Genomic DNA, 144,179 nt, shown 5'->3' with positions numbered 1-144,179 from the left:
TGTGGGGTCAGTAAAGAGTGGGAAGAAGCAAAAGAGCCAATGCGGAACAAGGAGGGAATTGTCAGCAGGTCAGCCCATGATTTAGGTCACTGATCAGAAGGCTGGAAGGGTGGGAAATTCAAAGAGATGTCAAACACAAAATGGAGTCTGACTCAGAGATCACCACAAAATGGAGGTCCAAAACAACAAAACCTTTTGTAGCCGAAACAGGGACGTTTTGTTTTGTATACAAAACTTTTGGATCTGGAAAATGCGTGTTTTGTTTGTCTACAAAACACCCGAAACAGGCTGTTTTGGGTACAAAACGTTTTGTATCCGAAACGTTTCACACATCCCTAGTCGGAAGTACCCACCCCACTGACATCCTGCCTTCCACCCTATCCCTGCCTTCCCTGATGCTTACTTTTAAAAGTTCAAAGAGCCACTGCTGCAGCTTCAGGGTGCCTCCACCAGTCCTCCAACATCACCACCACCACTTCTGCTGTTGTTGGACCACCACCGCATCACCTGCACCACCACCGCACCTCCATCACCAGTCCTCCAGGACTGATGCTACAGCAGCAGCAGCAGCAGCAATCTTCATATCTGTGAAGCTGCATGGGGAAAGGGGCATTTTTAAAAGATACTCATCATATGTGATGCTTACCTTTTTTTAAATGCCCAGGCCCCCAGAGTGTTTCTTTTTGAAATGCCCTTGTTCCTGCACTGCTTCACAGATACAAAATTGCTGTCGCAACATCAGCACCAGCTCTGGATGTCTGGTGATGAAGGCCCAGCGGTGGCACAGCAGAAGAGTGGCAGCCTGACAGCAGCAGTGATGTGAGAAGCCTGGTGGAGGTGACCTGGGGTGGCGGCAGTAGGGACTCTTTAAGCTATAATGGTAAGGGTCAGGGAAAGCAGAGAAAGAGGGGGACACAGGAGGGCAGTGAGGGGGATAGTTCTGAAACAATGTCAGTAAAATGTTGGTTCCATATCGACCCCATTCTGACTTTAACGATGCTGGAGGGACCATTTCAGCCTCGCAAAATAAAAAATAAAAAATCTGGTCAGATGGGCTTGGAGTAGATCTGAAATTTTTGCTGGTGCACAGTAGGGATGTTCACGGAATCCGGACCAGATTCAAACTGACCTGGCCCACTTCAGTTCCGAATTTGGTCAAACTAGGTCCAGTTTGGATTGACTGAACCGGTCTGTGGACTGTTTCTGGTATATTTGTAAAGAGGAATCCTTGAGGATTCCCCTTTACAAGTAATGGGGGCATCCCTAATCCCTATGCTAAAGATGTGGAGGTGGGGTGGAGAAAGAAAGGCACCTCTGTACCTTTAGAGAAGACTGTGATGGAGGTGGTGGAGAAACATCAGAGGTGGTGGCGGCGGTGGCAGTGGCTCCTCCAAGCCCCCTCTGGCCTCCCAAATGACAGCCCAGGCTAGCTGTGGCCAAGTTTGAGCCTCCATGCATGCACTGAGGCCCTTTTCATGGCCTGCACACATGTGTGGAGGCCTTTTGTGTCATCACACAAATTGCATGGTGTTGCAAATGGCCTCTGCAGATGCGCACAGATCACAAAAATGGCCTCTGCACATGTGCAGAGGACCGAACTGGGCTGAAGCCAGCACAGGGTTGTCATTTGGGAGGCTGGGGGGAGGGGTTGGAGTAGACTCTGCCTCTACCCACCACCACCTCTGATGTTCCTCCACTGCCTCCACCGCTTCTGCCACGGCCTCCTCTAAAAGTATGGAGGTGACTTTCTCTCTCCACCCCCATCCCACACCTTTAGCATAGGGATTAGGCATGCCCGCTTTACTTGTAAAGGGGAATCCTTAAGGATTCCCATTTACATGTATACCTGAACTGGTTCTTAGAACCAGGGGCTGGGCTGGTTCAAACTCAGACTGCCCGAACTGGGACGGTTCGATTCAAATTGTGGTTCAAATCATGATGGCTCGCACTTCCCTAGTGCACATAACTACACTTTACCAGTTAGTGGGGCTTAAGTTACTGCATATCCTGTTAATCTCTTGGGGGTATGGAAATGAGAACTATCGATTTCCAGTTCCTGCAGAATGAATAAAACTCCAGATAGCTTGTACGCACCTGCCCCTTCTTTGTGACCTTTTTCAACGTCACAAGTATATGATCAAAAAGTATATTTTGGCCCTACAGAGATGCAAAATCTGTTGAGAAATTGTAAGATTGTTTTATTTGTTGGTTTTAATTTGCTGTTCACTGTTCTGCGGTTACAGGACAAAGACTGCAATAAATACATAATAAAATAAAGGCCACCAAGATACTGGTAGCTTTTACACCTCCGTAGGGTTTAACCATACCTTTTGTCCACACTACCCATGTGGTAAAATATGTCACAAAGAAGGGACGGATACAGATAACCTATCTTCACTTTGAAGTCTTATGAATTCCTCAGTACCTGAAAATTCAAGTGGATTGTCGTCATCACCATAGTTTACAAAAGAAAATGTGACCAAAACTGTCCACAGCTATTTGGCAGGAAAGCAGCAGTCCTTCTATGAAGCCATTTACTGTTTACATTACAGTTGTTGCTATCACTAGTAAATAAACCTACTGTACTTGTTGAAAGCTTCTGGTCCATTGCCTGGCTGTTGGATTGTATCCATGCTGGCTTATGTAGACTCCAACTTCTTTGGACAGGAATTAGCCATTGTTAAGTAATGTTAAGTTGCAATTTTACACAGGAATCCTGCAGCTGATGAGGAAGCCTCCTGTGCAAGAATACTACAGAAATTTGTGGTTGACATCCTGACTAACAAAGTGCTTGCACCTCTAGAAACTGCAGGGGTGTGGCGGAAACCCTCAACCAACTGCCCCGTCACCCTGCACAAGTGCAGCAGTGCAAGAACCTGTAGACTCCAGAGTAGAGGGTGTGCATAAAACTGGTTCAATTTTGTGGCACCGACCACCCGCCTCCAGCTTGCCTTGAATTCAAGCCAGTTTGGGGAGCTCTAAACAACAAGAAAAAATTGTCATGACCCAGGCCATGCAAATGGACGGAGCATGCACGGTGGCCTCCAAAATGGCTGCCGCCTCCAGGAAAAGTGTCGGAATGGCCCCAAAATGGGCCTTGCAGGACTGGGGGGAGGCAGGCGGGGGGAGAGGGAGACTAAGGAGACCAACCTGAAGCCAAGCAAGCACCCCTGCGGCCACCAGGCCCATGGCAGTGAGTTTAAAGAAATTAGTTTAGAACCCCCAAACTGGCCCCAAGCCAGCTGGTGGGGGTGGCTTAAAGTTGAGCCAAACTCGGCCCAGTCCAGCTTGAGGGAGAGCCCATGTCGCCTTTATTGACCTTAAATCTGCATTCGATCTTATATCCGGTGAAAGGCTTTGGCGCAAACTGTGGGATCTTTCAATAGACTGAAGGCTGTTATTATTGATTTCTTCCTTGTATGAAGGCGCCTTTCTGAAAGTTCGCTGTAATGCACTGGGGTTCCTTTCGACTGCAATAGCTACATACAGGGGCGTGAGGCAGGGTTGCATCTTAGCTCCCTTATTATTTAATCTATATATTAACTCAGTGGTCTCTTTTGTATCTACACCTTCTACGCATCCTCCCAAAATAGCAAATAAGCATATATCTATTCTTTTATATGCGGATGATATGGCAATCATGTCCCAAACCCCAATTGGTTTGAGACGTGCTTTGGGCCTCCTTTCAAAATTTTGTTCCCAAGAGTACATTGAGATAAATTATGAAAAAACTAAAGTCCTAGTCTTTGCAAAACGACCTAGGCAATATTGTTGGGCCATCAATGGTCGTAGGATTGCACAGGTCAACTCCTTTAAATACCTAGGAGTGGTTTTTCATTCATCAGGCTCACTCAATGCCCACCTCAAATCTACTTTGTTGACAGCACAGCTAACTACGAACCTTATTACATCTTTTCATTTCTCAAGGGGGGCTTCTTATATCCCCGCTGCAGTTAAACTATTTGTTTCTAAAGTCCACTCTCAAGTGCTGTACGGAGCCCAAATAGGACCTGTTAGCAACTTTACGGCTTTAGAAGCCCTGCAGTCTAAATTTCTGAGATCTATATTGTTAGTCCCCCGATGCGTGCCTAATGTTGCGTTAAGACGAGAGGTGGGTATGATTAGGTTGGAAACTTGTTATTGGAGGAATATCATATTTTTCTGGTTTAAATTTGTCTTCTCTTGTGTAGGATTGGCCCCCCTCATGAAGACTGATTGTTTCAGATTTAAGTGGAAGACCCAAATTATTGACAAATTGGCTCATTATGGTTTATCTCAGGATGAGATTATCAAAATGGGATATGATCGAGCCAGGATTGAGATCAAACAACGTATCATGGACATGGAACTGCAGGAAGAAGTTGCTTCCTTCCCCAAGAATATCTTTCTGGGGGATCAAATATTTAACATTAAACCATCTGAGTCTAATTACCATTCCTAAATTTAGACGAGCTTTGACGCTCGCCCGTCTTAATGCACTTCCATCTGCTGTTATGGAGGGAAGATTTAAAGGTATCCCTTTCTCTGCTCGACTTTGCCCTTGTGGGTCTGGTCAAGTGGAGACAAGTGCACATGCCATTTTATACTGTAATTTCTATAGGGACGCCCACTTAAGACTAGTGTCCCCTTTGCTGCAACGTTTTCCTGGGCATTTGGATGACTTCTATTTGAAGTATTTACTGTCCAGTCTTGATGACAACCTAATTAGCAAAATGGCAAGGTACTGTTATATCATTTGCAACATCCGCTTAGGTTTTCAATAATGTTCTTCTTTCTTCTTTCCATGATTCCTATTTTATGATTGTAATGGAGGGTGCTCTGCTCTCTTTGGCTTTCAGTAAGTTCACCACAACTGTCCTAATTTTAACCTGTCAGGATTGCATTGATTGTTGTTTTATTATGCTGAGTTTTGTGTAAGTATGTTTTACTAAATATTGGTCTATGACCGCAATAAAGGATGACTGACTGACTGACAGGGAGAGCCCTTGAGCTGGACCAGTTCAATGGCGAACTGGCTCGACTTGGAGCCAGTTCATACATACCTACACCGGAACACCCCCTGCCTTTCAGAAGGGGTCTGCAAGATCAGAAACATGTTGTTGGCCATCAGTGTCCCATTTTTGATCCTGCAGAGTCCTTTGAGAGTGCAGGGAGCATTCCATAGTCCAAAGGTTCTTGTGCAACTGTACTCATAAAGGGAGACAGGAGGTTGTGTGAGGGATCCTTTAGTGCCTGTGCAGCTAGGGATGTGCTCAAATAGAAAATCTCAATTCAGTTTGAGTTTGAATCTAAACCTATTTTTCCTATTCAAGCACAAATTGAATCAGCCCCAAACAGGCTGATTCGATTCGGACATGATTTAATCATAATTTAATCTCAATAGATTCAACCTGTAGGATTGGGGAGGGGAAGGGGAGGCTCATTTCAGCATTTTAAAAACAAGAGGTGTGGAGGCACCTTTGAACTGCTCCTGGGAGCGTTAACTGCAGCACACACAGTGGCAGGGAGGCAGTGACTCAACCCACCATCCCTCTCTGCGGCCTGATGGCCGCTCAAACAGGGCTATCCCTATAAATGGCCTCCACACCCATGTGGGGGAGGCCATTTGAAGGGATAGCCCAGTTTTCTTTTCTCTAGAACACTGGTGTTTTGCACAAAAACACAATGGTGTTCTAGGGGGGAAACAAAGATATCCCTTCAAATGGCCTCTGTGTGTGTGTGTGTGTGTGTGTGTAGGCTATTTAACGGGATAGCCCTGTGTGAGTGTGGAGGGATGGCAGGTCAGGTCACTGCCACCTCCCTGCCACTGAGTGCACTGAAGTTACTGCTCCCAGGAACATTTCAGAGGTGCCTCTGCATTTCTTGTTTTTAAAAGGAGTAGCCAGTGGGCCACAGGGGGACAGGCCACAGGGGTCACCAACTTGGGTGCCATTTTGGTTTCACCTAGAGCAGTGGAACACGTTGATACATTCAGAATCAATCATGCACAAGAATGCAATGTCAGGGCATGGGCAAACCTGCAGACATTGGCTGACAGATGTTCAGCCTTCTGCCTCCTTACAATCCACTGCAAGGCTATTGCGGACTTCAGAGGAAGCTCCAACACTGCCCTGAGTCAGCAATTGCAGAACTGTGGAAATGCAACTTCCAGTAAGTCTGTAAGAGCTCCATAGTCTGTTCTTACAGAGGCAGTAGGCTGAGCATCATGTGAGCCATTGGCTCTATATTGTTTTGTAGAAACAACTCTGGTTGAAATACACAGTAGGACTAGGAGTCAGTACAACCCATTTATCAAGACTGACGGGTGGACAGATTCAGGCCAAGGGGAAACTCTTGCCATGATGCTAGGTCAGAAAATGTATTTGACATACATGGAAGCCATCCCAAATGCAGGTGGGAAGAGCTGAGAGGTAAACTTTGAAAGATTGTCAGGACTCAGCCACAACTGGACTAGAATTCCAATAACATCTCCTTCAAAGAGAAGCAGGAGAAGGACCTTCCCCCTGTGGCTCCCAGTACAGGCTGAAGAATCGACCGTTCTTGTACAACATCTGGAGTTTCCCCCACCCAATATCCTGCCTGAGGACAGTAGCAGATTGTCCTAATAAACCAGGGGGACCAAATCATGTAATGCTGCCTCTGATTGCCAGCAGCCCAGGTTGCACCTCTCCCACTCTGCCCTGGGATTAACAAGAGCTGTGCTACCTGCAGGCTGCCCATTTTTCAGGTAGAACAGAAGGAAAAACTTATTGGAAGCTAAAATATTTGGGGATTCCACACCCCTATCTGTACCCTCGACCTAGTTCCGGACCTTCCCTATTACTGTTGGACCCCAGAAGCAGCACCAACTACAGACCAAGCCAGAGTGCAGAATGAGCAACAAACCACCCATCCGGCCACCTGATGTTTCCATGCCTGTGGTCCTGCATGAGACAAGGTGGCAAATACAAATACAAATATGACTAATATTTATATACTGCTTTTCAACCCATGGTTCCAAAGCGGTTTAGATAGATAGATAGATAGATAGATAGATAGATAGATAGATAGATAGATAGATAGATAGATATAAAATGACTCCCTGTCCTCCCAAGTAGAAGCACTTCCCATGGATCATGTCCTAGCTGAGATCCAGAAGGAGCAGAGCAGCTGCTATTAAAACCCTTTAGTCTCTGCCTGCCATCTGCTGCTTCAACAGTTCTTTGTAGGTAGCTGTTCACTGAGCCTTCCAGCTCAGAACCAAGAAGCCAAGAACCAAGGCCATGTTAGGCCTCATATAATCCCCTCCTCCATCTCTCAGGGTAGAGGAAATGAACAAAGATTGGCACTGAGTTGAAAGATGTAACTGCCCAGTTAGAAGACATACTACCCCAGTCCACAACACTTCACTGGAAGAAGCACATAGCTTCTCAAGCACAGCAACACTGAATATTGCTTGGTGTCACAGGCCAACACAATAATGTCAATGCTTAGATTGGAGGGCCAAAGTCTAAATCATAATCTTTTTTTTCTGGCAGCCAATTTTGATTATCAAAGCATGTTTGAAAACAAATAAAATGAATGAATTTGTTAAGGGGCACTAAGAGCTTTTACTGAGAACTTGTGCCCAAAAGCAATGGTTGATATCTGAAATCCAAATAACTCTACTAATAAATCTTTATATGCCCAAGTACTTACTTTGCTGCAGAGAAACTCACAGCATGGCTTGACACAACCATTTTCTTCCCTTATGGTTACCCAAGTCAAATAGTGAGATCCTTGTACAACTAGAAGGTCTGGACTTGCGAACGCTGCCGTATTCATGTTGGGCCATACAAATTAAGCATATTGGAATTGTGACTCCATTTGGAATATTATAGTGCAATCCATTATGCAAGGATGGCAAAAGATCTATGTGGAGGGAAGATCTATGTTTTCTCTGGCTACCACCCAATTTTCTAGGATTACTTATGGGTAGGGGAAATGTCCCCTCCCTGCCTGCCGCCCATCAACACTCACATTTTAATTTCACACAGATAGTTCTGTTTTATATAGCAAATTAGACTTTTTGAAAAAATCAAAGTCAGCAGGCTAACTGATGCTCAAATCCTTTCACGCCCATCATTTGAAAAATGAAATTTTCTATCACAGATGGTGTCTCTCAGCCTTCTGCTGGGGATTTTAGTTGTAAGGTGATGACATCTGTTATGATGGGAGTGTTGCACATTATCTTAGAATCAAGGCAATTAGTTCAGCTAATCCTCTGCTGGTTCAGAGTTATTTTCTGTAGCATATATAGCAAAGGAACCTATAGGAATTATTGTACAGATTCCATGAAAAGCTACACCATGTACCATGAAAAGCTACACCAGATCCTAAAGGGTCTGCCTGATCATTTTTCTTGACTTTCAGCTTGTACTTTCCTTTCCATGATATCTTTGTGCATTCTGTGTTGAGAGCTCATTTTGTTATTTCTTATGGCAGTGGGACTTCTTGTTCCAGAGAGTTGTCATTTTCATATATATGCCAATCATCTTTTTTTACTCTCCTTCCCTCTTGCCCCCTCTCCCTATCCATCCTTCCCTCTCCCTTCCCCCTCCACACACTCTCTGTCTATGACTGCGTGCATCCTTCTGGGATCTGGAGCCTCCTGACAGCCCTGATATTAAGTTGCATATCAACTTTATACTAAATAAATAGTGAGCAATCTTAACTGAAAGCCAGGAAATGACTTGACTTGCAAGCCAGAGGTTTGCTGGTTCAAATCCCCGCTAGTATGTTTCCAAGGCTATGGGAAACACCTACAGTATATCGGGCAGCAGTAATATAGGAAGATACTGAAAGGCATCATCTCATAGTGCATGGGAGGAGGCAATAGTCAACCCCTCTTATATTCTACCAAAACACAACCGTAGGGCTCTGTGATCCCCAGGAGTCAACACCAACTCAATGGCACACTTTACCTTTAATCTTAACTGAATGTTTTAAAAAATTATACAAAAATAATTTCAGAACAGATAATAGAAAACATCTCAATAGATGGGAGTAATTAGCCCCACTGACCCTGTCCCTCCCCAATCCATTATTTCCCCCAGTTTTGTAACTCTAACTATATTGATGGAAATTATAATTCATGTAACCATAACTATATGAGAAATTATAATACTTATTATGAAAAAAGGTGGGGATGAAAATTATTTTTATTTTAAAAAGAAAAAAAAGTGTTATATGTGCCTCCACCTATAGAAATAGATAGATTTTTATATATATTGCAGACCACAACTACTTTTTGACACTGGGGTCTTCAGATCTCCAGCCCACACAGCTGTTTTACAATAGTAGTAGTAGCCTCCTGGAATTAAAAGGGAGATATAACTTGATTGTAGCAGTTTCCTTGCCTTCAAAGAAACTTCAGAGGATGCTGCATAGGGTTCCCAGTGATCTCCCATGCTCTGGAATTACAGCTGGTGTAGCATAGTTGCAGCTAAGCAGATGTAGACTGAAAACAGAGCAGTTCCACATCTGCTTAACTGCAATTGTGATACAGCAGCAGATGAATCCATGGCCATTTGCTGCCCTCCCCCAGACTTAAAGAGGCTTTGAGCTATGATAACTCACCACATATCATGATAAGTGATGCTGGCAGTCTGAATGTACAGGCTCACACACTGAGCTACTGTGTTCTTGTATTTATTTTAGATTACACTAAAGTTGCAATTCTAAGCTTACTTAGGAGCAAATTATGTTGATCTTAGTACTTACTTCCAGGTAAACATTCTTAGGATTGGGCTGGAATAAAACAGAGGAGTTTGTGTTGCTGTGTAGGAGTTAAAATTAATGATCCAACCCAGGAAGTCTGGTGAATATCATTTCTTACCCTTCCAGATGTCAATGCATTTAAGGTCCTTACTGTGTTTTATCAGTTAGCTGCTTCTCTTAATACTTCTGAAATCGTTCCTAGCCAATTCATTCTTATGGCTTGCTTTGAGATTTTTATTCTTGTATCTACGCCAAGAGTGTTCTCCAGGAATAATTCAGAATATTGCAGAGTTTAGGCTGCTGGGATGGGCAAAAGATCAGAATGGATGTTAAGTTGTTCTCCCATTCCTTTTATCTGCACAGAGAGCATGTTAACAGGTTGTTGCATAGGGCAATTCTGTCAGCTACATTCATTTTACCGTGGAGGAAAGACTGTAAATAACTGAGTATTTGGGGATCTGGGATTCAGAGCATGCTGCTTTTCTTTTCAGCCCTACTATTTACATGGGGCTCCTCATCAGGCTAGGGATGTGCGAACAGGTTCGATGTCAAACAAGCGCGATATTGAACCTGTTCAGTTCGATGGTCCTGTGTCAAACCAAACCACCACCACCCCGGTTTGGTTCAGCACTGGACCAGACCCTCCCCAGCCATTTTGTAGGGGTGGGTTTGTGATTTTTTAAAAAGGTACTTACCACCTCTGGGGGGGGTCTCCAGAGGTTCCCCCTCCCCCCACCAGCCTCCACTATGTTTCAAATTGCCCTGTCCGGGCAGTCTGTGGCCCGTTCCGGGCTTCACCCCCACCACAGTGGCCGTTTTGGAGGCCACCACACATTCCCAATGGGCCTCTGCAGCCACACAGAAGGTGGGGAGAGGGGGAACCTCTGGAGATCACCACCCAGTGGCCTCGGAGAAGCTGGGTCCAGTTCAGACCGAAACGGGCCAGCCAGTTTTGTGCACAACCCTACTTCAGACTATACATAGGGAGAGGAGCCCACCTTTCACACACATTAGTTATCCCCATTTTGAATATCTTTGCTTTAGAACAATCAACCAAAACCTTTGCTACAGAAATGTCATTGTCCTCTACAGATTATTGGGAGGCAAAAAATATCAACAAAAATAATCTTCAAATGTATCCAAAAGCAGTTCTTCAGAACCAGGTGAGGTCTGAGATATTTTGCTGCCTAACATGAAAGGTAATGAGACACTTCTCCATCTGTGAATGGGTAATGAGCATTCAGAGGCCATACTAGCTGCAATTCCATGTCCACAATGATTATGGTTAAGGAGTTAATGGAAATTGGCCATTGCTTAGAAATTCTGGGTTCTCACAACATGCTCCATGAGTGTGCATATTCATAGCTCATGTGCTGGGGAAAGAGGAGAAAGAAATTTCAGTGAGCAAGGAGAGGGAAAAGAACATCCTTCAGTGGAGTGAAAAAGGGTGGTGGAAGCAGTTAACAGGGAGGCCCATGGAATGGCACTGTGGTGGCAAGGATCCAAAGTTTGCTGCCCCCTGTTTTCCTCTTTGCACTCTCAGCTGAGGTGACCACCAGGAACTACAGCCAATCCCCCTCCTCCTCCCCGCCTCCTCCCCTCTCGCCTCCTCCTCCAAGCGTTTCAACATTCTCGAAGCAGTTTACACACACACACACACACACACACAAATAAAAAGAAATGAGTTGGTTCTCTGTCTCAAAAGGGCTCAGAATCTAGAAAGAAACATAAAGTAAATACCGGCAACCACCACATCACTGGAGGAAAGCTGTGCAGGGGCTGGCTAGGGAGAGTTGTTCTAAACCAAACAGGACATGTAATTCTGGCTTCCCAACAGATTTAACTGTGTTGTGTGACGCCCATGTCTTCAAACAAATGGTTGCATCCATACTTCACCTTTTTAGGAACACAGGAGGCTGCCTTACACTGAGTCAGAGCATAAGTTCCTCTAGCTCAGGGGTCCCCAACCTGTGGCCCTCCGATGTTGCCGAACTACAATTCCCATCAGCCCCAGCTACAACTTATTGCCGCTGGGGCTGATGGGAGTTGTAGTTCATCAACATCTGGAGGGCCGCAGGTTGGAGACCCCTGCTCTAGCTCAGTATTGTCTACTGTAGCTTGCAGCAGATCTCCAAGGTTTCAGGCAGCAGTCTTTCCCAGACCTGCCTGAAGATGCCAGAGATTGGAACCTCATGTATACAGAGAAGATGCTCAATCTCTGAGATATGGCCCCATTCCCTATAGTTTGGTGTACACTGAAAGAAACCTGGTCTGAGAAGTAGCCCCTCAAGTAGGAATCATTCCAAATGCTTCATTCTCTCGGACTATACTGTTGAAACTTCCAAAATTCACCTTTCTGTATGACCATTAAAAGAATTAGAGATCCTAATCCATGTTGTTGCCTGTTCCCTATACATGAGATGTTCTCCTTATCCCCCCACTCCCATCTCAGGAAGCCAGGCATGATTGGTGCAGCCTCCCTCTTGCCCTTTTGCAGACAAAGGAAGTGATTCTAAGCACTTCACTTGCTTGCTTGAGCAACAGCTGCAGATAATTAAATCCCAGATGTTGGTCCCAGCAGTGCAAATTAGAGAAAAGTAGATTGATTTCAGTGGAATGATACCATTGTTTAGTGGGTGTAAGTGACAGGAGAATTAAAGCTAACAAGAAAATGGGGAAATGGGTCAATGTGTTAAAAAAATATAGCATAAATGTTGCTATCCTTAGATTATGCTCAGTAGTATCTGTCAAATATGTCCTTGGGATTTTCTATGAAAATAGTTTAGTTATACCTTCATCATTTTTCAGTTGCTGTAAGGCTCATAAGAGAAATTTCATTCCCCAAACAAAAGGCAAATAGCAAAGGCAGGATTCCCACCCCCCACCAATACACTGGCTAACATATTCCACAGCATACATGTTTCCAGGGTAAGCAGCACTCCCAGAGTGTGGGCACACTACTTTCAGTATTTGCTAGGCCTGTGCAAATTTGAATTCAAAAATTTGGATTTTAGCTGAAATTGCCTCAAATCAGTAAAAATTATAAAACTAGAATCCTTTTTTAAAAAAATCAGATCATTAAAGTCAGAATTAATTCTGAAATATCAACATTAATTTTGAAATGCATCCGTATTTTGGAATTCACAAAATGGCACCATTTCAATGAAAGAGGTAATGGGAAAATCGGAAACAAAATCACCAAATATTACCAGTTGGTCTTGGAGCCTTGAAACTTGCCACACATATGGGGAAGGAGGTCAGGGCCCCTTGTAGAAAATTTAAAGAGAGTTTAAAGCCAATTCCCCTATTTTTGGTGACATTTTGAATTTTTTGTTTAAAATGGCTAAAATTAGTGATATCTGGCTTGTTTCAAGCCAGAACCTTACAAAAACTTCTGAAACCAGCATGTGGATGAACCTGCCCTTTGCCTTCATGAACAGGGCATGCCAATTTTCCTCACTTTTATACTTCCAGAATGGATGGGCATACAGTTATGCATTCTGGCACACATGAAGTCCACACTGGCAGGACCCTGTGTTATTTTTGTCAAAATTATTGTTAACTCCTCTGATTTTGGGAGGAAATTTTTTTAAAAAAATTATAAATGGCTAAAAATGGTGCTATCTGGCTTGTTTCAAGCCAGAACTTTACAAAAAGTTCAGGATCTGAAGCCCTCCCTAGGACCATCATTCTACAGAAGCTCACCAAAGTGAGCTTTCACAAAGTGAAAGTACTTTGAATGTTTCTGGTTTTGTGGTTAGAAAGATTTTCTCACTTTTCCTTCTAGCCATCTATATTAGTAATATTCTAAGACGGACATGCATGAGGACGTGGCAGAAAGGAGGCGATTGGCTGACAGAGGGGGAGGAGATTATTGACTGACAGAGGGGGAGAGAATTCCAGAGCACCAGGGAGTTTTGCAGGGCAGCTGGAAAGCAGTTTGACAGTTGGCTGGGGGTGGGGGCGCCGTGAAGCGTCAGGGAGCTCGGAGGCTGGGGGCAGATTCGGGAGCTGGACAGTTTGCTCTGGGGGCTGCAGGTGGCAGACAGTTGGCTGAGCTGTGCCGTGAAGTGGCAGGGAGCAGGGAAATCAGAGACTGTCAGTTGAGAGGGCGAGCGGGAGCCGTGCAGGGGCCGGAGGGGGCAAGCGGGAGCTGTGCGGGGGCCGGAGGGAGCGAGTGGGAGCCGTGCGGGGGCCGGAGGGGGCGAGCGGGAGCCGTGTGGGGGCCAGAGGGAGCGAGCGGGAGCCGTGCGGGGGCCGGAGGGAGCGAGCGGGAGCCGTGCGGGGGCTGGAGGGAGCGAGCGGGAGCCGTGCGGGGGCCGGAGGGGGCGAGCGAGTTGTGTGAGGCAGCGAGAGAGAGATAGTTGTGGGGAGGGGATGCCACAGGCTCAGTGCATGACTGCACAGATGCTCTGTGCAGGGTCAGCTGGGTAAGGGATTAAAAGGTGTGAAGTCCTTTTAATCCCTTTTTAAAAGTCTGTTTGTTCCTGCAACGAGAAATAAAAAAATTAATATCAAATGATAGGAAAGTTCATGTGGGGGTGTAATGATGGTCCAAGGAGGGGCTTCAGATCAAGAACGTTTTGTAAAGTTCTGGCTTGAAACAAGCCAGATTTCAAGTTTATTTTATTTTATTTTTTAAATTAACCACAAATCAGAGAGTGACCTGATAACTCCCGCCCCCCATAGCTTTGAGGGGGAAAATAACACAGAGTCCTTCCAATGTGTGTTCCAGATTGCATAACTGTATGCCCATCCATTCCAGAAATATAAAGGGGGGGGGAAATATACCCCTTTTCATGAAGGCAAAGGGCAGATTCCTCTACATGATGGTGGAATGATGGTCCAAAGAGGGTCCACCGTTTCAGAAGTTTTTGTAAAGTTCTGGCTTCAAGCCAGATTTTACCATTTTTAGCCATTTTAACCAAACTTTCAAAAATTCACCAAAAATCAGGGAATTGGCCAATTCTCTTCAAATTCACTACAAGGGGCTCTGACTGCCTTCCCCATATGTGTAGGATGTTTAGAGATTCTAGGATACACCAATGAGTGTTAGTGGGGTTTTTTCGTGTTCCCCATTAACTGCTGTGGGGGGAAATCCAAATTTAATTCAGAATTCAGCTTCAAATTCCAAATCTCATCCAATATCCAACATTGCTAGAGCCCAATGAACCCAAAACTGAAATTGTCAGAGTAAGATCGGGTCGGATCCGATTTCCTGAATGCATGCAAGCCCTGTATTTGCACTTGTATTTGTGCAAAAGTGCAAGACTGCCACACTTCTTAGATGCCCACAGCAGCAAGGGCAGTGCACAACTGCCCATGTTATGCTATGGAATGTCGGCCACTGATTATTCCTTCATCCCATTCATAACTAGATGGAAACAATTAACAAAGTAACAGATAAAGCCATAGCTTTTGTTGTCCAGATAAAGGCCAGGGAAGCAACCTGCCTAAAGAGCAGGAGGCTGTTGGTTCAAATCCCTGCTGGTGTGTTTCCCAGAATATGGGAACTCCTATATCGAGCAGGAGAGATATAGGAAGGTGCTGAAAGGCATCATCTCATACTGAGCGGGAGAAGATAATGGTAAACTCCTCATATATTCTACCAATAGAACTAAATGGCTCTGTAGTCATCAGGAGTCGACACCAACTCAACAACACAACCTTTCCTTTCCTTTACTGCTTATTAACTTTTGGGAAGTTAAGTACAAAATCAACTTTAAAATATTTGTAAGATAATACAAAGTTTTATGGATTGAAAATACAAACTCCAAAAAGATATAATATGTGGGTATTCATATTTTCTGTAACCAAGAAGCAATGTTTTATGGAAAGCCAAGGGTTCCCATGCTTGATGGAGATCTGCAAAAAAATTCTAAGATTGATTTCCCCCTTTTTAAGCGGATGGAATATCTGTTCAGTGGGGCTTGTTACAGCTACAAGAAGATGTATTTTTGGAAATGAACATACTTGCCAACTCTATTGAGCTTACATGCATAGGATGATGTCGTTGGAAAATTGAATTGACATGATATGGGCTTCAGGTCAAGCCCACTTGACCAGAACCAAGATTGGTCCAGTCAATTAGATTTGCTGATGTGATGTCAGTTCTGGGTTAGATAGACTTGACCTGGAACCAATACCAGATCAATTCAATTTGCTTAATCACATTATCCACTTTCTGTATCAAGTTGCTGATCATATTTTCCACTTCCCATAGGTCACCCTTACAGCTTGCCAGGAATAAGGTACAGCAGGCAGATGTAGAAATAAGTTTTTTTAAAGTTTTTTTTTAAATTAGAAAGCTTAGAGAGAAAGAATTTTCTAGAGAAGATGAATATCTTGAAGTTTCTGAAGTATGTGGATTGTGGTTACTGAGTACATAATACTCGGTAACCACAAGGGGAGAGACAGGGGGCACCTTCATTGACTACAGGGCAGCTATCCCAGTGGTGGTGGGGAATAGAAGAAAAAATGTTGGCAGGTCAGCAGGCCATTCCAGGGGAAGAGTAGTCAGAAAGGGGAAGCTGTCTCCCTTCCAGCTGTCTTGCCAGTTCTTTGACCTTGTGGAGCACTGCCAACAACCCACATAGTCTTACCTTGCTCCTCTGCAATGCCAGGTCGGTCCAAAATAAGCCTGAACTCATCCATGATTTGATTATGGATGAAGGGGCTGACCTGGTATGTATTACCGAGAATTGGTTGGGGGCGGCTAGTGGTTCAGTCTGGTCCCAACTTCTTTCTCCAGATTTTCTGTAGAGGAGCTGGTAAGAGGACGTAGGCGGGGAGGCGGAGTGGCTGTGGTATACAGGGATAACATCTCCCTCACCAGGATCCCTGTTAGGATATCAGACCATATTGAATGTGTGTACTTAAGTTTGGGAACCAGGGATAAATTGGGACTTCTGTTGGTGTACCAATTGGCCCAACGGAATCCCTTACTGAGCTCATGGACTTCGTTGCAGAACTCGCATTGGAGTCTCACAGACTTTTGGTGCTGGGGACTTCAATGTTCATTTCGGTACCAATTTGTCTGGGACACCTCAGGAGTTCATAGCAGCCATGACAACTATGGGCCTATCTCAAACGGTCTCTGGACTAATGCATATTGCAGGTCACACATTTGATTTGGTCTTCTACTATGATCAGGGTGATGTTCCATGGGTGGGGACTCCTGTGATATCCCCATTGTCATGGACAGACCACCATCTGGTTAAGGTTGGACTTACAGCCACTTCCTGCCTCTGCAGGGCGAGGGGCCTATTAGAATGGTCCACCTGAAGAGGTTATTGAATCCAGTAGGATTCCAAGAAGCCTTGGAGGGATTCAATGTTGGCTTTGCCGGTGATCCTGTTGTTGCCCTGGTTGAGAATTGGAACAACTTGCTCACCAGGGTAGTAGACACAATTGGGTAGGAGCACCCAAGCGTCCCCTCCGACCTGCTTCAAAATTGGCCTCTTGGTATACGGAAGATCGATGGGGGCTGAAGTGGCAAGGTAGGCGACTGGACCACAAGTGGAGAAAGACACGACTTGAATCCGACAGATTACAACATAGAGCACATTTAAAGATCTATGCTCAGGCAATATGTATGGCAAAGAAGCATTTCTTTTCTGCCTGTATTGCCTCTGCGAGTTCACACCCAGCAGAATTGTTCAGGGTTGTGAGGGGACTAGTATCTGCACCCTCTCCCTTGAACCAGAATTTGGAGTCATCAATTACCCGCTGTGATGTGTATAAAGAGTTTTTCGCAGATAAAAATTCTCGGATTCAGGCCAACTTAGATGGAGACTCCACAATTAATTTGATGTCTGAACTGGAGGTGTCCAACAACTCCTCTTATGTGATTTGACTGGATCGGTTTCAGTTTGTGACTCCTGAGGATGTGGACAAGCTGCTTGGAGTGGTGAGACCTACCACTTGTCCTCTTGACCCTTATCCAACATGGCTTGTTCTGTCTAGCAGGGAGGCTCTTGTAGGAGGCCTGGAAGAAATCATAAATGCTTCTCTGAGGGAGGGCAGGATGCCTTTTTGTCTTAAAGAGGCAACTATTAGACTAAAGAAGCCTTCATTAGATCCCTCAGAATTGAGTAATTATAGGCCTTTTCCAACCTCCCATGGCTGGGCAAGGTAATTGAGGGAGTGGTGGCCTCTCAGCTCCAGGTGGTCTTGGAGGAAACTGATTATCTAGACCCATTTCAAACTGGTTTTCGGGCGGGCTATGGGGTGGAGACTTCCTTGGTCGACCTGATGGATGATCTTTTATATTTGAGGATTCGAGAGACAAGCCTCAATAAAGAAGGACAATGAGCATGGTAGACGGAGAGTAATACAATACATATTTACATACTCTTAATGTGATAATTGTACACACTGTTTGTATATATTTGTGTTATTTGCATATTGCTTATTTTTTCAGCTTAATGAGTCTAAATTAATTAAAAGAACAAATTTTTTGTATGCAAACAAAATGCAGTACTCAACAAAATTAGTTTACATATTTCACATCATGGTGATAGTGGCCTATTTGTGCTTCTATCATTTTTTAATTTGGAAGCAGTAATGGGCTGGATGAGGGAGAATAAACTGAAGCTCGTTCTAGGGTTGTGCAGGTTTTTTCTGTTTTGTTTTTGCCCAAATCCAAAACACCCCCCTTTTGTTCCTTGTTCAAAATCAACCAATCTGAAACCCCCATTTTTTTCTTTGTTTGAAATTGCAAAATCTGAATCTGAAATGTTTTGTATTTTAAAAATGGCCTTGGCGCAAAACTAGTGGGTGGGGTTGGTAATGCCCAATAGGTGGAAGCTAGCAACCAAATTTCAGAGGAATTGGGCAAAGGGCTGATTTTGGGTGAATTTTTGAAGTTTAAGATTCCATAGAGAATAATGGAGGTTTCAGCAAAAGTATAGCTTCACATCGGGAGTGGAGGGGTGTCCCAGAGCAAAGTAGTGTGGGTGGTAGTGCCCAGTGGGGGCAAAGAAGCTACCACATTTTTTTCCAAAGGAATTGGGCAAAATGCTGGTTTTTGGTGGTTTTTTGAAGTTCATGCGTCTTTAAGGTTTTCCCCCATAGGGAATAATGGAGGTTTCAGTAGCCCCATAACTCCACCTGTGAGGCACTGGGGGTGGGGCAGAGTGAGTGGTGGTGTAGTGCACATAGGGTGCCAACCACCCCCATACCGACAAGCTCGTGGGGTACAGGGTTTGATTGTTTCTGAGGTGTTCTGAATGTAGATTCTCTGGTAGCATATGAGAGTGGATTCATGGTTTGTCATTGATTCATGGTTTGTCATTGTCTCATATGGTACCAGAGAATCTACACTCAGAACACTTCAGAAACAACAAAATCCAGTATCCCATGGGTTAGCAACCCATGGGGGTGGTTGGCACCTTCTGTGCAATACACCACCACTTACTCTGGGCCACCCCAGCACCCCCCCCCCCCAGTGCAGTTATGGGGCGGCTGAAACCTCCATTGATCCCTATGGGATAAAACATTAAAGATGTGTAAACTTCAGAAATCAATTTTAAATCAGGCCTTTGGCTAACTCCTTTGCAATCTTGTGGTGGGCAGGCAACCCCTTTGGGTACTGCCACCCAACCCACTGTTCTGCCCCCTTGCAGGCTCGATTCTGCCCCGAATTTGCCACAAAGACATGCAAACTTCAACAATGCATAGAAAATAATTGCCAGGTAGCACACACAAGAACAGAGAACAGCAGACTAGCAGAGCTTCTTAACGAACCAGGTTTCCAAATCAAGCATCAGGTGCAGCAAACTATGGCCAACAGCAGCATCAAGTGTGCCTTGCCCTCCCTCCTCCAACAAGCAATAATTTCTCATCCACAGACATTTTTTCAACACATCAACAACAACACATCAACAACAACAGCAGAGCTTTACAAAGAACCAGGTTTCCAAAGCAAGATCACACAGATGCAGCAGAGTCAGACAGACTAGGCAAGATCACACAGAGGCAGCAGACTTGGCACATTTTTTTACTTTTCTGCAACAGATTGGAGCCTGTGGCACCACAACCTATTTGATGCAAGCAATCTAGTTTGAATAAAAATGGTGATGATGCTAGAATAGAATTCACAATATGACCCAATTGTCATTGCAAAGAAGAAGGAGGAGGGAGAGAGAACCAGCAGGATGCCCATCAATGAGGTCCCAAAATACAGCACAACAACACAAATCATCCTAGGCAGGCATTTGAAATAGGGAGCAGTGAGGGAACAGAGAGACACAATATAACTATAGCTACACAATAGCTATATTCTCCCCCACAGAACCCCTGTTTAAACTTCCTCTAAACTAAACCACAACACACAACTTTTTAAACTCAGTTGCAACCCCAGACCTCCCTCCAACTTGCCTCCCCACTCACTCAGGGCTCTGGTGGCTGCTGGCACAGACAAGCACAGTCAGGCAGTGATTCTCTCAAGGGGGTGGGGGGGAAATTCTTCTAGAACAAAAAAGCAAGCAATGCAGCAGCAGATTAATCCAGTCCCAGGCTGGCATGTAGTAGCATGCAGTAGCCATAGCAGGCTTTCATTCTGGGCTCAGGCTGGCAGCAAGGCAAGCATGGCACCATGGAAGCTTGAGTTTAGACATGCAATGCAAAACTAGTTCTTTCTCTCTCTCTTGAATGAGGCAGAAAGGCAGAAACGACAGAGTACTAACTTGTTGAATTAATTGAACCAACCTCGCCCCTCCCCACCCTTGCCACATCTTTGACATTTTCAAAGCAATCAGCCCAGACAGAGTGGAAACATTAAGGGTATTGTTTGCTAGAGCTGGCAATGCAGTTGCACATTCCAAGGAAATAAGCTTCCTCAGGGATGCTGTGTCTGCTTTTTGCATATCTTATCTTCTTATCTTCTGCTAATCTTTTTGACAAACACTCACTGCCTCACTGGTTGCTACAACCAGGAGACCAAAGGACAATTTCATGCGATGCTGAAATGGAAGGTCCGAAAAGTTTTCCAATGAACAAAACTTTCGGCTCTGAAATAGGGTCATTTTGATTTGTATACCAAAAAAATTGTTTTTAATTTTTTCATTTTGATTTCTATACAAAACATCTGAAAATGCCATTTTTGGACACAAAATGTTTCATTGCCAAATCGAAATGCACAAGCCTAGCTGAATCCAGATAAGACTGAGGTACTTATTGTGCAGGGTCAGAACTCCAGAAATGATCTTGATCTACCTGTTCTAGATGGGGGTCCAAAAGGAACAGGTTTGCAGTCTGGGAGTACTTCTGGATCCACACCTCTCCTTGGTTTCTCAGGCTGAGGCAGTGGCTAGGGGTGCTTTCTATCAGCTCCGGCTGATACGCCAGCTGTGCCTGTTTCTCGAGATCAGTGACCTCAAAACTGTGGTATATTTGTTGGTAACCTCCAGACTGGACTTTTGTAATGCGTTCTACGTGGGGCTGCCTTTGTACATAGTCCAGAAACTTCAGCTGGTTCGCGGCAGCCAGGTTGATCTCTGGGTCATCTCGGAGAGACCACATTACTCCTTTGCTGATGGAGCTTCACTGGCTGCCAATTGGTTTCCATGCAAAATACAAAGTGCTAGTTATAACTTATAAAGCCCTAAATGGCTTAGGCCCTGGGTATTTAAGAGAGCGTCTTCTTCACTATGAGCCACACCGCCTATTGAGGTCATCTGAGGAGGTCCATCTCCAGTTACCGCCAACTTGTCTGGTGGCTACATAGAGACGAGCCTTCTCGGTTACTGCCCCGAGATTGTGGAATGCGCTCCCTGTTGAGATACGATCCTCCCCATCTCTGGCAATTTTTAAAAAACATCTGAAAACCCATCTTTTCACCCAAGCTTTCCCAGCTTTTAAAAATTGTCTGTTTTAATTTTATGGTTGACTTTAAATTGTTGAATTGTTTTAACTTTTTATATGTATTTTAATTGTTTTATGTTAACTGCCAGAGATGAAAGTTTGGGCAGTATACAAGTTTGATAAATACATAATTAAATAATAAAAAATAATACTTTAAGTGTTGAGATTTTTAACAATGGGCCAGCTTAGATTTTTCAGGTTATGCATCAGGACAAAATATCCTGTAGTGTGCATATCCAGTCTTATGGCTGTAGCGGGATACTACACCTAACACTGGTACTGATATTTCCTGCTATACTGTTCTGAGGGTTTAATCTGAAAACATCTGAGCAATGACCTTTTCCTGTTACTTTGCTGAGCAACACAACAGGTGCTATAGAACCTATCTGACAGAGAGTGCCTCAAGTTGACCAAATGGTATCTCATCCAGGGATATAAACACATTAGGAGATGCTCATCTTTTATACTGGCCTATATGATAAGGAGATTGTTTACTTGTCACTTGCTTCTCTGGTTCTGATTGGTAAGGTACTCCTCACACCAGTGGCACAGTTAGCCACAGACCTTGGGGATTTGGAATGCGGCCTCCTGTCTCTGGGAGGAACTGCAAATGTTCGGGGGGGCTCTTCCCCCCCCCCTTTTCAGCTGCAACTGTGTGGGGGGATATTGGCAGAGATGGGGTGGTCAGTGGGGTGCGGACACTCAAGGGGAGACCAAGGCAGAGGCGGTGGCAAGAGCTCCTTCCCTGAAGCGGCCTGCCACCCATATAATAGGTTGGGCCATTTTTGGCCCATTTGGGGGCTCTTTGCACGAACAGAGGACCGAAATGGGCCGAAAACGCCTGACCTGTCATTTGGGTGGCAGGTGGACTAAGGGAAGGAGCTCTTGCCGCCACTGCCGCCACTGCCACCACTGCTGCCTCCCCCACCGTGGTCTCCCCTCGAGTGCCCACACACCCTGCTGGCTGCCCCATCCTCACCACGCAGTGCAGAGTCTATCCCCTCCGTGCAGCAGCATTTGAAAAAAGTTTTTTAAAGTTTTTAAAAAGAGATTTAACTTGCCCCAACCCCACCAAGCCCTCAAGCGGGGGGAGGGGGGCTCCAAAGCCCTTCAGGTCCGGGCTCCATGTAAAATATCAACAACAACAACACTTGTAGACAAATCTAGAATATCAGGATCTCAGAAAGAAAGGGAGAGAGGTTATATGTTTAAATAGGGTAATTTCTGATACTGAGGGCAACTTGAAAGGTGGTTCTTCCAGTGAGATGTTTCAGAAAAGTGCTGTTTACATTTACTTTTGATTCTACAAGCAAAGATAAATGGACTAGCCCTTCATTTTGGTTCCCTTGTGACATAGTCTTGGTAGGGGGGATGAACACACTGTGCATAAGCTCCCATGTGCCACCCAGTTCACCCAGTCTGTTTATTGTTCATTGCACATACAATCTGTAAACAAGACATACATACAGTTGTTCATATTAAAAAAAAAGTACATGTGTACAAAAACTCAATAAAGCTAAGAGAGATAGCAGAATGAAGAGATGACAGACATGCAGAGACCTGCAATTCCACTTGTAGGCTTGCAAACTGTCTGTGTACATAGGCAGGGCTATGAGAGAACAAAGCTCTTGAGCCTGTGGAAATCCTCATGGGAGGGCACAATACCTGTGGAAAACTGGAACACACCCTTAAAAATGGCATGGAAATGTGTCTTAAACACATCTACTTGGATTCTCTTGTTTTTATTGGTTTCCCTTTTTTAAAAAAAGTGTGCCGAGAATTGCAATTTTGATTTCAGTGTTGACCATAAGCTTCCTTTTAATATTTAGGAATATATTCCTCTCTCACGATTGTACATATATTTCATGGCAACAAATCATATTATGACTCTTATTAAGCCCAGGTTAAACTCTCTTGAGAGATAACCAGAGGCCCATTAATCTGATTCATTCAATAGTTCAGTTCTGTTTAAACGATACTGTATTTTGTTTTCTTCCACCTCTGTCTTTTCTCAGGTGTGCCTCCCACTTTGTCACACCAATTAAGCAATATAGCGGTCAGACCACACTAAAGAATATATGTTACAGACAGGTCTACATTTTGCCAGGCAAACTGTTTGGGGATTGAGTTCCTTGTCCTGTTTAATAAAACATGCCATTTTTTTCCTGCCAGGAAATAGGAAAATGGCCATTCTGTCACGCGCTGCCCCACAGCCACTTAGCATTCCTCCCAGCATATTCCACTTTTCAGCACGGAGGCAGATAGACCTTGACTCTGAGGTGCTCTGTGAACAAAAATGCTACTGTGTCCCCATAGGGGACAGAGCTTGAGTTTGCAACAGACTCTCTGAAATCCAGGATGGTTTACCTTTCTTCCCTGCAGAGAGTGAGGTTTCTAATTTAAACTGGGCTCAGTGATCCATGCCATGCTTTTGGCTTCCTGAAAAGTGAAGGAGCTCCACAATTTATTTACTCATGTCTAGAAGTTTAGTAATGACAGTAATAATGCTGAGCACTTTAGGCACTGAAAGAGCTGTTCAGCCTTGGCCTGGATTTAAATGCTTCCACAGAACACATCCAGCCTTCCATGGAAACTCTATTGCCTCATTCTAAATGCTTATTCCTAGGCAATAAGGCCACTCCAAGACTAACAAAGACTCTGACCTTGCTGATGTCTTTAACTGCTGGTTTAATCACCAGTTTATTTGTGCCAAATGCCAACTTGACTTTGAAAGCTTCTAGGAGCAGTATCGAGGTAATAACAAATTGTTTCTAACAGAATCCGGGGGGGGGGGGCATGAGGTAGAGTTTAGCAATATCTAGAAAAGATGACAAAAAGTCAAGGGTCAGGGCTGGATTAACCCATAAACTAATTAGACTGTGTGGTGATCAGCCCTCCCCTACCCTAAAGAGTGAACCGGAAGTGAACCCTGTCCTATCTGTCAGGCAGTGACCTCTGGGGGATCAGCCACTCAGCACACAGTGACCGGGACCTAGAGGGCCTGGCGCAAGGAAGTGAAGGCTGTCTTTGTTCTCAGAAGGAGCCAGGAGGGCGATGAGAGAAGATGGGGACAGGCTTTGTGAGCACCAGCAATGAAGTCTTGCTGCCTCATGGCCAACAGCCAGCCTGGAGACTTCTCTCTTGGAAAGACATCTGCAGATCCTTGAGAGACAGGATTGCAGGAAGTTTAAATTCTCTCCTGGAGTTTGAGGTGAATTCATAGAGGAAGGAAGCCAAGGGCTTTTTAGCTTTGGAAAGACTTAGACAGGGAATAGTGTGATAGCTACCCTGTGTTAGACTATTTACTTTCCTTTGCTGCTTTGCAAATCCTTATACCTGGAGACGATTCTCATGATCACCAAAAAGCAAGCTACTAGCCCGCTTTTTGGCAAGCATGAGAACCACCAGGCTTACAGGTGAGACTGGTGTCATCAAAGTGGGTAACTCACTTAACTAGCCCTCCCCTTAGACAAGGTTAGCAGAGCAAGTGCTCCACTAACCTCTTCTTTTTTATTGTGTGTTGCCGCAGTGGGGCTCTGCACCATGACAACACATGGGGAGACCCCCGCTGGGAGGCTGAAACAAGCATCCAGGATGCCCCGTGCACTTGTGCGGGGCATCCTGGAACTTCCAGGGGCCACGCAGCTCCCACCGGCAACATGACAGAGCCAGCAGTCCTGTGGGCAGCTGATCCGGCCACCCAGGGCTGCAGCCTGGATCGTCTGCGGGAAGAGCGGGCTTGGCCCGCTCTCCCCATAGAAATCCCTCCGGCGAGTCTCACCAACTGTGAGATTCACCTCCATGTCTATTGTGTTTTATTTTGTAACATAACCTTCTAAGAAACTCTAGCCTGAGCCATTTCTATCCAACCAGGGGGCTGTAGAAGTCTCTGTACCCTGTAAAGGTGCTTTTAAAGTTTGCTTGCAGCCAGGGGTGCTTTTTGAATTATCTTTGCAACTGGGTAACCACAATTTTTAAAGTGTGCCACTCCAAATACCAGCTGAATTGCTCTTAGAAATTATGCTTGCAAGTACTGAGTGTTTCTGTTACCTGTAACTAAAAGCTGAGTAAGCCTCAGACTGAAGCAGTCTGTAGTATTTTTGAATAAAGTTTTTGTCTTTTTGTTCTTAGTATCTGACCTGCCTCTGAGTGGATTTTTAACTTAGGAAAAGGGGTTTTACTCTGGTGCAAACACATCTCAAGTTTAATTGCTCAGCTGCTCACACTACCAAGTTTGTTCTTCACATGTAGGCTGCACATGCAGGGTTTTCTGTACTTTTCCACTGGTAAAAGAAGGAGAGTTACCCTGGAATTTCCCACTTCAGGGAGGGATTAAACTCTGTTAAAAAGTGGGTATGGTGGGAGCAATTACCAAAGGGACAGTTTTAAGTTTTAAAGGAACAGCCTTTGTTGAACAAGCATGGAGGGAATGATGCAGCATTTTTATTTCCCCTACGTGGGCTTGCTTTGAGACAAAGGCTGGGCTTAAATCCACTATTCGCTACAGACTGTAACCGGCTTAAACTTCCAAATTTTTAGGTCCTAATTTAGGCCCTATTGAATTCTAAAAAGCAGTCTTTTATGTTTTCTTCATTAGACGTTTGTCCCTGTGGGGATCCTTTGGAGTATGTTAGGTGGAGACAGAAAGAAAGGGGGGGGAGGAGAAGGAAAAAATAGAGTTGTTCCTGAATAAAGCTTAGTTAAACAAACATTTGTGGAAATGTACCTTGGATAAAGTTAGAGAGATGGCTTGGAGGGTGGAAAATGCTCTTCACTGTGCAGAATTGCTCTCTTTGGTACCCCCAAACTAACTTCATGAAATACAATGAATACAATGAATTTATACACTGCTTTTCAACAAAAGTTCCCCAAATGGTTTATAAATTGTATTGTATTGTAGTTTTATTTACAGTCATTGAAGTGAAACTCTATTTTAAAGATGTCCATAAATCACGATTCGTGCACCAATTCGAAGGGTCCATTCAGGCACCTTTAAGAACAAGGAAAGCAGGTCTGTCCCTTCTCCTCTGCCACTCACTGCAGCTTCCTGCTGCAGTGTCGCGCTCCCCAGCACCCCTCATACAGTGGCAGTGCAGCAGTGGCATGCACATGGGCTCTGTGCATGCACGGCAGCCATTTGCATGTCCAGCAACCATGCAAACCATGCAAATGCTTATCACACATGCACTGAGGCCATGTGCGTGCCACTGCTACACCGCTGCTGTGCAAGGGGTGCTGGGGAGTGTGACTCTGCAGCAGAAAGCTGTGGCAAGTGGTGGAGGAGTAGTTATGGACCTGTTATCTTCACTCTTAAATGTACCTGAACTGACCCTTTGAATCAGCGCATGAATCATGATTCATGCACATCCCTAATCTATTTGCTTATCCAACTACTCCTCATTCTACTACAGGAAAATCAGCTTTTGAACTACTGAGAGGATGCAAAGCTACCACCAAACTTACCCAATGGCAACCACTGATAGGGCTTTCCATGCCATCTCACCCTGATGATGCAGAGATTCATGACTGGGTGAGGGAGAAGCAACAAAAATATAAATTGTATGTAGATCAGAAACAGGGTACAAAGCAGCAAACATTTCAGGTGGGGTCCTTCTTACGCCGCCTTATAAAGTGAGAAAGGGATGTTCCTGATATTCTGGACCAACGGAAACTGAAATCTGAGAAGATTCTGTAATTACGGATGCTGGAAACAAATGGAACAGTTCAACACTTTCAAACATTCATGCTCTGAGAAAAGAGGGAAGGGAGTCTGATCTCAGGAGAGGAACTGGAGAGAAATTAGATCTTGCCTCCTGTTTTGACTTCACAGATGAGGCTGATGAAAGTGATGGACAATTCTCTGTACCAGAGAACAATACACTAGCAATGCCTGTGCGAGACACCCAAAGAATTAGATGTGTGCTTGACAGGAGACCACCTAAAAGACTTCAAGAGTTTTAAACCAAATTGTAAACAAATTCTATTCTGGTTGTTATAAAGAAGAGGGTTGTGTTGTATTCTATCTAATAATCTTTTATGTTTTGTTAATTAAAGGTTTGTCCCTGTGGGGATCCTGTAGAGTGTGTGTGTGGGGGGGGATGAAGACAGAGGAGGGGGGAGGAGAAGGAGAAGGATAACATGTTGTTTCTGAATCAAGCTTAGTTAAACAAACACAGAGCCCTTTCTCACAACTGGTGAGGGGCTCCAGAGTGGACTGAGGAGAAGCACTCGCTCTCCTAACCTCGTTTTGAAGGGTGGGTTTGCCGCCACGGTGTCGCCAGGATGGGGCCCGATCCCAGCAGTTCACATAGACATGCAGTTTTGAAGCCCAGTTTTGCACACACGTGTGATTAGCCTCATAAGATGGATTTGAGTTTATGAGGGAAGCAGCTATAAAAGGACCTCCATTCTTGCCTTTCTTCTTAGCCTTAGGCCCTTCATATGTGGCCCCTCTAGGGTAAACAACAGTGTAGAGGCTGGAAGGCACAGCCACAAGGTTTGTAAATGGCTTTAGAATGAAGAAAACTAAAAATGCCAATTCAGAAAAAGTTCTTGTGATTTCCAGAATTTCTCTCTTGGCTTGTAATGTTGACACCGGTGCCCTGATAGAGTCATATTATGGCATTTCTCAGTGGAGATTGCGGATTGGTTTTCACCTGCTCACACATAGCTCGGTGTGCATGTGAGAAAGGGGTTTGGATGTCATGTGGGTCATAGTAGTTGGCCACTAGTTCAGCCACTTCTCCCCTAATGAAAAGACAATTCAAGAGAATAAACTCAAATACAGAATATTCTTAAAAGGCTGCTTGTCACTTGATCATAGTGGAGGTCATCGGTTTACAGTAGTTTGCAGCAATTAATGAAAAATTAAATGAGATTACAGGATGGTCAGGACCCACCTGGACACCAACCATGAGGAGGCCCTCTCAAAGCAGGAGGAGCATGCCCCAACCAGGATCCTTGGCCCTGACAAAAAAAACCCTGGATACAACAGACCCTGAGCAGCCAAAGCTTACCTCCCCTCCTGCAGTTCCCCCTTCAGAGGTATCCTGGAACTTTAGAGATCCAGTGTTCTCTAGAAAAACACCTGCCCCATCCCCAGAACCCCAGGAACAGTGTTGATGCCAATCTAGGGCCAAGCTACAGCACTGGAGGCAAAGTGTTCACCTGGCTGCTTGAGGCCTCCCTCCCAATAGGTTTCCCAAGGAGGAAAGGGAGGCCAGATCAGCTCTGGTGCTTATCTCAATAGGGGTCAGATCCTAAGCCCCCTGAAGGGATGGGACTTCTAGCTTGTATATAACCCTCAAAGCCTGCTCTTGCTGGTTCAACCGCTCCCTCGCTGAGTTCTTGGTTTGCACCGCTGGCTTCTCCTTGCCATACCAAATCCAGGCACATGCAGGGGCTGACATTTAAAAAACTTTTGCTCTTGTGCCTCCAAATTAGCTGGCTTTAGGTGTCAAATCAGCTGCTGAATACTGACTGCAGAGACAGACAGACACACATATATATACATAAGGAGAACAAGCAATAGAAGAATTGTGAAAATCAGATGCAGTAGAATAACACACAGGATCCCAAAGAAAAGACAAACACGACTGTTTCTGGATACAAGGCTGAAGTATATCCATCCACTCATGGGGGACAGCGACTCACACATAGCTCTGTGAGCATGTGAGAAAGGGGTCTAGGTGTCAGAGACAACTTGCAATGTTGAAGGACAAACTGGGCTTGGGCTACTTTGGCCAGGGCAATGATTTCAGGTGTCATTGCACATGCAGAGTTCACTACCATAAAGTCTGGATCAGGGCCAAGCTTTTGTCATGAATCCCAATTTTAAATAGTAACATCCTTCACAAATGGATTTTCAAATGGATCTATTTGCCATTAACAGAGCAGTTAAGAGATGCTGTACTCTAAAAGCATGCACAAACATCTGAAGACTAAAGAACAAAATTGGTTACACTTTCTAAAAGTACTGTAAAAACCTTTGGTTTCTAAGTGAACATTAGAAGAAAGCAGGGAGGAAGCAAGGGAAATGTGTGAGCTGGTAGGTTCTTTAGGGTTTTTTTTAAAAAATAGTTTTCAGTTTTTAGCTTTTTATTAATGACTTTTAATTTTAAAAAAATTTTAAAAGTAATTTTAGATGTGATTTTAGCCTGGTCTTTTAACTTGTTTAATTGTATTAATCTTTTATTGTGAGAACCGCTGGGAGGCAGGCGGCTCCTATTGGCATCTTGGCGGCAAACCCATCTAGGAAGCACGCCTCTTAAATGAGGTTAGCTCCATTTAGATGAACGCTGGCTGCTTTCAGCCAGTACTGCAACACTGACGGATTCCCGCCTGTCACTGGGGGGATCCAAACAATGCACCATGCACAATGCACAATGAGTCCTGCCCTCAGAGTGATCCATCCTGCTTCATGGTGCATGGAGCAGGGCTGATCGTGTGGGAGCACTCAGAGTGCACTCCCGTAAGGAAAACAATGGTCATCTGGGGGGAAGGGGAGGCTTGGGAAGCCTCCCCCTGCCTGCTAGGTGTGTGCACAAAACCGGGTTGCCCGGTTCAGTTCAGGTTTGAACTCGTCTCAAACAGAACTGGGCTTGTTCAGTTTTGTGGACTCCCAACCCACCCCTACCCCCCACCCCCGGCTTAGCTCAAATTCAAGCCAGTTCAGGAGTTCTAATATATATATATATATATATATATAGAGAGAGAGAGAGAGAGAGAGAGAGAGAGAGAGAGAGAGAGAGAGAGAGAGAGAGAGAGAGAGAACTCACTGCATCCAGGGGGCACTGCTGTGGCCATTGGGGGGTGTCTCCAGCAGTTCCCCCTCACCCTTCTGGCCTCCCCCCAGTCTTGAAATGGCCCAGTTCAGGCAGTTTCTGGCCCATTCTGGGCCTCTGTGTACTTGTGGCCATTTTGGAGGCTGCCACGCATACGCAATGGCCATCTGCATGGCTGAGTCATGAAGCATAGCTGTTAGGTATAATGCTCTCAAAATGACTGAACACAGACAACAGCTTTTTTAGTGCCTGAAAAGTAGAATGATTGAGTCATTGTGCAACATTCCTAGCAGTTCCATGAATATAAAAAGTTATGTTTGTGCAAGTGGGAAGGGATGGCTTTCACTGATCCCCTTCTTTCTATTGCTCTTGATTCCCCCCCCCCATCTGTTTTTGTGGGACTCCCAGTCCTCAGGGACATATTTCAAATGGCACAATGGGCTGCAGAAGGGCCGCAGAAACACTAATATTTTGACACACAGACCCTTACCGCTCCTTTACTGTGCTAAAGCCATCCAAACTCACTACACTATTAATGTTAGCATACAGATCCACAAAAGGTAACCATCCTAAACTAAATGGATGATAAAAGCACATTCTCCATCTCACTGGGATGCTTCAAGTTCTGCTGAACATTTTAGAAGGGAGACATGTTTTGGTGTTTAAAAATAAGTAATTAAGTTATTTACCATCCCCATGCTTTATTTCCCCCAAAGGGGCATGCAGACAGGTGTACCTTTATTTCATCCACATGTTATGTAAAGGCAATTATGCTTTTATTCAATAGAAGTATGGGCTGATTTATATATAATGCAGCAGTGCCACAGATTCTTTACCCATGGCCTTACCCATGAAGGTCCTTCAGGCACCAGCTGACATGGGGAAAAGGTTCTAACTCTTTGTGCCCACCTATTTACATCACCTGCCTGCCAAGATGGCCACCATCTGGGCCAATGACCATTGGTGTGCAATCACTGCGTACATGCATAATGGATGCATGGGGGTATTAACCTGTTAAATGGGATGTCTACATGTTGCCTGTGGCTAACATTTATTTCAGCCTGTGGCAAATCCCATAGGAGAGGATTTGTAAAGAGACTAATAGCATAGTGTTCCCTAGATTTTTGGCAAGTCATTGCATTTGAAAAGCTTGGTGTGGGTTGTACATCTTGTTCTGCTGCTTCTGAGCTGGGGAGAATGTATTGATTGCTCCTTTATGGCTCATGTTTTAAGTTGAAATGGTCCACAGGGCTCTCCTTCACGCGCCATCCCCATCAATCAAAGAAAATGAAGTAACGAATAAAACTCCAATTAGAGCAATTCCCATTTCATAATTTAGAACCCATCTAAGTGGAGTCTTTGATTTTGCTTAACTTTATTTTTAGCTAGTGTTCCTACATCAGCCTTTTAAAAATATGTAATTTAGAATTTCCTTAACAGAAGACACTTATGTTTTTATAGGGTGTTCTCTATTTTAAAAAATTAATGAAATCATGGTAACATAGAGCTTGGTGTTTATGGATCACACGTCAGAATTTATAAGCAACAGTGTTGTTGTAAACCTCTTTCATTTCTCAAGGCAAAGAATTGCCACATGGCTCTCTTTGCATTTTAGAAAACATTTTACTGAACTGTTTGTTTCAGTATAGAAACAACATCTTTAAAACAAACAAACAGATTTTTGTAGCCAAAAGTACAACCTCTCCATACAGGGGTATAGGAAGGTTAGAAATAACACTGGGGCAAGATTGAGGGATGGCCAGCACCCCCTACCCTTCCTTCTTTCCTCTTCTTTGCCACTGACAGTGATGTAACTTCCAAGAACTGTGAGTTTAAAATGAGCTAAAAGCATTTTAAAATGGTTTTCCAGAGAGGACAGAAGATGGGTTTCCCTCCCACCTCCAGCCGCAATCACTGAGCGGGGAAATGATAGAGCATACTCAAGCCACAGCACTGGCAAGGCCTGATGACATCACCAAGGCAACATGGCCCCAGATGCCAGTGAGAGCAGGCCTCCCTTAAAGGGGCTGCCTGTTCTTGCTGGGATCACAGCACAGCTGGGCTCAGTAGTAGTAGAGAGCTGCTGGCGGAGTGCCCAGTGTGTGTGGGGGGGGGATGTAGGCAAGGCAGTAGTGGTCCCCAGGCAGTGGCAAAGCAGGAGTGGCCCCGGTGCTGCCACATTCCCTGTCCACTAAAATTAAATGGAAAGATACACCAGCAATCTGAACTAGCTGTGCATTTGAACATTGGGCGGAAATTGCACTGTCTTAAGTTTTATCAAGCTTTGTTTCAAACAAGCCTTGGAGTTCTCTTTCCTTTCCTTCTTTTTCCATTTCTTTTTTCCCTTTACCTCAAGATAAGAGATCTTCTAACTATAGAAAAAGATTTATCACCCATGCCAAAACTAAGAAAAGGGGCCATAATTTCTGATGCTTCCCTTCCCAATTGCTTCTCATTGTCTCGCATAAAATTTCTGGACAAGTTTGGTAATGACTTTTGGGGTACTAAGGAAATGGCTCAGGATATTGTGGAGGTAGGATCTAGTCCGATACTATATATTGACAGCTTACACAGCTTATGTGTTGTTGATGTGACCCTGTAATGTAAGTATGCACATTCAGGTATGGTTGTTTAGGGGAATGGGAAAGTGTTATTTTTATCAAACATCTGTGCAAAAAGAAAAAAAAGCCATTTCTGTTTTCAAACTCAAGTTTTATGTGCATTTTTCTTTCTGGGTAACCATCAGATGTATCTTAAAAGCATGGAAATTGAATGTCTCTTGAGAAAGGTAAAACTTTCTATTTTCAAGATCAAAACTGTTCCTTGAATAAAAACCTCAGAGGGTAGGTAAAAAATGAGCTTTTATTAGGACCTACCTATGTTCGCAGTTGTAAGGATAAGATCCAGGGTGCAAAATCCTATGAAAAACCCTAGTGTTTTGAATCCGGTTTAGGGTTAGCCATTGGATTTCAGATTTTACACCACTTCCGACCACACTGAGGCTTTGAGGGGAGAAGAGGGGATGGGTGATGTGATGGCTTTCCCTCCCCTTCTCCCCCCCCCCCACCAATGTATTTGCACAAGAACATTGGGCTCTTGCATAAAAAAAATATTGGCAATTTCCCCCCGGAACCACTGGTACTGTTGTGCAAGAGAATAAAATGGAGCACCAAAGCAAAACACATGAACAAGCTGTCTCCCTAGACCAAAAAAACAGATGGGTCATTTCAGTTACTCACAACAATAATCATAAAACACACAGATGCAGGCACACACACCTCTAAAAGGCACAGAGGGGGAAATACAGCTGTAATCCCATGCATTCTTTCTTGGAAGCCCATTGAATTAAATTGTTTACTTCTGAGTAAACCCAACAAACCTGCAAACTGTTCTCAAAACTTTAAAAAAAGCCAGCCCCTATTTTATCATGCACATACAATGCTTTAAATCTGAAATGTCAAGATAAGATCCAAATACAGACTGTGGCTGTGTGAACAGCACCTTGCTGTTCCTGTATGCGACAGTGTCAAAACCCAGATCATGTGAACACACACCAAACATATATGCAGTGAAGCAATTTTAAATTCCCATCTGGAAAGCACCCAGGATAAGCCAGTACACCCTAAGTCCTTTCATGGCATCTCTCTCTCCCACTACCCACTCAATTTCCCCTTCTTTTTCTTTTACTGCAGTCTAGATAGTCTGCAACAAAAAAAGGCTACTGCAAGGAAAGTTGCGGATGTGTCTGGGAGATGGAGACAGCAGCCTTCAAGGTTACTGGCTTCATTAGCAGGTACAAACTGCTTATCTCCCAGGTGGAAAGGCAGGCAGTAGAGGCCCAGCACAGGAGATGGAACCCAGGACAGGTGTCAATTTTGCCTTTTTGGCCCAGAGATCTGGAGAACACCTTCAAAAGCCTGTCACCCAAAGGCCATTTATAGCTCAAACAAATTGGGGGCAGTAATTGGAAATTAACAGGGGAATATTGCAGTGTTGGTGAGCTCAGGAGGGGAGATGACTGTATCTGCCACAGCTACAGTGGACGTGCACAGATAAGGGAGCACTGCTAATTAATATTGTCTGGAGACATAGAGCCAGGTCTCACAATTGGTGAGAGCCAGCTTAGTGAGCTGAGCTTGCGAGCCTGGTGGCTCCCACAATCAGCCAAAATCGGGCTAGGCTCCCCTAGCCTGATTTTGGCTGATTGTGGGAATAGCCCCATAGAGTTCTAAATAAAGTAGTTTATGTAGGAAATCCATCAGGGAGATAGATAAGACCTACATGAGTGGTTACTAGCTTAATACAGGAAGAGGGAGAAGAAGGAAGTCTCTCTCTCAGGTGAGAAAATGAAACCTGAGACTATCAGTCTAACAAAGGGGAATCAGAGTAGAGAAAGCATGGTCAGAGGAGGAATGCCCTTACTGGCTATCTCTATCCCAATGCCCCTAGTGGTCAACAGGGTTGCCGATATTAAGAGTTACTGCCATCAGAAGCTGCATCCCCAACATGCAGTTTGGTAAAGAAAGCTCCAATTGGTGGGGGGGACTCCAGCTCAGGATGCCTCCTCCTAACAACAACTTTGCTTCACTGTGTAAAACCATCAGCCTATCATGGACCCTGCCGGGGAGTGAAAGGCTGTACCAGAATCTTATCACTAAAATACTTTTTTGGAATTTTTTAAGGGTTCACAATCTTTGGTAGTTGGATCTCTGTTCTAACAAAGGAATTCTAAATTCTCAAAAAAAAGTGACTGAGAACTGAGATCTCAGTCTTTCATTTACCATTATATTAAGATTTTGGATCTGCCTGTCAGTACAAGGCTGTAGTTAAGTGAATATGTTCTCACTTGCTTTCTCCCTCCCCACTTGCTCTTAAGCTCTTTATTGACTTCCTATATTCTTTCTTTCGCCTTCTCTCTCCTTATATTGCTCTCTCTCTCTCTCTCTCTCTCATCTAGAAACAATCTCTCATTCCCTCTCTATTTTTCTCAATCTCTTCCCAGTTCAGGGAGGTTTCAAGCTAAAAGTTTTTTGGGATGGAAAATGTATAGATGTATTGGAAGATCTCCCCTTCTCTGACTATTTTTCAACAGTTTGGGCAGGGGAGAGAATTCCCCAGATTAGCTGAAGGAGAGGTTTTCATTTTGTTCCATTTCAGCCAAAGATAAAAGCCCACTGGCTGTTCTTCTGGGTCATCAGCAGGAACTCAGCATATTGGGCTGCAGTACACAGGATTTATACCCAACCTGGTATCTGGATCCTGGATAGCATATCAGGTTGCAAGTAAATTGATAAAAGGGATAATTTGAGCAATACAAGATCCTGCTTGTATTGGTTTTTCGGGGAGAGATGGTTGATATACTGGGGTTTCTTCTCTCAACAGAATTGCATAAACATTTTGTGGTGTACATCAAAGCAGGTGCATCCAGTGAGGCTGGGGTAGGGGCACAGAATTGGCTGCAGCTGTGCCTCCCCACCGCACTCTTCCCACCTGCTGCTGTTGCTGCTCTTACTGTTATTTATATATCACTTTTTAACAAGAAGTTCACAAAGCAGTTCATGGAAGAAAAATTAATGAAATGACTATGGTATGGTTTCTTGTCCCCAAAGGGCCACAGCTGCCTCTTCTTCTCACTCTTCTCTTCCTAGTTCTAACTTGAGCCATGCAGACTGGTCATTCACCAGGTTGGTTTGCGTGGCTCAATTAAAGCTGGGGCAAGAAAAGACAGAGAAAGAGGCAGACACAGTGGAGAAATAAAGAGGTGCAGCTGCAACCTATTCTGCACCTGCTCGCCCCACCCTCTGCCCCCCAGCCCCATTCTGATTGGCTGCTCCTGCATTGAAATTATTCCCATGTAGGGATCCTAATTTGACTCTAAAGGTTTCACTGCAATCAATTCTCAAACAGCTACACAAAGTGCCCCTGATTTGTCTTCACTGGTACAACTTGAGTATCCCCTCCTTGTGGCCATACTGAAAACCCTAATTGTTCTGTTGATATAATGAGGCAAGTCTCACGATCAGTGGGAAATGGGTTAAGAGAGCTTAGCCCGCTTTCCACAGACCGTGGCAACAAGCCCGGTTTCCCCATAGTGGGTAACCTGCTTAAATACCCCTTCCCACATGGCCCCGGAAGTTCCAGGATGCCCCAAATGAGTGTGCGGGGCATCCTGGAGAGACCCCCAGGGCCGGGAGGCTTGTTTCAGCCTCCCATCAGAGGTCTCCTCATGTGTTGCTGCAGTGTGGAGCCCCACCGCAGAAATACACAATTGAAAAGACTGGGTTAGCGGAGCACTCTCTCCGGTAACCTCATTTAAGGGGAGGTGTAAGTTAGCGGGTTACCCGCTTTGGATAAACTGGGCTTGCCTGTGAGACTGTTGGTTCTCACGTTCTGCCAAAATCAGGCTAGGCTCCCTTAGCTTGATTTTAGCCGATCGTGAGAATAGCCTCAAGATGTCTTAACCTCTCACTTATTTTCCCGATAGGAAATAATGTGCAGCTACTTCTAATGCTAATAACATGTGGACCATTACCTTTTTTATTGTTTGCCATCCTTTCTGGTATCCAGTTTCTCCTTTTTCCTCCTGTACCCCATTACTCTTAATAAACAGTTAAAATTCAGTAGCAAAATTTGATCTCTAGTACCCTCCTTTCACCTGTTTACAGTTATGGTAGCCGTAATCTAAGATTCCTTGTTCTGGAGGGTCTGGGTGCAAATTAGCATTCACTGAGGCATAAATTGGGTAGCCTGGACCTCTGGTAACAGGATCATATGTGAAGGTCACAGAGCTCTTCCTCATGCTGGGTGTCCCAAAAAGGGAATAGATTTTTCTGAGTTAATGCATGGTTTTAAGCCACTATTCAATTTGCTTGCTGACTGTATCCATAATGAAATGGAGGAAGCTCAGAGAGACTTGTTAACATTAAAAATTATCACTTGTGCTAGGGTCACATATTGCACAAAGGCATTCTGGGACAGAGAAGCAATTTAGCAGCCACCATTGAAAATAAATTGTTTATACTTTCATGTAACTTAATGGCTGAATGGTAATTTAGTGGTCTGAAAAATCTAGCTAATAGTTGGCCATGTCACTATCTATCCCTGTTTGGAATTCACAGGCTTCTTGTGTAGAGAACAAAAAGGAAAGAAAAACATGGTAGTTCTTACATTATCAAAGGTGAAGATTACTTTTAGGCAATGCACTAGGTAAAAGTCAATAGACTTTTACCATAAATGCACTTGTGATATTTAGTACCCTTTAGACAAAGTACCAGCTGTCCAGCTGCTGGATGGTCTGGGCATCAAATATATTACTCTCTTCTTCTTCTTCCAGTTCCCTCTCTGATGGCTAAATTTGGTATTGTCCAAAGTATATCAAATGAAGGCAGATGTATTGGTCTGTTAGGAAATCGCTGACAAAATTGTTAAAATATGACTAAATTGTAGGATTGACTCCTTTCCTGACAAAGGCCCGGTGCTGCCGTGCATGACAAGAAAAGTAGTGCCTGTTGAATTTCTCACCATCATGCAGCTGTTAAAGACAGAGGGCCCTGTCAGAACCAGAGATGGTTACCCTGTTAAGCTATGTGTTCTAAGTAACATTTTTCAAATAAACTATGATAGAGTTATATAGCATCCAAAGTCCAAGAATATTTCAAAGAAAGCCCAGGTTCCTTAATGCAGGAAAGATGCACATGGTAACCAAATGTCAATCCAGTTGATGTTTCCCCATCCCACTGCAGAGTATTTCTAAACTGTATCAGTATCCACTGAAGGAAATTCACTACTAGTAAATTCCTTTCCAAGGGGGAATAAATCTGCTTCTACCAGTTCCTTAAATTATATGTTTGGGGTTCAGCATGTCTCACAACTCACATACATAGTCCCCTTTCCTTCTCTTTCTCTTCTTGTTCAATACCCGAGGCAATAAATTAAGGAAAGAGAGAAAATCTTTAAGACCAGAGTGCACATGATAAAAATACTATTCATATGGCCAGTCAGCCAAAAACAGTATTTTAGTTTAGCACCCTATTCCTATTTAACTAGCACATTAGCCATATTAGGGTCAGAGCAGGACAGGTTTTCATAAGCAAAAATGAGCTTCTGAGAATGTTTTATTCATTTATTTGGCTTTATACTGTTTCTTCTCTCAGAGGCTCAGAATGCATAGCAGCATGTTCAATATTCCTGCCTTAAAACACATTACTTGGCATCATGTCCTATTGATCTCAGTGGGGTGTACTTTCTTCAGAAGGAGAGCAGTAAAGAGTGGGGGGCCAAAGAACCTCTGAGCCAGGCAGTCTCCAGTCTGAATCTCACTTGAGTGATAAAGTCACTGACTTACGTTAGGGAAGCCACTATCTTTCAGCTTTGGCTCGTGACTGGCAGCTTAGCAGGGTATATGTCAGTCTTGTCTGGGTTCACTTTAGATCACCCTCATCCTGCCTCCAGTTATGGGCAGACAGTTATGGGCAAAGCACTGGGGCTACAGAACCTTCCCTGAATATGCTAAAAAGGAAAGTCAGAGGAGAATGTTCTCAGCATACTGATGGCACCTTGCCCCAAATTTTCTGCAGACTCTCTCTCAGTGTTTCATATACATATTGAAAAGGAGACAGAATTGAATGGAACCTTGTGGGCCTGCACAATGAAAGTAGCCCCATAAATGCCCCTTGGATCTCCCTGACATGAGCTTATTGGAATCTGATTGATTGATTTTTTGATTTGATTCGATTTGATTTCTATACCGCCCTTCCAAAAATGGCTCAGGGCAGTAGAATCTGGTAGGTTCTTTAGCTTTTTATAATTTTCAGTTTTAATTTGAACCTAATAATTGTGGTTTTTAATCTGACTTTCAAAAAAAAAGTTAATTTTATTACTTTTATTGTATCTGTGTCTATCTTATTGTTGTGAGCCGCCCCGAGCAGTAGTGCACTGGTGGGGCGTGGTATAAATATTTTAAATAAATAATATAATAAATAAATATTGGAATGACTTGAGGTTGCTCCTTTCAGCTTGCATAGTCACAAAACTGGATTCATATGATCAGTATAAAAACCTTTAGAACATTGTGGATCACTGGGACTGAATTTCTACATTAATCTGAAGCACTGAACATATGAAACTGTCTTTCCATCATCAGACCATTGCTCCATTTAGCTCAGTATTGTCTTCACTGACTGGTAGCAACTCTCCAGGGGTTTGGAGAGTAGTCTTTTCCAACCCTGCTTAGAGATGCGAGGGATTGAACCTGGGGACTTCTGGGTGCAAAGCATGTGCTCCAGCCCCTCTCCAGCTCTTAGCAAAATAGAATACAGGAGAACCTCGTTAATCACAGACCTGGCATCCACAGTTTTGCATATCCACAGTCGGGTAATTGCCACCTGACCTCGGTATATGTGATAGAATTAGGCATTTAAAGGGTTAAGACTCTCATATCCGTGGATTGGGAATGGGCGAAAATAACCTCTTTCCACCCACTGTTTTGAAGACAGGAGCCATTCTTGAGGGGAAAAACAAAGCATTTTTTTCTCAGAAAAAAAAATGTGATTTTGTAACTTTGGGGACCATTGCTGGACAGCTGGGGACACACAGCACATGATAGGGCACCCCCCATTTTCCCCACTTTCAGTCCATTTTTCATCCCATTTTTGCTGCCTCTGGAACCTAACCACTCAATTCCCTTTATTTGTGGTTTTTCTATCTGCGGCCCCCTCTGCAGAATGGAACCCCTGCGGATAATGGGATTCTCCTGTAATAATAAATAATAATAATGCGATTTCTATACCGCCCTTCCCAAAATGGCTCAGGGTGGTTTACACAGAAAAATAATAAATGAATAAGATGGATCCCTGTCCCCAAAGGGCTCACAATCTAAAAGAAACATAAGATAGACACCAGCAACAGTGACTGGAGGTCCTGTGCTGGGGGTGGATAGGGCCAGTTACTCTCCCCCTGCTAAATAAAGAGAATCACCACGGTAAAAGGTGCCTCTTTGCCCAGTTAGCAGGGGTAGCGGTTTATTATCCTGTAGCGGTTTATTAAGATTAAACAGATTATCATTCTAGCCCACTCACCCTATGAATAATCAGTAGAGCATATTACCTATTGGTGGAGGAGCCACCGCCGTCACCCCCACCATCTCCGCCACTTCTCCATCATTTCTCTACCACCTCCTCTAAAGGTATGGAGGCTGACTTCTTTAGCTACCACACACACACACACACACACACACACACACACACACACACACACACACACCTGTGCCACCTTTACCATTAGGATTAGGGATGCCACTTATTTGTAAAGGGGAATCCTCAAGGGTTCTTCGAACTGGGGGCTAGCCTAGTTCAAACTCAGACTGGTAATGGGGCTTTGGCTGGTTCAAATTTGGACCGCCTGAACCAAGCCAGCTTAAAGTAAGCCAGCTCACACATCCTTAGAGAGCCTTAGCTACTCTCTGTCACCCAATGCAGCTTCCCGCTGGGTCGGCGCACATCCCAAGTACCTGTGTGCGATACCAGCATGCACATGGCATCCACACATGCATGGCTGCCATTTGCATGGTCAGAAACACCATGCTGACCACACAAATGGTGCCCACATATGTGCAGATGCCATGTGCATGCTGGCAACACATGCGGGTACTTAGAACATGTGCCAACCCAGCAGGAAGCTACATGGGGTAGCAGAGAGCAGGCAAGGACCTGCTCTCCTCTTTCTTAATGCTCTCGCTCACTTCTCCCCTCCTCACAGCGCCGAACATATGCTCAAACCTCAATTTGTGCACACTCTTAGCTGCCACCAAAATGGCAACTGGCAGCTCTCTCTCTCTCTCTCTCTCTCTCTCTCTCGCTCTCTCGCTCTCTCACACACACACCCCTTAATTTTATCATGAGTTTCCCACCCTTCCCAAATGTCAGTGGCTTCCACTGGTGTGGTTGAGGAAAATAATACCTCTTTTTAAAAATGGGACATTTCTTCTGCTTCTTCAGATTAACTACCAAAGACTTTTTAATGCATGAAATAAAACCTGAATTACCACTGTTTCAAGGATGAGCTGATGTGGTTAATCAGTTTCCTTGATGCATGGAAATCTGAATTGTGACCCTCTTGTTATAAATACAGCCCAAGAGGTATTAACTTTGCTTTTTCACCAGCAATGACTGCCCTGTAATTTAGCATGGAATGCAAGTAAGACTGACAGCACTGGGGCTTCTGTTAAATGAATAATCAGCTGTCACTGTGTGACAATCTAATGGCATACATCAAACTGCTTCTGATTTCCAAACCAACAGTTGTGGGGCAGTCCCACTGCAGATAATGGAACTACTCCAACATAAGTGGTGTGAGAACTACAATATCTCTGAACAAAAGATTATCAGTTTCTGCCCAAAATGGCAGGGAAGCTACCAGATGTTGACACAGCAGTTCTCACTACAAAGCCAAGAATCTGTTTTCTAAACACCACTTCTTAAATTTCCCCAAACAATTGCTATTGTAGTATAAAAGCATGTTTGCCTCTCAGCAAGAAATTCATATAAAATAAAACTGGAGCCTTGTCTTTATCGTGATCCATCTTCAAGAACATTAGAATGAGAGCAAAGAGTACTTTTATACCAGAATAGCTGCACATTAAATGATAATTCTGTGTTTCACATATGGACCTGAATATGACAGGATTTTTAAAAAGCCATGATAGAGAAAATCAGGGCCAGTTTCAAGACAAGTGTCAGGGCTGGAGGTGAGCAAATGACTAGCTAGAACGCAAGCAAAATGTTATGACCCACTCCTTCATGAGGATTAGCCCAGAAGCAGATGAGACCTCCTCACAGAAGGGTTGGGAGTCAAGGGGAGACAGTGGATGCAAATAATAATGCCCCACCCCCAACCTCCACCAAGGAAGATGCTGCTGTCGAGGAGGCCACAGATTCAGGGAACATGATGGGCCCTACTCCCCACCTGCCTCCCCACCTGCAGACTCTCCAAAATCACCTCCATGAGCACAGAAATAGAGACTCAGATGAATCTGAGCAGAAGCTGAGTGTCAAAGGTACCATCTTGCAGCACAAGGCACCCCCACGCCTGAGCCCTGCTCAAGTGGAGGAAACACATGCTCTGGACCAGAGATGATTATCCTGCTGATGCTCCAGGAAGTGGTGGGGTTACAGAGGCAGCTATAAAGCTGCTCCAACTGGCCTAGTAGTTGCTGATATAACATCTGCTCCTGTTTAGCTCCCAGTGACACTTAGCCAGACAGTTCCCCTGCTATTTGGAATCCTTGGTTCCTGATGTGCTGGCAAGCTCTCCAGCCTCACCAGAGGACTATGAGCAACACAATGGAGGCAGAACAGGATACAGATACTCAGGGATGGTTAGTCCACAAACAGCTCAGTTCATATCTGAGCAACAAGTTATTCAGCCTGAAGAGCCAGGCCAGAGTCAAAAGCTCTATAGAATCAAGTGGTACCCCATTGCTCCCCAATTTCTCTGAACTGGCAATTCTACCATTCAGCAATGGGTGGTGCTGTAGCACAGCTAAAAGCAGGTCATCAACACCCTCCTCTGGAAAGCTGCCATGAGGGTACATCAGGAAAAGCACCAGGTTCCCCTGTAGAACGGAGACCCCTCACACTGCATGGCAATCTCTGTATGCACCAGGGATGGCCACTGCCTTTGTGCCTGCCTATAGACTTCCCAGAGGCAAATGTCTGGCCATAGCTGAAGAGAATCCTGGATTAAGTAGGCCAAATTTGGACATAATAGGAAACTGGAAGTCCCTGCACTTCCTGTTTCCAAAGCTGTACATCTGAATGTGGGGAACCACAGTTTTTACACACACAAAAATGGACCTGCAGTTTTCCTCCCGAAACTGTGAAATGAACCCTCAGTTTTCACTCGGTTTCACTGCCTCCAACTGCAGTTACACGGTGCCAGCGTTACATCCGCACTCCACATTATGTCTGAAGCATCGATAGACTTGTGGTCTAATCCAGAAAGATACTTCCTTATTTTCTTCTGCTCAAGTTATAGTGGAAATTTCCAAGGACAAAAAAAAGGAAGGGGAGAGAGACTGAACTCTACATTCAGAAGCCTTTCTGCTGCCTCATTTAGTCCAACGCTGATCAATGGGCTCTGTGAAGCTGCCCTAATTCCCTGCAGTCATTATTTTACAGGTGAGTAATTTATGGCTTTGTAAAGGGCTCCGGGATGTTTGATTATGTCAAAGGTGTTATTGAAGTTCAGCCTGTAGTTGTATCCTAAATAGGATGAGATTACCATGGGGGATTTGCATCATTGGTTTTCCTAATTACTTTGCTGTAGGCACATTTGCAGGGAATATGCAGCAGGGGGAGGGAAAAGAAGATTCTGCCTGGATAAACACAAGCCAGTTTAACTAGATCCATCCACGGCACTGACTTTCCTAAAAAAGTAAAGTATCTGAAGTCAAGGCAGGGAAAACACACCCTAAAGAACATTGGTCCCTCTAGAACTATGGTACTGGGGAAGGCCCAATTGCCAGATTATCAGTCATAAAGCTATTCAAGGAGCCACTGTATACAAACAGGTGTACCATACTTGCATTGTCACTGTGGGTGGAGAAGGTAGGGTAATTTTTAGCACCAAGGCACACTGTAAGAGCCAGGGGCTTAGCCTCATGTTTCTTCTTGGCTATTCTTATTTTTCCAACACAGATGAAAAATGTGGATGGCAGTGTGAGTTCCCTTTCTAGCACAGGGACAAAGACCAGGAACTGCCACTTGTATGGGCTTCCTGATTCATTAAAAGAGGCAAAAATGCTGAAAAGGACCTGGATGGGTTCTACCTGATGTATAAAAGGACCCAAAAAGAACCCACCACCATATAACAGCCTAAAAACTTGAGTTTTGAAAATATGTATGGAACATTAAAAACTATCTAATTTATAAATAGTGGAAATATGCAATGCCTCCAAATGCCATGGAGTAAAAAGCTCCAGCTATCCATTAACACATTAACATGGACAATGTATATAAAAACATAAACACATGTAAAAATGAAAAACGTAGAGCAACAAATTTGTAAAATGAGAATTAACAATTAGCCTTGCTGCTGAGATCACCAAAATGAATATGCAAAGAATATCACAACCTGCAAGTCAGTCCTTCATAAGTCAACCTTCTAGGTATCTCTAAGTCCAATAAGAATTGAAGGAGGATCCAGTCGTCCATAAACCAGATGAAAATGTGAATTCCGTATCTTATGGAGGCGTTGACAACAATTGCAAGTCACGTGTAGAGAATGTCCTTCCTTTTTCTATTGTAGCCAAGCACGTTTCAGCCTAAAATGGGCCTTCCTCAGTGGCATTATTGAAAAGGAATTCTTGTATTTCCCCAAGCAGTAGCTATGCTCACACGTGGAGCCAGGTGTTTGGCTTGCAATTAATAAAATTTCAAACTTCCTCTATAAAAGATAATACTCTGTGTGTGTGTGTGTGTGTGTGTGTGTGTGTGTATGTGTATGAATGAAAAGTTCAACTACAACAAAAACATAATCTACCAATATCATCCCACAGTGCAGACAAGTGTAAAGTATGATTACAGTGGTCCCTCGACTTACGTAGTTAATCCGTTCCGAACGGACGTTCGTAAGTCGAAATTTTCGGAGGTCGAAAAGCGCACCCACGGAGGTCTGGAAACATTCGTAAGTCGAGGAAACCGCATCTAAAAATTTGTAAGTCGAGGAAGCCAAATCTAAACCGCCAACTACTTCCGGTCTTTTTTGTCGTTCGTAAGTCGAAAACGTTGGTTGTCGAGTAGTTCGTAGGTCGAGGGACCTCTGTATTTATAACTGCTAGATTTAACACAAATTCATATAGAAATGCCTCCTCGCTCCACAGACTATAACATAATATACAAAATGCTACAAAATATAATACACATAATATTAAAAGAAGACATGCTTTAGTCCATCCATGCATATTGCAATTGTCCTTTTTTCAAAGAAGATACATCAATATGCTAGCTGTTCCATACTTGTATAGATATGTCGAATACCCCCATAACAACTCTCTAAAAATATAGGCATCATGAACTTACCTACTATAGATTTAGATATCTTGCCAGCATGGCCATTTGCTTGTATCCTCTAGTATCAATAGAGTGGTCGGGGCAAAGATCAGGGACAAAGATCAGGAACTTTCACTTGTATGGGCTTCCTGATCCATTATTCATAGTGGAAAAGACACAAATACTACTATTTAAATGTTCTTACAGTACATTTGGAAGGTCATAAAAATCAATGGCCAAAATTTGTGGTTCAAAACAAGAGTTAAATGTGATATGAGGAGAGAGAGAGAGAGAGAGAGAGAGAGAGAGAGAGAGAGAGAGAGAGGCTGTTTCCCTGTGGTGCCACCAGTGAAGTGAAATTAAATGAGCTTGTGGGTAGGGCTAATCAGATGGGTAAGACCATACAATTAATCTTGCCTTGGTAGCTACATAATTCACAAACACTCCCCACTCACACAGAATCACGCCGCAGGGAAGTTACTAGGCCTATGTAAGGTGAAAAATGTCAGATCCGATCTGATCCAATGGAGAAATTGTGGGGAGGGCCAACGTGCCCCCCTCCCCGAGATTTTGGATAAGATTGGACCTGACATTTCTTTGACACTGTGTTGAACCCTTCCCCTCATTCCACTGCCCGCTCCCCATCCCTTGGTAGCAGCTCGAATCAATAAGATGTATTTCTACAGATCTCTTGCAAAGGTTGTTGCTGCAAAGGGTCTTTTTTGGTTGAAATGCATTGGACTTTGAGACATGGTTGCAGCCATTTAAAAAACTACAATTCCCACAATCCGCTACACTGGCTGAGGTCCTAAAAACCTTACAGGAAAAAAATGCACAGTTTAAACCAGAAGCCACTGCAAGAGGCAGAGAGGCCAGCCTCCAGAAGAGGACACTGTGCTACTGGTCTCAGGTTCAGAGGGAGGGGAACAGAGAGAGGGAAGAGGAAGGCAGGAAACAGTGGGGAAGGGCAAGAGAAGGGAGGAGGAAGGGGAGAGGAAAGTGGTGAGGAGTTTTGACAGACTTCTGCAATGACAGGAGGGAATTTTGTCAGAGTTCTGACTGAACTCTCAAAGTTTCTCCAAAATTCTCGGGGGGGGGGGCATATTCTTCACATGTCTAGCTGTTACATTTATATTTGCTTCATATTTTTACTTGTCTCTGAAGAGCTTGAACAAGCCACCTGCCAATTTACTTAGCCATCCTGCTTCAGCATGTCTGGTCCTATTCTGAGGAAATTTCTAAAATGTAAGGCCCTCTGAATGAGGTATGGGTTCGTTCTCATACCACTTCTGGCATAGGATCTGCTCTATGTGTTAACCCATCCAGGAATCAAAAGGCCATTATGTGAAGGCTGAAACAACTTGCAGAACTGTGTTTGGATCAGATTTTTACGTGTAAAACACTCCAAGTGCAGTTTTGTGTGTAATACCAGTCTTCATCAAACCACCTCAGGTTGCAGGAATGCAGCTAGAAATCAAGGGAACTCAAAAGATACCACATCAGAAATGGTCGTACGAATGGGCCCTTATTTCATTCATACAGTCTATTTTTCTGCAGGCTGACAGATTTTATCCAGAAGTTATTTCTTTGCCAATTATAGAAGGAGACAACTGATGCCCAAATTATCAAAGAAGGTTGCATTGTCAGCATGTTAATCAGTGTTTCTTAGCAACTATGTTTTATCTACATGTAACAATACAATAGGCTGACACACTTAATGATAAAGAGTCAGGGCACTGATTTTAGTGGTAGCAGGAATGAGGAAGAAGGAGACATACCCAGGTGTTGAATACCTTTGATACTTGGCAGTTTGCAAAGACAGGAATCATATCTTTTGCGTATGCACAAAATAAAAACATTTTCAACAGGATTTTTACTAGTAAACAAGAACTGTTCTAGTTTGCTTGCACTGGCTGATTCCAAGTACATATCAACCATAGTAAAGCAAGAGAGCTTATTTCAGAGCAGAAAATTCTAGAGAAGTAGATGTGGTTGTATCTCATACAACAAATCATCCTGTGGCACCTTAAATATTATACATTCATTATAGCATAAGCTTTCATGGACCAGATCCCATTAACATAAAGTGGTCAAATAAATTGGTAGATATATCAAAATTGGTACAAGAGGAAATGAAACAAAAATCTACCCCAGTTTTTATTATTATTACTGATGTGTTTATCCTTCCCTTCCTCCAAGGAGCTCAGGACAGTGTCCATAGTGCAGGGCCCAGCGCAAACCAGTCTGTTAACATTTTTCATTCTCTCTCAGCCTAACCTACCACACAAGACTTGTGAGAATAAAGTGAGGCAGGACCATGAACACTGCTGGGAGCTCCTTGAAAGAAGTGCATGTAATGAACAAATATTATTATTAATAATAAGCAGTTAAGTTTCAAAGAGGCTGTTCTCATGCACAGCCAAGACCGGGCTAAGGCAGCCAAGACCGGGCTTGGCTATGCGTGAGAACGCCTCCATGGCAAGCCCACCTACGGAGCCAACCTCTTAAATGAGGGCTCCCTTAGCCCTGTTTATTTGATCATGTGGCAGCGTTGGCTGCTTTCAGCTGACACTGCAGCACTGATGGGCACCCAGCTGCCTCTGGGGGTATCCCCACAATGCACTGCACACTCACAGGGTGCATTGTGAGAGTTCCAGGGGACAGGCCAACGCGTCCCAACCCCCATACCTCCGCGCTGCCAGGGGAAGCAGCAGACCATCTGGGCACGTGCCCTGACACTGACCCCAGTTACAGGTCTTTTTAGAACTTCAGTGCTTCATATTATGGCTGTGTGTGTCTGCACACATATGCATACCAATATCTGTGATAAACCACATTGGAATATCAGTTGACCAACAGAGTGATCATTTTCTCAAACCTTAATCCTTGCTATCTGGATAAACCAGATAGCTTGATTGAAGAAAATAAGGGGTGTGTGTGGGGTGGGGGGGGGGAAGACAACCTTCTGGAAAAAGAATCCCCATAAAGGATCAGACTAGGAAGCAATTTATTTTTATTCTAATTCTTGCCCTTCCTTGGGTTCATAAGAGCTCTACAATAAAAGCATATGTCAAAGACAATAAAAGCATATGTCAATGGTAAACCATTCAAAATCCAACTAAAGCATTCAGGGGTGTAGATAAGGTAGTGGGGGCTCGTGTTCACCCCTCTCCCCAGCAGACCCTTAGAGTGAAGGAGAAAATGAAGGAAATAGGGAGGGATGGAGCAAGGGGCTCCTCAGGAGCTGGGAAACCCAGGTTCTTTGAAACCAACTGCTCAATTATAGCAACATCACTGAAACTATTGACAACAGCAGCATCATAAGAGTCATTTATACAGAAGTAGTCTTCTCTATTTATATAAGCCATCTTGCCTGAAGGTAGAAAGCAAAGGTTTTAAATGAGCCTCTTAAAATCTCAATAGACTATAGAGCCTTGCACACAATCATATGGGGATGGTTTGCAATGGGAAAAAGCTCCTAGCCTGTTTCCCACAGAGAAGCAGATCCTCTTTTGGGTCTGCATATGCAGCACCCAGACCATCATAGCAGCTGCAGTCTCCATTGCTGAAAACAAGAGCTGGAGGGAAAAGGTCCTCCAAGGATTCTCAAAACCTTCCCATCATGTTGTGTGCTGCCAGGAGACTGGCAGCTCTCATTGCATCATCAGCCATCCCCTGATTGACCACATAGAGGCAGGGCTAGCTATCCTGAAGACACTGCTAGTAAAGGATCATAGAATGTGCTGTGGAGAGCACCACATTCATAGATGCAAGCAGCTATAACCACAGCATTCTATTACGAACATAGCAACTTGCTCCCTCAGATCCCCAGAAATGGCAAATGTACCCACACGAGCAACACACCAGGGTAGGGCAGCTCCAATTTTCATCCTACCTTGATAAAGAACAAGGTACAGGATCTGGGCTACCCACATTTGAATGAACTTGGATGGAGGAATTTGTGTGAATTCATATGAGCCTGAAAACCTGGACTGCGTGCCTCCCACCTTCATTTTGATAATTGCGTGAATAGCCCTTTTGTCTACTGGGACTTTTGAATTGAGATTCTAGAGCAGGAGCAGCCTATTTATTACAGTTGGGGATGGTGGGCATTGTAGTCCCACAATAGCTGGATAACCCCAAGTTGGCCATTCCTGCTCTAAAGGATTGACACCACCACTGAGAGTGGCGTTGTATGTCAGCTTCCACAATCCCTTTTATTGTTGAGGACCATGCAGCACTAAATAGCTTACCCAGTGGAGATACTGGAACCTAGCTGGGCTGGGTGCAGAACGTCTGCACCTCTAGTTCACCACCATCGTCGAACACCCTGCCTCCCCCCCGGCCGCCACCACTGCCATCTTCCCACCCGCCTTCCCCTTCCCACCCTGCCTCCCCCCCAGCCGCCACCACTGCCATCTTCCCGCCCACCACTGCCGTCTCCCCGCCCGCCTGCCAGCCACTAATTCCTCCTCCCACCCGCCCATTCGCTGCTGCCACTGTCATCATTTTCTGCCCGCCCGCTGTTCCTCCCTTCTCTTCCCCCTCTGACCGGCTGCCATTTGTCGTCGTTTTGTTTTCCCACCAGCTGAGCAGCTGCCGCCGCCTCCCCCACCATCCTGCCCATCCCCGTTGCTAGCTGCTTGTGAACTCTTGCAAGAGCTGCCACGCATGGGATCAGCGATGGGTATGCATAAGAGAAAAATATATAAAGAAGATTGTGTCTGGAATCTGGTTAGGTTCCACTACTGGTATCTTGGAGAGTCACTCCTAGAAGAGACAGGCTTATAGGGTAGAAAACTGGCTGTGATCTTAAAAACTACTCCAGCTTTGCCCAATAACACCCCTCTTGTGAAGTAACCAAATGAAAAAAAAAAGTTAATCACCATTTCAAAGCACTGACACTGTCGTTGACAATGGCATTAAACGAAGCACAAGAAGCAAACTTCAATGTGGCTTCTTTGATAGACTTAAAAGCTGTAGAAGGCTTTGAAGTCTCTTAAGCATACTGAGTTGTTACAGTCACTTCTTGTTGTAAGAGCCAAATGACTAGCACATTTTTTCATTTTCAAAAACTATCCTCAAAACAAATATATGACTTTTTATGATGTAACAGAGAGTTGTAGTTATTGGTGCTGATGCTGCTTTGAGGTCATGTGAGAACTACAGATCTCCCTCTTTAGTACCACCAAAAGCAAAGGGGAAGGTCTTCAAAGTAACATGCAAATGTTAATGCTAATCTCAACTGGCTTGGACCACAAAGTTGAAACAAATGCTGAACTGAACCTGGTACCTTTTAACAGGAGAATATTTGCATTAGTTAGAATACCAAAAATAAAATCAATTGCTCATTTGAAACACAGTAATCATCTTGATCCTGTTTCAGTAGGAAAGGAGCATCATCTTCAGCCTCAGCTTCCTTTGTAGGAGACACGGGAGGCTTACAGTGCCTTTGCAATAAAATCTGCTTATTTACAAATGTACAGTTGGAAGGCGTGTAGCTAGAACAGGCAGTGTCAGAGTAGCTTTGGAAGCGCTCAAAGAACTGGGAGGCACTCAAAGAAATGAGGAAAAGAAACCTACTTAGGGGGCTTCTGAGCAACAAGCAAAAGGAATATTTTCTGCATCTTCCTCCCTACCTGGGAAGCTGTGTATGCTCTCAGTACACAGGCAGCTCACACAAACAAGTTCATCATGGAAACGAGAGAGGGAGAAATGGGTGTGTTGGTAAAAGGTAGAGATAGAGTTTGTCAGGGCATCTGGGCAAAAGGAGAGGCAGTGGGAACGACACTGAGGTAAAAGGAGGGGATACTGGGCATCATCCAGGCTAGTTAGTAATGAGTGGGCATCACTGAAATCAATGAGCCATTAATTTCAATGACTATTCCATTAATTTCAATGGGACTTAGTGATAAGTAATGTACTTTGGATGCTTCTTGTTACAGAAGAGAAGAAGAAAAGTAGCAAGAGCTATGATAGAGTTTTGGCACCTTAAAGACTAAAACATGTATCGTAGCGTAAACATTTTTTATTCTAACATAAGCTTTCATGGCCTACAGTCTACTTCATCAAATGCATGAAGTGTTATCCACAGTTGGCAGGTTCAGGCTTGAATTGAGACAGGTTTCCTGTCACATTACAACATTAATTAACTTAGGAAAGCTAGAAGGATTTTGTTATCACCAGTTACTACTGCTGAGAATTGTCACTGTGCTTATCTTGTATACACTTAAACTATACATAGAATTGTCAGACAATTGCCCTAAATGCACATTCAATCTATTTATAGTGTACTCACGTTCAGATCTGTATGCACATACATTTATTCACACATTATGTCCAATGCATGTACACTAGTACATTTCTTATCTCTACGCTATATTTTAGGGGTCCTGTACCCAAGTTTACTTTTAAAGTGAATGCATGTGGAGTCATTCACACCAAAACAGCTACATGTAAACAGACGCCTGTACAGACTTACACTGTAATGTCTGAATGGGGTTTATAACTCTTGCATGTCAAGTATTTCATGGCCATTGATCCCCCACAAGTTGCTCCTCCCCTTCATCTACTCTGTGTGTGTGTGTGTGTGTGTGTGTGTGTGTGTGTGTGTGTATCTTCTGTCTGAGAACTTTGCTTCATGAATCTGATGAAGTGGACTGCAGTCTTCTGATACAATCAATTTGATTGTCTTTAAAATGCCACAAGACTCTTTGTTGCTTTAGCTTCAACAGACAACTATCCCTCTGGAAGGGCCTATCATGTCATTCCACAGGTATAAGAGATTTGGTTTTTAAAGGCTTAGGAACTTTGCTTCTTTTGCTGAATTCCAGAGTAAAAAGGTTGAAGTCAAAAAAGGCTGTTATGTTCATCATACTTGATCTCCTGAATAATGTAAGGCATGACACTCTGGTTAGTCAACCAAAGGCGCAGATCTTTTGTTGAATGGAATTCTCTCTGGAGATCTAATAGCAGCCAGCAGCCAAAGTGACGAGCCACTAGCAGATCAAGCAAATTTGCATTAGTGCAGGGCATGTGTTTAAAAAAACCCCCAAAATTCAATCAATCATTCTTATTACAGTCCAAGACCAGCATAAGACAGAACAGTAGAGCATATATTATCCTATATAATAAAAGGCTAAGTGAGTGGCCGTGGCCTTGGAACGTTGGGGATCTGCGTCCCTGCCTCCCTGGGCTGTTCTGGGCCTGCGCAAAGCGCAGGCCCAGAACAGTCCAAGGGAGACAGGACCGCAGACACCAGTGTCCCAAAGCCACGGGCGGCCATTAGCCAGCAAACACCCGACCTCTTGCCGCAGTCCCACGGGCGGCCATTACGGGCCAATCGCTGCCCGCCCGCTTTGCCAACAAACACCCGACCTCTCGCCGCGGCCCCACGGGCACCCATTACAGGCCAATCACTGCCCGCCCGCCCGCCACCACCGTCCCAGACCCACCGGCGGCCATTTTGGCCCAATCCCCAGTCCTCTTTTCAAGCCCCCACGGGCGGCCACTTCAACCCAAATGCTGCCGCTGGCCGCCCGCCCACCCTCCTTCCCGACTCCTGCGTCCCCAGTCCTCCTTTCACAGCCCCACGGGCGGCCATTTCCACCCAAATACTGCCGATGGCCGCCTGCCCTCCCTCCCTCCCGAGTCCTCCTTACCCCGGCTATGTCCGTCGGGCGAAAAACTCTTAAAATTCAGTGAGAGAGAGGAGCTCGCAAGCAGAGCTCCTCTCTTTGCAACGGCTCTGCCCGAACTGACACTATGGCCGTAAAGGACGCAATAGGCGTCCTTTGCGTCCAAACTGACAGTACGGGCAGAAGTAAGGAGGGCTCGGCAGTTGGGAGGGAGGGAGGGCGGGTGGGCGGCCTACGGCAATGTTGGGTGGGAAATGGCCGCCCGTGGGGCCGTGCAAGGAGGACCTGGGATTGGTCCGTTAACTAACTAGCGCCCGTTATTTCAACGGGCTTAACAATACTAGTAATACTATAAAGCTGCTATCCTTAGAAAAGAGGGTAGCTATGAGATTATTAAACAGCTGTATTTAGAAAATTGGTTTTAAATGGTTTTGAGCATTGTGTTTTAAATGGTGTGTGTTTTTGTGTCTTTTTAAACTTGTTGTACACTGCCCACCGATGAGGCTGTTTATAAATGTAATAAATCAATCAATAATAAATCAATAAATCAATAATAAATCAATAAAGCAGCCTTAAAATAAATGAAGGAAGCATAAAGGGAGGCTGAGTTGCTGGAAGAGTATTTTTCAATGAGGTGCTGAAGCACCAGGCATTGATCAGTTGTGGATCTACCCTCCCTAAAGCCAGCTTGCTCCTCTACAAGCAAATTTTCTTGGTCTAGCCAGTCCTTAATTTCCCATGCAGATGTCTAGCATAGAGCTTGCTGATGGTGTTGAGCAAGTTGACAGGCCTATAGCAGGGTCACCATTTCTCCCCTTTTTTAATATGGGGACAATAATCGCTAAACCCCAGTCCTTGGGAATATGAGAGTCAATGTAAATAAAGAGCAAGGCCATGGCTGGAGTCAACCACTCTATATTATTTTTTATATGCTCTGGAGGAATAAGCTCTTCCCCGCTATGGTTTGGGATATGAGAAACTCAATCTCAACCGTAGAGACTGGTGGCCACCTGGACAAAACCACTACATCCAGGGGGGTATCTTTTGCTGTGGGGTTTTTAATACAGCTTCTGAAAGGGCATTTCCCAGATCTCTGATGGGATATGGGTGCCTAATTGAGCCAAGCCATTGCCGGTGGAGTTGGTCGTGATGCTCCAGAACATAGCTGTGTCCTTTGCTCTGACCACCTGGATGAGCTGTGATCAAGTGACTTTTCTTGCCTCTCTTTTCTTGCATGCCGCTAGGTGTTTATATTGCCTTTTAAGGTTGAGAAGGTTTGGGAGGACCATTACAGTGTTGGTTCTTCCACTGGATTTGTGTATCTGATAGGTGGAAATAAGAGCTTTCCTGGTGTCAAGACAGTTCTTGTCAAACCACGGTTTGGATGGGCACACAGGCAGTTTGGTGGGGGGGGTCAGCCTTATGGATTAGGTGCTTATGTAGCTCGTGCCCTAGGGATTTGTAGGTTGCCAGGGGGGCACGTGTGGGATACACTGAAGTTAGGTCTAGCTGATAGCTCTGTTGAGTTTCCTTGCAGGGAGGTGGAAGCTGGTGTTGGGAGAATAGGGTGTAGTCAGCAGGCCCCAGCCTGGTATTGAAGTCGGCCCCCAACACCTCCAGTGCATCAGGATTGGCCAGCACAAGGTAGTCTGTGTAATCTTTGAGTTTAGCCCATGCAGAGCTGATTTCGGGTTTTCGACACTGTGGTTGGGAGGTACATATTGATTATCAGCAACGAGCCGGGCCCCAGGTGAATTAGAATAGCCATAGTAGTTTGTTTAAGTAGGGTGAGGGTTATGCTGTTGCACACAGGGAAGTGGAAATTAATATCCCCAGGTCACCTTTAAGTCTCCCTCAACCTGCCCCAGGAACTGCCCCCATTTTGTATGAGTGGTATCCATTAAGTGTAAGGTCATCCACTGTCCAGATTTCCTGCACCAAGATTAAACCCCTGCTAACTTTGCAAAGAGGCACCTTTTTAACATGGTGATTCTCTTTATTTAGCAGGGGGAGAGTAACTGGCCCTATCCACCCCCAGCACAGTACCTCCAGTGACTGTTGCTGGTGTCTATCTTATGTTTCTTTTTAGAATGTGAGCCCTTTGGGGACAGGGTTCCATCTTATTTATTTATTTATTATTTCCCTGTGTAAACCACCCTGAGCCATTTTTGGAAGGGCGGTATAGGAATCAAATATATTTTTTTAATTATTATTATTATTATCATTATCATTATTATCATTATTATTATTATTATTATCAAACTGGAAGAGGAAGTTGGTGGAGTCTGCATCTCTGAAATGGAACCACCCAGCCACATTCCAGAACAGGTCCTTAATCTTATGCTGGTCTGCAGGATGTCACAGGGTCGGTGTGGTAGTTGAATTTTCGGTGGGAGAATTCCGTATAGGAATCAGAAAATCTCTGGTGGACAAGCTGGGGGCCTGGGGCTCATGCCGAGATGCAGAGGGAGGGGGTCATCTGCTAGTACCTGCCCTTCTGGCCCAGGGGGAGCAATCAATCAATATAAAATTGGGGATTTGCGCTATAGTGCTCTTAAGTAAATGACCTCATTAAAACAAATGAGGTGTACCACTATTACATGATCATTTCATGCTCACAAGCATGCTTTCAGTAGCGTAACACTAGTCTGAAGTGTAACTAGCTAGCGCCATCCTTGGCACTAGTGCAATGTCCTTCCATAAGTGATTCATTGCTCTAGATGTTGGCCACCATATCTAAGCATACATTTACCATTGCCATAGGAAATGACTAACAACAATATGTTCTCCCAATTTCTTTTAAATTTGCATTTTAGGAATATTTATTATTTTCTAAAACATACAATTTTAGCACTGAGTGAGCAGGAACAATGATTGAAAAGCAAGTTCTCTAATCACTGCGTACTTGTCACACTGACAACTAAAGAGCAGGGAAGACACAGAATATCACAGTGAATCTGCATCAATCAATCATACAGTTATGATAAATAGATTAATCAAAAATCACTGGATAGCAACAAGGTCGAGGAGGGTAGAAATTAAGTATCAGGGCATCTGAGAGATCGTCTAACCTTGCTTCTGTTTATGCAAGCTTTACAAATATTAGCAGCCCACATTTACTTCCCCTCTTTGTCTCTGCCAATTACAACAGCCAGATGCCACATTTAATTATTTAGTAGTTGTAGATCACAGCTTTATTTAAAAATGAGCCAGACCCTGCACTCTGGTCATTGTTGTGTTTTGCATCCTACTCTGCTAATTGATCAGTAAACAGGCTTTTCCAGCTTATAATAGCCTTGTCCTTAAAAATGATCTTAATAGGCCACACACAGATGTGACTTTTCATAACAGCTAAGAAAAATACCCTACAGTTCTTGCCGTTAAAATCATACAGAAGATACTAGTAAGGGCAGAACTAGATGTTACAAGAATCATCGTGTTGTTCCCACTACATTTCCCCCCTCCCCCATTCCTGGTGACAAGTATATGTCATATGATATCCTTACATGTGTGGTTCCCCACCCTGCTACAACAGCCAATTATGCAGAGTGGAGGAAGCACACAGCACAATAATGTTCCATAATAAACTGGGTTGTACTACTTATTAGCAGAAACAGGGGAGAAAGTAACACGTTCTGATGTTTTGAGACTATAAGAACAGGCCTGTAAGGAACCTTGGACTCTCATGCTCCCACTTTATCTGCCATCCTCCTTCCTGCCCTTGCACATTTGCAATTATTAGTTACTTCCTGGCTTTTAGCAAATCAAACTGTCAACAGAGGACACGATCTTTGAAAACACCCAGTGTGCATTTCTCTCCTTTAAACTACAGGCTCTGAATTATTGGTGACTTTGGTTTCCTGCTCTATTAAGTTCTTCCCCTGAGTAGAATGGAGTAAACTTACCCAGATCCTGAAGGCATTGTGTTCAATGCTCCACATTTTGGTTGCTTCTGGCAGGAGTAGGGAAAGTGCATCACATCAATATGTCCGGACAAGATCAGTTTTGCTGCATATTATAACATGAGAGACCACTGGGCAAGATCCAGCCTTAGTCAGTTATGATGAAGTTCCAGTGGCCAACACCAAACTAAGTTACGCAAATCAAATCAATTTGTATTACGGTTTTTGACCAGCAAAAAGTAGGTTACAATGTGGCATCTTAAAGATGGCCAAAAAATGGCATTAAAAGGCATAGAAATGATGATGAAAGTCAAAATCCCAAAATCTCTAAATCCTAAAATCTTCAAATCCCAAGATCCTAGAGTCGGTAAAGCTGTGAAACTATAAAATACTGGTTAAAAATGCTATTATAGAAGCTAAAACTAGCTGTAAACCCATAAGCTGTGTCAGGCCTGCTTTGGTCTTGTTGCCTGTCAGGACCTGCTGGATTTTGCATGATGTTGCACAGAACTTGGCAACATTATGCATGGTAGCAGGATTGGAGTCAGAGAGCAGGAGAGAGGCATAGAATTTGCTTGAGCAACCTGGGGACTTGAGTTGTAGCAGGAGGATGAGGGTAGTATGAATGTGTCTGTAGAATGGGCAATGGAGGAGAACATGCACTGTTTCAACTTGCCCAGAGTTGCAGGGGCACAGGCTTCTGAGGGGAGAGTCTTCCTGTATCTGCCTTCTAGCACAGTTGAGGGGAGGGCACCACATCAGGTCAGAGTAAAGGCCCTCCTGTGATTTGGGAATTCCAGCTTTGTTAGGTATATGGTGGGGGATGTAGTGTACCTTTCACTGATGAGGAAGTTCAGGACCCTGCCTAGATCGGCCTAGCATTCTATGTCTGTTATGCACTTTTTAATGAGTGTTTTAGCCTGTTCATAGCCCATGGGAAGTGTGTTGGTGGTGGGGGAAGTCCCAGATATGACATTTTAGTCAGAAGTGTTCATTTCAAATTGGACTGGTAGTTGTCCTGCAGTGTTAGGGGGGCTAGACCCAATGGACTGAGGGACAGTCTTAGCCAGTAGTTGAGTGTGGCCATCCAAACTCTGGCCTCCACTTTCACTATACCTGTCTCCAGACACAGGCTTGCATTATAGACACACAATGGGATTTGGAGAACTGTTCTTAGGAATATTGACTGGAAAGCTCCAATAGGGCAAAACTGGAGAAGGGGCCAAGTTGGGCGCCATAGAGGAGTTGTGCCAACAGGTGGCTTCAAACAGTTTAAAGGATGCAGGTATGTAGTGGCTTCCTCTTGATCGGAAGAATGTTAGGATGGAAGAAATTCTCCTCTGTGCCTTTTGGGCAGTGTGAGAGCTGTGAGCTTTTCTGGTGTTAGGAGCATGGAGAACCACCCCCAGGTATTTGAAGCACGAGAGCTGCTCATTTGTGTGTCCATTTATGCACCAGGATAATGTCTTGGGTTTCTTAGAGAAGGCCATGATTTCGGTTTTATGGTTAATTTAGTTTATTTCTGGCTGGTCTTCCTTGGGAAGGGGTGCAGGGTGGGCGCAGGGTGGGTGGGGGGAGTCCCAGTTAATTTCCAGCTGGTCTTCCTTCAGTAGTATTACTCAAGAGTTACTCTAAAATACTATTTCAACTTCCATCAAGTAATTTAGTCAGGATGTCAGCCATTGAAATTAATGAGACTTAAGCTAGTCATGACTAACTTGCCTCATGTAATTCAATGGTGTTTAATCATGACTAACTTAGGCTGGAGCCTGCCAATTGTTTTTAGATTGAACTCCTTATTTTTGTAATGTATATTTTGCACCCTTACTCTAATTCCAGTCTAGTCTCCAGTGGAGAAGCTAATAAGGACATAGGAAACTGCCTTATATCGAGGAAGACCATTGGTCCATCTAACTCAGTACTGAATACACAGATTGGCAGCAGCTTCTCCAAGCTTGCAGGCAGGGCTGGATTAAGCTAGTGCGGGGCCTATAGCATGTGTTATAAAGGGGCCCTAATTTTTTTTTAAAATGCACATTAATATTAAAACATAAATTATTTACTTGCATAGTAAAGTAATTCAATTTTTTTCATTTGCTATATTTTGGAGTATGGGAGACCAAGCCACAAACTCGCACTTACTACAACAACAGTGAATATTTATATACCGTTTTTCAATCAAAATTCTCAAAGTGGTTTACATAGAAAAATAAAGAGTAGATAGATGATTCTCTGAGGTGGGTCTCACAATCCGTGAGACCCGCTTTTTAAAAAACTGCGGGGAGAGCAGGCTAAGCCTGCTCTCCCCGCAGACGAACGAGCAGGGAGCCCTGCGCAGCCAGATCGGCAGCCCACACGGTTGCCGGCTTCATGACGGAGCCGGCGGGGGCTGGGGAGCTTGGGGGCCATGTGGCCCCCAGAAGCCCCAGTATGCCCTGCACGAGTGCGCAGGGCATACTGAGGAGACCCCCGAGCCGGGAGGCTGCTTTTAAGCTTCCTGGTCGGGGGTCTACTCGTGAGTAGCCGCAGCGCGGCTACTCACAAGCAGATAGCCCGGGTTTGCAGAGTGCTCGCTCCGCAAACCCGGGCTAAGGGGCCGGCTACAGGATCAGGTTAGCCGCTTCAGAACCACTGGGCTCGGCTACGAGGCCAGTGGTTCTGACGTTCCTCAAAAATCGGGCTAGGCTTTCCTAGCCTGATTTTTGTGATCGTCAGAATAGCCCCTCTGTCTCCAAAGGGCTCACACTCTAAAAAGAAAAATGTGATAGGCACCAGCAACAGCCACTGGACAAATGCTTTGCTGGGCCTTCTTTTTAAAAGCACATTTAGCAGGAAAGGGATATATTATCTAACATGGACCAAATAAAACAGGTAAAGTTTTAATTTCAATTCCCAGTTGGAAGCCAGGCGTGCAGGTCCCTCAAAAATGCAGGGCCTGTAGCAAATGCTACATTTTCTACTACGTTAATCCACCATAGCTTGCAGGCAGGAGTCTCTCTCAGCCCTACCTTGGAGATGTCAGGGAGGGAACTTAGAACCTTCTGCATGCAAGCGCTCTTTCCAGAGCAGTCCCATCCCTAAGCAGAATATCTTAGAGTACTCAGACATGCAGCCTCCCATTCAAATGCAAACCAGGGTAGATCCTGCTTCACAAAGGGGATAATCCATGCTTGCTACCAAAGACCAACTATCGTCCCACAAAAATCTCTTTAAGATATTTTTTAAAACCTAGGTTTTAAGATCACATTACAAACAAGTTAAATACAAATAGTGTATATGCAATTAAAAACCTATCTCAAGTTACAAATATCTTTAAAAGGGGGGTTGAAGCTGGAGTTCCAAACTTTAGGTCCCCAATAGCTGTTGGACTACAATTCCCATCATCCCCAGACATATTGACCAAAGATGATGGGGTTGTAGTCCCAACAACACTTGGAAACCCAAGGTTGGGAAGTCCTGTGCTAAATGAAACAAAAAATCAAATTGTACTAAAGAATTAAGAAATAATTAAAGAAAAAAATGGGGATATCATAGCCAGATTTGAAGCAGCCCATTTGAAGTGTGTTTGGTTTATATAAACAGTTCACATATAAACTCTAAGCTATTTTAGAAACTTTTGCTAGTTTGTTTTTGGAGGTTGATTTTGTATTTTGGCAGTTCTTTCAACCTCATTTTCAGCAGGGTTTGAAAGCCCTCTCATTCATATTCTCATGCCATGTTAAACGTGTAATGCTCCAGTAGTTTAGTTTTTCTACAGTGGCTTCCAACAGCCCTCAGCACTGGGCTGAGAGAATGGAGGATAAAAAGTTATTGAGTTTCCTCAACATTCCAATTCTCAGCCTTTCCAAAGTAAAGAGAGGGGTTTTTTAATGCCACTGGTGCCAACTTATGACAAATTGTTCATGGGGAATATTCTGATAAAGTCATCTATCTCCCTGAGAATACTTAGACAGTGGGGAAGCAGTGCATGCTGGAACCAAAATACAGTGACAGGTACAAAAGCATCCTAAAAAGAAAACTGGCAGGACAGGAAGTTTGTCTTCTCTCTCTCTCTCTCTCTCTCTCTCTCTCTTTCTTGATACATAAAATAAGCCCTCTGTTAACAGAATGAGGAAGCATTACTGTGTTCATGTCATTTGGGAAAGGGCCCTTAAAAATTACTATAACACTTCCCTGCCTTTTTTCAGATGAACAAACCAAGATGAGGAACAAATTTCCTCATTGCTTCTAGTTATCAGTACATCTCATATAATATTCACTATCTACACATGTTTATTTATTGAATAACCTATGTTGGATTTGAGAAGACAGATGCAAATCACTTCATCAAGATATCAGAATGCAGGTATTGCACCCTGTAGTGATAGTAAGGACTGGAGGGAGGACTAGACCTCACTTAGAGCAACTGCTGAGAAGGTGGGCCTTTCCTTAAAAAAAGAAAAGAAAAAAGCCCAGGAAGTACTGTGGTAAACTTTTCCATATAGTCACACTGATTCCCCACGTTACCCTAAAAGCCCAATTGGAGTGTTTAGCGAGCACTCTGGAGCAGTTCCATTAACAATACACTATCGTATATAGACATAAGCTATGCAGTTGTCCCTCGCCAACCACAAGGGTTCCGTTCCTGGAAACCCTCACGGTTGGCGAATTCACAGTTGACAAGACATTGAAATAAATAGGAAATGGGGTTAGGGGAATTGTGATTGGGAAAGTACTAAAAATAAAGATCACACCCTGACTCCCAGAAATCACCCCCAGACCCCTGAATCACCACCCAAAACTGCCCCCCTTTTTTTGAAGGCGCCAAACCGCAGATACTCGGGTTGCAGTTGGCAAGGGTGGTGACAATTTCCCAGTCACAGGTACTCATATCCACAATTGGGAAACCCGCGATTGACGAGGGACAACTGTAGTCGCAAATGCTTTTTGCTTAAATGTAGTTCATAGAAGGGATCGAACTGGGCTGTTTTCTGCTGTGATGGTTACCAAAAAAAAAAAGCTATTTGAATTTGCTTCTGTGTTTACATCCTTGGGATTGTAGTGCATGTGGCTGAAAGTAGACATAAAAATGTATGTTATAGACACATATTTTATGGCACATATCCTGTACTTCCCCCACCCCAAGAGTTCAAGATAGTTTACATGTTCTTCCTTCCCACTTTTATCCTCACAATAATCCTGTGAGGCAGATTTGGAGGAGAAAGAGAGTGTCTCACCTAAAGTTCTACAATGAGTTTCATGGCAGAATGGGGAAAGCTAGTCTCCCAACTCTAGTCTTAACACTCCAATAACTACACCACACTGGCTCTCAGCTTTAGGGTATTGATTTCAGGAGAAATCTGATGCAGGAGAAAAATGAAATTCATTTTTAGCAGTGAAACAAACTAATGGGGAGGAGAGTGTTGGATACCTTTAGAGAGCATGAAATTTTGATAGTTATACAATGTGGGGAGGCTTTGGGTCTCAACAAGGCCCTGTGGGCCCAAGCCCTGGATCTTTTAAGTACCTAGCAATACCTCTGTGAGGAATAGAGGAAGATGAGAGAATGGCAGGAAGAGGAGAGAATGGCATCCATGCAAAAGCTGGTATTGGCAGGTTTGTTGTTCAGAATTTCTTCTAAAAATACCCCCCTACTACCACCACCAATAAATCTTTCCCTGAGTGTATTCTGGTGTAAAAAGTAGTGCATTCAGCTAATTTAAGTGACAGTACAAGAGAGAAGGGAAGAAAGGGAATGAGAATGAGGGGAAGGAGAAGAAAGACAGAAGGTTGTGTGAAGTGGGCATCGGGAAACAGAAAGCAACTCAAGACTAGAGGTGTATCAGAATCCAATCCAGCCCACCACCAGATTTGAGTCTGATACCCTTGGCATAGTGCATTGGCAAACGATGTTCCCTCTAACAGAGATTCCCAGATGTTGTTGACTACAACTACCAAAATCCACAGGAAAAAGCTATTGCAGCTGAGGATTCTGGGAGTTGTAATCAACAACATCTGGGGATTCCTGTTAGAGGGAACTGTTGGCAAGAGCAAGAAAATCCAAGCCCCAATATATTTATGTATGGGGAAAAAATATTTTATGAAAAAAAGGTGATTGGTGTTGGAGTCCAGCCATAGCCAGGGACCCAAAGAGAATTAGAATTTTAGTGTCATAAGGTACCAGTCTGTCTGTATAAATCTGAGAATGGCCACACCACAGTCTTTATAGCAGTGGGGGGGAAACCCATGCCCATTATCCTCAATCACTAAACTAACCAGGTGACCTTGTGCCAATCTCATGCTCAGATTAATCAAAAATCAAATTGACTAATTTTAAAAAAATATTTCTTCCATGCCTAAAACCTGTGTTTTCAAGAGAAGGCATGACTCTACCTCCCCTGCTGAGAGACACTAATTACTGATGCTAAACTGATTTGAAAAAAGGTGCAGATTAACATTTCATTTGCAAATGAAGCCACAGCGTGAGAATTATTCGGAGAACATGCTAAGAATAATTAGATGTTCAGCAGGATATTCTTGGAATTCCCCACCTCATGTATTCTGCATGATAATCATTTGAGAATACTTTGTGGCATATTCGTCCCAAGTCTACCCCAGGAACGCATGCATCTACTGTTCACCCACCCACTACTTCGGTGCCCAAACTCTCCCAGAGAATCAGTCTCCAAAAATGGCTCATCACTTTTCTAAGCAGCTTACTGCATGTAGGCATACCAAATTGCCAATCTCGTGCTCAACAACCAGCCCACACTGATCAGGCAGGCAGCGACTGCCAACTTGCTTCCATCCCATTGCTGTGCTGACTGAAAGTAGCCAGGTGGGGCCAGCCTTATAAGGCACCTGTCACCCCCAGCTCCTACTAGGCCACAAGAAGTGGGCCCGATGGGTCAGAGGCCAAGAAGTGTCCCTCCTTTCCAATGGCTGGGCATATCCCCACCTCACAGCTATGCTGGCTGTGGGGGCAGTGGCATTTTTGTTCTTCTTATGTTCAACACATTTGATAAACAGTTGTTGTTGTTGTTGTTCATCAATTTTTATTACGGCCATTGGCCAGCAGAAATAGGAGTAACAAATATACTCAATACAACGATCAATAAACAATGCTAAAACACAATAAAACAGAATACAATCACTCATAAAAATTACTTTAAAACAATAAACAGCTCTCGCAATTAAGCACTTAATAGGGACCTTAACTTGATGGCAATGTAGAAGAATTTAGCTACAATTGTTGTAATCCCGGGGCTTGAATCCACGAGGCAGTAATATGTATAAAAGAGTTCACACCTTCCAGGAAATTTGAGTAACAGAGGGGAAATAATAGGGATGTGTGAAACGTTTCGGATACAAAACGTTTTGTACCCAAAACAGCCTGTTTCGAGTGTTTTGTAGACAAAACAAAACACACATTTTCCAGATCCAAAAGTTTTGTATACAAAACAAAACGTCCCTGTTTCGGCTACAAAAGGTTTTGTTGTTTTGGAACTCCATTTTGTGGTGATCTCTGAGTCAGACTCCATTTTGTGTTTGACATCTCTTTGAATTTCCCACCCTTCCAGCCTTCTGATCAGTGACCTAAATCATGGGCTGACCTGCTGACAATTCCCTCCTTGTTCCCCATTGGCTCTTTTGCTTCTTCCCACTCTTTACTGACCCCACATTGGTCAGGGGAAGGGTTGCTAACCTATGGGGTGCTGGGTTCTGCTGTTTCTGTGGTGTTCTGAGTGTAGATTCTCTGGTAGCATATGAGAGTGGATTCTTGTTTTTCACTGAAAATCTCATATGCTACCAGATAATCTACAGTGAACACCTCAGAAACAACAAAACCCAGTACCCCACAGGCTTGTGGGTGTGGGGGTGCTTGGCACCCTATGTGCACTACACAACCCCTCGCTCTGGGCAACCCCAGTGCCCCCCAAGTGGAATTATGGGGCTCCTGAAACCTCCATTATTCCCCATGGGAGAAATCTTAAAGACACGTAAACGTCAACAAATCACAAAAGATCAGCCCAATTCCTTTGAAATAATTCTGGAAGTTTCCTTGCCCCCATTGGGCACTACCACCCACCACACTCTGCTCTGGGTCATCCCTTTCCCCTTGATTTGAAGTGATACATTTGCTGGAATCCCCATTATTCCCTATGGGAAAATTCTTAAAGATGTGTAAACTTTAAAAAAAATCACAAAAAATCAGCCTTTTGCCTAATTCCTTTGAAATTTGGGTGGTAGCTTCCACCCATTGGACACTACCACCACCACCCACTCTTTTTGCCCTGGGACCCTTTTTAAAAATCCAAATCGATTCGGATTCGGAAAATTCAGCTGCAAAACAAAACAGGGCTGATTCAGATTCAGAAAATTTGGCTACAAAAGAAAACGGGGTTGATTCGGATTCAGAAAATTTGGGTACAAAACAAAACAGGGATGTTTCGATTCGGATGCAAATCGAAACAAGAAAATTCCAAAATGCACACCCCTAGGAAATAAGTTCTTCTCTACCATCCCGATATAAAGAGCAATATAGCAATACATGGGTGACAGTTTCCAGGAGGCCAACGCCACAAGGGCAGAAAACCGCAACAGGATGATCTTTAGCAAACTTCCATTCCAAAAGAGAAGAGGGCAACACATTAAACCGGGCCCGAGCAAATGAAACCCGAAATTTAGAAAAATGCAGCATTGTTAAGTAATTAGCACCATCTCTCTCCCCAAGGTGGCAAAATCCCAAAATATAAAGGGGAGCAAGTCCTATTGGCCGAAGACATAAGTTCTTGCCGTTCAATACCGTGCAACCGGAAAAATAATATTTTCTTCACCTTATTATATTCCTAAGTAAGGAGTTCTGAAGGAGAAAGGCCCAGTTGCATAATTTTATTATTTACGTATGTTAGCCAAGGGTTGGGATAAGAATCCACCCATAAATATTGGAAAAAAGAAAATTCCTGAATCTCTGAACAGAGTTTACTCGAGGAGTTGTTGTTATTTCTAAAGTGGCCATCCTTTTTTCGTATGGGAATACTTCAACTGAACTCACTTACCTCATAGGATTCTAATGTGGACACCGATGTGGTAAGAACAGTAAACAGTACAATACACCATAACTACTACTAATTCATAATAATCAAGGAATACTTCAACTGAACTCACTTACCTCATAGGATTCTAATGTGGTAAGAACAGTAAACAGTACAATACACCCTAACTACTACTAATTCATAATAATCAAGAAGCAACATGTACATCACTGGTTGACCCAAATTAATGGCTTTGCCTCTTAGTATTTTCTTTGTGAGGTGTAGGATTAAATTAAAATCTTTTTCTTTGGCTGCATCACAAGAGCTGAAGTTCCAACCAGATTCTGCCAACAAATATCCTATAATGGTGCTCTCCACACTGTAGAATTATGGAAACATTGTTTTGGCTGAACTCCATAGCAGAGACAATTATGAGGGTCTTAATTTCATTTCCATTTCAGGTCACGGCAGCACAGACTTCCCAATGGGAAATTGTGCATAAACCTCCTACAAGTTTCTACCCCAAAAAAGTTAGTTTGGCAAACCTATACTGTGTCATTTTTGCATAAATCTTAAGAGCTACATAGATCCTTACTTTGCTTTTGGATTGAAGAATGGATTTACAAACTTACAAAATTGACAAAGCTAGCAGATAGATGGAAAAGGCTGTTGCTGACACTTGAAGTTATTTTTCATACCTCCAAAGAGCTGGTGAGTTACTGCCACTCTGACAGTGATATCCTCAGAAGCAAATATGCCTGCCTCCTGGGCAGACCAATTAAATAATAATCCTAGGAATTACAGTGATGGAAGTGAGGGATCTCTAAAGAGAATTCTTAGGGCCAAACTATATTTATTGTTTAATTCTGAAGGGGTTTGTTTTTCTTTAGTCAGTGTTGCCCCCCCCCGGGAAGAAATCCAAATTGGAAATGCAGCATAGGAGAAGGGAGGCCTTAACATTTTGCCCCCTATGGTCTCAAACTGGACCAGACCTCCCTCCATTGGTGCCAAAGAATGCTTCCCTTCTGAGAATAATGGCAGCTTCAGAGGGGCCATTTTCATTAGGACCCCAGCATGAGAAGAAGGCATTAAACCCCTCTGTGTTGCAATCCTGATTCCGATCATGGTTTTCCTGGCAGCTGCTGCTTCAGTTGAGGCAGAGGAGGGGAGCCCAACTGACCCATAAAGTATCCCATCTGTTTTGACTCCAAGATGCACTACAATGGTGAACAGTTCTTTGGAATAAGCCGAATCAATCATAAATACTTATATAGGGAATTGTTATATTGATATTAGACATCTAAAAGCCATGTACTCCACTCCAGGAAGCAAACTGAGCTAGAATGGGGGAAATGGCCTGCCGAATACATTTGCAAAAGGCCCACCCCCCAAATTGGGGTGTGTGTATGTACACACACACACACAGAGTGTGCTGATGCAGTAGTAGCAGCAGCAATTATCTATACCTCTATATATTTGCTGCTGCTACTACTACTGCATCAGCACAGTGTTATATAGGCATTGCAGAGACAGTACACAGCAATACCAACATACAGTCTTGCACATGTTTTTAAATCTGTGATAGGAGATCCATAGGTTGCACAAATAATATGGCCTTTTTTCTTTCTTTCTTTTTAAACATTCCATTAACATCACTTCCCTGAGTCACAGGAAGTTCGTGGAGGCAGCCCTTTACTAGATCACTTTCCTTGCTGAAGACTTCTGGTATTTCTGTAATATTTCTTTTTTCACTAGTATATAGGTTGAACATGGAGCATGAGGCAAGCACTCAGAGCCAATGCTAATCTTTAAAACAGCATAATTTCCCACTAATGCAAAGAGCATGCATTAGCTGCTTTTCCCCTCCCCCCGCCCTGGAAGCATCTTCTAGTCACCTATTCACATGTGTCCAGAGGCGTATCTAGGGAAAATAATGCCTAGGGCAAGCACTGAAATTACACCCCCTGTCCAAACATCTGACACCCATCTTTACCATAATATCTGCTGAAAAATACAAGTCAAGCTTGTTAATCTTTTAGTATTTCAAAAACTATTTAGCAGTGGACATAGTCAGACCAAAAAAAATGCTGGAAAACTACACATTTCAGTATGCTGGGGCTCATGAAATACCCAAATACTACGTGGAGGTGTACTTGGAAAACTAAACAGAAATGCCTGTCTAATTCTCTACTATTTTATTTATTTATTTATTTATTTTTACTATGCACTGTAGCACCACTATTACATAAGTTTTAAAAATAAATGGAGAATTTGGCTTTTCCCAGATACTCTGAAAATAATTAAAGGGTATGCAGAGTAAACTGTGTCACAGCTTGGAATATATTCTAGTATTTCGGAAACACAGTTAAAATGAGAGAAAGAGAGCCAAAAACTCCCAGTGGGCCTTAAATACTAAGGATTTCACACTGATTCAAAGACAAACTCACCATTAATAGCCATATTATTAAGACATCACATTTAACTCACTTATCACAAGAAGCAAAGTAAGAGCAAATGAATACAATCTTAGCTCATAAGCTTCAGCTCAGTATTCACAAGCCCTGATTCTGTGTACATAGTGCCAAACTAAATATGTGGACAGTGACTTATATTATACTAAATTTTTAAAACTTTTTTTTACCTGTAGCCTCTTTGGAGGGCTTCCTAATGGGGATCTGCAAAGGTTCCCCCTCCCCCCGCTAGCATCTAGGGCCTTGCAGGGACCATTTGAGCATGTGTGGTGGCCATTTTTAAAAATACTTTTTTAAAAAAAACACAAAATGGCCACTAAAAACAAAATGGCCACCGTGCATGCTCAAATGGCCTCTGCAAGGCCTGGCCCGGCCTATGGCCTTACAGAGGCCATTTGAGCATGCACGGTGGCCATTTTGTTTTCGGTGGCCATTTTTAAAAAAAAAAATTAAAAATGGCACCCCCCTTCAAGTGGCGCCCGGGGCATGTGCCCTGCCTGCCTCACCCTAGATATGCCCCTGCATGTGCCTCCTGTAATATCCTGCACCCCAAGGGGGAAGTTCCACATCAAAAGGATTAACAGGTGGTTGAGCTTGCATGGGGACACAGCAAAAGAGAGTCACAGAAAACAACATAAATGCTTCACCAACAATGACTAGTTTATTGAGGAACAGCTAGTTCTTCCTTCTCCCTTCTGTCCTTGCTAGGTGTATGCAGAACAAATCGAACTGGCCTGTTTCGACCAAACCAAAGGGGGCCTTTCCGAATTTGAATCAAACTGAGTCTGGTTGGTATCAAACCAATTTGGCCCGGTTTGACCCAGTTCAGGTAGCTATACTGGTAAGGATTCCCCTTTACAAGCAATGGGGATTCCTAACCCTAAGGAGGTTGAAATGGTGGGTGGGGAGGCAGGCGAGAGGGCACCTTACCACCAATGGCACGCCACCAGCAGTGGCTCTTCAGTGGCAGTAGCAGCAGCTCCCCAAGGCCCTGCCAGTGCTCCCCCACAGGCATGAATGGAGACTGGAACTGGGCCACCACTGGCCCGTGCTGTGGGGGGAGGAAAAGTGCCAGTGGGGCCTGGGGCAGCTGCCACCACCAAGGAGTCACCAGCATGTCACTGGTCGTAAGGTCCCCTCTCACCCACCCATATTCCTCTTTACAAGCATAGCCACCCAAACCAGGTCATACCAGGTCGACCCAATTTGACTGCACGAACTGAAGCTGGCCAGTTCTAATTAACCAGTTTGCAGACTGGTGGTTCAGTTCAAATTCGAACCAAACCACTCAAAACAGTTATATTCACACCCCTAGTCCTTCCCCATTCTCTGGTGCAATCATAAGAACATAAGAACAGCCCTGCTGGATCAGGCCCAAGGCCCATCTAGTCCAGCATCCTGTTTCACACAGTGGCCCACCAGACTCCCCTGGGGAGTCCACAGGCAAGAGGTATGTGCATGCCCTCTCTCCCACTGTTGCTCCCATGCAACTGGTACTGAGAGGCATTGTGCCTCTGAGGCTGGAAATGGCCGACAGCCATCAGACTAGTAGCCATCAATAGGCCTGTCCTCCATGAATCTGTCTAAGCCTGTTTTAAAGCCACCCAAGCTGGTGGCCATCACCACATCCCATCGCAAGAAATTCCATAGATTAATTATACGCTGTGCGAAAAGGTACTTCATTTTGTCAGCCCTAAATTTCCCAACCTTCACTTTCATGGGGTGACCCCTGGTTCTAGCGTTGTGAGAGAGGGAGAAAAATTTCTCTCTGTCTACCCTCTCCACTCTTTTGAGAGGTTCTACCCTGTGGTTTCTTCACCCAGGAATGCAGTACCTACCCCCTTCTCCTTGATTCAGGCATCTTCCAGGGTCCCTGTTACATCACAGTGAACATCATCTGTTTCCTCCAGGGATTCCTCCTCTCAGGTCTTCCACTCCTCTTCCTCCTGGTAACTTCTCAGCCTGTGCTCTTCCAGCTGCCTCCTCTGCTTTAGGCTTCTGTGCAAACTGGCAGCTTGCCTTTGGTGCTCTAGAGAGCTGGGCTTCTTCTGCTCTTGAGGTTCCTTTTTATCTTCCTCTTTCCTGCCCTGCCCATCCAAAGTTTGTAAGCAGGCTCCTTTCCCCGCCTAGGCCTGATGTGCTTGATGGGCCTGGGAGGCAACTGTTCTTTTATTTTACTTAGTCATCCACATGTCAGCTGCTTCCAGCCAGATATCCACCTCACACCTCCTTCAGCAAACATATTCCTTTCTAGTCATATGTAGTCAGAGGAAAAACACTGATCTCAGCCTTGGCTCTAGGCTGTGTCCAATCACTAGTAGTCACCAGCCATTAAAGGCCATTAGAAAAACACCTTCACCTAGCTCTAGAAACACTAATTGGCCATCTGTGCCCATTAACAACCATCCAAGTTGTACAAAATGTGGGCATCTCTTTAAGGTGTAAGTATATTTAGGCATGGTCTATTTTCTTTTATGTCCTATACAGTACTAATTTTTTAGGCACTCAACAAGTGATATTTATTTTTATCATCATTGCAGTCATCATAACTTTTTCACTTAACATAACACAATACAGTGGTTCTGTCATCTTGTATCTGTTTCTGAAAAAGCTGTAAATTATATGATCCATATGGATGCATAACTGGAGCACCTGTGAGCAAGAGTGTGATAGCAGCAAATTTGGGGTAGACCTGCAGATATGTCAGTTTCACACACAAAAAACTAACGGGGCCAAAACTAAAAACAAACAAACAAACAAATCCCAATATAACTCAATGGAGTGGAATGTTCATGGACACAAATGGTCCTTAACAGACAACCAAGTGGGAAGAGCTAATGGAACTCAATAGCACAGAGGAGGGCTTGAACAAAAACAGTGGGGAATTTGTCAGCTTGAAGAATACTCCCTCAAGGTTGTCACAACCCCTTCTTCTGAGGGGCAAAGGTGTCAAAAACTATTTAGTTCTAAAGGGTTTGACACATTTAAGCTCCTGGTGTAAGGGAATTAACTGCCCCCATAACATAAAAATGACTGCATGTGTGGGAGGGGCCAGTTGCACACTGAATCTATTACTCTGCTGATCATTGTATTTGCATACACAGAGAGGCTATTCTCACGATCACCAAAAAGCAGGCTAAGGGAGCCTATCCCGCTTTTTGGCGATCGTGTGCTAACCACGGGAGCCATGTGGCTCCCGGCAACAAACTGCCAAAACGACCCCTCCCCTTAGCTGAGGTTAATGGAGCGAGCGTTCCATTAACCTCGTCGTTCTGCTCGTGTGTCGCCACAGAGTGTAAGTACACACGAGTAGACCGGGCTCGGGGATCTCTCCAGGATACCCCACGTGCTTGCGCAGGGCATCTGGAACTTCTGGGGGCCACGCAGCCCTCGATCCCCTGGAGCCAGCAGTCGTGTGGGCAGCTGATCCGGCCACTCAGGGCTGCAGGCTTGCTCGTCTTCAGGGAGAGTGGGTTATGCCCACTCTTTCTGCCTAACCCCATCTGAGGAGTCTTACTGATCGTGAGACTCGCCTCAGAGTATCACACAATAAACTCACAATATTCGCCTTTTTTCACACCAGGGATGTATTGCAACATTTTGTTGCCGGTCCGTACTTGTTAATATTGCTGAAAAGAAATGGCTGTTTTCAACAACTTCTCTCTCCGTACTGTTTCTGTCAAGGGCCTTATTTGAACTGAATGCTAAAGGCCTCTGTTGTCTGAAACCTTTTGGTATACGCTTTACAAAAAGTCTACAGGAATCTTTTATAGTGTAAAGCATAAGTCAACTTAAGCATTGTTCTGACTATCAGCTCCTTGTAGGATAACAATAATAATACATTTCAATTATAAAACAATTAAGTTAAATGTTCATACCTCAGTGTTTAAGGCTAATTTCCACAATTCAAATATAAGGGAAAGTGGTCTGTTGTCATTTTTTTTCCTGAGGGGCTGAGTGTGTGTAACACCCACTGAACCCTATTGAGAGATTGAGAGAACAAAAATGAAAAGAGAGAGGAGAAATAATGGGGGGGGGGGGCGGGCGGGAAATGGTAATAAGGAAAAGTCAGATTTACGCCACATAATTGTTACAGAACAGCACCAAAGTCCCTGCCGTGTAATATTGTATCCACACAATCTATTTGGCCTTTCTTAAAATGTGCTAAATATAGAGTAAATGCAGCAACAAAGGGGAAAATGAATTGATAGGAAAATAAGCACAGCAGTACCTTGAAGAGATTGTAAAAAATAAAACTATCTAAGAGCCCTTGAAAACACATTCCAGGATTCTTCATTCTGAAGCCCAGCTGGGAGCCACTAGCTGGGCCCACCAAGAGGAATAGTGAAGAGGCAGACACAGTGTGAGTTTTCATTGCACAGCAGTGCAGAGAAGGAGAAAATAGCTGTAATTGTGATGAAATGGGGGATGCTGATAAGTTTGGGTGCTAGTCTAAAAAACAGAAGCTCAAGATTTAACCTCACCCTATAACTTTTGCTTTTATCACATAAGGTGATCTCACACGTTCCTATGTGCATGTTAAGTCGAATCACCTCCCATAGAGAATAAGAGTGCTCTATTAACACTAGTAGATACACTGGAAGGACCTATGTCCTCTTCCATTGACTATGGTTGGATTATATGCCACTTGTGCCATGGAGATGCTGCTGAAGAAAGCACTCTTGTGACAAGTTCTTCCCCTCCCTGCCATAATGTGTGGGAATCTGACTTTGTCCACATTCACATGTACAATGAAACCAGAGGTCGCTTCATCTCCAGTTTTGGAAACTGTACACCCAAATGCGGGCAACTGGATTTTTTTTTTAAAGCAAAAAAAAAGCGGGGGGGGGGGGATAGACCCGTGGTTTCCCTCCCCAGACTCCAATTTGTACTTTAGGTTAGCATAAGGTTTCACCACCTTCAACTCCAGTTTGGCAGTGCCAGCATTACATCCAAATGCTGGCACTACAGTTTCCCCCTTCTGCATCCGGAGTTGGGGTAGAAAGCTCCTCCATTGCTCCAGCTGCTGTTGGCTGCCAGATGGTCCTTCATTAAAGAAGGAAGCCCCAGCAGCCAGTTTCCCCTCCTCTCTGCAGTCAGCAAGACTGCAGAGAGGGAGCTCCCTGTTTCATCCAAATGCAGATGGGAGAGCTATTGGTCGCGGGGGGGGGGGGGTATCATGGAACTGTGGGTCCATTGGACCTACAGTTCTGTGTTACGTCCAAAGGCAGCCTTTCTCTCCTCCTCCCATCCCCAATTATATTTCATGGGTTTGTTCTTGTAATATCAAACCATGGTTTGGCATTACATATGCATTGACATATACTTGATTGCCCTCAAAAGCACTATATTTGGCATTATGAATGGCTATATTGTTGTTGTTGTTGTAATTGGCTGACATTCTGATGTCCATGGAAGCCATGCTGCCTAACTGCCCAGAAGCTGCATTAAGTTGTGCTGTAACGCCTTGTCACATAGCCCCATTAAAGCTGCCTTTCATATTGTGTAGCAGCCCCAGTGGGTCCTGAACGCCAACATTCTATATCATGGAATTTCAGCCATTATTATTAATAAGAGTATTGTATTATTATTGTTATATGACCATTATATCTGTGTCATGGTATCTGTGATATCCCATTCTTATTTTCAAGTCATTACATGATATGGCAGTCATCAGGCTTAATCCAAAGGAAGATTCCTTCCAACAGAGGGGGGGAAATCTTTGGATTCAATCCATCAAGCTATGAACATGCATTATGTTATGAGGTGAGCATCCTTACAGATTACAGAAAGAAAGGGAAAGGCTAAACATGGGAATGTCATTGTAGGTATAATCTGCATTATGCCTAAACTGTATAATTCTGGCTTCTGTCTAGCACAACAGTTCATAGATTTAGAAACATTTTAATTATTCATGTTCCTTTAATTATTCATATGTATCAAGGAAACCATCAAACAAACATAGTAATTTGCATATTACGTCAAGTAAAAGAATAATTTGATAGTACAATTGGTTGTTTTGTATAAGCAATGATACAATAGGATCTATCATCTAAACAAAACAGTAACCTACTATTCCTATTTAGTAATCTAATCTGTAGATTAGTAAAATGCAGAATACCTTTTGCTGATCAGTGGGGATAGTGTTGCATAAAAGAATCTACAAAATGTTACTATGTATACAAGTCCATTAATATGACCAATTATAGTCTTTAGGTCTGCTCCATCCAACAACAGTACCAACAAACAAATTAAACTGCTCAAATTGTTTCCCTTGGCTCAAGTAACTTGACATATATGTATGTGCAAAAGACAGCTGATGGTATTTGGCATTGTTCACATCCATTCTGCTGAAATAGCCACAGGAAAGGCTTTATCCTTGATGTTCTTTCTCTTCAATTTCCCAGAACCTAGCCTAACACATTTCTAGACCTTCTATCTATGAATGAATTCAAGGGAGGTCCAAAAGGACACCAGCATGAAGGAAAAAAACTAATAATCCAAAAAGCCAGCTAGTGTAACCCTCTCCTATTGCTCCCAAAGCCCACACTTAAGAACCTAAGACTGAAAAGAATTTAGAGACAAATTTAATAATTACCGTATTTTACGGACTATAAGACGCTACGGACTATAAGACGCACCTTAATTTTAATCCAGTTTTTCAGAGTTTTAACATATTAAACTGTTAAAACATATAAAACGCACCTGAATTTTGGCGGATATTTTTCAAGGAAAAAAGTGAGTCTTATAGTCCATAAAATAAGGTAAATAGCAGACTTCTGTGCTGAGCAGGTGTTGGACTAGAAACTAGGGGTGTGCAATTCGGGTTTTCGGTGATTCGGTTCAGGACCCGAACCGAATAACCCCCGTTCTGTTCTGTGCCCGAACATGGGCTACCCAAATCACCCCTGATTCGGTTCGGATTCGGATTAAATCCGAATCTGAATTTGAATCGATTTGGGTAAAAAATGGGTCCCAGGGGCAAAATATTGGAGTGGGGTGGTAGTGCCCAATGGGTGGAGGGTACCACCCAAATTTCAGGGGAATTGTTCAAAGGGCTGATTTTTGGTGAATTTTTGAAGTTTTAGTGTCTTTGGGGCAGATAGGGGGCATAACGTGGGATATGGGTCAAAAGAGTGGGGTGAGGTGGTAGTGCCTAATGGGTGGAGGGACGGGGAGACAGGAGACAGTTTAGAGCTAGTCCAGCCTATCAGAGTTCCTTTCGTTCCTACAGGTCCTTTGGCCGGATGGGGGCACCTAACTACCGAGGCGGTTTCAGAGATAGAGACAGAGAACGCAGAGGGGCGCAAGGCAGACAGTGGCGTCAGCCTTGGAACTTCAAGCCAAGAGGCTCAGGGAGGAAGCCTGGAGCCTTCGGAAACCAACAAGACCTACGAAACCGTAAGCAATGACTCGTACCCAGTCGGCGGCAGGTTACGAGTTTTTGCACATATATGGGGGGAGACCACTTCGGACCGCTGGGTTTTACAGACGGTTACACACGGCTACCGTATAGACTTGTTCAATGAACCCCCAGATTTTTATTTCAAAACTCCTATGCCGGTGGGCCGGGAAAAACAGTCATTGATGCAGGAAGCCATAAGGCACCTCCTAGATATACGGGCCATAGAACCTGTTCCGGCGTCCCCAAACCCAGGGGGAGTTTTTTCCCGTTTATTCCTTGTGCCAAAAAAGGACGACTCTTGGAGAGCGGTCCTCGACCTAAAAAGGCTGAATCGGTATGTGCGGAAGAAGCCTTTTCGCATGGAGTCCTTCCGGTCTATAAAATCGGCCATTCTACCAGGAGACTGGCTGGCATCGTTAGACTTATCAGAAGCATATCTGCACATACCGATTCACCCGTCATCTCGCCCATTTCTCAGGTTTGCCTATGGTCATCTATGTTTTCAGTACACAGCGCTGCCGTTTGGCCTATCGTCGGCCCCTCGAGTGTTTACGAAAATAATGGTGGCTGCCATAGCTCACATGAGGGTACAGGGAATACATGCCTACCCTTTTCTGGACGACATCTTGATCAGATCAGAGTTGGAGTGGCAAGCAAAAATGAATGTAAAAAAGGCAGTGAAAATTTTAGAAGCACACGGTTTTTTGATCAATTACAACAAGAGCCACCTACAGCTGACACAACGGTTGTTGCACTTGGGAGTGTTGTTCGATACAGAACAGGCTCTGGTGAGCCTACCAAAGGAAAGGAGATTAAAAATTCTAAGGGCAGTCTTTCCTTACTTCAAACGATCAAGGGCCCCTCTGATGCACCTGGCCCACATTCTAGGTCTCATGATCTCATGCTTAGACTGTGTGCCATGGGCTCGATGGCATTTAAGGCCCCTTCAATGGCACCTTCTACCTTATCAGGAACACATCATGGACAAGAAAAAGATATGGGTTCCTCTTCCGGGTGGGGTGAGGAACTCCCTAAATTGGTGGACATCATCAGCAGTCAGGAAGGGACTCCCCCTGTTGGTACCACAGAAGGTCATAGTGACCACAGATGCAAGCCTCTTGGGATGGGGAGCGCACTGCCTCACGACCCAGGCTCAGGGAAAGTGGTCTCAGTCCGACCTACGCCACAATATCAACTGGTTGGAGTTGAAGGCGGTCCGTCTGGCTCTAGAAAGTTTTGTAGGCCTAGTAGCGGGACGACACATTCTGGTTCGGACAGACAACACCACAGTAAAAGCACATATAAATCGACAGGGCGGGACGAAGTCCCGTTCCCTGATGAAGGAAACGAATCTATTATTCACCTGGGCGGAGACTCACCTCCGCTCGATCACAGCAGAACACCTCGCAGGAGTACTCAATGTTCAAGCAGACTGGCTAAGTCGCCAGGAGTTGGACCCTGCAGAGTGGGAACTCCACCCGGAGGTATTCAATCAGATTACACACCTATGGGGCAGACCGACGGTGGACTTGTTCGCTTCGCCCCGAAATCACAAGCTCCCCAGATTCTATTCAAGGTTCCTATGCCCGCAGGCGGAGGGGCAGGACGCACTGATTTCAAAGTGGCCGGGGGGCCTTCTGTACGCTTTTCCACCATTGTCAATCCTAGGGGCAGTGATCAGAAAAATGATTATAGAGGAGGCCAACTTGGTGCTGATAGCTCCCTATTGGCCAAGGAGGCCATGGTTCTCGGATCTGGTGACCCTATCGATCCAAGAACCGTGGCCACTGCCAGTGAGGAGAGACCTCCTGTGTCAAGGTCCGGTGCTGCATCCGGACCCAGCGTGGCTACACCTCCACGTTTGGAGGTTGAACGCTCGGCACTGGTGACCAAAGGGTACTCGGCTAAGGTCCAGGACACTATCCTAGCAGCTAGGCGCCCTTCCACATCTAGGATTTATCAGGCTACTTGGGCTACCTTTTGAGCCTGGGCTAGAAAGAACGGCACAGACCCTCTGCAGGCAGGGGTTCCAGAGGTTCTTGGGTTTTTGCAAGCGGGCATCGACAAGGGGCTTCGACCTAACACAATGAGACGTCAAACTTCCGTTTTGTCGTCCGTTCTGAATATTTCCTCCGAGGACACCACACACCTCCGCCCCGATATCCGCTGTTTTCTAAGGGGGGCCGTCAATTTACATCCTCCGCCTGTTCAGAGGTTCCCAACGTGGAATCTAAACAAGGTTCTGAACGCATTGACCGGTCCTCCGTTCGAACCCCTGCACACAGTGCCCTTACGATTACTATCATTCAAAGTACTTTTCCTCGTCGCTATCACTTCCGCCAGACGTGTGTCAGAATTAGCGGCTCTGTCTATCAGGGATGAATTGTGCATTTTCCAGAGGGACTCTGTAGTCTTAAAATTGGACCCCACCTTTATCCCAAAGGTCAATACTATTTTTCGCAGAGGACAAGAAATTGTTCTGCCTTCATTCTGTCCCAAACCCAAACATAGAAAAGAATGGGTTTGGCACACCTTGGACGTCAGGAGGGCATTGCGCGTTTACATTCAGAGAACGAGCGCATTCAGAAAATCAGATGCCCTTTTTTGTTTCCTTCCTTCCGGCGTCTTTGGGCAAAAAGGTGTCTAAGCATATACTAGCTAGATGGCTAAGATCTACTATCGCCATTGCTTATGAGTCTCTTCACTTGAAGACTCCCTCTAACATTACAGCACACTCCACCAGAAGTGTAGCCACTTCAGCGGCCTTTTCAGCCAGGGTGCCACTGGAAGACATATGCAAAGCAGCAACATGGACTTCCTTGTCTCCTTTCATAAAGCACTATAAGATCCCTTCTTTCTACGAACCACAGGCCGCCGCGGCTCGTACGGTTCTACAGAAGGTGTTATAATTTTGTTCTCATCCGCTCCCACCCTAGATAGTTGGCTTGGGTATGTCCCAGTACGTCATGGATGCCCTCCCCATACACTGGAAAAAGAAACATTGGTAGACTTACCGTGAAGGGTTCTTTTTCAGGTATGGGGAGGGCATCCGGCCCTCCCGCGGATAAAACAGGGGGGTTTGTATTCTATGTGGGTGGTGGAGCAACTCCTAGGGTTTTAGTTTCTACTATCCCCTGTGTATTTCCAATCTGTTATCCTTCAACGTATCCTTTCTGAGGTCCAGCATTGCATAGTGCATTTGTCGCAGTTAATTGCAGGCGTTTTAGTGTTTTGTCTCCCCTGTCGCTCCACGAGACCAGAACTGGGCAAGAAGGGGCGGAACAGACAGAGTACACTGCCTGCTAAAAGCTCATTGGCCCTGTCTTGGAGCATGCAGAACTGAACAACCCAATGGTTACCACCCCAATTGCAGAGGGATTGGGAAAAGGGCTGATTTTTGGTGAATTTCTGAAGTTTACGCTCTTTAAGGTTTTCCCCCATGAAGGGTGTATTGCTTCACGTCGGGGGGAAAGGGGTGTTCTAGTGCCAGGTGGGGTTGATGGTAGTGCCGGGTAGGGGCAAGGAAGCTACCTGAATTTTTTCAAAGGATTTGGGAAGAGGGCTGATTTTTGGTTAATTGTTGAAGTTCACGCGTCTTTAAGGTTTTTACTCATAAGTTATAATGGAGCTTTCAGCAGTCCCTCCAAGGCCCTTCCAACTCTAAAATTCTATGATTCTGTGAACTCACAGTTTTCTTTGACAACCTTGTCTTATCACTAAGTGTGGTGCAATGAGAAAAGAGACCCATCCATACGAGGATGTTGGAGCATGGGTGTAGTATCAATTGAAAAAGCAGGGATGTTTAGTTTAAGGGAGTTTTGTCCCTTAGCCAAGAGGGTCAGGAGGCCCCCAAGCAGACCGCCCTGCCACTGTTGTCCCTGCCCCACCGCAGCTTCTTATCTTGGCCTCCGGTGGGTGGGGGGTGAGCTGAGCAGTGCAGGCCACCCCTGTGGCGGCAGCGGGCGCTGTGGCTGTTGGGCCTTTTTTCCGGGCAGCATGCACAGTTAGCAGAATCTCATACTGCACAGGAGATGACAATGGGAAACCCCTCCTGTATTCTACCAAGGAAAACCACATGGCTCTGTGGTTCCCAGGAGTCGACACCAACTCAACGACACAACCTAGTCCTGGGGGAGTACTTGGATTCTTATCCAAGCTGGTTGTAGGAACCTTCCTCTTTTGAACTTAGCTATATGCAGAGAAGCAATCATACTATTAGCACTGTGAATTTTAGACTCCTTAAGAATCTAATGTTCACAGAATCTGTGTTATTGATTTGATTTTGTGATATCAAAAATAATTTTGTGATATCTAAACAGCCTGGGCCCTGGGTATTTAAGAAAACGTCTTCTTTGTCATTGTAGTGGGTTTAACCCAGCCTTTGTTTCAGAGCAAGCCCGCATGAGGGGAAGAAAAATGCTGAATCATCCCCACGCTTTCTGAACAATGGCTGCTCCCCCAAACTTTCCTGTTCTTAGTAACTTATTCGCTGCTGCTGTTATATGTGTTAACTTTTTCTGTTATTTATATTGTTTTAATTAATGTTTTAACTTTTCTGTTGTCATTTATTTTGCTTTCTTGTAAACCACCCAGAGACACAAGTTTGGGGCAGTATAAAAATATGTTAATTAAATAGATTTAAAAAATAAAATAAAATCCATCTGTAAGTGGATGTAATTGAAATTATTAGAGGCTGCCCTAATTTCACAAAGAAGCAGAGGATAGAAAACGGGTGTGCACAAAACTAGACCTGGCAATTTGGTTTGAGTGCCAGTTCTGTTGAACCAACTGCTGGTCTGGTTCAAATCTGAACCAAGGTCAAAATGGTTCAAATTGGTCCTGCCCTAGGGAATAATGGGAATTTGAACTGGCTCATTATTCTTTATTGGTAGCACCTAGGGACACCAAAACATTTTGAGTGCTTCTTCATGATGGGTGCTACCTACCACCCAACCTGCAAAGCGATTGAAAAATAGGGTAATTGGGGGGGGGGGGGAGTCAGTACGTCAACCCTTGACCTACTGACTGAATTTTAAATCATTAAAAAAAATCATTAAAAATTGCCCAATTGCTTTGAGGGCTGGGTGGTAAGTAGCACCCATCATGACATACCAAGCAACCCATTTTGGTGTCCCTAGGCACTACCCATAGGAATAATATAATAGAGCCATTTGAATTCCCATTATTCCCTATGGGAGAACAACAGCACCAGACAAGTTTTAGAAGTTCACAAACATTGTGAACCCTAATGGTAGACATGATGGAATACAGCTAAAAGAGGCTGCTTAGAATTATTTTTAAAATATCAGTGTGGCAATAGAGAATAGAAAGCAGAGACCAGCTAAAAAAAAATTAATGATATGCCTTTCAGTCTAATCCTCTTTTCATACATGCATCTTTATTGCTTGATGGAACCAAAGTTTTCTTCCTCTGGATTCATATTGATAACAGCCATGAAGTGATGACTTGCGAATATGGATGTGCCATCACAGATACCATGTCACAAACAGAACTGACATATCACCCTCCACCAGCAATGACCCTGCTAACTCAACAAAGAGACACCATTTAAAGAACTGTGGTGTGAGAAATATGTTCAAGTTCTGAAAGCTGATATCAAAAGCCATCATAACTTGCTAAACTTAGACCACTTTGCTCAGTTAGACCCCTGCTAGCTGAGCCAAGAGACACCTTTGAAAGTGGTGATTCTCTTCTATTTAGCTGGGTGAGAACAACTGGCCCCATCCAACCCCAGCACTAGGGATGTGTGAAATGTTTCGAGTACAGAATAATCTGTACCCGAAGCTACCTGTTTCAGGCAATTTGTACACAAAACAAATCACCCCTCTGCAAGCCCGGCAAGATTCGGCTCCAAAACAAATCACCCGAATTTTGGAGCCGAATGTTTTGTTGTTTCGTACCTCCATTTTGTGGTGATCTCTGTGTAGTCTCCATTTTGTGCTTTGACATTGTTTTGAATTTCTCGCCCTTCCAAGCTTCAGATCGGTGAACAAAAGCATGGGCTAATCTGCTGACGATTCCCTCCTGGTTCCAGATTGGCTCTTGCCACTGCTGACTGACCCCACATTGGCCAGGGGAAGGGTCAAAGAAGGGGCAAGGGTGGGGGAGTTCAAGGAGGGATATTCAATTAGATTTAAAGAGGCAGCAGCCACCATTCTGCCTTTCTGCCTCATGGGAGGAGGGAGAGAGAGAGAGAGAGAGAGAGAGAGAGAGAGAGAGAGAGAGAGAGAGAGAGAGAGAGAGAGAGCTTTGCCTTGCCTATTGCCTTGCCAGCCTGAGCCCAGCCTGCCTTGCCACTCAGCCTGCCTGCCCCGCCACTCAGCCTGCCTGCCCCTGCTGTGTGCCAGCCTGGAATGGATTCTCTGCTGCATTGCCTTTTTGTTCCTGTTGCTGATTCAAGAAAAGAAAATTCTTTTTTCACCCCCTTCCTGCTGCTGGAAGAATCACTGCCTGCCTGTGCCTTCTGTCTGTGCCAGGCAGCCACAAGCCCCAGAGCCCCTGTGGCCACCTGGCCAGCCACCCCTTCCCCCTCCCCAGATTTGTCAGGCTTTTGCCCCAGCCCCACTGCCCCAAGACTGAAGAAGGAGAAGAACTGAAGATTGAAGGAGAGAAAGTAGACTCCGAGACCAGTCCGCAGAAATGAACAATTGGGCACACAATTTGGGTGAAGCCCTAGACTGAGTGAGCACCCATTTCACACACACACACACACACACACACACACACACACACACACGCACACACACCACACACACGTCTCTGGAATTGTGTATTCTTGGGGTTTTTTCCTGTTTGGAGGGAGGTTTGGGGTTGCAATTGAATTTTAAAAGTTGTGTGTTGTTTAGTTTAGAAGAAGTTTAAATAGGGGTTCTGTCTGTGGGAGGGATACCCGTTAGCTAGTATCAGTAGGTGGGTTAGAAGGGTAGTGCAGCCTCGTGGTTTTAAAGAACAATTCTGGCTTTTTTTCCCATTCCAAAGATATTTTTTGTTGCATTTTTAAAAAACAGAAGCCTGTCCTCCAGCCCCCCCCCCGTGCCCATAATATAGATCAGTATTAATATTCTCTGCCCAGCAGCCTGCCGGCTCTGAGTGGGCACACTCCACATCTAGCTTACCATCCACCTCCAACTGCAGCCTTAAACGAGGAAAGCCTTCAGCCACCACCCCAGTCCAGCAGAAGCTTATTATTCCCTGCCCAGCAGCCTACAGATTGGGAGCAGAAAAGGGGCAGAAAGGAACATGAAGGCAGTGTGCAGCCCACTGAATTGATGCCGAAATGAGAATTATGACTGTCAATGTAATAATATGATGCTGATGCTGATGCTGATGAAGTGATGATGAGTTGTTCATGCATTTCTGTTGCATAATGTAGCTTTCACTTGTCTCTTTAATATTTGTTGTCAGAGACCTTGCATTGCTTTTTTCCACCCATGGAAGGACTGTGACTGAAGCAGCAGCACATACACACATGCAACCCCCTACCCCCACCCCCTACCGTGGGCAAGGATGAGCTTGCTGCTGGTGCACTCACATGTCTGTCACGCAGACTTAGAGAGCACATAGTATTCAGAGTCTATGTCCAAAATATTAAGCCTAAACTCACTAACCCTTTTGCAGAGCATGCACGCATAGGTATACTATGTTTCCCCCCTACATAATCTCAAGTCTAGCATGTGTGTGTGTGTGTGTGTGTGTGTGTGTGTGTGTGTGTGTGTAGATAGATCGATCGATCGATCGATCGATCGATCTCTGGTAGCAAATGAGAGTGGATTCATGGTTTGTCATTGAAAATGAATCCTCATTTGCTACCAGAGGATCTCTCGGAACACCTCAGAAACAACAAAACCCAGTACCCCATGGACTTGTGGGTATGGGGATTGTTGGCACCCTATGTGCACTACACCACCATTCATTCTGGGCTATCCCGGTGTGCCCCAGGTTGAGTTATGGGGCTGTTGAAATCCCCATTATTCCCTATCGGGGGAAAGCTTAAAGATGCACAAACTTCAAAAATTCTTTAAACATCACTCCTTTCACCAATTTCTTTGAAATATGGATGGTAGCAGGCACCCATTGGGGCACTACTGCCTGACCCACTCTTCTGCCCCCAAAACCCCCTTTCTGCCCCAAATCAATCACAATTCCCTATGGGGGAAAGCTTAAAGATGCATAAACTTCAAAAAATCATTTAAAAATCAGCCCTTTGCCCAATTCCGTTGAAATATGGGTGGTAGCTTCCTTGCACCCATTGGGCACTACTACCCACCATACCCCACTCTGGGTCATTCCTGGTGCCCCCCAAATGGAGCTTTAAGGTTGCTGAAATCCCCATTATTCCCTATATGAAAAAGCTTAAAGATGCATAAACTTCAAAAATTCTTTAAACATCACTTCTTAGCTCAATTTCTTTGAAATTTGAGTGGTAGTTTCCATCCATTTGGCACTTCCACCCACCGCACTCTTTTGGCCCCGGGACCCTTTTTAAAAATTGGAATCTATTCAGATTCAGAAAATTCGGGTACAAACCAAATTTGGGGTGATTTGCGGGAGTCAGATTTGGACCCAAAACAAACCGGGGGTGTTTCAATTCAGGTACAAATTGAAACAAAAAAACCAATCCATGCACACCCCTACCCAGCCCAGCATCCCTCCAGTGGCTGTTAATGGTATCTGCCTTGTGTTTCTTTTTAGATTGTGAGCCCTTTGGGGACAGGGGACCATCTTATTTAAGTATTATTTTTTCTATGTAAACTGCTTTGAGAATTTTGGTTGGAGTAGTATAAATATTTGTTGTAGTAGTGGCAGTACTTGATTTTGTAAAATCAAGGTTGTGTTACTTTGCATTCCCCAAAAATGACTTGGTTCTTGCTCACAAATATTTAATTAGGACAAGTCACAGTGGCAGCCAAAGTCACCCCAGTTTGCAAAGAAATGAGCCAAAATCTTCCAAAGACTAAATCTATAGCCATGATGAACTCCAGATTTGAGGGAGCCATGGGTAAAGTGCCCTCTAGTGCCCCGGCCTTTGTGGGTGGACCATGGAGGGATGCTGGGATCATCGGCAGGCAGCAGCAGCAATGCTTCCATCAGTGTTGGAGGTGGGCCCTGTTGGGGTAACAAATGAGCAGCACGTGATGCTCCTTTCAGTGCTGGCACTGCTGGAGCCACCATTTTTGTTCCTTCACAGTGCCCCCATTTTAACATCTCTCCAGACATTGTGAAGGAATTAAAATACCAATTCCCAGGAATGGGCAGGAGAAGAGAGGAAACAGATTAAAGACTCCAGTGGTGGGGCTGGCATCACAGAGGTGGGCCCTCGGAGGGTACTGGGGCCCTGATATTTGTGTTAGGATTCCACGTTCTGACATTGGTCCTGATGATCAATAAGAGAGGAAGAAAATGGAAAGAGCTTAAAGAACAGCCTGTGAGAAAATTAAGGATCCCCAAAGGGATATATCTCCCTAAACTGAAAAATGTGGTCTGTCTTAAAACATTAAACCTAACTGATTGTCAGTCTCCCACACAACTGGCTCTCAAAAGTACAGGCAAGAGGCTTTTGAATGAATACTCAAGTCTCTACTTCAAAGAGAAAGCAGTTTAGGTCATCTAATGTGCAACTCCGGGTCTGTTAAAGGAAGCTGACTTCAAAGAAGTTGTAAATGTCTTATCTCATAATGGTCAAGACCACGACAACTACAGATAAAGGCCTTTGTACAAAGAGATCAAATGCCAACTTGCTTATATAACCACAGTCCTGCTGCCTCACATCCAGCCTGAGATCTGAGACCAGATTCCCTCTCTCAACTCCTCTCCTTTTCACCGGCTAGAAATCCGCCAAGTCACCGCTATTTGCCCGCTTGAGGCCTGTCACATGATCTTTTCCTCCTTCTATTGCATCAGAACCACACCCCCAATTTCTTCTCCAGCCCCAATTCTTTCCCCATAGATTACCACCACAGTGAGGGCCAGTTTCATTAGCCAGGCTCCAGAGTCCATGTGAGGGGTAGAGTCTGGGACATTTGGCTTAAAAGGACTGAGGCAAGCCAGAGGCAGCAAGGAAGACTGGGCGGGGAGGCAGAGCTAGCTGAGAGCTTGAGGACTCTTTTTCCATCCAAATCTCCCTGGCCTGAGCCAGAAGATTTTCTGAGCTGGCCCTGCCCAGGCCCTTTGGCCTTGACCAGCAGAGAAGACCGGCTGCTGGGATTCCTGCTGCCAGCTTGGGCCATGGTTCTGATTGCCCTAACAAGCTGCAGCTGTGTGGGGGCCAGTTTCATCAGCCAGGCTCCAGAGTCCACGTGAAAGGTGAGGTCTTGGGGAGTTTGGCTTAAAAGGACTAAGGCAAAGCTGAGGTGCAAGCAGCTGCCAAAGGGGGCCGGCCTTTGGTGTGGGACTGAGGTCTGAGGGGAAGTTATGCTTGTGGTCCTCCAGTTTTTGGTTTTGTTTTGTTTTAGTGGTTTGTGCCCGGCTGCTCATAGGGATATGTCAGGGCTCTCTTGCTAAGGATAGATCAGGGGCCACGTTCAATGAGATTGGGGTGGCTATTTCAGCAGTGGTGGAGAATAGGGGATCAGGCTTTGGCAGGCCGGCAGGCCATTACAGGGAAAGGGAATCCAGTAATTTAATTACTGTTTTCCTTTCTGGCTGCCCTGTCAGCTCTTAGGCCTCGGGGAGTAGCTCCAACTCCCCACTGAACCTAACCATGCTCCTTTATAATGCCAGGTTAGTTCAAAATAAGATCAAAATCATCCATTTGATCATAGATGAAGGAGCTGACCTGGCTTGTACAACAGAGACCTGGCTAGGGGAGGATAGTGGTCCTGTATGGGCCCAACGTCTTCCCCCAGGGTACTCTGTAGGTTAGGGGAAGGGGGTGGCAGGGTGGAGTGGCTGTGGTCCATAAGAATAACATCTCCCTTTACAGGATCCCTGTGAGAGAATTGGCTCATACTGAGTGTCTGTACTCGAGACAGACTGGGGATTCTGTTGGTGTATCATCCACCCCACTGCCTAACAGACTCCCTGATTGAACTGACAGAGCTGGTCACTGAGTTGGTGATGAAGTCACCTAGGCTTTTGGTGCTGGGTGACTTCAATGTCCCCTTTGTGACTGGCTTGTCTGGTGCTGCTCAGGAGTTCATAGCAGCCATGACAACTATGGGCCTATACCAATTAGTCCTAGAACTTAAGCATGTTGCTGGTCACACTGGTCTTTTGCTCTGATCTGGAAGGTGTTCCATGGGTGCGATCTCCTGTAATTTCTCCATTGTCATGGATGGACTACTTCCTGATTAGGATTGGTCTCATAGTCACATCTGACACCTGCAGGGGAGTTAGACCTATTAGAATGGTTCACCCAAGAAGGCTGTTGGATCCAGTAGGATTCCAAAGCGCCTTGGAGGTTTCTGGAGCTGGTTCTGCCAGTGATTCTGTTGATGACCCGGTGGATGCCTGAAACAGGGTACTTAGTAGGGCAGTAGACATGATAGTTCCTAAAGGTTAAAGCCTTTCTTAAGAAGCCTGCTCTGGATCCCCTAGTGATGACTAATTATAGACCAGTGTCCACTCTCCCATGGTGGGGTAAGATGATTGAGAGGGTGGTGGCTGACCAGCTCCAAGTGGTCTTGGAGGAAACTGCTTTTCTAGAACCATTACAATCTAGCGTTAGGGTGGGCTATGGGGTTGAGATGGCCTTGGTAGCCTGATAGAGGACCTTCAACAGGGAATTGACAGAAGAAGTGTGACTCTGCTGGTTCTTTTAATCTGGTTCAAATTTTTGTAATTGTTTTATTATGTGTGTGTTTTTTATTTTCATGTAAACTGCCCTGAGCCGATTTATAAATATATAAATTTTATAAATATATATAAATATAGTTAAATTTATAAATATATCAATTGAATAAATTAAATAAATAAATAAACCCTACCAAATTGCCCAGAAGGCTCCCAGAGTCAGCATTAATCTCCTGGAAACTCGTGAAAGCAATATAAGAGGAGCAAAGCCAAGGAGCAACTTTCATTTTAATTTTTTAATTGTTTAACACCCTGCAGCTATTCGCTGAAGTGCCCATGCTCTTCTGCTGGGATTGTGATGTTTCTCAAGAAGAACCAGGCAAGGCTGTTCAACTATTTCTATTTAGGACATTGGAACATAGGGAGCTGCCATATACTGAGTCAGACCATTGGTCTATCTAGCTCAGTACTGCATACACAGACTGACAGTGGCTTCTCCAAGGTTGCAGGCAGGAATCTCTCTCAGCCCTATCTTGGAGATGCCAGGGAGGAAACTTGGAACCTTCCACTCTTCCCAGAGTGGCTCCATCCCCTGAGGGGAATATCTTACAGTGCTCACACCTTTAGTCTCCCATTCATATGCAACCTGGGCAGACCCTGCTTTGCTAAGGGGACAAGTCATGCTTGCTACCACAAGACCAGCTCTCCTCTCCTGACTTATTTATAAATCAGGTTGTTAATCTGTACAGCTCTCTTGTAATTGAGCTTCTTCCACAGAAAGACTTTTACTCCCACCCCACTTTACAATCCAGGATGTTTCCCTCAAATTCTTAAAGTGGTACAAACATAATACAATATCATCACAGGGGTCTCAGGCTTGTGCTTCTCCTGCTAGCCCAATTCATCTCGCTTATCATTGGCTTCTAGTCCTCCTTTCTAAATAAGGCTCAGCAGCCACTACAGTCTCCCTCTTCCTTCCCATGAGACTTCCTGCTTTGGGAATTCAAGTGGAGTCCTCTCTGTTGCCTTGCCAACAGAGATGCTGTTGGCTTTACCCTCTCCTTGCTGTTTGCAGAGCGGCTCTGCTGCCAGCACCAGTCCCACCCCAAACTTCCCATCAACTGAGGGGCTCCGGTTCTCACACAGTCATGCATGAGCATGGCCACTTATTCCTTGAGGAGACCATTCCCTGACACAGCTCCTACATGTTGGTGGGAAGAAAAGGGGAAGAAGAAGTCACCTTTGAATTGTGGATAGTGTGTGCAGCCATATGGAACCTACGCCACGCTTTCTTGTGCTTTCAGGCAGCACATGTTTGGCTGCTGCTCAGCCTTGTCCGGATGACATGCCATCCTCACTCAGTCAGGTCTGAGGAAGAAACTGTGAGTGAATGTAGCAGCTCTGAAGGGTGGGGATTTTGGTTTTTTGGCACGTTCCTAGTTCTTATTACTTAAAAGCTTAGAAACATCAAATCACCTGAGAGGATCAAATTTATTTCTTTTCATCTACCATAATGACAGATGGGAGCTGCTTACTTTCTCACATCATGTTATCATTTATTCCAATTATATGAACAACCCCTTTAAAGAAATCTCAGTGGAACCTTTTCCAAAAGTAAAGTGTGCCATCAAGTCAGTGTCTACTCCTAGTGACCACAGAGCCCTGTGGTTGTCTTTGGTAGAATACAGGAGGGGTTTACCATTGCCATCTCCTGCACAGTATGAGATGATGCCTTTCAGCATCTTCCTATATCACTGCTGCCCGGTATAGGTACCAGCGGGGATTCGAACCTGAAACCTCTGGCTTGCTAATCAAGTCATTTCCCTACTGCGCCATTAGGTGGTAGCCCTCTAAATAAATAAATAAATGTGTGAATAATAGATTTTTCATTTAAATTGACAGCAGTCCAAGTTGGCAACCCTATTTCCCCCCTTACTTGCAACAAAAGAGTCCTCAATGGTGTTCGAATTTTACACTCGCTAAAGTTTAAAACTCAAACACAGTAGTGGACTCTTTTGTAGTTGGTGTTGTCCTCCTCCCAGACGACCACTTAGCTTAAGAATATGCCATTAATTATTATGAATGCACTCATTTGGTACATAATTAAATCTCCTGTTGTATGCAGTAGTGGCCGGTGTAGGAACTGCCAGTGCGGCGGGGGGGGGGGGTCAGCGACAGCGAGAGGCACCCTTAAGCATAAATTAGAAGGTGCTTACCTCCACTCTGGCAGCACCTGCAAGCTGCCCAGCACTCCCTGCAGCGGGGGGATCAGCTCTGCCTGCTGCTGACGGGGGATTGGCTCCGTGGAAGCCAGGTGAGTGGCGGAGCTGATTCCCCCACCACAAGAAGTGCTGGGCAGCATGCTGTAGCTCAGAGCAGTTCGCAGGTGCTGCCGGAGCAGAGGTAAGCGCCTTCTAATTTATGTCTGAAGCTGCCTCTCACTGCTGCCCCAGCAGCGCCCACACTGGCCACTACTGTTTGTATATAAATATGCATGGCCATCTCAGTAACAGCAATGTGCATTCTCCCTCAAACCTTTCTCGCAAATACATGAAAGCAAATGTCCTAACATGCAAAATTCTCCTTCCACTGCACTTTGAAAAACAAATCAATGACTATAACACTTGAAAAGCAATTTGTATATAATCCTATTATTTTCAAGCCCAGCCAGAGCCAAGAGAAATACAGCATGGAATGGTGGATCATTGTGGAAATACATCTCATGCTTAAGACTCACAAAGCACATCTATGAAAATAAACCACAATACCAATAAGGTAAACAAAATATAATGGTGTCATTCAATTATAGCATTATACAACAATTCAATATGTAATCTTTACATGCCATATTAGGTCTGTTTCAAATCATTCTCTCTCTCTCTCTCTCTCTCTCTCTCTCTCTCTCTCCCTCTCTCTCTGTGCACCGTTCAACTTCTGGTATATAAGAATTGGTTTTTCAGTATTCAGTATTTTGCTGTTCAGGGGAAAACGTGTATCATCTTAAAAGATAGGATCTATATTGTATTTCTGAATTTGCCAGGTTATGTGTGGATGCAACATAAAGGGGCTGATTGGGATTGTGCAGTCTTGGTTCAGAGCTTAGATAAAACTGTGTACTCTGTAGATGTGCAGAAGAAAAAAGGCTATGATCCATTCCAGCCTCTGCATGAGGAAATATACAGTACATGCACACTGCTTTGTGTACACTAGAGCTGATCTGAAAATTCTCCTAAAAGCAGTTTTGATAAGTTGCTCCCAAAAGCAATTTTGCTCCATTTGGATCAGCAGTAGTCATGATAAAGGGCCAGCTCAGACTATAGGCCACCATCAGACAATTTGTCTGAGGGAGCCTATGGGAAGAAAATCCCGAGGGGGGCTTCTAGGAAAAAATGGTGGTTGCCAGTGGCCTGAGAAGTCCATTAAAATTTCTCAGACACACACATACACACATCCAAAAATATCAGAAGCTGGGCCCCATTTTCTCTTCCTAATAATTTGGTACAGAAATTGGGAGGGACATTTTGGATCGGGTCTAGACAGTGCACAAACACAGCTCTGTGAATACAGGGCAGAGGATGGCAGAAGAGAATCCTGCATCTGGAGGAACATACACAAGGAAAACAAGGGAAAGATACAATGGGGACCTAAATTATCCCTTCTCAAAGCTTTTGACAAAATCCTTTATCAAAGTCGCCTGAGTAAATTTAGCCGTCTGGAATACAAGGGCAGCTATTCTTAGGAATTGGTAATTAGTTAAACAGAATGCAGAGTGTAGGAATAAATGGACAACTCTCACAATAGATGAAAGTAAGAAGTGAGGCCTCCCAACAATCTATTTTGATATGTTTTAACTTGGTTATAATTCATTTGGAGTTAGCAGAGAGAAGCAAGTTTTTGGATATCAGCAAATATTCACGATGATGGACAAAAGCAGCTGCAAAGAGTTCCAAAGGATCTCTCCAGTTGGGTGAATATTAGGGATGTGCACAAATCGATTTTTTTATTTGATTTGTACCCAAAGCAAATCACCCCTGATTTGTTTTGTATCCAGATCTACCTTCTCTAAATCACCCCAGATTTGATTTGTATTTGCTTTGCTTTGATTTGGATTCAGACCAATTTGGACCACTAAACAAGGTCCTAGGGGCACCAGATTTGGGTGGTGAGTAGGTCCCCATGGGTGCCATCCACCACCCAAATTTCAAGGCAGTAGGACACTTGGTTGATATTTAATGAATTTCTTTAGTTTTTACTGATTTTGAAGATTTTTGCCATAGGAAACAATGGGGATTTGAAGTTGCCACATCCTAACCCTAAAATGGATCCCCAGATTTCATTTTTTAAAAAAGCTAAGCTCTAGCCCTTGTAGAAGTGGAATTATGGAGCAAAATGTGCTGTCATTTTTCAAGTGTTTGGATTCTTTGGTGTATAATAACTTTTCCTCATAATAAATCCCTATGAGGGTTCATTGCACACCTTCATTTCTTCTGTTCATTTTGATTGTCACTTGACAGTGCCAACTGTCAACTGCCATGTGCTAACTGCACCCCACCACCACCACCTGTAGGGCAGTGGGGTACTCATTTTAATTTTTAGGAATATTAATTAATTTTTAGGAATGTTTAGATTCTTTGGTGTCTAATAACTTTTCCTCATAATGAATCCCTATGAGGATTCATTATACGCCTTCATTTCTTCTGTTCATTTTGACTATCATTGGACAGAGCCAATTGTCAACTGCCATGTGTCAACTACACACACACACACACACACACTGGGGTACTCAGTTTATTTTTAGGTATTTTTGGTGTGTTTAGATTCTTTGGTGTCTTCATTACATGCCTTCAATTCTTCTGTTCATTTTGACCCCATTGCTTTGCAGGTGGGGGTGTGGAATTAGTGGCATCCCATGTTCCAACTACCCCACAACCCACAAGCCATTGGGTACTCAGTTTATATTTTAGGATTTTTTGAGGCGTTTAGACTCTTTGATATGTAATGAATCCTCATAGGGATTCATTATGAGGAAAGGTTATTAGACACCAAAGAGCCTAAACATTTGGAAAAAATCCTAGAACATAAACTGTGTAGTACCCCACTGCCTTGTGGGTGGGAGTGGGGTGTAGTTGACACATGGCAGTTGACAATTGGCACTGTTGAAAAGACAGTCAAAATGAATAGAAGAAATGAATGAATGTAATGAATCCTCATAGGGATTCACTGAGGGAAAGTTATTGTACACCAAAAAATCCAAACACTTGAAAAATAGTGACCACACATTTTGCTCCATAATTCCACTTCTACAAGGGCTAGAGCTTAGCTTATTTTTTTAAATCAAAGCTGGGAATCTGGGGGAATTAATGAGAGGGATCCAAATCTCAAATAGATTCAAATCGAATCAGACATGATTCAATTTATACCCGAATCTAGCCAATGGACCACAGAGGTGATTTGTTTTGTCTCCAAATCACTCGAATCATCTAGATTCAGGTAGAAATCAAATTGTACCCGAATCAATTTGCACATCCCTAGTGGATATGCTACATGCTGACAAATGAGATCTAATGTATGTAATGTACATGGACCAAAAATCCTAACAACACATATATACTGATGGGGTTTGAACTGGCAGTGATAAACTTGGAAGGAGATCTTGGGTTGTGAAAGACAGTGAAAACATCAATCCAGCATGTGATTTTAAAAAGCAAAATTCCATGCTAGGGATAAATGAAATGGATTGAAAATAAAATGCCCAAATCATAAGGCCCTTATACCATATAATTCTATAGTATGGCGTGGCCACATTTGGAATAGCATATACAGGGCTGGTCATGCCATCTCAAAAGATACATTCTAGAGCTGGAAATATGCAGGAAAAGGCAACCAAAATTATCACGGGGCTGTGTCAACACAGAAGAAAAAGAACAGCTGCTAGGGCTGGTATGCTTCTATGATTGATATTTATGACATGTTTTAAGTAAAAATTATTTTCACAGAAATTTTTACTAATCTTCTTTGCAGACCAGTTCTGAGGGAAACCTCCAAGCTGAAAGTGTGAAGCATCTTCACTATAAGGAAAGGCTAAAGCATTGGAGGCTTTTTAGTTTAGGAGGGAAAGGTTATTAAAGGATGACAGAGTAGAATTTTATAAAATTATGCATGCTGTAAAGAAAGTGGACAGAAAGAAGTTTTTCTCCCTCTCTCACAGTCCTAGAACTCAGAGTTGTCCAAATGAAATTATGGTAGGAGATGCAGGACAAACAACAGAAAGCACTTCTTCACACAGTGCTTAATGTATGGAATTCATTGCCACAAGTTGTGGAGGTAGCCACTAACCCAGATGGCTTTCAAAGGTAATTAAAGAAATTCATGGAAGATGAATCTAGTGGCTACTAGATATACGGTAGCTATGCAGAACTCTAGGTTAGGGCTGTGTAAACAGGATCAACATCGAATGTCTTCAATGTCGAACCCAACCACCCCTTGTTCAATCCAACCCCAGACTGAAACACACACAGTCCAGCCCATTTGGGGGGTTCGCAAGTTCCTTCCCGCCCCTAATTTGTTTTGTTAAAAAAAAACTTGCCTCCTCTTAGGCGGCAGTGGGGGGGGGCGTGTTTACAGACATTTCCCCTCCCTCCACCTGGCATGACCCAGGCCACGCAGAGGCCCATTGCATAGGTGTGGCATTCTCCAAAATGGCTACCATGCTGGGGGGAAATCCAAATAGGTTGGTTTGGGACAGAAGGGAGGTAAGTGGGGGGAGGGGGAACCTCCACAGACACAGCTGCTGCCTCAGAGAACACCCCTGAATTTATTTATTTTTTAAGTTCATGGAACCCCACCCCCCGGACTGGACCAGGGGGGTTCAAGGGGGTGCCGGACTGAAGTGGCCTGGTCCGGTTCGGGTCCAGTTTGGACTCGAACAGAATCAACCGGTTCCGTGCACACCGACTCCAGGTTCACATAGCAGTTTCAGGGAAGCAATGGTAATTGCCTTCATGTTGGATTCCCAGAAGAATCTGGTTGGTCATTATGAAGATGCTGGAATGCTGTACTTGCTGGATCTTTGGTCTTCTCCAGCAAGGCTCTTATGGGAGAAAATAAAATGGTGTGATTGGACACATTAAGCAGAAGCAATGCATGCTCCAGCCCAAGAGTGTTCCAAGGTATTGCATTGCCTGAGACAAGGTGCCAAGCGGTGCCTTCCCCCATGACCCTGGTGGAGGGCAACCCCCTTTCCAAAGCTGCCTTTGCAAATGTAGCACAGGGTATGGATAGGATCAGTTGCCTCTTCATTCCTTGTGCTTATTACAAGCTTTTCAAAGAGTGTGAAGAGAGGCACTCCTTGTAAAATGTGCAAGGCTCAGATTGATCCCAAAGAGCTGCTCTGATGATCCCAAAGAGCTGTTCTGATGGTGACAGCAGAGGACATCTTGCTGCAGTGCTGGCATCCCAAAATTATGCTGCCTGAAGCAACTGCCTCATCCCATCTCATCTTATGAAAGGGCTTCCCCTGCTCCAGCCTTAGTGACCACTTTTCCTTTTTAATATCTTTGTTACTAGAACACAAGGAGAATGTATGCATGTGTTTGTGTATGTGTTCCCTGCTCTTCAACACTTCTTTTTTCCGTAGATAAAAGAATACACCCAGTGGCTTCAGATATTCTCCTCCTGCACTGGAACAGGACATGCATGCTCCCTGCACTTTCCTTCCCTCTGCAGCAACATTGTGCCTGTAATACTGCCTTGGTGTCTCCCCAGCCTGGGAGATGCACGACCCCTGGATGTGGAGACAGCTTGTGCATCCTCCAAAGAGGAGAGATGCTAAGGCAGTATGAGGAAATGATGAGGAAAAAGAGGGGAAGGGCAGGTGGTTTATTTATACAGCTTTCTGCAGTGCTCACAATCAGCAGCAGGGTAAAATATAGATATTTCAGAAACAAAATGTGCAGTTTGTTGATGAGAAGGGGCACAAACCACCAGGCAGGGTTAATGCAAGTACCCTCCACTACTTTCAAAAAGACTGCTAAATTTTAAAAAATTAATAATTAACTATGCATAAGTATTTAACTAGAGTTATTTTTCTAGACAGGGGGGCACATTTGCACTTAGGGTTTGTTTTTTGTGCCTGGAGCCTGTCTTCCAGGCACATTTGAACTCCAGGTTCACTCTTTTAGAAATTAAGCATGGAATATAACTAGGACAAAAGGAGTCAAAAGCAAACAAAAAAGGATGTTAAATGTCAGGAAACTCTTCACAACAGCAAAAGCTATTAGAGTGTGTCATAGTTTTCCCAACAGGAATTAGAAATGCTCCATTACCTCCAGCATTAGAAAGCTACACTGGACAAAACAATGTGCTTTAGGGGACCATTTTAAAGAGGCAAAGGGGGTAATGTATGTCTCAGTTATGGATAAGGAAAATAGGGCAGAATAAGGAAAATCTGTAATATCGAGGGGGAAATGGGGAAATAATTTTACCAATTAAAAAAGGAGAGAGAGCCAGCCATAAACTATTCAGATGGAGCCATGTTACAAGCAAAAGCACAAGCAGGCAAAATGGAGAAGGCTAAACTATCAAAGAAGTAAATGACTAGAATTGTGAATTTGTAATTTGATTCTGCAATATTTACATTTGCTATTTGGTTATTCAGTATCTAGTAGTATATACAATTGGTGTATGTTCTGATGCAGTACAGTTCCAGTCTGGTGACCTCCACTTTGAGCCACAGTACCTTTCCATAGCAGCTTTGGGCAGCTGATTGTTACTGTGGCCATGTCAGGAAAAGTGGTAAATAGCCCTTCCCCATACATGGTTGTCCTGATCTTGATTGTCTTTCCCCATCACTAGTATTTAATTTTTAAAAGGGCATACTGTATAGCATTTAACATAACATACTGCACCTTTTACTGTTGGCATATGCCAATATATGATGCTGACCTCAAACAAAATGGAACCCCAGATGAAGTACTCCCTCATTTGTTCAATATTTGAATACCCCTTCTATTGCATTTGTATCATCATTCCACAATCATTGCACGATTTATCCCTATATAGGACAATAAATGTGCAGTCATGAATGTGTAAATCTGTATTTATTCATGCCATATATAAGCAAATGCCCCCCCAAATTAAAAATGTTTCCTCTACTCATATAGAAACCGTTTTTAAATATGAAGAACTGGAATGCCCAGCACTTGGTACCCAGTGACTGCCTGCGCTACTTGTCCCTAAATCGAGTCTGCAACTTTGGTATTATACGAAACACATGGCAGGTCTATGAGATGTACAAACAGCTCTATATATTGTCCAACTGTCCAAATAGCTGTATATTTTGTAAACAATATACAGAACAAGACATATGTAAACAAATGTGGTGCCGTCGTTGGGATACTAAGAAAAGTAACCACGGCAGGCAAAGAAATCAAATATTTGTTTCCACAGGAAGAAGAAATGATGGTGGAGAAAAGGGGGAGAGAATGACATCTGACTGTACTTCTTTTCTCATTATTTTAGGTCTTGATATACAGTACATTGTATTCAGCCATGTATTTATTATTTGTAACATTTACAGCCTTTCTTCAGAAAGCTCAAAGCAACTTATGTGGGACTCCCAGACAATCACCACGCAGACACTGACCATAGTGGAGTCTGCTTAGGTTTAATAAGATAACAGTATAATTTGCCATCGGATAATTTATTTGCAGCACAATATATGATGAGTTCACAGAGAATCTATCAATACTGTTGTCTGTGGGTACACGTGGAAAATCTCAGGTTCCATTAACAGCAACTCTAGTTTAAATGGCTCTCAGGACTGGTTAAACACTTGGCCTGAGAACCATGAGAACTGCTGCTAGTCAGAACAGAAGAATACTAGGCTGGTGAGCAAATCATAGCACCTCTTATACTTAACATTGGCATATAACATATTCTTGATGTAATCTATAGGATTACTGAGTAGAGATGTGCAAAAGGTTCAATTCCAAACCTGATTGACATCAAACTTTGGTTTGATGGCTTGATATCAGACCAACACCCCCACCCCCCATTCAGTTCGATATCGAACAAAAAAAACCCCTGGCCTGTTCAGGGGGTGCTAGGGTTTTTAAAAAATGGAAAAAACAGAGAAGCCCCACTTCTCTGGAACTCTCTTCCCCTTCAGATTCGTCTAGCCCCTTCCTTACTGATCTTCAAATCTCTACTGAAGTCTTCTTTTTCACCAGGCTTTTGCCCTGTAGTTTACTTTATTTGTTTTCCATTAGCTACTTTAGTTTTAATTTAGAATGCAATCTTTAATGTTGCCTTTTTAACATGTTTTTGTACACCGCCCAGAGTGGTGTATTAAATGTTTCAAACAAACAAACAAACAAACAAACCTCCCTAGGATGTGAGCTCTGTGCCACAAGCCATGCCCATGTGTCTTTCACTCAGTCCATGTATCTTTCTCCATGTGGATATCCTGTGGTTTTAGACAAGAGAGCAGTATGAGCAACAGGAGAGCCCTTTATGAGTTAGTTTATATCTGTCTGTGCCTGCTCTAACATTCTTGCATTCATTTGTTCAGTAGGAGGTTTATTTGGTGGCATTTGTTCCAGATGCTAAACTTGCAGAGGCAGGTTTGACATTTCGATAGCCAGTCACCTGCAAATATCACTTATTTCAGATATTTCTCATCTCTATTTTCTTTTCTATTAGAATAATTACTTTTAAAATGTTTAGCATGTATTTTGAAGGTCTTCACACCAAAAATAAATAAATAAATAATAAGCGGTAGAAATGATCCTCAGTGACAGGCAATTCACTGGCTATCTGCTTCTCGAAGTCGTATGTTCTGCTTGATAACATTCATTCCCAATACTTGGCAAACAGCATGTCTGCTTTTTAGGAGGAAATGCTGGAGACTAAAGACAGGGGGCTTTCCACTTCATTATGATATTGTAACTCAGCTACAACCAAGCAGTTAAACTAATAAATAGCTTTGAAAATCCAAGCAATTGGGAGTTATTCTATTGGTGTGTAACTTAATGTTGCACAACAAAGTAGCTTTTTTTTTCCACCCTGCATTGCTTCTGCATGTTGTAACAATGGGAAGTTGAAGGGGAACTGCTTCTCAACTTGTTGCAGATCTTGTTCCTTAATGCAACATAGAAAGAGGCTGGTAGCATTGTTTGTTATAACAAAAAAAGAAGTGACCAATGTTCCTCTTTTACTTTTAAAAGGAGAAAGAAAACAAGGAGGCAAACATAGGCAAACAAAAGGGGTGTGATAGAACTTGAAAAAGGTCAAAAAGCATCTAGGCTAGGGTTAGATCCAGACATTCATCTGAGAAAATTCCTGGACACTTCCATTGGAGAAGGGGGCAATTTCATTTTAACTGGCATAGGAAAGAATGCTCAACAGGGGAGCTTGGTGGTTATTTTGTGCACTTTCCCTTACAGTGTTCTTGCATAGGAGAAGATTAAGAGCATTTCACATCAATAAACACAAACAAATATGTGAAATAAACCACCTAGAGCCTTTGGAGTGAGGCAGTATATTACTCAATCCATTAATTAATTAATTAATAATTTATTAATAATAAATATAACGACAGTAACACAATTGCAGGGGAGAAATGGAAGAAACCTGTATTAAGTGTGTACTTTGTTTAGTAACATTTTATTAAATGACTGTTGTTCAAATAGGGAGTAAGGGGTACCTTCAGGGAGTCAGGAGTAGTGATTACAGTAGTGGTTGGGAATAGAAGATTTGGCATTGGCAGGATGGCAGGCCATTACAGGGGAAGGGAGATCAGAACATTAAGAGCTAGCTCTGCTTTCAGCTGTCCTGTCAGCTCCCAGGCTTCAGTGAGTAGTTACACTGCCTACAGAACCTGACCATGCTTCTTTCTAATGCCAGGTCAGTTCAAAATAAGACCAAAATCATTCCCAATCTGATTGTGGATGAGGGAGCCGACGTGGTTTGTATACCAGGCCTGGCTGGAGGAGACTAGTGATCTGGTCTGGGTTTAGCTTCTCCCTGCTAGATACTCAGTTGTGCAGCAGTTTGAGGGAAGTGGGCCATGGCGTGGAGTGGCTGTGATCTATAGGCATAATATCCTCCTATAATTCTGTGAGAGAAGTGGCCTTTATTGAGTGTGTATAACTTGGCCTGGGGACTAGGGATAGGTTGGGGATTCTGTTGGTGTACCAAACCCCCTGCTGCTCAACAGAATCTGTAACTGAGCTGATGGAGCTGGTTGCAGAGCGGATGCTGGAGTCGCCCAGGCTTTTGGAGTGGGATGACTTCAATGTTCACTTTGGGAATAGCTTGTCTGGTGTAGCTCAGGAGTTCTTAGCAGCCATGAAAACTATGGGCCTACCCCATGTGGTTGGGATAGGGACATCTAGGGGCCTAATGGAACAGGTGCATCATTTGCAGCGGTGTCGCTATAATTGAGCGGATGGGTTCAAAGAACCTGGGACCCCAGGTTCTGAGGGCCACCCAGAACCACCCCTCCCTATTTTCTTCATTATCTCCCTCAGTCTGAGGGACCACCGGGGAGAGGGGTGAAAACAGGCCCCCTCTCTCCTAGCTACACCCCTGATGGTTTGGGAGTGCATCTGGACCCAGGCCTCACGAGAGTGTCTCAGACTGAGACTGTGGCCAGGAGCACTTTCTATCAACTTAACCTGATATGACACCTGTGTCCGTTCCTTGAAGGTAATGATCTCAAAACTGTAGTTTACTCACTGGTGATCTCTAGGCTTGACTACTGCAATGTGCTCTACATGGGGCTGCCTTTGTTGTTTGGAAACTTCAGTTCGTTCACAATGCAGCAGTCAGAATGATCTCTGGGATTTCTTGGAGAGACCATATAATACCTATTTTAAAATAGTTGCACTGGCTGCCAATATGTTTCCAGGCAAAATACAAAGTGCTGGTAATTACCTTCAAAGCTCTAGGCAGCCTAGGACAGGGTGACCTGGGAGGGCAGCTGCTTCAGCATGATCCACACTGCACAGCAAAGTCATCAAGAGAGGGCCATCTCTGGCTGATGCCTGCTCGCCTGGCAGTGACTTGGGATTAGGACTTCTTTGTTGTTGGTTGGTTAGTTTAACATATTTGTATACCACCTACTACCAAAGTCTCTAGGTGGTTTACAGCAATAAAATAAACCAAGAAAATTTAAAACAAAACTTAAAAAGTTCAAATTAAAATAATGCAAAACTACCAAATAGCTAAAAAACTTGGCTGAAAAGATATGTCCTAAGTTGTTTCCTAAAAACCAACAGGGATGGAGCAGCTCTAATCTCAGCAGGAAGGTGCTTTGGACTATGCACCCTACAGCTATTAGAAGCTTAAGATCCTTACCAGCCTTTTAAAGAGCCCTAAAAACACATATTTTTGCCTGGCCTTGAGCAATTTTTAAATGGTTTTGAATTTTAAAAAATTGATCACATCCTTAAAAAAAATTTCCTGCTCAAATTGCTAGATATCTGGTATACAAGAAGATATTTTTCCTACATACTGGAAAGGACATCTGATTTTCCTACATACTTGACAGGTTAATCCTGGACATGGAGCAACCCTACATCCAGATTTTGCACTATAGACCTGCAGGTAGCACTTCTTTATTTATTATTTATTTATTGCATTTATAAACTGCCCCATCCGAAGGCTCTGGGTGGTGTACAACAAGTTTAAAAAAAAACACAAGAATACACACCATTTAAAACACAGTGCTCAAAACAATACAAAAACAATTCAAAACCATTTAAAACCAATTAAAATACGTTTTAAAACAATTTAAAAACCTTGGAAGGCCAGGCCAAACAAGTATGTTTTTAGGGCTCTCTTAAAGGCCAACAGTGAAACTAAACTGTGGATATCTGCCAGGAGTGCATTCCATAGGCCAGGAGCAGCTACGAAAAGGCCTGGTTCTGAGTTGCCAGGAGACATACTGGAGGTAACTGGAGTCGGACCTCTCCAGATCACCCCAATGTGCTATGGGGAACATACAGAAGAACATACAGATGAAGGTGCTCTCTAAGGTAGCCCAGACCCAAGGCATTCAGGGCTTTAAAGGTAATAACCAACACTTTGCATTTTTCCCAGAAACATATCAGCAACCAGTGCAACTGTTTTAAGACAGGCATAAAATCGTCTCTCTGGGTTACCCCAGAGACCAGTCTGGCTGCCGTATTTTGAACTAACTGAAATTTCCGGACTATGTACAAAGGCAGCCCCACATAGAGTGCATTGCAATAGTCCTTGCACTTGTCCTGGACCTGCTGTGAATACTTATGGTGTAGCTTCTTCTTCTTCTTTTTTTGCCTAGGGACCAAAACATATGTTGCATAGAATTCCATGACTGGATTCTCCAATAACCCACCACCCACCCACCCCACACCCTTTTTAAAAAAAAGTTTAAAAGCAGCAGTGAGGATTCTTATTTCAACTGGAGCAACAATGGTGGGGGATGGATTATTTTGCCTCTTAATAGGGAGATAATGTCGCTTAGTGTTAGAGCACTTCCTTTACCTGCAGAGGCAATGCAGAGGCCCAGATCCTGTCCCTGGCATCTCCAACTAGAGCTGGGAAAGACGCCAGTCTGCAAGTATTATCTGCCATTGAGTAGTGCTGCAGGCATGGAGCAGGCATGATCCTGGGCAGGTCTGTGCCACCACCTCTATGATTGCAGTTTCAAAAACAAAATAAACCCATGGTTATGGCGGTGTCTGGGTTTGAACATAACACTTTAGTGGCCAAACCGGAGGTCTTGGCAGTGAGCCTTACTGCAAACTGAAGGTTCAAATTAGAGTTTGGCAAGCCAAACTGCAGGTCACTTTTGTCATGAAACCGCGGTTGCACACTTTCAGACTCAACAGAATCCCAACTTCTGCCCCGTTTAATTCCTGTTTCGGGTTACATTTGAATTCAGCACCAATGTGAGATGCAATTTGCCATAGATACTTCAACACAAATATGAAGGGGGTGGGAGTGGGGGAAACATGTCAAGAAGACCAGTATAGAACTGGCAGAGCTGTACAGAGTATACAAAATCATAGACTTCAGGAGCTGCAAATACAGTGTCCTTCAAAAAGTGTTATGAAGAGACCAACTGAACCCTGTCAGCAAGCTTTATAAGTAGTAAGTATCTGGTTTCACCTTCCCTCTAGAAAGTCTGGCTTCATGCATCAGTGTTTTCCCCCCTAGAAAACTCACATGCCAAACTCAGGAGTATAATTTCTGCACAGAGAACTCCACTGAAAATTCCAATGATGTTCAATGTCCATACATGCCACCTCAGCAAACGTTGACAAAATCCTAATGTAACAGTGAGTAATGCCCCTCCCCACAAACAGGCAGATGATTAGCTTAGGGTCTAATTGCAAAGATTATTGAGTAACTGTAGAACTTTCAACAAAATTACTAGCCCAATATGCACCGATCTTGATGCACCTCCAGCATTCTGCATCCACACCAGCAAACTGATGATATCACCTTGTATATGTGATAGAGCTATCAGTGCACTGTTTTTAAGGAGATTTCTCTTATCACTGCTGAAATTGATGTAAGGGGTTGTTTAGTCCAAACAGTGGCCCACTGGGCCTCCATTATGGGAGGTCCTGAATCAGTTTCCCTTTTTTATTATAATCCCTGTGGTGCACATGTGCTGAAGATAAACAACCAAACCTGGCTTTGTAACTTGAGTACATGTAGTGAAAAGGATTTGTGTGCAACTATCACATGTAACAACTTCCACACATTTTACTGAAATGCAAATGTGGCCCTCTGTCAGGCTTAACTCATTAGCTGAACAGTTACCCCTGCTACAGTACAGCAAAGATAGGCGCCATAATTTAAAATTAAGGAAGTCATCCTGTCAACTTTCACCTCAGCCTTTTCACCTTCTAAGTTGTGGAAGCAAGCAAGCATAATTGAGCAAGTACTTTGCCTCAGTCCTGCTTTCTAGTTTTAATATAACCCTCCAACTCCACCCCCACCCCCGTTCAATTGACCATCACAGAAGCAGACAGAGGATGCCTTAATGAACCACAATTTTTGCTCAGATCATTAGCTGCCCCAGAAAGAAAGTTAATGAACCCTGTATATATAAAGACAAAAATCAGGTTTTCCTTTAATAGCCTCCATACCAAGAGCATAATTTTCGGTTAGTCTAATCCCTGGATGATTTACTTTTTCAGTCCCCTAATTTTTTCCCGGAGTTGGAGGAACAGAGTGGTGGAGAACATCTGTTCATTAAGTGTACACGAACAGTGTTGGGAGACAGTGTGGAGGGATTGATGGCAAAAGCCTGCAGATAGAACATAAGCCATCTATTTAAAAAAAAAAAAGACTGAAGGAAAGAGAAGTGGATTTAGATTCATTACATGAATGAGAAGGGGATACCTGTATCTGAACATGTTGTGCCCCTTGGAACAAGCTAGATAACGAAAACTGAATTCCAGCAGTAGTAGTCTGTAGTGAGTAACAAGCATAACTTTGCCCGGTGACAGGACAGTTGCATCCTGGTCAATTGCTTCCCAGTCATTGGCATCCCTGGACATTTGTGCCCTTTTGTTGTTGTTGTTGTTGTTTTGCATCCCAGACATTTGCGTCCCTAACCCACAGTATAACTAATATTTCCATATCAGATTTTATAAAAAGCTCTCAGTATGAACTCTTGCTTTGCAGGATCGTACCACACATCTCCAGTAAGTTTTTGTGCCCGCAGCATTTTTCTTATGATTGTGATAGCTATAATTTCCATCATCCACAAGTATCTTTCCACCTATGCTTGATTTCAAGAGCTGTGACATAGCATAGTTTCTTTAAAAAATTACACAATAGGGAATGTTTCACATATAGAAATCTTGACTGATCAGAACAGTGCTGAACTCACAAGGAGAATGAAGTTGGTCGGCCGAGACAGTCCCCACCCTTTTTTTCTAATCATACCAAACACATGTGGGGATTTGTTTATAAGTAGCTCAGTCACAAACGAGGCGCCCCTCATGTGCGAACAATTACACTAATTGATTAGGCGGGATAAGAGGCTTAACATATATAACATGGGGTTTACTTATATTTGGGTTAGGTACGCAAATGTCTGGGACACAAAAAAACCCAGACGCAAACGTCCAGGGATGCCAATGACCTGGACGCAATTGACCAGGATGCAAATGCCCTAGTACCCTTTGCCAATGTCTGTACATTCACCAGAATACTAAAATAGTATGGTGCAGCAGCAACCCAAGCCCCTTCCCACCGTCACACAGATAGTCTCTCCAGTGTGAGCTCAGCCTCCAAGAGAATACCAGACCACGTGTGCTCAGATCAAATTGAGGCCCTGTTTGTTCCATTTCTCCCGTGCCATTCTTTTAGGAAGATAAATTGTACAAACATTGCCTTCATGCAATCAGGTTTTGGTGAGGAGGTCCTACATCACACAAGTCACCTTTTAGACAGCTGAAAGGAGTTGATCCTTCACTACACTATTTCAGTGCTTACGCACATCATGTTCCACCAAAACAATATCCCAGCATTGGCTCCTGGGACTTTTACACACAACAGGCTTTACCATGAGTTTACGGGGAAGTTTTACTGTGAACTCGAAGTTGTCCCCCCAAAACTGACACAAATAGTGGATTTTTTTTACCCCGGATATAAATCGGGACACTCTAACAAACTATGAAAAACCCAAATTGTGTGTGAACTGCTCCCCAATAACTTGCAGGGACATCGGGGTAAATCTGGCCGATATGTGAACGCACTCCTCCATTCCGAAGGAGATGCAAGTTAAAGGGCTTTAAAAGCTCTGTGCGAAAAACTTCTGGTAAATGTGGGAACCGGTGCAGGTAAGAGCTTGAAGGAACAGGAAGCATTAAATGTGATACAGAACACTATTTCGTTCAAATTCAAAGCTAATTTCAACTTTTAGGATACAGCCAGTATCAGACTCGGCTCCTGACAAGTTGAAAGAGCAAAGAGCCCACACAAGGGCCATGGGGACATAGGAGATGCCAGAGGTGCAACAGTGGGCAAATGCCCACCCATAAAACTACTGCCCTGCATAGCTCTTTCCCCCTCCCGACCCCCAACTGGAAGTGGTTGCTTTCAGAGTCAGTTCCCAGCCTTACACAGGAGCCAGTAGTGGGGTGGAGCAGTGATCATGGGAAAATACAAACCTGCTGTACTAACCCCTTAAACGGTTGGTCTCTGCATGTGTGCAGAGACTAACTGAGCAGCGGGGGCCGGGCAGCCTGCCCACACGGTGCTGGCTCGGGTGCCTCTGCCCTGTACAGCATTTTGGGTACAAGCAGCAAGTAAATTTGCCACTCCTTGAAGTGGTATTCTCCTGCCTTCAGCACCCACCCATCCCTTGCTGCGATGCGTACCAGGAAGCGAGGATTTTGGTACATAGATGATCACAAAAAGCCTGCTGGGAGTGCAGACTGCGCTCCCAGATAATCTGTGCTGTGTCCTGCCGCTCGGTGCTCTGGAGGTCAGGACAATGTGTCCCAGCCTCCAGAGATCACACAATGCAGAACACTACAAGTGCAGTGAATTGATGGGATTCCCCCATCAGACAGGTGCTGTAGGTGCCCATCTCTGTGTCTCCTCAGGCTGCATGGAGCCCAAGGAGACACACGAGCCCAGCAGCCAAGTTAAGGGAACATTTCCTCCCTTAACCTCAGCTTAGGGCCGGGCTAGGAAGTGGGGTGAGGCTCGGTTGGAGTGTCAGGATCCACGTGGCACTCCACACAAGCAGCCTAGCCCAGGGTCAGGCTGCTTGTAAGAACAGCCCCATAGTATCAACCAGCCCAGTTCATGGCCAGGAATGAAGCTAAAGGGTTGGTCTGGCTCCTGGGAGGCTAGAGGAGTCTCCTACCTACCTGGTTGCACTGGCTTATTTTGCTTGTACTGGTGTAGAGGAGTGAGTGAATGAAGCTTCTTTAAACAGAGGCCTAATCAAACAAACAAACAAACAAACAAATTATAATATACTATGAATGTATTGCCTGACTCTTTGTTGTAAAGTTCTAGTCTACTCGATGGAGGAGCAGGAAATATTTGTGGGGTGGAGCACCCACTAACCCTTGGAGCCATCCATGACCTTGCAGCTTGTCTTGGGTGCTGACTGGCTGGGATTCAGGACTCAAGCATAATATACTAGTGTATGAGCAAGTAGCTCACCCCCTTCATTAACTAATTTGGTACATTCCAGTTCCATTCTGTCAAAATGGCTTCCTGCAAGCACTGCCAGGATTTATATTCTGCCTGAAGAGAGAGGGAGAGGGAAAAGGTGTAGATGAGTTTGCAGCAAATGAGAAAAAAGATGGAAGGCTGCTTCCAGTTATAGTACTCCAAACAGGGATATCCAGGAACTATCTCCTCCATTTCAGCTGCAGTTTCAGATTTCCTCTTGTGATTTCAGAGTCCTAGCATGCCTTTGGAGGTGATGTTATTTTTTAGCCCTAGTTCTCCATAACAGTTCAGGATCTCCAATGGTCTGAACACAGAAAAAGCTGAGAGGTGAATAATCAGTATCCTGAGTACTTATCTTTCCCCTCTAATTTGTATTGGAGCCTTATGAAAATATAGAAATGGGGTGGGAGTTGATGAGTAATGCTTGAGGATCTGGGGGTCCAATCATACAGAAAAATAAATAAATAAGAAACCCTGCCCTAGATGGCTTCATAGTAAACGAAGCCATACCTTTGACCAGAGCTTGGTGATAGTGCACAGGTTTAATCTCCTCTTCTCCGCCTGACATCCCTCAGGTTGTAGACCCACCATAGGCTTATATGTGACATGTATCAAAATAAGAAATTGCAAAGAGATGGCTCCATTACTCTTAGCCAAGAAGTAAATTAAGACAAGAAAATAGCTGATGTGGAAATAAATAACCACTAAGAGAAGTCTGTGGCCTGAAAAAAAATGAATCCAGAGGAATGGAAATATCTATTATATTAGCCAAATTTGCCTCAACTAGACATTATTAAATCTGATCAGCAGAAGCGATGATGACAGACACCATGTTGTTACTTTCCAGCAATGCAACAGCATGATAAACACATGGGAAGTAATTGAATATTTTTCACCTTGTTAAACTACTTAACAAGCTAGTTGATTGCATATTGTACCTTTAAAAGACAGAAATTCAGGAGCAAGTTCCAAGAGAGAAATTTCTGTGAGATGAGAAGATGGAGGCTATGGGAAGATAAACAAAGCTGGCAGCTTTGTAAGCTTTCAAAAGTGATTATTTTCCCATACCCTTCAGTATGTTAAATAGAATTTGGTACCAATTTTTTTCAGGAATCAAAAACCCTAACCTGGATTGTTTATGCAACAGATCCAATCTAGTTTTTTAAAGTGCATTATGCTACCTATTTCCCATATCTAAATATCAGTTGGAGATGGCATCTTCAATATCAGTTGGAGATGGCATCTTGTCCCAGTCAATTTGGCAGTATCAGATTCAGCGAATTCCTCTAACTGCTGGAAGGAATGTGGTAGTAAAGGAAAACATTTCCACCAATAGTGGACATACCCATTTGATTCTAAATTTTGGCTCATGATTCATAAACATATTGTTGCAATTATTAACTGCAATATTCCACTTGATCCTATAACTATCTACTTGATTTACCCCTTTGAGATAAACTTAACATTTTGTACAACTCTTTAGCCTATTAACAGTTGCTGCATGACTTACAATTGGACCTATTTGGAGAAAAAGAGATCACATCTCTATAAGGGACTGGTTTGTAAAAATTTGGAATATAATGATAACGAATAAAATACCCTCAACTTTAAAACCATCAAAATCAAGACACCCTTTATAATAAGAGGTGGGAACCCTAATAGAACTATATAGAAAGGGGCAAAGATCCAGTCCACTCATGCTCATCACTTACTTATATCTATTGCTGGTGAGTTTTCTACTTCTTAATTGGTAATTGGCAAAGACTGATGTTAGTTCAAGGGGTTAAGTTTAGTATTCTATGTTTGAGTTATATATGACATGATACTATTGTAACTGTGTGTATTGTCAAAATAAATTTTAAAAAAATTAAATCAGTTGGCCTTGGATATGGCCAACTGACCATCCTTATGCATACTTTACAGCAAAATGAGATGACTTCAGGCTAGTGGAATCTACTTTTCATTTTTATCGAGAACCCCATCAACCAGAGCCCGGTGAAAAACAGTGTTTCAGGGGCAGAGCCCATGACTTCTGCACCCCATGAGTCACACCAGGATGCCCTGCATATATTTATTACTTATTTGTTTCAAGCACTTACATTCTGCCTTTCAAATAAAAGGTGTCCCCATCCAGTTTACAATTTAAAACACAACATAATCACAATTACAAAATAGTCACTGCAATAAAACCCAGCTAACTAAATGCTAGAACACATAAAAGGCCTGAGAGAATTTTAAAAGGTGACATTGCATCTGGGACTGAGGAGATAACAGCATTGGAGCAAGGCAGGCATCTTTGAGGAGGGAGTTCCATTCAGGGCACCACAACTGAAAAGGTCCCTTCTGGTGACTCAGACACAAGCGATATCTGAAGACACTCTCTGAAGATGATTGCAGCACTTTAGAATTGTCTTTTCTAACCAAGTCACAGGATCATAGGAACATAGGAAGCTGCCATATACCAAGTCAGACCATTGGTCTATCTAGCTCAGTATTGTCTACACAGACTGGCAGCGGCTTCTCCAAGGTTGCAGGCAGGAATCTCTCTCAGCCCTATCTTGGAGATGCCAGGGAAGGAACTTGGAGCCTAGATGCCCTTCCCAGAGCAGCTCCATCCCCTAAGGGGAATATCTTACAGTGCTCACACTTCTAGTCTCCCTTTCATAAGCAACCAGGGTGGATCCTGCTTAGCTTAAGGGGACAAGTCATGCCTGCTACTACAAGACCAGCTCTCTTCCCAAGTCCAGGTGCAACTACTCCCCAAATCTCTTTTGGGGTGGGGGGAGACTCTCTCTCCAGACCACACAAAAATTTGATCCTGTTGTTTGAATAGGGGTGAACTAAATGCTCATGGCTTGAAAACTATTAGGTAAGAGAATTGCTGACAGAATGTACCTTGATTCACATCCTGACCGAGGCATTCCTACCATTAGCCCCTTGTGTTGTAATGTCTTGAGTTTATAAATCACTTCTCCCTGTGCAGGCTCACTCAAACAATTGTGAGTCTGATGGTTAGAAAATTTGATCTGTTTTTTCCACACATTTTCTTGGGGTTTTCTGGTGCACATCTCATCCACTCCCCTTGTGGTCCTTTTAAGTGTTTATTGTGTAAAGAGCAACTGATTGCCTGCAGTCTTCTTCTGTGTTTTGTTCCTTGATGCCATCTTCTGCCGGCTGCAATCTTCCTTCCCTTTGCAGATGTTTCTCACCCTTAACTGAGCAGAAGTGGTTAGGTTATGCTTCTGTTGATAATATATTGTAATTTCAGCCTAGGTTAATCCCCCTTGTCCTTGCCCTTGAACGCCAGAGCTCTGGCCACTGGTGAAAAACTTGCTTCTGTAGCCCTAACCGCTTGACTCTGACACCCTTCAGCAGGAATCCTTCAAAAAAAAATGAGACTCAACCTGGCTGAAATGAAGTTATGCCAGAGAGGGCACGGAGCACAGTGTAACCTCCATCAACAGAATCTGCCATCAAGCAGTTCAGCCATATCAAATTATAAAAGCAGATTTAAAGCTAGAATATAAATATTCTTTAAAACTGGTACAGCTGAAGATATGGTTTCCTTAGCAATAAACAAACCACTGTGTTTGTTTATGGGAGGAATTTTTCTGAGATTCTTGTCACCTACTTAATGGTGTGAGTCACTTCATTATGTACCAACTGAGAAAAAGGGATGGTACTTTTCATTTCACGAAGAGCTTGAACACAGTTTTAAACACAGTGGTTTAATTACTTAAAGTAAGGGGGCTGGACTGGCCACTTTTGAGGCATCTGGGAAGTTACAAGTGGTATGGGAAGGGTGGGGTTCAGAGCGGAAAAATCAGTTTGGTTCACTTCTCTAGTTTTCTGCTTGCCTACCTGCATTAATTATTTTTTGTAAAAAAAAAAATTCCCCATGCTTGCCTTGTGCATACATGCATACTGGGCAGGGGGAAGTTGTTGAAAACTTCCAAAAGGTGTATGCACCCATAAGCCTATGCATGGAAACTTGAAAAGAGGCACCTTTCCCCTGTACGCAAAGGTGAGCAGCAGGTGGCTCAGTTGCTCTACCACTCACTCCCAGGGCCATATGGACCCACTGGTCCATCTAGGGCACTATTGCCTACACGGACTGGGATCAAGAGTGTCCTGGCCAAGAATTGTCTTCGCCCCCCTCCCATGGTTCGTTTCACTATTGCCAAGTTGTGTGGTTTGTGCCAGCTCAGGCCAGAGCCCCGTTCAGTTCGGTGCCCTGGACAACTGCCGAGTTCGCTCATGCCTAAGGCTGCTCCTGACTGACTGACAGCCATTTTCTAGGGTTTCAGGCAGGGGTCTTTCTCAGCCCTATCTGAACATGCTAGAGACTGAATTTGGGACTTTCTGTGTGCAAAGCATGTGCTCTACCACTGAGCTATAATCCTGGGCTGTACTGAGGTCACACAGCCATCAGGGTACATATTTATGAAAGCAGGAAGGTGTTTGGCAGCAAAGGGAGAGGTGAGAAAATTTCTCGCCTCCCCCTCTGCACTCATTTGGCTGCACAAGAAGCCTTCAGTTTGGGAGTGCTGAAGGCTCTTTGCAGACATGCAGCCCTTCTCTCACTGACTTAGTGCTGTGTATAATGTCTGCCATTGTTTTTAAATCTGTGCTCTGCTACGAACTTTTTATGAATATTGTGTATTCATTTTATGAACATTGGTGCATTTTTTTTTACAAATATAGGATATTGTGATACCCTATACCCTCTCAAGCATACACACTTTCTCATCCTTCTCCCCCTCTCTCCATGCACAGAGATAGAAGCTTCCACTTTTAAGTAGCCAGAAACCAGTATGTCTGAATGTGGCGAACTGTGAGCCGGGTCTCACGATCAGTGAGACCCGGTTTAGCAGGGTGTGCGGGGAGAGCGGACTAAGCCCGTTCTCCCCACACATGAGCAGAGAGGATGCCCTGGGTGGCCAGATTGGCTGCCCACATGATTGCCGGCTCCGTGATGGAGCCGGCGGGGGCTGGGGGGAGCGGGTGCCAATTGGCCCCCAGAAGCTCCAGCATGCCCCGCATGAGTGTGCAGGGCATGCTGGCGAGACCCCGGAGCCGGGAGGCAGCTTTTCACCTCCCCTCTGGGGGTCTCCTCAAGAGTAGGCGTGGCGCGGAGCCACGCCACAGCTACTCACGATCTTCAAAACCAGGTTTGTGGAGCACTTGCTCTGCAAACCTGGTTTTAGGGCAGGGGTTCTTGAGCGGGTTACCGGCTGCGAGCCCGGTGGTTCTCACGATTGCAGAAAATTGAGCTAGCGTAGGCTAGCCCAATTTTCTGCGATCGTGAGAGTAGCCCCTGTGTGTTGCTCAAACCATAGTTTGCCTTCAAATCAGGATGGTACAGTTCAAACCATCAAATTATGGTTTGGGTCCCTGGTTTGTGGAAACACTACATTTTGTTTGCTGTACAAGTAATCTCTTCTACAAGTTTAAAGTTCCAAAACGCTTCATGAAGAAAAAACCAACCTTATAGGTTTGAGATGTACAAGCTCCAATAACAAGAACAGCTTGTGCATATGAGCCTCAGGTTAGGAACATAGGAAGCTATCATATACTGAGTCGGACCATAGGCCTATATCTAGCTCATTATTGTCTACCCAGACTGGCAGTGGCTTTTCCAAAGTTGCAGACAGGAATGTCTCTCAGCCTTATCTTGGAGATGCCAGGGAAGGAACTTGGAACCTAGATGCTCTTCCCAGAACAGTTCCATCCCCTAAAGGGAATACTTTTACAGTGTTCACACTTCTAGTCTCCCTTTCATTTGCAACCAGGGCAGGCCCTGCTTAGCTAAGGGGACAAGTCATGCTTGCTACCACAAGACCAGCTCTCTTTCTTTTCATATGTAGAACCACAATTAGAGGAAGCACAATTCTCTTCTGCTTCCTCTCTTCTTACTTCAGTTTAAGGTGTAAACCTGCCTTTCCAACTGCAGAGGAAAACCGCAAGGAGCAAAACCAGATGAAATACATCAGTATACTCGTGCAATATCCATATAGTGGATTAACTCCTCCACTTTGCTAATTCAGCAGGTGGTTATTCATGGAACACCTCTCTCTCTCTCTCTCTCTCTCTCTCTCTCTCTCTCACACACACACACACACACACACACACACACACACACACACGGTTACTCATCTATTGTGAATGATTTGGATCCAGGTCATCTATCTGACCAACCAATGATTTTTACACTCACCTGAAATATGAAGCATATCTTATCCCTCTAATAACTGAATGGAAGTGATTGGAGTGGCTAGCAGAGCCTAATCCGCACCAGGCATGGTCTGTCAGTCTCGGATAACTCTAGGACATAGCATGCTATACCATCAACCAGGTTCTGAGACTTTAAAGCTTCTGGTGTGAGGACCCCAAATCCATCATTAATCTGGGAGATGTCATTTAATTTCCAGATGTTCAGCGAACATCCAGATAATTAACCACATTTCCTGGATTCATTACAAATCAGATGGGGAGGAGTTCCTTCATCCCTAAGAAAAATCCACTGGAAGCAACTAAAAAGGAGTGGGAACAAAGAACGGAGCAGAATCATGAGATGTTCTTCTATTTTTCAGATGCAGTTATGTATACTGGAGCACTGAGCACAACACTAGGTAGCAATACAACATGGAAATACTTGATAAGGCAGTCTAGAGTGAGAATTTGTATTACACCAGTGTCTTTGTCATTATAATAGCAAAAAATCTTATGTGTATGAGCACAATACACTGCATGTTGTGAATGTATTACACTGGTCACTAATCTGTTGAGTAGGTCATGTACACATTTTCTATGAGCTTTTATTACTGCTTTCTGTATTGTATTGATAACCTAGTTTCTGACCCAGTCTCCCACTTCTCCATTCTTTCAGAACAGTAATTGAGGGTTAGTTTTTATAATCAAATCCTTGTCTTAATGCCAATGAGAAGGGTTTTATTTTTCCTTACGCCTAAGCAGGGTGATTTATTAGAAAGTATTCCCACCCCCTGTCTCTTGTTGTCAGCTCAGGTACTGAAGCATGCTTGTATCATTTCCAGGGCTTTTAATAATGGTTTGCAAAGTTAAAAAATAGAACTCATCACTGTGCATTATAATTGTACAACTGGCAGCAGGAGGCACCCAATGGGGAAAAATAACTTGATGCTTGGACCGCATGATCAACTTTAATTTAGAAAGCTGTCTGAAATTAAAGGCACAGTCCTGACCCACATTTCTTAGCTCAGAATGATTTACCGTTTCCTTTCCTATTATCAGTACTTCTGGTTATGCTTCAGAGACACATCATATATATGAAACAATAATATATTTTTGTCATACTTGTGTTCTGCAAGTTTGCAGACCCTCTGACAACTCATGGTAGCGTCCACTGAATTATCTGGGAGGTGGAGAGACAGTGAAGCGGTTCTCACGACCACCAAAAAGCAGGCTAAGGGAGCCTAGCCCACTTTTTGGCGGTTGTGTGCTACCACGGGAGCTGAGCGGCTCCTAGAAGCAAGCCACCCTAAGTACCCCCTACCCTTAGCCCAGGTTAGCGGAACAAGCACTCCGCTAACTGGGGTTAACAGATCGTGTGCTGCTGCAGCACAGCTCCGTGCCGTGGCAACTCACGAGGAGACCCCTGACTAGGAGGTTAAAAAGCAGCTTGGGGTTCTCTCCAGCATGCTCTGCGCTCTTGCGCAGAGCATGCTGGAACTTCTGGGGGCCACACGGATCCTGAACTCCCAAGCCCCCGCCAGCTCCGTAACAGAACAGGCAGTCATGTGGGCAGCTGATCTGGCTGCCTAGGGCACACTGGAGGATCGTCTGTGGGGAAAGTGGGCTAAGCCCACTCTCCCCACATAACCCTATCTGGCAGGTCCCACTGATGTGTTCTCAGGATACACCCAGGGTGAGTGTATAGAGAGGAGACCTGTGCACATCCAGTCGGATGTCCACAGAGAGGCTATTCACATGAGCAGCCCAACCCAGACTAGGGCAGCCTTGCCTAGGTTGGGCTCCAAGTTCCCTCTAACAGGGAGTCCCAGATGTCATGAATGATTCCCAGATGTCATGAACTCCCAGCATCCCCTGCTGCAATAGCCTTTGGCTGGAGGTTATGGGAGTTGTAATCAACAACATCTGGGAATTCTTTTTAGAGGGAACACTGGTTGGGCTGCTTGTGTGGAGCACTGAGATCGCTTCCGATCCCAGTGCTTCCAGCCCCACTAGCCTGACTTTCTGACCTGGCCCTTAATCGTGGTTGTTGTTGTTGTTATTGTTGTTGTTGATTTGATTTCTATACTGCCCTTCCAAAAATGGTGCAGGGCGGTTTACACAGAGACATAATAAATAAATAAGATGGCTCCCTGTCCCCAAAGGGCTCACATTCTAAAAAAAACATAAGATAGACACCAGCAACAGTCACTGGAGGTACTGTGCTGGGGGTGGATAGGGCCAGTTACTCTCCCCCTGCTAAATAAAGAGAATCACCACATTAACAGGTGCCTCTTTGCCCAGTTAGCAGGGGTTGGAGGGCACAAATGCACCCTCAACCCTAGGTCCAGGGTTGTGTATCTGCTAGGGCTGCAGACAGCCCAAGCACAGAGTCGGGTGCCTAGAGCACCCGATTCATGGGGGAACTCCACAATGTCCCACAATGCTCGCATGATGTATTCTATGATTCCTGGAGACTAGGACTCATTTTCCTGGCTGCCAGTGATCTGTGCTGCAAGGGGAGATGGGTGATCATCTGGGGGGAAGGTAGATTCAACCCTGCTTTTCCCTCACCTGCCCTCTCTGCTACTGTACCAGTCATGTGCATGACCTCAGAGACTACATTCATACAGCTGTATACACATTGGGCTGTCTCCCTGCAACTGGATCCCAGGACAAGTAATCACATGAGCCCTATTCAAACTGTTATTTTTGAAAAGGTTATGTCAGTACAACCATCCCAAAGCATCCTGGAAATCCTGCTCCAGCATGTCACACATGGACACGTGCACTCTCTCACTCTCTCTCTCTCTCACTCTCTCTCTCTCCTCATGGTTAGAGCAACAGTTGTCTGAAGAGACAAATGCTGTAACCGTGATGGCTGGCATTTCCATGATTGGTGAGGATCACAGGTGGGGAATTGAATGACGTGCTGGGGAGGGACTTCTGGCATGCTTTGAGGTGGCTGTACTTGCATGCAGTCTTTCTCAAAAAATAATGTCCAAATGTGTCTATGGAGAGAACCTGTGTGTGTACAGGTCTACATCATGTGTAGATTCCATGCATAAATCAAACTGAAAGTACATGGGTTGGGGTTTGCAGCTGTAGTTCTGCTCCTCCTGCATCATTCACCTGAATATATTGTGAGAAGTGAACAGGACTGGTGACTTTCCCAGTGACAACCTGTGAGCTACATGGCTAATTAGGAGCTTGAGCCTATATTTTCCATATCCATACCCAAGACTCTAGCCACCATACAACACCTAGCAATACCCCCCATCAGACACTACTTAGGAGCTCAATCACTATCATATGGTCTGGTCCATGTGGACTTGGTCTTGGAATATTTTCAGCAAAGAAGACATGCAAGTAGTCCAACTCAAAACACCTCCAGGATGTTTTTCAAAAAGGCTTTCAGCCACCTAGGACAGATTGACTCTTCAGTTATCACACAGTTCTGGCAATTAGCCCAACATTCTTTTACACACAAGTCTTTACCAAGAAGTTTCTTTTTTTAAAAAAAATGACTGGGCAGCTTTTTCTCATCAGTTGGCCACATTAGACTCAAATCTCATATGTATGAGAATGCCAGCAAGAAAAGCAGCTTTGTGAGTCAGCCCTTAGTGAACTAACTTTTTAGAGATGACAAAGAGGAAAGGAGAGGAAAGGCTCCTATTGGCCAGGAATGAGGCCCTTGATGACTATCCTGTAGAAAAAGAAGGGAACGATCAGTCACATATGCATTGAAATGGAGAGACTCACTCCATGTGATACTCTGCATTCTCTTAATTATATTTTAACACATACAAGCCAGGATGAATATTCTGACCTCTCATTCTCAAAGGACTGCCTGTATTCATTATAGGCCTCTGCACACTTGGGGGTGGGGGGAGTCTTTATTTCCACAGGACAACTTTGCACTTCATCATTCTGTATAACAGGAATTGCAATTGGCATACTGGAAATTCATTGAAATGACCTCAGATTTCAGTATAAATTGAGTTCCCTTCTTCCTACTATCTCTTTATGGAGAAGGAGCTCCTTATTTGCCCTTTAGCATATTATGCTTTCTGTGTTGATTTTAGCACATGAAATGCAAACCAGAAGTAATATGTTAAAGGATATACCATTGAAACTCAGTGGGAAGCATAGATAATGCACTCTGTGAAAGAAAGCAGATTATAGAATGCATTTAATATCTATGTTCTGCAAAAATTCTTGCTGAATTCATTGTTCTACTTAGAGCATGCATTCATTATGGGTTTTACAACAGGTGAGTGCTGAGCTGAAGTTAATCTGCAGTGCTATGCCACAAAAATGTGGAACTCAGGACAGATTTTAGCTGCCATCCTGCACACATTTAATTTGTCATTGTTAGTCCTATTCAGATAATAAGCTTGTTCACATGATAATTTTGAGGTGGGTATGAATCCAGGTAAGATGTTACCCTGTATGCAAAGCATGAGCATCACCTTAGCTGAGCTCTGCAAACCCAGCAAGCAAACAGTCACCAGTGCTGCAGTTGTCAGTTGCAAGCCCCACCCCTCCATGAAATGCGCTCTAAGGGGCCCATATGTCTTCCCAGCATGCTTTGTGCAGCCAGCAGATTGGAAGAGCTTCATGACATCAGCAGCTGTCCTCCCATTGGCCACAAAGGAGCAGGAGGTGGACACAATTCTGCTGAAGTGGGTTCGCCTTTAGGAGCATAAAGTATGCTTTGAAGGCTAGTGCATCATGTGGCAATGGCCACTCTGGTGTGTATGATTGTTGTGGAGGTGTGGCACATGCAGATAGCCCAGGTAGAAGCAGTGGGTGGGTTCTCACAGTAAAACAATCAGAGTAGGAGGGCTTTCCTCACCTCCACCCTTGGTAAAAAGCTGGGTACAAAAGCTGGGTAGCCCAGCCATAATCAACTAGACTGGAGAGAAATGTGTGAGTTCTGATGATCATGCAAATGTGGATAACCCACCTATCCTGATTTTAACAGTAATCTGAACCACCTATAGAGGCGGTTCCCACAATCAGTGGAAGCCGCCTGGAGAGGGTTAGCTGGGCTTAGCCCGCTTTCCCCGCAGACGACCAAGCAGTCTGCTCTGGGCAGCCGAACCAGCCATCCACATGACTGCTGGCTCCGTTACGGAGCAGGGGATCAGGGAGTGTGCAACCCCCGGAAACTCCAGCATGCTCTGCATGAGCACGCAGGGCATGCTGGAGAGACCCCAGAGACGGGAGGCTGCTTTTAAGCCTCTCAGTCGGGGGTCTACTTGTGAGTTGCCGCAGCGTGGAGTTGCACCGCAGCAACTTACGATTGTAGAGCACAGGTTAGCGGAGCGCTCGCTCCACTAACCTGGGCTAAGGGGAGGGTTATTTAAACGGGTTAACCCTAGCCAGGTTTTGCCTGATCGTGAGAATAGCCTCACTGTGTTGCATTCTGATGTCTACACACTCATACATTTTTAATGTGAGTTACTGTACCTGTGTTCATTTTAAAAGTGAACCTAGATACAGGTCCCTCAAGTGCATAGTACAGATAGTAAGTGTTTTGCTGTACCTGAGTTCAACATAACATGTGTATTAACTGTATCCGTGTACACTGCATACAGATTGTATGAGTGTTGAACATGACTTGTGAACAGTACTAGTATTTATTTCATCCAGGATGTTTTATATGCTTGACCTCAGACTCTATTACTGTATCTAATGTCAGGCACTAGAATTTGAGCAGATACAGAACCCATATCCAGAGAGAGCCAATTCTATCTCATATGTTTAAGTCTCAGTGACATACGATGTGGCGGCCAGCTGGTCCTGTAGAATATGGAGATTCTACAAAGCAATCATGATTAATTGTTAGTGATAGGCCTATCTTTTATAGAATTGTATAACCCTCTTTTAAAGCCATCAAAGCTAATGGCCATCATTACATTCCATGACAGCAAATTCTGTAAATGAATTATGTGTTGTTTCAGTGGATGACCCTGATTCTAGTGTTATAGGAAAGGAAGAAAAAGTTTTCTCTATGCACTTTCTCCCCACCAATAGTGGTTCCCCACTGTTTTCTATGCAATGGACTATATAAATCCTGCTGCACTATAAAGGAAATATATGTATTGGTCATTAGGCCTGGCTATATAAAAGATAACTTTTTTTAACTAAAGTTCATTGTAGGGCAAAACAAAATTCCTGCTAATGTTGAGGATATTGCTTTAGAAGGATTTCATGTAGTGTGTAACCATGCCACCTTGAACAAGAAAGGGGGTAGGGAGAAAGGTGGTCTGTCTGTTATGGTGGCTACTAGGGATGTGCAAAACGTTTCTGGCACAGATCGATCTGTGTCCGAAATGAGCAATTTCGGGTGATTCGGGGCCGAGCCGAATCACCCCCGAAACCCCCCAATATTTTTCATGCCCGAGCCAAATCACCCCTGATTCGTGCCCGAAAAATTCGGGTGATTAAGGATGACGTCTCTTTGAATTTCCCGCCTTTTTGCATCCATTGATTTCAATGCAAAAAGGTCTGATGTGATGTCTGCTCAAATTTCGAGTCCCAGGGCCAAAATAGTTGGGTGTGGTGGTAGTGCCTAATGGGTGGAGGCTACCACCCCAATTGCAGGGGAATTGGGCAAAGGGCTGATTTTGGGGGAATTTTTGAAGTTTTAGTGTCTTTGGGGCAGATCGAGGGCATAGCGTGGGATCTGGGCAAAAATAGTGGGGTGGGGTGGTAGTACCTAATGGGAGGAGGCTACAACCCCAATTTCAGAGTGATTGGGCAGAGGGCTGATTTTTGGGGAATTGTTGAAGTTTACGCATCTTTAAGGTTTTTCTCCATAAAGAAGCATGGAGGTGTCAGCAAATGTATAGCTTCACGTCAGGGGCAAAGGGGTGGCCTAGAGCGGTGTGGGGTTGGTGTTAGTGCCAGGTAGGGGCAAGGAAGCTACCTGAATTTTTTCAAAGGGTTTGGGCAGAGGGCTGATTTTTGGTAAATTGTTGAAGTTTACACGCCTTTAAGGTTTTTCCTCATAAGGTATACATGGAGCTTTCAGCAGCCCCATAAGTGCACTTGGGGGGTGCTGGGGTGGCCCAGAGCGAGTGGTGGTGTTGTGCACATAGGGTGCCAACCACCCCCATGGGTTTCTAACCCATGGGGTACAGGGTTCTGTTGTTTCTGAGGTATTCTGAGTGTGGATTCTGTGATAGCAAATTAGAGTGGATTCATGGTGTCTCATTGAAAATCTCATTTGCTATCATAGAATCCACACTCAGAATCCACACTCGAGCAAACAAACATTGATAAATGGCTGCTTTTTTTGACACAACAGCTTCATGAAAATTCAAATATTAGAATAAGACCTCGTCCTAAAGGAGCTTTATCTCAGCCAATTTCTATTTGTAAAGGAGCCAGACAAGGGTGCATTTTAGCTCCTACGCTATTTAATATTTTTATTAATGATCTTGCCCTTTGTTTACAGGACTCTGGTTTTCACTCCCCATGCAGGAGTAAGCATGCCTCTACTACTATATGCAGATGATGATGCTATTATGGCTAGATCACCAGTTGGCCTCAGAAGAGCATTAAGACATCTGGCTCTCTATTGTAGAACTAACCAGCTCTCCATTAACTATCAGAAATCAAAGGTTATGGTATTTGTGAGAAGGTCTAAACTATTACAATGGTCGATAGATAGATAATCATCAGCTTGAGCAGGTTTATACATATAAATATCTGGGAGTGGTTTTGCATGCCAGAGGGACCTGGAAGGCTCACATAGAATATGTTACACTGATGGCTCAGAGAAGTTCTCAAGCTATATGGAGGTTTTTTTATACTGGAGAAGGGGAGATCATACCAGCAGCTCTCAAATGTTTGCTGCCAAAGCTAGGAGTCAGTTGCTATATGGTGCACAGTTGGGCCCCTATCCTTCTTATAAACCCCTGGAAGCTGTGCAAAATAATTTTTTTAGGGAAATATTAAGAGCACCAAGATGTGCTCATTCTGTGACGTTGAGATTTGATCTGGGTGTTCTGAGAATTGAGGCTAGAGCCTGGATGTTGATCCTAGCATTTTGGCTTAGGATAAACTTCTTTCTTCAAGGATGGATGTTGGTGATTTTGGCTGATAGTTTTCTATCTTCTTGGGCCCAGGCAATCCATGCTAAAATACTTTCATTGGGATTCTCCATGGGTTATCTGGTTTTGTTGAGCCATAATCAAGCTCTACAGGCTCTGAAGCAGAGAATCCTGGATATTGAAAATCAACAAAAGTTTTCTATGATCCCAGAATGTTTGAGAAGGAGGCTGGGTTTATGCACTGCTGTCAGGGGTCCCACTACTATATACCCTAGAGAACCGTGCTATCTGAAGGCTTTCTTTAGATCAAGGTATGACCTGTTCCCGTTAGCTGTGCTGGCAGGGGGAATAAAGAGTATACCTAGGGAAGATAGAATCTGCCCTTGTGGTTATAGGGAGATTGAAACCATCCAACATGTATTGCTCCGTTGTCTGTTTTACAGAGAGTTAAGATGCTCCCTGATATCTCCCTGTCTGGCACCCTTTCCAGGATGCTGAGAAGATTTTTGTGTCTCTTATCTTTTGGCAGATCAATCTCCATCCATTACATATAAGGTGGCGAAGTTTTGCTCTAATGCTATTTGGTAACGTCAGTTTTTTATTTCATGCGTATGTTCTTCCTGAATTTTTGTTTATATTTATATTTATTGTTGGCAATTGCTAGTTAAGTCTTTGATTGGTACTGTATGTGACTGTTTTATTATTCTCTAGCAACTGTTAACCTTTTGTAGGATTTCTTTATTCTACCATTTTTAATAGTTTTCTACGCTGACCATGGGTCCTAAATAAAAATATCTCTCTATCTCTGTATTAGTCATTAGGCCTGGCTAAACAAAAGATAACTTTTTAACTAAAGTTCATTGTAGGGCAAAACAAAATTCCTGCTAATGTTTTCCAGGTCAGCCTGGTCATATTCCACCTGCAGTGACTTCTTTTGCTGTTGCTCTAGCCACAAATCATCCAGAAACAATTCAGAAGGACAGAGCCTTCAGGAACTAGCTTATCACTGTTGGCAGTGGAAAGATTATCATAATCCCCCAAGAAACCACTGGGAGAGAGGTTAAGTGGCTAAACAGCTTTCACGTTACACTCTCAGCAAACCCTACTCCCCCCCCCCAAATATATACATCTCCGGGGGGGACCCCTAAAAGGGAGTGTGGAGCATCACTAGCCATTAGCTTCAAAATGACTGATTTGGTGACACATGAGTTTCTTTGTAGAATAGCTCAGTGAGCTCTAGCACTCCATCCAAAGTTTAGCTAATGACTGGAAACAGCCCAATGATGAGCTTTCGGCAGAAACAATCATACAAAATTCAGCATTTGATTATTGCTTATGAAAGAACCACAGTTCCATATTCTAAAGGAATACATATGCAAGAAGTAGCATGCAGTTCTTTAATGAAAGCTTAGCAGGAATGGCCTTCAGCACTGCCTAGAAAGAAAGCAGGTGTTAGCTGCTCTAAGCTCTTTGGGCACAAATTTGGTAACAAATGCCAAGATAGGAGAGGCTGTGTGGTATGATTGTAAGTGTGCTGGACTTAGACCAGAAAGATCCGCAGGGGTGATCTTTCCGTGAGGTGAGGTGAGGCAGTCCCCTCAGGCAGCAGATGATGGGGGACATCTATAGGATGGTAAGATACCACACACACACACACACACTCCTGCTATCAGAGCAGCTCTTTGGTCTCAATCTGAGACTTAGAAACTTTACAAAGAGCTCCTCTCCTCAGCACATTCCTTGCAATCTTGCAAGAAGCACAAGGAGAAAAGAGGAGGCTACTGGTAACTTTCCCTCCCCTCCCCTCCCCACCACTTCCTACTGCTCCCATGCTACTTTCAAAACTTGCAAAGGTCAGTTTTTAAAGGGGGCTGGGCCCCATTAGGGTCATGGAGCAAAGCAGCATTTGGTGCCCTGCCCAGCCCTGCCCTGCCTCAGGTGCCACAATATCTTGAGACATGCCTAGAAATCTGGGTTCAAATCCCTGCGTGGCCATGAAATCCACTGGGTGACCACGGGCCAGTCGCTTTCTATCAAGCTAACCTACCAAACAGGGTTATTGTGAAGATAAAATTGAGGACAGCGTGTACATCACCCTAAGCTCCTTGGAGAAAGGGAGGTGGTAAATCAACAAAATATTATGAAGCTGTTCTCACAACCAGCCAAACCCAGCCTGGGGCAGCCCAGCCAGGGTTAAGCTGGTTGTGAGAAGCAGCAGGATCCTTGTGGATCCCTCTGTTCCCCACCCGCCTAACCCTCTTAAGAAACCCAGCTGTTAGCTGAGGCTAAGGATGTGCTTGCACACTTACCCTGGCTACCAGGTATCACCTGTCTACTCGGGCTGAGTTCAGCCTGAGGAGACACAGAGATGGGCGTATAGAGCGCCTGTCTGACAGGGGAATCTCCAATGCAATGCATGCACCACGTATTGCATTGTGGGATACCCAGAGGCCAGAACAACGTTCTGGCCCCAGATCCCTCCACCTTGCTCCATGCCTCATGACATGAAGGGGGAAGCAGCAGTTACAATACAGCAAATTACACTGATCTGTAACCAAGTATTGTGCAGTGTTGTGGAACCTCCCCTAAATGCATTCACTTGGAGCTGATATTCATTGTGAAACTTACTGCTATGTAAGTATGATTAGAACTGAACCCTCACACCCCAATGCTAAAAATGTTTCATAGAAGTTATGTTATTTACATAATAAATAACATCACCGTTTTTAGAAAGCTTGTTAAATCTTGGCTTTTTATCCAGGCCTTTACATGATTGTTTTATTGCTGATTCTGTGTGTTTTTATCTGTGTACAGTTTTTGTGTTTGTATTTTGTATATTTTAAATCAGATTTATTGTCATATTTTTAGCTCCATACTTTTAACTGTCATTTTTATTATGTGTTTTTTAACTTTTGTAAACCGCCTTGGGATTGTTTTTAATGAAAGGCGGTATATAAATTTAAGAAAATTAATAAACAAACAAACAAACAAACAAATTTATTGTTATTGTATACCGCCCATACCGAAGTCTCTAGGCAATTTACGGCAATAAAACAAAGAAATTTTAACCATTGAACCATATAAAAATATCAATTAAAATGCCCATAAAAACTATCAAATGTTCCCTTTATTTCAGTGAAACTCAGGGCCAAACAGACATGACCGAAATCACATCATTGACCCTAGCCTGGTTCCTTTTTTTCTGTGAATAGCATGGGGAGCTGATCGAGATTGGAATCATGAAAGGTAGTCTTTGGTCAAGAAGGTATGATTTTGAGTGAATCAAGAGAATGGTGTTTTTTTGGTTTGCTTATGATCCTAGTAGAATTATTAGCCATTATGGACTTTGATAATGAGTAGCTTTCATGACCTCCCCCCCCCCCAATCCAGCTAAGTGGGTAAAAGAAAATAGCTTAAACATGAATAATAAGCAACAGTGACCTTATGGTGGCCAAACAACTTTACTAATCCTTTACTAATAACCTCTATCTGAAGTAACAGTCTGACAACTAAAAATGAAAGAGAACATTTCCCATGCCAATATTAATTATTTTATTAGTATTTTGATAGGATTAATCTACAGAAAACACTCAAAACCCACACTATTTCTGTAGCAATTCAGAGGGGACAGAAAAGTTATCAAGTAAAGTTCTTTTAGCTAACCATCAAAGTCATCAAGGCTCTCCAAACAAGCAGCATGGAGAGCCATGAGGAGGTTTGCCAGGAGAGCAGGCTTGGCCCACTCTCCCCTCATACAAGCAATCAACTCATCCTATGCAGCCAGATCGGCCACCTGCACAATTTCTGGTTCTGTCACGGAGCTGGTTGGGGCGGTGGGATCAGGGGCCTCTTGGCCCCTGGAAATACCAGAACGCCCTGTGCGAGTGCGTGGGGCATTCTGGGGAGCCCAATGACGCTGGGAGGCTTTCTGTAGCCTCCTGGTTGGGGGTCTCCTCATGAGTCACCGTGGTGCAGAGCCACGCCGAAGCAACACATGATCCAATAAATGGGCTTAGCGGAGTGTGTGCTCCGCTAACCTCATTTAAGGGGAGGGTTGTTCCTGCTGGGAGCTGCACGGCTCGTGTTGCAGCACACAGCCAGGCGAAACTGAGCTAGCCCCCCTTAGCTGGTTTTGCCTGGTCGTGAGAATAGCCTCATTGTCATCATCTGCCTGTTTCAAAGTCATCCTCATCTTTGTCAGCTTGGTTGTCACATTGCTGTTCATGGCATATTGCCATGCAAACCATTCTTCATCCAACCACATGAGAGCACAGCACAAGACTGTTTGCACCTGCGGGACAAATGTTCAAGAGCTGAATCATGAGCTGGTTTCCCAGCCATCCAGTGAATAGTAAGTAAGTCTTATTGTTTTTCCATCCTGTCCGGTCAGGGGATTTCTGGAAACTGGATCAGGCAGTTTTTCAAAAATAAAAATAAAACAAACCCTTGCTGATTTTCACAGCAAATGTGCTGTTGCAGCACACTTGGAGTCATGACAAGGTGGTAGTTGGTGCAATTCTACTACACCAGAGTAAGCAACCTTAGGGTAGGCAACCTCCAGCAGTTGTAGAACTGTTGTTGTGGCTGAGGATGATGGGAGTTCTAATTCCACAACAGCTGTAGAGCCAAAGTTGCCTACCTGTGCTACACCCTACCCTACCTGTTGCCTACCCTGGTGTAGTAGAATCGCATCAACCACCGCCTTGTCGTGACTCCAAGTATGCTGCAACATCACATTTGCTGTGCTAATTAGCAAGGGTTTGTTGTTGTTGTTTTTGGGGAAACTGCCTGATCCAGTTTCCAGAAATTCCCAATCCAGACCGCTATGGATGGAAAAACAGCAAGAGGTACTTACTATTCACTGGATGACTGGGAAACCAACTCCTGATTCAGCTCTTGAACTGGTTGTCCAGCTACACGTCCCTGTCTCCTTTACCCAGCCTGGCTAGGCTTATCAGAACCAGCCTCAGAATAGAGCAGGGACACGGAGGGGATTGAGCATCACCCTGTGAGAGCCTAGCCCAATTTTGGCTGAACATGTAAACCACCGGGCTCTCAGGCAAGCGCTTAGCCTGCTTTTTTAGCCCTCCCCTTAGCTCAGGTTTGCAAAGCAAGCGCTCTGCAAACCCGGGCTTTCCAATCATGAGTAACTGCAGCACAGCTCTACGCCATGGCTACTCATGAGGAGACCCCTGGAGGGGAGGCGAAAAGCCACCTCCCAGCTCTGGGGGTCTCCCCAGTATGCCCTGCGCACTCACACAGGGCATACTGGAGTGTCCAGGGCCGTGCAGCCCCCGAGCTCCCCAGCCCCCGCCGGCTCCATCACGGAACCGGCAATTGTGTGGGCGCCCAATCCAGCTGCCCAGGGCTCCTGCCAGGATTGTGTGCGGGGAGAGTGGGCTTAGCCCGCTCTCCCCACAAAAGCGAGTCTCACTGATCGTGAGACCCTCCTCTCCCTTTCATATGCAACCAGGGTGGACCCTGCTTAGCTTAAGGGACAAGTCATGCTTGCTACCACAATACCAGCTCTCCTGATCTAGATTGGTCTGCTGCATCTGTTATTGAAAGAAAACAAAAGCAAATACACCAGGACCAATGATGTGATTAAGCTCAAATCTACTTTGGTCCTCAGTTCCATATAAGATTCAGAGTACCTATTGCTAAAGGAGAATTCCATCATGTGTTATGCTAGTACAGGTGGACCTCATTATCCAAGGGGGTTCCATTCCCTCAGATTACCACGGGTAACAAAACATGGATACTGAATAATTGAGTCTATGGGAACGCTGAGGTTAGGTTTCCAGACTAAAACCCCCAAACCCCCACCAAAATCAGCAAAAGTGCCCTACCATGCTCCGTGGGTCTCTTGGCATCCAGCAATGCCCTCGAAATGCCTCCCCCCCAAAGTCCAAAATTGTCCCCCAAATCACAGATTTTTTTTCCCATTTTTTTGCTGAAATGAACTACAAAATGCCTCCCGTGGGGGAAAAAATGGCAGCTGGAAGTGATCTCCGCAGTCACTTCTAGCCCTCTAGGAACCATGGAAATGTGGGTTTTAACCTTTTCATATCCGTCGATATTGAAATCGGGTGTCAATTAGACACCTGCGAATATGTGAAACCATGGATATAGAATCAGCGTATAACAAGGTTCTCCTGTATGGTCCCAACGCATTTGTATAGCACTAATATAGTTGCAGTGGCATGGTCATCACAGGGTTGCCAGTAAAATAATCAATTTGCGAATTGCCTTTGGGGGAGAGAAGAAGAAGAAAACCAAGAGGGAGATCATTAGGCTCCTTCATGGAAGTCAGGAATAGTATGAGTTTTCTTGATAGTGGGCTTTTCTCAGCAAACCATGCTTTGAAAACTCTGAAGAGGATATTGTCTGCATGAGCAAGTACAGAACAGCTACCTACTGCAGAGATACGATGACAGTCCAAAGAAGTTGCACAAAAGGGAAAAAAGATTTTTTCCTCCTTGCTCACTCAGTCTAGAATAAGAGACATCTTCAACGTATATGCTGGTTGTATGTGAAAATGAAGTCATCTAGCAACCAGACCTCCTCTGTAGATGAATTTTTAGTCTCCACTGCAGCATTTAGTCTCTTTCTTTATATAGCATTTATTCAGAAGTTTGAACTCTGTCTGGATTAATTTAACCTGGAGTAGCTAACAAACCATTAATTCTGTACTCACAGGACGGGCCTTCTCCACTGCTGCCCCGAGGCTTTGGAATGTGCTCCCTAGTGTAATAAGAGCCTCTCCCCATCTCTGACAGCTTTAAAAAAGTCTTTAAAGATGCACCTGTTCAACCAGGCTTTTAATTAATATTGTTTTAATGCGTTTTCATGTTGTAACCTGGTTTTCAGTGTTTTTAAATTGTTCTGATTGTTTAATTGCTATTTTATGATGTTTTAATTGTTAACTATTGTTGTTCTACACTGTTTTATAATCTCTATTTTAACTGTTAATTGATTTTAATGGTTTTGTTTTAATGTAAACCGCTCTGAGCATTTTTGGAAGGGTGGTATAAAAATCAAATTTTAAATAAATAAATAAATAATCACAAACACAGATTAGAAATCCCTCACTGTTTTGAATCAAATCACTGAATTAATCAAATGAATTTTAAATCAATTAATTGATTAATTGTGATTTCATTTGCATAAATTCGCATACTACCACATCAGTAGTTCTGGAGAGAAAAAAGGCATTAAGGCTATTCACATGACCGGAGGGCCGGGGAGGGTGGGTGGGTGTGGGGAAGCTGCACAGAATATACCTCCTCCCAGACGATCCAGGAAGAGCTGCTGGGAGCATGGACCACACTCCCAGATGATCCGCGCTGCTACATGCAGAGTGGATCTCCAGAGGCCATGATGATGCATCCCAGCCTCCATGTATCCCACAATGCACTGTATGATGAGTGCAGTGCATGAGAGGGTGCAAGCAGCCTGATCACCCACATGACCCCGGCACCAGGGTTGGGCACGCTCGCACCCTTAACCTTGGCTAAAGGCCGGGGTTAAAAGCAGGGTTAGGCCGACAGGCAGCGCCGGGATCTGCATGGATCCTGGCACTGCACATGAGCAGTCTAGCCCAGGCTGGCTGCCGTAGCCTGAGCGAGGTTGCTCGCGTGAATAGCCTTATTGTGTTATTTGATTTCAGGATTACACATGTATTGCAGCAGGAGCCATCTTAGAAAAGTGTTGCCTCCTGTGTGAGAATGAAGAGGACATTGCTCTTCTAATATAGTGCCTGCCACCTGCAGCTTTTACGTATAAGTACTTACATTGAAAATAATTAACCTTTTAAAAAAAAAAGTGTAACTGATTGACCTGGGATGCCTTTTAATCAATTTAAATACATTATTTAATCAATTAATTTAAGAAATTAAAAGTTGCAGTCCTAATTGAAATGGATTAAACCAGAGCAGGGGAACAAAACCAATTGTTCACCACTCTTTAGCAGCCTGACTGTGAGAACAACAAAGGGACTAAACTTTATTAAGTGATATCTATGCTGTGTTAAGTGATCTTAGAAAGTAATATTAGATGTCTGAAGGGCATGTTTCTATGTGTATAAGCAGCACCTGAATGCTGTAAATTTCATCTTCTGTGTCAATTCCTTTTTGTTCTTCATATTTACCTAAATTAAAGGATTTTTTTGTGAATCACTTGTGTGTCACATGGAGTGTACTTGGAAACACAGTGTGCATTTGCATTCTGCAGTTCTGTTTCTGCACTAACTTGATGGATCAACTTTCCCTTTTTGCACCATACATAAGCAGTTGAGGCTGAAGTTAGGATGAGAACCTTAAGAGCAAAGACCTTGTCAGAGACATGTTCACCCTCCTTTTTCTCCCCCCCCTCCACTCTCTCTCTCCCTCCTTCCCTCTCTCTGTTCTTGACAAGATTTTAACAGCAGAGAGAGAAAAAGAGTTTCCTTGCCAGGTGGGCTTTTGCAAGCTATAGAGCAGTACCAATTCTTATATGCCTAAAAGGAAGTGATAAGCCCTTCTATATTGAATGTGAGCACTCTGCAGACAGAAGGATAGAAGCTTGAGAAGTGAAATCCCTGCAGTGAGGGATTGAGGGATTTGGCAGAAAATCTGCATCACAATAGTGTGCTCTTTCTCCCAGGGAGGAAGCCCACAGAACCTCCCTGAAGAAAGACCCTGTCTCCTGCCAACGCCACTTTGCCAGTGACACGGCAGAGACAAAACCAAGTGCCTGTCACAAATAAGTATCTCCTTACTCTGTCTGCCTCAGCACAGGAAAGGTATGAGCACAGGTTTTATATGCCAAGATCCTGCAGCTTGGAGTCTTATGCTGTATTATGCTGTATACATTCCAAAGGCATGAAGCCTTTCAAATTTCTATGCACCATAAGACTACAAGCTGCAAGATCTTGAGGGAAACCCACAGGGTGAAGGCTTGATAGTTTTCAAATGTTTCCGTTGTGCTTGCCAAGCTCTGCAGCATGCTTTGCATCTGAGGAGGCAAAAAGATGCAAATGTGCACCAGTGTGTTCATTAAGGAAGTAGCAGATTAATAAACCAGTCCATAAAATCATGTCAGTTGGCATAACATTGAGAAGCCCAATGGAGATCACAGGAGAACAGAGTGAGATGGAACCAAAAGGTCCCATCACCCTGCCAAGCCACAGGACTATCCAGCTCGTAAGCCCCTAATCAGAGAGCAACTAATGCAGAGTTGGATGAAAATATGAACCTCCCGGTGTATTCCCCACACCATCTTTGCCAGTTGCCTTTTTTTACTGGTATTATTATATGGCCTCATGGATGGAAATGTCAGCATGCATTCTTGCCACATAACATTGAGGTTACCCCTCATTAAGGTGGGTTTAGAGGAGACACAGCTACAACAAGCAGGACTGAAAGCTTTATAATCAGATTACGCAAAAGCTCAAGAAGGGCTGTCAGCACCTGGCAGTTCCTTGCAGAAAAGGCTGGCTGCATTCCCTTAGCAGCTGCAGAGATTCAGAACATACAGCTTCCCCACCCACTGCTTTGAATCTGGAGACAGCTCCCCTTAGGAACCCTCATTGAACAGAAGTAGCAAAGAAATACAGTTACTCCATCAGCCTTTAAATTGAGGACTCCACATCTTACCCTGATGTGTACCTTTAAATTCCCCTCTTCTACATATTGCCTGTCCAGTAGTGTTGTCCTCACCCTCCCTTCACTTTCTATAACAAGCTGATCTCTAGGTGAGGGAGGGAAAAGGTGACAGATGCAGAGAGGGACTGTCTGGTGGAAGGCTTAGCTATCTTCTCTCCTACTGCACCAGGAGAGTTAAAGGTACATGTCTAGGATGTGAGGTGGACAACAGCAATCTTATTTTTAATTGGAGATGCTCCTCAGGAAGAAGAGGACAGTGCCGAATGAGGAGTCACTGTGGTAGATTATCTTCTACTATCAGCAATGTGTGGAAGAGCCAAATCCTAAGTTTTACTGCACAACAGTAGCAGAGTGTAGGATAACGAGACATTCAACTTTTCATGCTAGTGCACATCTTGTCCCTTTGGGCCAAAGCTGGCTCCACCCATTCCTACATGAGGAGAATAACTGATATATTGTTAGGTGGCCTATAAGTGAGAGAGAGAGAGAGAGAGAGAGAGAGAGAGCTCTGCATGGATCCCAATTCACAAACAAGCAACGGCAGAAAGAATCAGTGGTGCATAAGAAGCTTATTTGAAGGTGAGGAAGAAGACAGAGCAGAACCATCTGAAACATCTTACAGCTCTTCCTAAGAGCAACCTGACTTTCATCCAATATCATGTCTTCAAAAAGCAGTAAGAAAGAATGCTTAGTGGATTTGGGACAAGTGAAGAAGCAATGGACAGTTCCGACCTACTTGCCATCTCTGTCTCATACTTGGTTACGAACTACTCAGTTCTCCATTCCAGTCAAACACCCCACACACTACACTGCATTGGTTCTCAGATTTGCTTGTTCTATGGCCGCTAAAGCAAAAGGCAGAATTGGGCTGCAAAATCATTTGCCTCAAATGATTTTTTAAAATGTTTGCTGTATCTTTATTCTATTTTATTTTCATTAAATGCCTTTAATCTTCTTTATATTCTTCCTTACAGAGGAACTGTAACATTTATATTTGTTGATCAATAGCTATTCCAAAAGCAAGGCAATGAGCTTAGTGAAACTTGATGTTCACTAAAGCAATAACAACAACATAGTGACATATCCAAAATCCTAGATAAATTTAGAGACATACCTGAATTGACTGGACTTTGGTCTTGAATCAAATCTCCTTTCGTATTGGTTTTGCCCAATAAAAAGCCGCAATGCTTCAAGAATGAATTGCACCAACCACCTATTGATGTTACCGCTGAGATCTTTAAAAGAAAACAGTGTCTGAAGTTGCAGCTCTCTGTATCATTTGTGCAAGTCTTGATTTGATACAGGAGTGAATGCACAGAGGTAATGATCTCTCAAATGAAGGGATGTGCATGAATCAATTTTTTAAATTTGATTTCAGCTCGAATTGAATCAGCAAGTTTCATTTCAAGCCCAAATCTCTCTCTCTCTCTCTCTCTCTCTCTCTCACACACACACACCACCCTGATTTGATTTTGCTCCAAAGTAATCTGAATCAATTTGGAGGGGGGAATGGGGTTCTAGGGACAGCAGAGTAGGTTGGGTGGTAGTGCCCAATGAGTGGCAACTACCACCCAAATTTCAAAGAAATTGGCCAAAGGGGTGATTTTTTTACAAATTTTTGAAGTTTGTGCATTTTAATTTTTTTCATAGGGAATAATAGGGATTTCAGTGGCCCCATAATTCCACATAGGTGGTGCCAAGGTGGCCCAAAGTGGGTTGCAGTGTAGTGCACATGGGATGACAACCACCCCCCCAAACCACCAGCCCATGGGGTACTGCGGCAGCCAGGCTGGTCTCTGGGTCATCTCTGAGAGACCATATAACTCCTGTATTGAAGGAGCTACACTGGCTGCCGATATGTTTCCAGGCAGAATACAAGGTGCTGGATATAACCTATAAAGCCCTAAACAGTTTGGGCCCTGAGTACTTAAGGGAACGCCTTCTTCAGCATGAATCCCACCGCCCACTGAGATCTGCTGGAGAGGTCCGTCTGCAGCTGCCACCGGCTCATCTGGTGGCCACTCAGGGACGGGCCTTTTCTGTTGCTGCCCCGAGGCTTTGGAATATGCTCCCTAGTGAAATAAGAGCCTCCCCATCTCTGACAGCTTTTAAAAAGTATTTAAAAACACATCTCTTCACCCAGGCTTTTAATTAATGTTGTTTTAATTGGTTTTAATGCTGTTTTAAAATATTTTAAAAAATTTTTAAATTGTTGTCATGTGTGTGTCCCCCCCCCTTTTTTGTCTTAACAGATGTTTTATTTTGTCTTTATTTTGTTGCAAACCACCTAGAGACGTAAGTTTTGGGCAGTAAAATAAATACTGGGTTCTGTTCTTATTTTCAATTTTTGTGGTGTTCTGAGTGGATTCTTTAGTAGAAAATGATTCTGAGTGGATTCTTTGGTCATTCATAATTCAGTTTGCACCAAAGACAAATAAAAAAGCACAAACTTCCAAAAAATATATTAAAAAGTCACCCCTTTGGATAATTTCTTTGGAATTTGTGTGATAGCTGCTACCCATTGGCCACTACCACCCAAACCACCGTGGCACTCCTAGGAGGCACCCACAGGCACGCCCCACCCCTTGCCAAACACAGGATAACAGCAGCAGCCAGCAAGCAAGTGGAATAGCACAGACTTCTAGGACCAACACCAAACGCCCTCCCTCCTCTAAGCATTTCATCAACAAGAACAGACCACCACTACACATATGCAAAGCTGAGCCCTGTATGTGCTGCTTTGGCACCCAGCCTTAAGCAGATGAAGCAAAAACAGGGCTGGCAGTGGCACAGCAAAGTTACTCTCCCCTCCTCCCACCCACACAAGTATAAGAGAGTGATGAGACAACAACAGCACTCATTTCAACAAAAAAATTCTGCAACGGAAAAGAACTTATTGTAATGCAAACAATCTAGTTTGAATAAAATGATGATGCTTCTTGAACACAAGTCGCAATATGACCCAATCTTCATTGCAGAGATCTCACACACAAAGGACCTGTGCCCATCCATGAGGTTACCAAAATACAGCTACAGGCACAACAACGAACCAAGAGTCTTGAATTAAGTACACACATATACTGCTAGTGATTATTAGTGATGGAGAAAAAAATAACATATACCTGTGCATGCTGTACAAAAGGGTTTGGGTTTGGGTTATGTTTTGCCATGGCCTCAGAATGCTATGTCCTCTGCATGAGAGACAGGCTGACACATGTGAGGGCGCCAACACCAAGTTCATACTTAGCCACGGCTGGGGGTGGGTGAGGGGTGAGGGTGTGTGTGTGTGTGTGCGGGCCGCTTCAGTCACAGTCCTTCCATGTGGGGGAGATAGCAAACCAAAGTCGTATACAAATACAAATATTAAAGAAACAAGTGCAAAGCCATCTTATAAATTCAAACTAAGAAATCAAATTATTATTATTATTTCTTGTTTACACAGTCAGACAGGTGTTATTGACTGGTTTGTTTTATCCAGACATCGAGTCCTTCCCAAGGACCTGGGATGGCTGAATTTTATTGTCAGTGTTGTTGCTGCTGTTATAGATATTGTCGCAGAATATAGGCTGTTCCCAGTAAAGCTGCTTTTTGTAATTGGCTGGTGGTGATTGCTGTGGCCCCTATGGTGTTGAGGTGCTCTTCAAGGTCTTTTGGAACTGCACCTACGGTGCCAATTCCAACTGGGATTATTTTGGTCATTTTCTGCCACAGCCTTTCAATTTCAATTTGTAGATCTTCGTATTTTGTGATTTTTTCTATTTCTATTTCTTCTATTCTGCTATGCCCTGGTATTGTTATGTTGATTATTTTGACTTGTTTTTCTTTCTTCTCAACTACAGTTATATCTGGTGTATTGTGTGGCAGATGTTTGTCTGTTTGTAGTCAGAAGTCCCATAATATTTTTACATCTTCATTTTCGAAAGCTTTTTCAATTGTATGGTCCCACCAATTCTTGACTACAGGTAGCTTGTATTTTTTGCAGATGTTCCAGTGTATCATCCTTGCTACCTTGTCATGCCTTTGTTTGTAGTCAGTCTGTGCGATCTTTTTACAACAGCTGATCAGGTGGTCCACTGTTTCATTTGCTTCTTTACAAAGGCGGCACTTGCTGTTTGTTGTTGATTTTTCGACTTTGGCTCTTATTGCATTTGTTCTTCGTGCCTGTTCTTGTGCAGCCAGTATTAAACCCTCTGTTTCTTTCTTCAAGTTGCCATTCTTAAGCCATTGCCAGGTCTTGGTGATGTCTGATTTTCCACTTATATTGTGCAAATATTAACCATGCATTGGCTTATTTTTCCATTTTTCTGCTCGGTTCTTGACTTGTTCTTCCTTGTAGGCCTGCTTTGTTTCATTGGTGTTGAATAGTTTCTCATTATTGACCATTTGAAGTGCATCTTCTTCACTGTCCTTGATATATTCTTCAAGGCCTTTTTTCTCCTCCTCTACTGTTTGATGGACTTGCAGCATTCCTCTTCCACCTGAGCTGCGAGGGAGGTATAGCCTATCTACATCATTGTGGGGGTGCAGGGCAATGATTGATGGTCATTATTTTCCTGGTCTTACAATCTAGCTCCTCTAGCTCTGCCTGGGTCCAGTCTATTATTCCTGCAGTGTATCTGATAACAGGTATAGCCCAGGTGTTTTTGGCGTGTATGGTGTTCCCGCCATTGAGTTTGGACTTTACGGTTTTTCTAACTCTCCTGATGTATTCACTTCCAATTTTTCTTTTAACTTCAGTGTGTGCAATGTTATCAGCCTGGAGAATGCCCAAGTATTTGTAATGTTCTTTCTCTTCCAGGTTCTTGATGTTGCTTCCATTGGGCAGTTCTATTCCTTCTGCTTTTCTTATTTTTCCTCTGTTCATTATTATTGCAGCACACTTGTCTAGTCCAAACTCCATTGCTGTATCGCTACTGAATATACGGACAGTGTTTAGCAGTGATTTGATTTCTGACTGGGACTTTCCATACAACTTCAGATCGTCCATGTACAGCAGATGGTTGATTTTACTTGATGTTTTAGATGTTTGGTATCCGAGGCCTGTTTTGTTTAGTATTTGTGAAAGTGGGGTCATGGTGATTACAAACAACAGAGGGGATAGTGAGTCCCCTTGGAAAATGCCTCTTCTAATGCTAACCTGTCCAAGTGCCTCGCCATTTATTGTTAACTGTGTACTGCTGATTGCTTTTTAAATAAATATCTGAATGTTTTTGCTGACACCAGTTGTTTCTAAACATTTTAGTATCCATGTGTGAGACAATGAATCAAAGGCTTTCTTGTAGTCAATCCATGCAACACTTATATTTGTTTTCCTTCTCTTGCAATTTTCTAAAATCCTTTTGTCAATCAGCAGCTGGTCTTTTGTGCCTCTGGTGTTCGGCCAATTTCCTTTCTGTTCAACTGGAAGTTGTTTGTTAGTTAATAAGTGTTGCATCACTTCATATCCTATTATCCCAGTTAATAATTTGAACATGGTTTGCAGGCAGGTTATCGGTCTATAATTACTTGGAACTGCACCTTTTGCTGGGTCTTTCATGATGAGATGAGTTTTCTCAATTGTTAGCCATTGTTCAATATCACCTCCTTGCAAAATGTGATTGAACTGTTTTGATAGTTGTTTATGAAGGCTTGTTAGGTGTTTAAGCCAAAAGCCATGCAGTTCATCGTCGCCTGGTGCAGTGCAATTTTTAATTTTCTTTGCTCTTTCACTTATTAATTCTGGTGTTATTATTAGATCTTGCATTTGTTGGTTACATTTTTTTACCTCTTTCATCCAGCCTGCTTTTTTATTATAATCTATTGGATTGTCCCATAATTTCCCCCAGAATTGCACTGTTTATTTGGTGTTTCTATGTTTCTTGCAGTTTCTCCTTCTATGCTTTGGTAGAAACGTCTCTGATTCGACTGGAATTGGAGATTCTGCCTGTGTTGTGTAATTCTGGCTTCGTATCTCCTAATCTTCTTTGACACTGCTGTTATTTGCTGCTTTATTATTTCCAGGACTTCTCTAATTTTCCTTGAATCTAGGTGGTATTTTTGGATCAGATACTGTTTGGTGTTTTCATTCTTCAGCTTCTTGTCTTTCATATCTTTCAATTTACTAGCATCTGATCTAAGTCTGGAGATTTAATTTTCTAATCAAATCTTCCATTTAGGTGATGTACTACTTTCTTTTTTTACAGGTCCACTGACCTTATATCCGAGCTCTTGTTTTGTTATTGTTGCTGCACTGTACATTAGTTGGTTTGTTTCTTGCAATTTATTGTTTGTTATTTCTGCAAGTGCAGCATTGACATCTTTTAATGCCTGATCGAGTTGTTTTTTGGCAACTGTTTTTAGAGCGGGAAGTCGAACCCTGGTGGTTGTTTGGTTCATGTGCTCAGTTATTTTTTGCTTTAGTTCTTGTTGCTTTTCTGTTAAACAGCATTTGGGGTTTTGAGGTGAAGGCAAAGGGGAGGTTGCCTGGTTTTGATTTTGAAACATTTCAGCAACAGTGGCATCCTCGATTTCCAACACCTCCTCCACCTGCGCCTGAGCAGCTTCTTCAGTTGGTGGTAATTCTTCTTCCATATCTTGAGCCTGTGTTGCTCTTTGCAGTTCTTCCAGCTCAACTTCTGTGAATACTTTCTTTCTTATTATGAATCTTCTCTGGTCTGCTAGCCTTTGTTCTGTTATTTCTGTATCTGGATGCATCTCTTTCCAAATTTGGTACATTCTTTTTAAATAACCTCTTCTAGTTGGACTAGTAATAGCAGATCATTATTTCCTTGTTGGCATTTTTCGTATATTTTTTTCAGTTAAGCGATGTTTCTTCAAATAACCTTGCAGTCTCCAGCCCTGGTTGCTCAACTGAAGATCCTGAGTCCTGTAGCCCACTTGCCACCAGATGTCTAGGGACTCCAGCACCTGGCACGGTCCTTGTTGACCCGGGCGACGACCGATCCAGTATAGATTTATTAAAGTTACATCTCACCATATTGTTGATGGGAGAGGCACTCTTTGTCTGGCTCCTCTGGTGAGACCTGTCCAGTATGGTTGGACCTCTGGCATAGCTATCACCTTCCTCAGAGCACGCAAGCCCCACAACCACGCCAAGATAGTGCCTCACTGGGGGTCTATTATTTATTATTATTATTATTATTATTATTGTACACAGTCAGATAGGTGTTATTGACTGGTTTGTTTTATCCAGACATCGAGTCCTTCCCAAGGACCTGGGATGGCTGAATTTTATCATCAATATTATTGGTTATTACAGATATCGTCACAAAATATAGGCTGTTCCCAGTAATGTTGCTTTTTGTAATTGGCTGATGGTGATTTCTGTGGCCCCTATGGTGCTGAGGTGCTCTTCAAAGTCTTTTGGAATTGCACCTAGGGTGCCAATTCCAACTGGGATTATTTTGGCCTCTTTGCCAAGTTGGCAGTGGTTACCATCAGTCATCAATCATATTCATCATTCATATCAGCATCAATTAATCAATGAAATCAATTCATATCAGCATGCAAGTACTTCCCAGCCCCCCCCCAAAAAAACCCCACCCTCCTGCCTGCCTGACCATCTCACCACACCACAGTCTCTGATGGATGGGTGGTGCTGCTTGGCCATGGTGGCACCAGTCCACCACCCATTTGAAAATCCCTCCATCTGCCTCCCAGCCAATGCTAGCACAGTTACCCCTGGCAACACAAGATTTGAATGGAAACAAGCCAATCTGGAACCAAGGGGGATTCACCAGCCAATCATGTACATCACCAATCTCAAACTTTGAGGGTGGGGTTTTTTAAAAAATGTTTGCAGGTAAACACAATGGAGAGCAAGAGAGATCGCCACTAAATGGAGGTCTGAATCTCCGAACTTTTTCGGGTCCAAATCTGGACAATTTGTTTTGGATCTGAATCTGGGCAATTGAGCACAGGGGTGATTTGTTCTGTCTACAAATTGCCCCAAATGGCTAGATTCGGGTACAAATCATTTTGTACATGAATGGATTCGCACATCACTACTCAAATGTCTTTTTTGATAGAGACAATGGCTATGATCCAGTCCAAACAATATTTTTTGGAAGCATGTCCCATTGTAGTTGACAGGGCTTATTTCTGAACAAATGCATTTAGAATTAGGGTCCGTGTTGAGTTCTCTTTTTCAAACCCCGTGAATGGCACCTGAGGGCCTTCCTGTAATAGTAATCTTCCTGTTGCTTGGGTGACTGTCATTTAAACAGACATCACTCTTTTGTTTTGAAAAATCTTTTCTCATTATAGTTTTTCTGAGTTCTGTTGTCTTATTGTTCTCACCCTCCTAACACTTGGTGTGTGGCCAGGGAACAGAGCCAACTGCTGGACAGTGTGGGACATTTGAGAGGTGACTTTATGGCAGTCTCTTCTTCTATACTGCATTTTCTAAAGTATCATTAGTTCTTTAAGGCTACATTCCAAAGCTAGCCTTTAAAACCTCTGTACAACTATGAATTCCTTCTGTACCCCCTCACATTTCCATCTGACTCATTGATATTAATATCTTTCTGAAATAATTTGTAAACTCTGCATGATTCATCCATGGGAATTATTACATCCTACTAATGTGGGCAGAATGCCTCCTTTTTAGCTCAGTATGACATAGTAATGTGACATTTCTAAACATTCCACATCAGTGGATTTCAAGTATAGACTCTAAACTTTGTTAGAACCATTGTGTTGATCGTTATCCAATTTCTCTCCACAGGATAACTATGAAGCAGACAAAAAAAAGTTAGGTTCCGTTTCTCTTGGTTCCCCTGGCAAAAGCTGGTTGTGATGGTGATGTAACCATGCTGAGTAATACAGTGCAAACATGTTGAAATTAAATCTCAGGAAGTAAATTCTAGAACTTTATTATTTTATTGTTTGGCTCAATGAAAATCTTTTCTTGTTCCAATGGTAAGATTCCTTGCTTGGTTTTTGCCTCTAGAATATTCCTATAACAAATGAGAGACTACTGCACTAAAGCAGAAAGAAAGGGGTGGGTGGGGGGAATCTGATTATCTTCTCAACATACTGGCCTGGAGGTCTTCCATGTTCCTAAAGTGAGCACTACCCTCTTGGGAGCATGAATCATACACTATTGCTGTTCTGGATGCTCATTTTTCTTTGGGGCTATATTTTTGATACTCAACACATTCTCCCTTAGTTTGCTAGAGATGCTGCTGAAAAACAAGGAGCATGTAACACTATGAAAATATCTCCAAGGCACTTGTCTGAAATCTCAATAATCCACTTTTGGTACTTCCTGAAAATCAGAAGAGTTCAGTGGAGTTCAGTGGAAAGCAGAAGACCTTTGGTATTACTCCATAATAACAGAATGACAGCAACTATGATGGAAATAGCAAAAGGTGATTTAAATGTAATTCCCTGCTCCATGCAACAAGTCATCTCTGTGTATTGAGCATACATACTATGCATACAGAAATCAATACAGACACCAATATGTGGACAAAGGAATCTCTAAGAGATTCGACTTGCTACAGCTAAAAGAAATGCAGCTTGATCTACACTACTTAGCATCCAGTCCTGCCAGTGCATTGCAGACACCAGGGAATAAAGAGACAAGACACAAGCTTTGGAATAAATGGATCATAGCAATATTTACTATTTAATTGGACCTTCAAAAAGCGGTACTTCCTGCCTAACCTAAATTACAGTGCGTGTAGCCCTACAGAAGGGATCAAAGAAGAGGCATCTGCTTCTCCACATCCCTCTTCCCGCCATCTTCGGGCCAGATCTCCCTGGTCCCGAACGGAAAGCAGATAAGTATTGATCCCATGTCATCAGAGCCTGGGCGAATGAATCAGGCATTTCCCAAGGGTTGCTAAGACATCTGCATGGACCATGCTAGCTGACACAAGTCCATGAAGACCATTCACCACATTTGCCACCCCTTGCTGTCCATGCACCTGAGTGTGCTGCCATCAGGCACTTTGCCCTATGCTGCCCCAGTGCACCCAATGAGCTCCACACTTGAGCTCCCCGGAGAGAAGGCATATTCAAGTAGCTATGGCAAACACTTTTTCTTTACTCTCACGCTCGGGTCTCTATCCCAGTACAAGATTCACCACTTTTTCCCATTCCCTGTACACACACACACACCCCCCCCCGTTATCCCACAATAAAACAACTATTTGTTTTCAAAGTCATTTCTCCATTCTCTTTCTTTCCTCCTAGTGCATCCATGCCACGGCCACAGTCCCACTGGACTGTGAGTATTTTCTCGCTATTGTTGGTCTGCATCCATTTGACGCTAATTTCCCCCACTTTGAGCAAAGCATAGCCACAGACCGTGCTAGTTGACACAAGTCAATGCAAACCTCTCAATAGGTTCCTGTCCCATTTCCCGAACCTGAGATCTCTGAGATGCTGACCAGAAGAAGCCCCTTCAACTTCACTGGATGCCTCAGGACACTCCTTTAAGTGATCCCTTTATCCGCAATAGCGCTATCCAGACATTATGTTGTATGAGTGTACAGATGTTGATACAATTGTACATATTTTTGTGTGAATGACTGTACCTGCATTCATTTTAAAGTAAACCCGTTACAAGTCCCTCAAATGCATGGGGCAGATTGGAAATGTACTGCTGCATCTGTATAATAACTATACCTGTATACAGATCTGTATCTCTGTATGCTCATATGAGTGTTGAACATAATGTGTGAATAAGGCTAATGTCCCTGCCATTGCCATGTTCTTAAGGGGGCTTATTTAACCCCACCCATACTGGCCTGTGCCTCTTTCCAGAACAGTTATGAAAACTGAGATGGCAAAACAATGCTCACTCCCAGGCAACTGTGGACTGTGTGTTGGAGGCTGGGGGATGGGATTCCTGCTTGGTCCACAAGTGACCAACCAATCCTGCACTGCGTACTAGGGAGTTGGGTGGGTGCTGAGCTGCATGCCAACTGTGCATGAGAGGCAAGCTTCTCAGCGTATATGCCAGACGGGACTGCCACCCATTGACCACAGTGGCTGCCAACATACAGCTAGCCATTCGGGGCTCTCTCATCTCCACCCTGCCTGCCTGTAAACTTGGTCTCACAGCCAGGAACTGTACAATGGCCGAAGGCAGAAGCACCATTATTGTGTTGAGGAATTAGATGTGTGTTCTATAAGCCACTTTGACAAAATCTGCACCCAGTTCCCGCAGCTTTGTTTGCCTGGAGCTGCAATCATTTTGTGCCCAAAGGTGAGAATTGAATTTCAGATACCTTACATGGAGGGGCTTTGCGTATGAAACTGAAAGTCTTCAGTGTCATACCATTTAGCAAAAGCCCAGCGTAAGCGTTGGAAGCAAGCTCAGTTTGGCCTTCAAGCACTATCATTTTACCTGACTGGCAATCATTTTAGATCGTTTAAATGAACCAACCATCTGCTCAGCATTTTTGACAGATGAATGGTTACTGCTCAGATAATTTTCTCCGACACATACGTTTTTGGATTTTTTTAAAAAACCATTCATTCTTTGGGGCTCATTCTGATGTATCATTTCATGTTTTTGCAATTAATTTTGAAAGTCACCCTGTGAATATCCACACGTGGAAAATGTTTGTGTTATCTTTCTTAAAATTTCTCAAACTCTCCTAAACTCAAGACTACACTGTACCACGTGCAAATAACAGAAGTGTGTAATGTCATCACAGCAGAAATGGTATGTGTGTGGGGGAGGGGGTGACTTGAACTGTGTCATAGTAAATCTATGGCAGATGGCCTACACGTATTGGCAAATTCTGCCCCTACCATGCCCACTCACACTTACACACAGACACAGACACACCCTTAAAGGGCCACAACTATTTTTTAACTAAGGTTGCCAACTGGCCTGAGAAAAAACAAGGGATCCCCACAAATGTGAGAGCTCCAGTACATATGGGTTAGCGGCGGGCACTGGTTGGATTACACTTCCAAAGAGATTTAAAGCTAAGCTACACATGATTTTACACCCAAAAATCAGTAACAGGCTTAACAAAGAAATTGTTAATTGGTTGGTTTGTTTGTTTGTTTGTTAACATCAAAACATCTGAAGCAGCGTAACTCAATCCAACCCTGGGTTGTGGAGTGTGGAGATGAGGGATTCAATACTTTCTCCCTGCCCCATTTTGATTCTGAAAACCACCATCCCCAAAAGAGGCTGTCAAATAAATGTTTTGCGAGGGAGGGGCTATTTTCAGCATGAAAAAAGTATAAGACCTGCCTCACCACACACCACACTCCTAGGTCACATTTATAAGCAAAGGACTGCTTTTGATCCACTTCTTCATTAAACACATCACTAATTGATGGGATTCACATCATGTGTTATTTGGCCATTAGTGGCACCTCAGGGAAGCCAACCATGATAATGAACGTCATACAAATCAGACCAGGATTTCTGTGATTTCCTGTGTTGCTGAATGTCTAAAATCCAAGTCTCTAAGACACTAGTCAAACCTAATTGCTAGTTTTTAAATGGCGGAACCAGAAAGGAATTAGAACTGAAAATGTCAGAAGCATGTGCAAAAAGCTCTGCACCACATTCCCAAACCAGTTAATTAAAATTAAAAGAATATAACAGCTACTGCCCTAGTGAATTAAATATTCACATGCAGGTAACATATTAACTGTTCCAGCAAGCAACATTAAATAATCATGTATGGTGAGAAATTAAGTCAGCTATCGAGCAGCATTAAATAACCATATAGGGTGACAAATGAATTGTTCTAGCTAATAAATTTGAACCAGCTGAAAATCCAAGAATATCCCCAGGAAAAACTCCTCATCTGCATACCAAAAAAAAAAAAAAGGCACAGCATTGAATACAAGTATGATTGGTTTATATTTGAACAATCTGAAACAGTAGCTTGGAAATCTGTAATATCAATAAGACAACTGGATAGACTGAAAGAATTGCAAACTACATTCCAGGCACCTTCTTGCACTGATTTTCTTGGACAACTTTCCCCAGTGCCATGTGGACAATCCTTTTTTAAACTGAAGGAAGTTACAAATAAAGCCAGTTTGGGGGCTCCCCGGAGCACCCCTTTACCTAGTTTTGGGGCTGCGGGACTGCAGTGCCCACCAGTGTTGCTCCAGAAGACCTCATGGGACCATGAGATCTCCATTTTTAATTTGCTTCTAGCTAACCTATAGGGCATATCGCTTGGTTTGCTGCCTAAGATCATTGCTCTGAGGTTAAGGTTCTACTTTAGGACTGCAAAGAGAGTATCTTAGTGCACATCTCCAATGTATTGTAGCTGAGGATGGTGGGAGCTGTCGTTCAAAAATAGCTGGAGTGCCATGGTTGCCTATTCCTGATATATTCTTTCAGAAATCTAACATATGGAATTTGCCCCCAGAAATGCACTTTATCCCATTTGTGTCTCACCGCTCATATTTTTCCCTGGTGCCAATCATTGGTCTGTGATCTAGAAAGGTGAT

This window comes from Hemicordylus capensis, chromosome 1 (assembly GCF_027244095.1).
Source record: "Hemicordylus capensis ecotype Gifberg chromosome 1, rHemCap1.1.pri, whole genome shotgun sequence".
NCBI classification, from domain to species: Eukaryota; Metazoa; Chordata; class Lepidosauria; order Squamata; family Cordylidae; genus Hemicordylus; species Hemicordylus capensis.
The sequence above is the reverse complement of the archived record's forward strand: the minus strand, read 5'-3'. Positions refer to the sequence as shown.